The following is a 109,793-nucleotide window of genomic DNA, read 5'->3' as shown; positions in this document are numbered from 1 at the left end:
CACCCTCACCACAGAGCTCTCCCCGCCAGGAACAGGCGCTGCTATTCTGCCGCCTCCTCACCCCTGGCAGGAGCAAGCTGCATTACTCACACACACCGTGGCTCACTCCCACTCCTGCCTCATGGCTCAGCTCACTCTTCTTTTTAATTCCCTCACTGAACCTTTACTAGCAGAAGCACATGTAAAAGCTGCAGGTCCCTTTATGTACTGGAGTCAAACATTTACTTACAACTGCTGTTCAGGCAATAACAATTAAATTGAACATGAAGGGAATAGAGCTGCCTGGAAGATCTACAAGCTGGAGGTGTAAATCACACCACATAACTAATTTATGACATTCTGCGCCTACAGCTGTACACTGACAGTTTGTAAGTGTAAGGGCGGCTGTGATTTGTAAGTGCTTTTAGTGACAGAAGAATAGGAAGCTGATTACACAGACCTCTATCCCTGCACCCAAAGTCATAAATTAAATAAGGTCAGGTTAGGTCAGTAGCTGAATGCAAGGGATATTGGGTACATGGTTCAATTGGAGAGATTCTAAGAAGGGACTTGGATTTTTTTTCCCCCCACAAAAATAAGGTATTTTTTAATTTGTGAAACACAAGGCAACCACAAGATTATTTCTCAACTATTGAAATTGTCTAATTACATTTTTCAGTGAAAATGTACTTGAGTGAACTTTTTAGAAGGATAGCCTTAAAACCACTGTATTACTAGGCTTTGAAAAAAATCTCTGTTTGCTCAGCCAGAACATGTTCAAGTTCAAGTCTGTTTTTTCCAACTGGATCTCCTATGTCCTGCATATATCTAAGTCCTGTGACTCAGATGTTTTCCACTATCCACTGTGATAATATTTGAAGATACTTCTGGAAATATATTGGTGGAATGAACTAGTGAATTTAAATCCAGCTGCAAACAAGAAAAATACACCAGAAAGGTAAGCGAGGAAAAAAGATAAAACAGAGGATAAATGTGGTAAGGGAGACCTTTTCTAGTTACGTTTTTTAGTTCATAACTGCTTGTGCTTGGCAGACAATCAGATGGCCTTTAGTTATTTGACATTTCCTTTTTAAGTGATAGGGGAACAGCGCTGTGCTTCCAGGTCCCAAGGAGCAATGCCAGTCAGCCACAGTCAAACAGTGCTGCCTATGGTGACACAGGCAAAACCATTTCAGATTGGATCTTGATCTTCCAAAAGCTATCAACTGTGATTAAAATTGTCTTTTATCAATTCCCCTGCTTGGTTTTAACAGTCTTGCACTTGACACTCTTGTCATGCGGAACAAAAATGTTCTGAATCAGATCGCACCCTGTTTATAAAGTTTTGTTTTAAGGTGCCTTTGACTTAAAGGTGTACCATATGTAGACTGTAAATGGCAGGAGTGGCTAATGTGGCAGGACTGCATGCTTAATGCTTGGGAAACCACTCCCATTCTTGATCTCTTTCTCTTTTATGGGAATTATGTGTTCACCTTAGGAAGAGGAACCAAACAGTCATTTTACAATGTACATGCTAAGGCATTTTAGAGAAGGGGAGCAAATTCAACAGATTCAGATTCCACAAGGCTGAGTGCCAGGTCCTGCACTTGAGTCACAACAACCTCATGCAACACTACAGGCTTGGGGAAGAGTGGTTGGAAAGCTGCCTGGTGGAAAAGGACCTGGGGGTGTTGGTCGACAGCCGGCTGAATATGAGCCGACAGTGTGCCCAGGTGGCCAAGAAGGCCAATAGCATCCTGGCTTGTATCGGGAATAGTGTGACCAGCAGGACTAGGGGAGTGATCGTCCCCCTGTACTTGGCACTGGTGAGGCTGCAACTTAAATAATGTGTGCAGTATTTGAAGACATTGAGATGCTGAGCTTGTCCAAAGAAGGACAACGAAGCTGGTGAAGGGTCTAGAGCACAAGTCTAATGAGGAGCGGCTGAGGGAACTGGGGTTATTTAACCTGGAGAAAAGGAGGCTGAGGGGAGACTTTATCGCTCTCTACAACTACCTGAAAGGAGGTTGTAGTGAGGTGAGTGTCCGTCTCTTCTCTCAAGTAACAAGTGATGGGACAAGAGGAAACAGCCTCAAGTTGCTCCAGGGGAGGTTTAGGTTGGATATTGGGTAAAATTTCTTCACCCAAAGGGTTATCAAGCATTGGAACAGGCTGTCCAGGGAAGTGGTTGAGTCACCATCCCTGGAGGCATTTAAAAGACATGTGGATGTGGCACTCAGGGACATAGTTTAGTGGTGGACTTGGCAGTGTCAGGTTTACGGTTGGACTCGATGATCTTAAAGATCTTTTCCAACCTAAATGATTCTGTGATTCTATCTTTTTTAACTGGAAAAAGAGCAAGACTCCTCACTTGACTACATCCCAAAATGTTAATACATTCGCAACTGAAAAGATAAGAGAACACACAAAACTGTGGTAACAAAATACTTTACTAAAATATCATACATTGAATAGTTAGCTCAACATTCTCATGTTCTATGCAAATAATGCAAACATTGTCACGCATTTTATATTAACATTATATAGTAACCCGCACAAATCCAAGAAAAGCAGCATTCCTGACAGATCCATTACAGACAGTTAGCCCTTGTGTTCCATTCAGCTTTTACGTAAGGCAAATGTTTCATTACAAAAATCTATCCTGTATTCTCAAAGGTGCCTAGAAGGGTTATACCTCCTCAGTAATACTGAATCAGATGAGATGTGTGTCCAAATCCTTCGCAGACCTAAACTCAGAATGTTAGTTGATGAGTTAAGAGTTGTGAAAAATGTATTCATTTTTCTACAGTGAAGAACTGATCTTGTGTTGGAAGAAATGGAGTATGCTGAAATACACAACTGTAATCAACTCTAATATACTATCAGCTCTGCTGATTTTTAAACTCCTTCCTAATAAATTAAAAACACTGGATTCACTTTTTAGAGTAACTTTTCAAAGCTATTCATAAAAATCTGGTTTAATGATCATTTGACCTAGAAAGCATAAAAATGTTAGGATAATGCACTACTTCTACAGATAAACTGCCCCCAAATTGCCCAAATTCTTTTATTAGCCTATACAAAATTTTAAAAATAAGTATATATACACCGCAGTATTATGATTACAGTTCTAGTTATATTTCCAATCTTTTTGTGATGTCTTTCATAGGAAAATACACATAATTTGGCAACTAATACTGTTTTGATTGTGTTAAAAGTCATGATCCAAGGCCTAAGCTGCAAAAACTAATTTCATTTAGCTGATACATATAAACTGACTAGCACGGTGGCTTTGTTTAAATAAATGAATTTGACTTACATGCAATCATTTACTTTTCTTAAATCACATTTTCCAGCAGGATAACCTTGTATTTTAAGTAATTAATTATTCATTTACTGTATTCTTATTCAAAGCCTACTGAATGGAGAGAATTATGAAATTAATTTCAAATTTATGTGAGCACAAAGAAAATCATATGTTGAGAAAAATAATGTGCAGTAACATAAAGCATACACTTGGGAAGATAATTTGCAAAAAGGAAAGGAACAGGCTATCTGAATCCATAACATTTCAACCTGTACTCATTTGCACCTCATCAGAGATTTAGCAGTGATAACCCAAATGCTTCAGATAGATAGGCAGGCCATTAGATGCTTAACAACATGGGGACAAAATATTTTGAATGCAGTAATAAAGAGAGGCATCTTGCACGGGTCACCTGAAATTACAAATAGACTCCCTGGAAAGGGTATCCAGAATGGGATGATTTCTTAAAACATGCCTGAGAACCTCATTTCTAATGGCATGGTAGCTATGAATTTAGCCCCCAAAAATATAGTGGTAGCATCTGCAAATGTGATTAACAGAGAATAGCACCATCTTCTCAGTTAGTAACTATATTCAAGTAATTAGGAACAGTCCTGAACTAAAATAAAAGCCACAGTCAAGAAGTCTAGCAGAACTTGGCCTTCAAGGGTAGCTTTTTTTATGATGATACAAAGCCACAAACTGCTCAGGTAAGACGTATTTTAATGCCACTCACAAGCAGCAGTCATTCAGGGAAACAACCCAAAATACTGTCTCCTTAATGGGAGACTTTCCCTTTGGCCATGAACTCAGCCTGACAGAAGAAGAGCAGCTGCACCATCCCAGGAGCCAGGTGCCACCAAACTTCTTGGATGTCAACACCTAGTGGAGATGAACAAGTCAACACATCCATATGTAAATTAATAGCTATTCTGCCAAGATACAGGCTCCCTGGGACTGTGCGGTTGGACCGGTCCTGCCAGCTGGGATAAAGTTGGCACCAGGCACAGAGGTGGAAGTGAGACCCACAAAGGACTGCAGAATTATTTATCTAAGAACAAGAAGAGGCCGGGATGAACATTATGCTGTCCAAACTCACAGACCCTCTAGCCCACAAGAGAGGGAGCTAGGCAAGAGGCCAGGAAGCATTCCTTTATGTGCAGCATTTTTCCATAAATTAAAGCAGTAGCCAGCTTGCACCTTGGGTACAATAGCAGTGAATGGCAAAAAGACATTTCTGCAGGTTACATGGAAAGAATAGAGATTAAAATGCTGTTCCTAGGCTTTAGCAGTCTGACCCATTGCACCTAGTGAAGGCAACTGCAAAAGTAAGTGTGCTACAGCAGGGCTTTGAATCCAAGGGCAGATACACCCGTAAAGTTGGGATGGGAGGGGGAGAGATGCTGTTCAATCCGTAGCTGGGCTGCCCACCCCCTGGCATAGGGTACACACTAGGGAAAGGCAAACACCTCCTTGGCCACCCACCCAACCACCTGGATAGCCATATCCCCGAAGACACCATATACATAGCCATTTTCTGAGTGGGAAACTTAAAATAAAGAAGATTGTTCTTCTACCAAACAAATAAACACTATTTCTTTCATCATCGGTTGTCAAAAATAAGTGCATGACCTCAGGTTACTCTACATCAGAAGAAAATAAATAATATATTATTACCATTATTAAACACTTTTCAGGATGAGGGATATTCCTGCCAAAAATATCCTGTCCTTCAGACACATCAAGTAGAAAGAGTCATTTGGACAGTCCTCATAAACTTCAATTAAAAAAAAGAAAAACTAAAAATAAATAACCCCAAAGCAATAAAATATTTTTGCCTGTCTTTCTATCATGTGTTTTACCACATTCAGTATACATCCCCATCCCCAGGGACTTGCCCTGCCATCCCGGGGCAATGGTTCCTTGTGCCCTGGTTCCCCTCACTGGGTCTGATCCTGACCCCCATCTGTCATCACCAGGGCCCAGCCATCGCTGGCTTGACCTCAGACCTACCTCATCACCATGATACTGACTTATGATCGGGATACTTGGTTGGACCTGGCCACCATCGGTGGGTCTGTCCTGCTCCCTCATGTGGGTGTGTGGGGCTGAGCCCCGCCGGCTGTCGGATCCCCTCAGCTCCTGGCTCATCTTCCCATGGGAGCAGCCCCGCTTTTACTGCTCTCTGAAAAAAACATTTCACACATAGTGTAGGTATTCAATACTTCTTTTCTGGTAAAACTGACCTTTTCTTTGCGTGAAAGTAAATCAAATAGGAGTAATGCATAAGGCATGATTTTAAGAACGCCTTTCTCCCCCTCCATAGCCCAAATGTATTTTTCATAGCATCTACTGTAAAGACTCAATTCCTTATCTCTGAAATCTATAAACATCCTAGTGATTTCATGAGTCTTTGCTTGATAATGAAATCAGAAATGAGGCTCACAGCCTGTATGATTACTTGGGCGCATTTTCCCACTAGGTCTTGGTTAAAAGAGAAAAATCCTCCTGACTTCTCCCTTACACACTCAGTTCCTCACAGGGAAAGATGTCTAAATCAGATGCACTGTTTAGCTCACTGTAAGTGACTCTAGTTTAGCTTTGGCAAGCCATTTACAGTAGCTTTCAAGCTATCAAAGTGAGACACAAATGCAAAAGACGTCTCCGGGGTCTATTTAATAGAAAGACCAGGACACCCTCCACTGAGCATGGATCCGGCTCTACCACGTATCATTTTCAGCAGGAGGCGCATATAGGGAAACAGATGCAGTAGCCTTACACATTTACCAGGTGACATGAAGTACCTAAGGTTGTCACAGGAGTGCCGCAGGGGCAAATTCTTCCATCTCTGTAAGAAAATGTGTGTAGACTGAAGGAGGGATCTGTGCCAGTACACAGGTCTGCCCACACAGAGCTGACTGCAAGGGCAGGGCTGCAGTTCCCTCTGCCAGGAGGGGAACGTCCTGACAGCTACAAACGCCTTTTCTTAAATGCCTGCACAGATGGGTGCAAATGCAGTAATCTATCAAGGGGGATCAGGAAGAAGGTGTAAATTTTCTTCTCTGTACAAAAGTATTTTAACTTTTAGTTTGGCACTGCAGAAATGTTCCCAGTCCTGCAGCAGCAAGATTTGGAGGTCAGGTTTGCAGTCCTGCATCTTTCAGAAAAATAATTGTAACTTGTGTAGAGAAGGAATGCAAAGAGGTGGAAGTGAGTGGGAGAGAAAGAGGCTTGCCTGTTCTTGGACAGAAACAGATTAAAATAACCATTAAAAAATTCTTCAGTGTGATGGATCTAGAGTTAATTGGAGTTTTGCTGGAGTCAAGAGCAGCCCTGTAAATGTAAAGCATTTCAGTTTGTTAATTCAAGCAGGGAAGGTGCTAGAGCACTCCTCCGTGATTTTCTGTCACTAAGTGATTCCAGTAGCTCAGCTGCTCAGATGGTTCTACTTCGTGGCACATCACAATTTTCTTAAAGCGAGAAACAGAGAACCTAATCCTTTCTGGAAAAAACGTCTGCTCTGAATGAAGTTCCTCCAGACGAATTTTTAATTTGGCAAGGCACAGTCCTATGAATACATCCTCCAGCTTAATGAACGAAACTCTCTCTGAAATGTTATAGATCTGACTAGCAACATCGGTGGATAAAACATAGCCAGTCCCAGAACAAAACGGTGGGTAGGTCTTTCCCGGATACTCTTCTCTACTCACATACCACTTACTCCCTCTTCTCCGTATGGGGTACTCGTGCAGCTTTAAAAAGCCTGTGAAGAATCTAGTGGTCCTCTTTTTCCTTAGAAGAAGCTCAGTGAGGTAAAAAACATTGACAAACACATCTGTATCAGTTTTCATCACAAAGCTGGACTGGTAACAAAATCTGTGAATCCATTCCATTCCCATCATGGTCTTCAAAGTCAAATTGTAGTAAGTGTCGGTAAAATTCTTTTGAATAATGTCTTTGTACTTTTGGCTTTCAGCAGCGATATCAGCCTGCTGGCTGAGATTCACAGTGCTTCCCAGGAGGAAATATGTCACCAGGCGCTTGCCGGCAACTGTTCTCTCCTTCCCCCAGGTTTGCCGGATGGCCATCCTGGCATCTACATGGTGGTATGAGGATGTCACGAGCAGGATGAGGAAAGGTGGGTTCTTATGGCAGTCTATATCCGGGAGCTGCGAGAAGTTGCCTCCAATTCTCCTAAAAGTCTCTATGGGGAATATATAATCATGGCTGTTTTCACAGAAGATACAGAATTCAGTCAAATTGCTGTAAAAAACCCAGAAACTAGCACAGCTGAGTCCTACAAGGCAAACAAACAGCCTGAATTTTCTGAAATCCATCTGAAAGAAACAAGAAGGAACAGCACATTAAAAAAAAAAAAAAAATCTAGTTCCTTTCAGTGCTGCATACCAAACTCGCTGCATAGGGATTTAAAGCCAGGTCATCTCTAATTGAAAGCTACCTATTTCAGGGCACTCACCCACACACATTTCTCTTAGTATCATTCCCACAAAATGTTCTGCTGGCAATCAAATTCACAGTCGTGCTTACTTGAACTTGCTCCCCAAGTCAGCATATCCTCAGAAATCCACACAGGCATGTCCACTGATACCAAGTTACCCTGACTGATGCCTCCTCCCCATTTTCAGTGTCTTACAAACCATGACTTAGACCCATCAGGGCTTTAACAAGACAGAGAGTGCAGAAGCAGCAGATACGTGCCCATGCCAGATGAGAGAGAATAACAGTAATAGGTATTTTTAAATACCATGTTTCTCCATTTGTTTGAAAAGTGCCTGTGTCCCAGAGCCAGCAAGTGCTGTCCAACTGGCAGACCCAGCCAGGTTCCTCCCATCTTCATCTTCTTTGCATCCTGTGGGCCTCTTGCACTGACCCAGAAATTGCTCCCAATCTTTTTGCTGGAGGAGCCATGAATCATGTATTTGATGTTGGGTCAGCTGCTCAGGAAAATAAAACAACATTGGGTCAGATTATTTGGATGTTTCACCTTTTGCTGAGTTTAAGCGGCTCACTAGGACATGCTGAGGTGAGAAGGGGGTTGTCCATACTCCTATCTTCTTTTTAGGTGAAAAAGATCCAAACAATAACAATGTTAGTTCATTCGTCCTTGTAACAGATTAATGTGCTGCATATCTGGTTAAAAATTAATGTAAATTTTGAGAGAGAGAAGAATTATCAAAGTAGACCCATGCCAAAAAGAAATTATTCATCTCCATAAATTATCCTGGTGAGAAGAGTATAATGCTTCAGATACTTATTCCATTAACCCACAGGCCCAACTACTAGTTTAGAGCACTAGGATGTGGAAATTTTTACTGGGGGGAAGGGCATTCCCTTCCTCTTCCTCCCTTCTTAACAAAGAATTGCATTTGGCTTCCCATCTAAAAATACAGCAAACTAAATTTACAGTCACCAGAGCTGTAGATTTGATCTCTGCCTTCCGACCAGGAATGTTCTGCATAGACTCCTCAAAACCACGTAAGTGCCCTCCTTTTGCCCAAATTCCCCTTTCCAAGCAATGAAAAGGTTTTGCGTTGCAGGCTTAAGTTCATTTAAAAGTCCAGCTGGGTGTTCCCGGGACCGAATTCAGCTCATTTTACCCGTAAGAATAGTCCCATTAATTTCAGATGGTATTCTCACAAGCATGAAACAAGTAGAACTGGAGTCCTGGTTTACTGAAATTCCTCCCACAGTGAAATGCATTTTTGCAATGATTCACTAATGAATTTTGAAAATATTTCAAAAGTTCACATTTCTTCTGGCATTTATATAAAAATTATCTTTATCTTTAAATAGAGTATTCCTCAGATCTGTTTTTTGTTGTATGTATAGCTCGCGGTAGTCTTGTGATTAACATAAAAATTGCTTTAATATAAATGTAAAATTGTGTCAGAATATACATATGCATACATATATATATACACACACACAGAGACACACATGCAAAAGATTATACAAAAATCTGCTCTGCATCTGTTCTCATGTTCTTCAGTGGCCTGGGAGGAAGCACATGAATATCCTGAAAATAGTGTTTTCAGGAAAGGATGACGTTCTGAGGTTGACAACAGAGCTGCAGAAGAAGTTTTCTCCTGTCGCCAGCTCTCACGAGACTGTTCGAGGGTCTGACATCTCTCTGTCACAGGAATTCCAGAACATGTACAAACAGAAGTTCTTCAAATACTGAACTGAGAAAGTAATTGAGAGCAATTTTCTATTGAAACCCGTTAAAACCTTTTCAGAAATACTCAAGAACAAGAAACCATGATGTAATATACTCACTTTACCAGATTTCAGTAGAATTAGACTGTTGTGACTTGACCATATTTACTTCTTACTTATTTCTGGGTTTGGACACTGGTAACAAATCTCAAAAAAACTTTTGTAAGTCCCTGTTCTGGATGTTTGGGAGAGAGCCTCCCAACGTAAGTTCTGGCACGTATTTACCATACTGCCTATCCAGAGACAGACCGTCTTCCTTTTTCTGTCCATGTATAAAGCAGCATACCTTATACAGATATATAAACACACACACACATGCAATGCAAACATTTGTAAATTTATGTAAATTGTAAAACATATTTTATAAATTTTGCAAATCACACATATGTACATGTACCATTTCATAGCAGGTCCCTCCCTGCTGCCAACGCATAGGCAGTGGCCTTGACAAGAAAGGAACACTTCCCGGAGCAAAGTCTCATTTGGTTCTGACTGTGTGAAAACTGGAAAATACTAGCTTTTGTCATTAATCACCAAAAAAGCAAGTTCAAGCTTATCTCAAACTATCATATCTTTTCTCAAACTAAAAATTTGCAATTACCCATAGCGGTATTTGCAGAGGGGGTTATGGAGAGGGCTTGCGAGGGACCAAGATCACACCAGTAGCACCTTGTGTGTTCCCAGTTTGGTGTCTCAGCTCTCTCTGCCTCCCCAGCCGTGTGTAGGAGGGAGCCATCCAGATAACATGCTGCACCCTGCTCTGGGGACTCGCCCCAGCTGCATCTCCTCACTGTGACCCCCAGCCCTGCAGAGCCATGCAAGCCTCCGAACCAGGTGCGGTGGAAGAGTCTCAGCCTCCGTATCTGTACAGGACGGTACCCTGTCTTCTGTTGCAATCCCATTTCTTCCTTGTTTCACTCTTGCAATAGTCTTTCCCCAGGATAGCACCAGTTCCCCAAACTCCCCGCTGCAGGTAAACTTCACAAACACATGGGAGTGCACACAGGTGTCTCACCTGATGGCCCTGCCTTTAATATTCCCCCTTGGAGCCCAAGAAGAAAAGTTGCCCCAGATGCCCCCGAGGCCAGCAGTAGCCTGTGGTAGAAGGGGGAGGGGGCTGTTGGAAAAGTTTCATTTGCGCAAGTACAGCCTTGGTGTCCCAAGGACCCAAGCTTGGCGACACATTACGAGGTTGGCATTTACTGAAAGAACACTAAGGGAAAGAAAGGGTGGCAGAGAGACAACCAGCTTCCTCTTACTGAGGCCATTTCTCTTTTAAAACTGTAATTTTCATTCTTGTTTTCAGGTGAATAGGGAAAATTTTTAAAGTTAAAAACGTTTTATATTAACAGAGGTAGGTCGGTTCCTTGGACCGCTTAAGTTGCTGTATCAGGGAATTAAATCTCCCTGGTATTGGCTCCTTACCCCTGGGATCCTGAGCCCCATCCCATCCCTCACGCCACTTGCAAAGAGCAGGTTTGGATTTGTGGGTGAAGCAGATGCTCTGTCTCCCCCACTGCCTGGGAGAACTGCTGTATACGGCAAACGTATGAAGAACCACTGCTTCTGTTATGTTTCAGCAGGACAACATGGCTGCGACTGCATTTAAAAAAACTGTCACCATCCAAACTAACGTATCTTGCTCTACAGCAGAGATACAGGCATCGGTGAGGTGTGACAAGACCTGTGGTTTCTAAATTATCTGTCACTGCATCTTTCCTCCTTTGCCTGCATCTGACAAAAAATATAGTCTGTGATTCAAGATTTCCAGCCTGCGTCACATATCTCCATGGAACAGTCCTGGAGATGTTAAAAAGAAGGGAACAATAAATCTACAGGAGGGGGTCCAGAAAGCAATGGAGACTTACGAGGAACCATTTTCTGGAGGTCATTTTGAACAGCATCCAGTCTTTTTGCATCAAAACAAATCTTTCCAGTTTTATAGAAAATCCTTTTGCATGACATTATAATTGATTTGTTCTCTCTGATCTGAGTCAGAAAATGCAGTTTGTAATTATCTCAAAGCCTTTTCCAGCTCCTATTGTTCCAACTGCAAAATATTTTATGTAGGGCAATGCCCAAAACTTACCTGCTTCGTGTCTTAGAGAGCTGTTGGTTTAAACTGACCGGTGCAGTGTTCCATGGCTCTGCACAGATCCAAAGGAGGTTTGTACAAAAGCCTGAGACCCAAGAAGCAATGGGCTACAGGAGCCTGCAGTCCAGCACTCCTCTCGCACATGCCTGAAATGAACACATGAAGAAAAGCAGAAGATAGTAGTTAAGGTCTGTGATCCAAATCAGTCAAGCTGCAGCCCTCTACTTTTCAAGTACCTATTTCCACCAGCTACATGAACTTCCTCCTGTGTTCTGCCATGGTTCTAAAGTCTCTTTGTTCATATCACTGACCCTTGTGTAACTCCTTTGTGTTGCACAGTGACAGGGCCATGATAACTCCTGTGATGAAGCCTAGTTATTCCATCAAAATTAAACTGACACCTCCTTTAGGTCTGTTAATGAGTACAATTATCTAAACGGCACCAAGAGATCAAGACTATATGCCATATAGATCAGGAAAAGCAATCTGGCCCAAGGCAGAGAGAGGTAAGTAGGTCTAGAGTCCTCCTGAGAAACAGATTCAAAATATCAATTTAAAGAAATAAAGTTTTCTTAATTTTTCTGGGGCAAAGCTACAGTCATGCCACTGAGTTCAGTGGATGATCGGCATTGGCTTTGCTCCGAGGCCACACACATCAGCCAGGGAATGACCCAAACTGCAAACAAGCAAAGTGCTTTTGACCATTTGCAAGAATCCCCACTTTGTAAACAGAGACACAAGCATCTGTGACAAGGCAGACACAAAAGCAGAGACATGATTTAAGTGTGTAAACAGGAGTTACAACCTCAAATACTGCACAGGTAAAGTCGTCAGCAATATTCCCATTTTCCTTTCCTAATAATCAAAAGTAACATGTGCCCTGGTATAAGTACTAATAATACCTGTTAACTTTTGATTTTCCTCAGAATAAAGCCTCTAAACTGTTTTTTCAGGAGCTCAGCAGGACATGAAGAGGGATTAAACACACATAGATAATAAGTAAATGCCAAGTACAGCAGGAAACATTTATTTTTTCCTAAATGCAAGCATTTCAGAGGAGCAGAGGCCAGCTTGGAGCTCTCAGAGATGATGTCTCTGGCAAGGCAGTGGGTTCAGCCGTGGCCAGGCCACTGTTTTTACAGGGAGACACGTGAGTAGCTGGGTTTCCCCCTTAGCCTGAGCTCAGAAGTCAGGGAAGGATGACCAGGTGCCTCTGGCCCAACAGTTTTCCACTGTCCCCCAACTCCCGGAGCAGGATGCTGCCCAGTGCCTACCAGACCTTGTCAGGAACAGCAGCGCCTGCTCAGGTCCCATGCAGGACTATGATGGTGGTGGTGAACCTCCACTCGAAATAAAGGGTTGCATGGGGAGAGACTATCCTGCCTCATCCCCTGGGAGCACTGGCTGTCTCCTCCTGCCCTGTGTGCTCAGTGGCAGCATCCTGCAGAGCCTCCTGAGCCGGTGGTGCTATTTCCAGCTGAAAGAACTGCACGCAAACAGCCACCGAGGTGATGAGGCTAAATGTCTCCTTCCTGGCACCTTAAAATGTCACTTTTCAGAGGGAGGTTTTTATAGTAACATGTATTAACAATGTCCTCACCCAAACCAAACGTCAAGACTGGCAGGCAGGAAGGATGGAAACCTGAAAAGGGTACAGGACAAGGGAAAAACTTTTTCTGCCACCCTCGCTGCCAGACCACGGAAACCCTTTTTCCCTCTGCTACCTCTCACCTGCCTCTGCTATCAGGATTGTCTCTCCTTTTCAGTCCATCAGTGAGTCAAAGCAAGACATTGTTCCTCTGCTTCACACATGCCAGTTTCTATCATTTAAACGCTGAGTTGCTAGGCACTTTACTTACAGACAAATAATCTCGGTTTTTCTTTCTTTTTTTTCTCTTTATTTTTGTAATTTTTTGTCTCTTTGTTTTTGGTTTGGTTTTAGGTTTGGTTCGGTTTGGTTTGTGGGTTTTTTTTCAATGCTGCTGGGGTTTGGGGGTGAGCTTTCCCAGTTCCTCTCCAGATATCTCCGCCCTACCCCAGCCTGCCATGGTGTGGTGTGCATGGGGAGAGGGGGTCTGAGGGATGGGTGCTTTTGATGCTTAAAATAAGCCTCTGGTTCTTCAGAAAGGCCACAGTGTTTTACGGCCGGGAGCTGACTCTGGGGAGCGGGTGAGCCATTCGCCCACAGTCACTGAACCGGGGCAGGAATCCCCATCTCCAAACCCTAAGCAATCAATTAGACAACAGATAGAAAAGGAGCATTATTGTTACTGATTTGCAAATGCTACTATGTTGCCTGGCTTATGCTCTGTCCATTATGTTACTAATACCCATTTAGCTGATTGACCACGAAACTTTAACAGCAGATTAAATCTTCTTTGAAGAAGGTTGGGCTGGTTTCATTCACCACTTTGGATTTTAATAAGGAAAAAAAAAAAAAAAAAGGAAAGGAAAAAAATAGTTACAAGAAAAAAACAAAGGATGAAGAGTAGAAACAAGTCAAGTTGTGAATTTAATTTTTTTCTAGGGAAACAAACCGTATTAGGATGATATGTTAAATTCCAGATTAATATTAATCCCAATGAAATACCATGCACATATACATAACACAGATGTATACAGATATATGCACACAACTCTATTGTTTTTAGCAGCTTGACTAACACAGCCTAAACACTGGTCTAGTTATAATCAGCAAAGAAACTTTTTTCCCAGCAATCAAAGAAAAACCATGACCAAAAAAAACCATATAAATTGGTTAAAATTCAGTAACTGAGTAAGAGTCCCTGGAAGTTTCACTCCCATGCATCAGATCTCCTCCCATGGAGCTATGACAGTTTCAGAAGAACCAGCTGACACACTGTAACTCCTTAACCTTATCTCTTCAAAGAAAGATTTCCACCATTTCCTCCTCCAAATTATGTTTTCTGTATTATACAGGGTAATGTACTGGTGGTTAGACACAGTACCAGCATATGCATATAAACATACGATGAACACGGCAGCTTTCTCAGAGGCAATGCACAGGCATAGGAGGTTTGCATGCAACATTCACCCATTTTAAAAGTGCATCTTTATTATTACAAGGGAAGGAACCAACATTTCTAGGTCCCATCCACAAACCCAGAACCTTTACGGTTCAGATACAGAAGTGTCACTTCGGGTGTGGAGATTTCAACTACTATAATAGTTGCAATGGCCCAGACCAGAGGTCCATGTGGTCTCCAGATTCTGCCTCTGAGACTACCCAGGTGGCCGATGCCTAAACGAGAATAAAGATCACGGTGAGAAGGCATTTGTGGCACAGTGATCTTCTGAATAAGAGGCTGCATCTTCCTCTTTATTAAAAAATCATCAAGAGACATTAGTTCTTGATGCACCTTGATCTCATCTACCCAGCCACAACCACTTGTTCATGACATTCATGACATGGAAAAGCCAAACAGCACCCTCAGACCACAATGCAGTTTTGCTCTCAAAACCAGCAAAAAGTCTGGCAGGAGGTGGAGCTGCTCCCATAATGTCACAAGAAAGAAGTGCTGCATCTGAAGAGTCAAAGAGAAATATATTTCCAGGGACTTTAGCCAAGTCAAGAAAGCTTACTTCTATTTTAAAATATCATTTTGTTTTTCCAAGCTGCCTGTAAAATTCTCTTGATGAATCCTGGCCCTAAAAAGCCCACCAAAATGTCGGCTTGGATATTTGTTAAGGCCAGATCCCTTTGCCAGGAAGGAGAAAAATGTTGCAGTGGGGGCTGTTAGGCACCCTGTTGCAAAGTTCATGCTACCGACAAAGAGAAACTGTACAGGCCAGCCATTACAGTCCAGCCCCCCGTGCAGGTGCTTTTAGTCCTTTTTAGGAGCGTATTTGGACAGTTTTAACTTAATCCACTTCCACAGGCAATCCAAACACAGCTGGAAGGTAAAAAGCAAAGAGGCATCCTCGCTCACAGGCAGAGAAAACAGCAGTGCCTCTGGGGCGCTCCCTCCTTGTTCTCCCAGAAGGACCTTTTCTCATCTTAGTAGTATTTTTTTCCAAACATTCAGCCTAAAAGTCTTCTCTTTCTGTTTCTGTCTTTCCTTCACCTGCTGTGAACCAAACGTCGCTTTCTGGGTTTCTCTTCAATTCTAATCAACTTGCTTCTTCTAATGCTCCCTCTATTCCTACAATGCTCCCATCTTCCATTTATCACTGATGCTAATGACCATATTTAAACTTTTTTTTTAAGAATTGCCTCATGAATCAGCAATTTTACTACAATTACTATTTTACTTGCTATATTCCAAACTCCAGATCTCACCAAATATTAGCAATTGTCCATGATGGGATGAATCAGAGCAGCCTTCTCACTCTGTATAAAACTCTGTGGTTCACTGTGCTGAATAAAAACAAAATCCAGCTCACATCCACCCTCTTATCTTCGTAAACAAATAAAGTAATGAGGAAAATTCTTCTTTATGCTCTTGCTGTCAATACGAGGACTCCAAAAGTCTCGTTCTCCAACCCATAGAAGCACCATTCTTCAAAAATTTTATGTATGTGTCTGTGTCACCCAAAACAAATTATTTATTGCGCCTTCATTTACAAGTAGTGCTACACATTGCATTTTTCATCTTAATGAAAAAGAAAAATAAACCTGAAAATGGTATTTCAGACAGCAATCTCAAGATACATGAAGTAAGAAGTAAAAGAGCACTGCAGAGAAGAGATAGCTGTGCAGATTGTACAAAAAATGTTCAAAGCAGAAAAATTACCAATAAAGACATTCCAATGTCACTCTCAAATTTTTCATAAAGACAGTACTGCTCAGCCCTGCCAGTATCACTGTAGGATGAGGGCTGGTCAGGATGCTACCTTTCAGATGTTTTTTTCCCCGACTTTAATCTGCGGCAGCACTTGCACAGAGTAGGTGAGCCTGGTGCTCGTGCTGTTTTGTGCCCTTTCATTTCATGCTGCTTCATGGCACAGTTGGTTTTTCGTGTTCGGAGCTTTATTCTTCCCCTATCAATACAACAGTTGAACTAAGTCTTTGCATTCACATGTCTATTAAAGAAGCAACCTGGTACTTTTGGAGGGTAATGTTCCTGGGTATCATACAGGTTCCACCCAGGGCAGAGACAGCCCAGGGACAGCCATTCGGGCTCCCTTCACCACCCCAGCCCTGTGCCAAATGCTAAACTTGAGGGACAATGTCCAGCTCCTCTTTGGATTAGCAGGGCCAAGGCAGAAAGCAGAGGAACAGAGGAAGTCCCACTGTGGTGTGCTTATGCTGGCAAATGCTTTGTAAATAACTACTTGGCTTTAAAAGTGCTGATTATACACAGTAATGTTTGCAGGATCAGGCCCAACGGCTGCTTTCTTAATGACTTAGCTGTACTTCATGGATCTTTTTCTTTTTAAGCATTTTATCCAAGGTCTCAGCAAACACTCAGGACAGTGAAGAAAACATTGGCCTGTATTTGTCCTAACTGATCCTGGTCTTTATTGGGGGACAGGTTCACAGGCTTCCAAAATGTTTCCCCATGTTAAAACACACACTAAACCTCTGACAAACAAGATTACTTGTACATTCTTATAGGTACATTCTTATCATGAAATCAGTCTACTCCTTATGCCATTTAGCACAATGTACCTCATCGCCTGTTTTACCAGAAGGTGGGCATTGCAGTCCAGAGCCCTCAAACTCCACATGCCATGGAGCCACACGCTGCTTGTCTTGGGCGAGTGACTTCCCTGGTGTAATGGTTTAATCTTAGCCAGCAACTAAGCACCAAACAGCCACTCGCTCACTCCTCTCACAGTGGGATGGGAGAGACAATCAGAAGAGTAAAAGTGAGAAAACTCATGTGTTGAGATAAATACAGTTTAATAAGTAAAGCAAAGGCCACACACACAAGCAAAGCTAAACAAGGAATTCATTCACCACTTCCCATGGGCAGGCAGGTGCTCAGCCATCTCCAGGGAAGCAGGGCTCCATCATGCGTAACAGTCACTTGAGAAGACAAACGCCATCACTCTGAACATTCCCCCCCCTTTCCTTCTTCTTCCCCAGCTTAATATGCTTAGCATGATGTCCTATGATATGGAATATCCCTTTGGCCAGTTGGGGTCAGCTGTCCTGGCTGTGTCCTCTCCCAGCTTCTTGTGCACCCTCTGCTCACTGGCAGGGCAGGATGAGCAGCTGAAGAGTCCTTGACTTAATGTAAACACTGCTTAGCAACAACTAAAACATCAGTGTGTTACCAACATTATCCTCATCCTAAATCCGAAATACAGCACTATGCCAGCTCCTAGGAAGAAAATTAACTCTATCCCAGCTGAAACCAGGACACATGGATAGGGACGTCTGGACTTTGATCCTGGTCTTCGAAGCTGGGTCACACCTGCTGCCCCCTCTTGTCTTACCCTCCTAACACAGCCGCGGCAGTCAGCGAGTTTTGGAAAGTCAGTGACGCAGGTCCAGGGGCACATCCGTGGGCAAACGGACTCCCCTGCCCGCGGTCATACCTGCAGTTGGAGTTACGGAAAGAAACGGGCACCTCCTCACCTCAGACGCCTGCAGTGCATCCTCCGGCGGCTCTGGCCATGTTGCGCGGGAGCTGCAGCGAGCGGGAGGGCTGCCCTTCCCACCGGCGGGGCGACGGCTACAGTTTGTGAAGTCTCCCTGATCCCCCTGCAGCCCAGCCATCCCGAGCGAGGCGGTGCATCATCGTCTGTGTCTCCGGAGCGAGAAGCGAGGGAAGGCAGCGATGCGGCAGCGGTAACCTGAGCTCCCTGCCTGTCTCTTCCCTCTCTCCCTCCCTCCCTCCCTCCCTGCCTCCCTCCCTCTCCCTGCCTCCCTCGCTCTCTCCCGTAGCTAACAGACCAACTGTGCCGCGGCAGTTCCATTGGCAGGGAAGGGAAAGTTAGGAACTGTCTACAGATGTTTTTAGTTCGGATATTTTGCATGGAAAGGGGGAGGCAATGACCTCCCCGGCACAGGAGCAGTGCTCACAGAGCTGGAAATCATGTCAGAGCAGAGCCAGCCCTTCACAGTGCTGGGAAAGTTTGGCTCTGCACCCCCAGTTATGATACTGCCTTGATTTGCACAGTGGGAGAGAAATCTCCCTCTGCTAAGAAGGCTGCATTGAGGCACCCTCGGAGTCATGGCATTTTCCCTGATGAGGAGTGTCAACCTGTTGAAAAGGGCAAAGGGGAGCAAACACCACTCTGCGCACGCCCCCGGGTAGCAGCATTGTCAGGGTGGCAGCACCCGTCTCCCAGTCCTCCAACTGCGCTCTCTGCCCGGTCACTTCATCACCCTTCTCCTCAGATCTCTGTGTTTGCTCGACCCCTGACACTTCGCTGTTTGGCCACCAGCTCGGATGCAGGACAGTGCTCAGCCCTGAGCATAGTCAAGCCTTTGCTTTAGGGCTGGTCTGAGTCCATGGGAGACATCCGACCCCCTTCCAGGGCCACTTTCAACACTTCTTGGTGCAAGTGGAGAAGTGCAGCATTTCTACCTTTGTATACAGGCAAACTGTCCCCTGGTGATAGCAATCAATGACAGTTTCACATGACAACAATTATTGAAGCAAATGGCCTTGGGGAAATACATTTCTTTCCTAAGGGGTGCAAGCTCAAGGAGAAAAGGGTACTTCCAAATAAATGTTATGGATAAAGCAGATCATCTAATAGTAAAATACCCACTAACAATTTGGGGAGTTTGAATTTCTAGCAAGAAATATTTGCTTTGATTTGTCATTGTCATTTTTGAAACAAGTTGTTCTAGCACAGCATAAAAAACAAGAGACGAATCAATCACTATGGCTGCTGGCAGCTCCCTTTCTCCTCCCCCTCCACTCCAGGGCTAGAGATGGATAGATGTAGTAAAGAAGGCATACAAAACACTGTTTGCTTGTTGTAGTTTGCAAGAGAAATACAAGTAAGAATAGAGGTTCAGATCCACTTCCAGATTTGCTGCAGAGAGGACTGCTCCAAAAAGCATGGGGGGGTTGCTTTTTTTTTTTTTTTTAAGGCAAAAAAACAAACCCAGGTAGCTTGTTTCCTCTGAAGTGGAGGTGTTAGCTAAGGCACCTAAAATGCCTGTGCCTCCCTCTGCATGCATGACTATCTTTTGTGTTCCGAGTTCCTAAAAAACCTTTGCTTTAGTTTTGGGAAACTGCTAACACTCTCTTTGTCACAGCCTGACCTACGAAGTCCAAGAAATACTGGACACACAAAAGTTTCTGCGAGCAAATTTCCTGCCTTCCACCTGGACATGGGCACTCTTACCCCTGTACTCGGCACTGGTGAGGCCGCACCTCGATTCCTGTGTTCAGTTTTGGGCCCCTCACTACAAAAAGGACATTGAATGACTCGAGCGTGTCCAGAGAAGGGCAACGAAGCTGGTGCAGGGTCTGGAGCACAGGTCCTACGGGGAGCAGCTGAGGGAACTGGGGGTGTTTAGTCTGGAGAAGAGGAGGCTGAGGGGAGACCTCATCGCCCTCTACAGCTACCTGAAAGGAGGGTGCAGAGAGCTGGGGATGAGCCTCTTTAACCAAGTAATAAGCGATAGGACAAGAGGGAATGGCCTCAAGTTGCTCCAGGGAAGGTTTAGACTAGATATTAGGAAGCATTTCTTTCCAGAAGGGGTTGTTAGGTGTTGGAATGGGCTGCCCAGGGAGGTGGTGGAGTCCCCATCCCTGGAGGTGTTTAAGAGTTGAGTCGACAGCGCTGAGGGATCTGGTGTAGTTGGGAACTGTCAGTGTTAGGTTAACGGTTGGACTAGATGATCTTCAAGGTCTTTTCCGACCTAGATGATTCTGTGACATTTTCCCACGGAAAATGGGAAACAAAGGGAGGGCTGGGGCTTACACCTCTGCCCACACAGCTGCTGCACATCACATCGCTCACCAGCTGTCCTCAGGACAGTCCTAGGCAAGGAACACACTGAAATAGAAATGTGCTGCTGTTTCATATGAGACCTGTGTCCGCTCCCTTCAGCCGTGCCAGTGAAAGGTTACTGCTCCCAGCTTGCTATGTGAGTTTTAGAGGTTTGCTTCTCTGCAGCTCTTAGCTTGCCCAGCTGTAATTAAAGCCAGGGAGACTTGAGGGCGTTCGGTCTCTGGCAGGACTGCACACTGAAAAGCACACATTGCACTTGGTGGGAGATTACACAGGCTAATGACTGGGAGGAGCACAAGGGGAATCAAAAAACCTTCTGAAATATCTAGCCCTTGTGCTGGAAAAAACAACCACAAGCAAAATACTTCTCTATACCTCTGATTCGGGACTGTGCTTCCTGTGTAAGTCCCCCCCCACACACCAACAAAGCATTTAAGCAGAGTAATGTAAACATATGCCTATATTTCATTAGCAGTAAATTTAAGTCAACATATGTCTACATGAAGTCAGGCCTCAAAAGTGAGTCAGGGACTCAATCAGTGTTGTAATTGAACTAAAATAATCTAAGCCTTCTCTAAATGCACATAGCTTTAACCTGTCACATCAAATGAAAATTATATACTTAAACTATAATCTTCTTGTTCCCTTAGTCATCAAAAGAGGCTAGATCAAATTAAAAAAAGAGAGTGTGGATGCTGCTCAGCTGGCTGAGGAGGAGGTGGGGCTCACAGAGCAAGACATTCAGCTTGAACGAACGGCTATTTCTGCCTCCCAAACTGAAGTCACCCCCAAAATCAGCTCCTCCAGCACCCTCACCCACATCGCTCCTTTCTCCTTCAAGCAGGAAACTGGCAGCTTGAAACACCAACTGCATTGGTGGTGGCTCTATATTGTCATCTCCCCTGACAAGTAACGTTGGTTGGATGTGGCCTTGCTAAGTGACAGTTAATATTTCCACATATGAGCTTGTTCAAGCATAAGGCAGGCAGAGATAAGGTCAGACTGCAAACACCCATCAAAAGATGCCATTGTTTGGTTTGGGTTTAGGTTTGCTGCATTTTGTTTTGTAGCACTATGAAAAATGTGAATAGGAGCTCTGTCCTTGGGTTTTTCTGAATGTGTGTGCTGATAAGACAGCTGTGGGGGAAGGCAGAGAAGCACTTGCAGGTGAAGAGGGTAAGTGATTTACAAGCTGCATACTTGGTGTAGGTATGGGATGTTTAAACTGCTTCATTACCTGACTGCATTGGAAGTATCAAGGCTATTCACTTTAATGCAAAATTAAATCTGATTTTCATATAGAAGTTTTCAAAATTTTTCTACATTGAATCTGCACAGATTTATTTTGGTCAGGAGGAGGACTTTTGTTGAAATAACAGCATCATCCCTTCAACAGGCAAGGTTTATGTTATAAAAGCATTAATAGCAGTGCAGATTAATCTAATATGAGGAAAATCATGACCAGTAAAACCTACTTGTATAATTGCAAAATGGTCACTACCCTCAGATTTACAGTATTATAATTCTACTGCTGCAAAACCATATATTTGGCAGACAGTGCAAGCTCTGTTGGTAAACTAGGCATACCAGATACCTCACTACCCATGAAGCTTTATCTATATAGCTTTATGTATATATCACACACACACCCCCCCACGAGGGGGAAGGTGAGAATAGTGCTCGCTTAATTATACCAAAATATGTAAAGTTCTACAATAACTTGTACAAACAAGGCTTAAATACCTCTCAGCATCAGCAGCTAACAAAGTAAGTGGGTGACCAGTGCTGTGTACTATTCCCCGCAGCTGACTCCTCTACCGGTCAATGCTCCTGGGGCTGCGTCTTGCCCTACTTTTATCTCTTGGAGCAATGAAATGTTTCCCCTGTTGACCTGCACCCACCCTGCATCCTGTGTTTCCTCCTTACCTTACTCTACCCACTTCTCTGTTGTGCTTAAATGAATCAGCAGGTGGGGATTTAAGCTGTAAGTAAACATTAATGTATTTTTAATTTAGTTATGCTTGTCTAACCACTGCCTAAAGAACAAGAGAAGCTGAATTTTCCTGTCTTCATATGCCATTTCCACTTACTGCCGCATCACGCTGATGGCTTCAGCTGCTCCTGGGTGCAGTTGTGTGTGGTGGCACAGGCAGACAGTTGGGACAGGGATGGGGTCAGGGAGGGACGAGACTGTTTCCTCCCTTTGCAGGGTTGGGTTCAGTACTACAGCAACATCGGCACTACCCTTCTACACCACTGAAAAGAAAAAGTATTAAGTGCATTTTAACGGGAGTTTGTGGACAGCAATGCTCCTGTTCAAAAAAAGCATGCACACTGTTGATATGAGTCCACGTGTTAATACTCATTCAGTTGCTTTGTGTTCTTGTCAGCAGATTGCACCTGGTTGGTGAACCTCATTTGTAGCACACTACAGCCCAACAAGAAGCCACTTATGAAAATGCTGAAGACCAAACAGTCATGCAAAAAACTCTTTGACAAATAGTTTCCTATAAGAATTTCATGTGGAGGGAAAAATCTTAAGCTGCCCATATCCGTTCACACCCTAAATTTGCATACCTGAATAAAGCTAATCAGTAAGAGGATATTAAAAAGGAATTAATAGAACTGCTTAAATAAATGAATGGGGCTTTAAAAGCTTTTTTAATTGATCTCCACAAAGGATATGGTGTTTTTAATATCAGCTTTGTTTATGCATGCTTAGTACCAGCTTCTACCCTTTATTTGTAAGCAAGCATGCTAGTAATACATGAATAAAATTTTATTCAGATGCATGAAGTGTTCTGATTTTCTTTAACATGCATCGCTAACAGCATTTTGCTAGCTAAGCCAAACTCTTACAGTCTAATTATTTCTGTATGGGACTACAAATAGGCCTTGCAAACTGAGAAGAACTTCAGTGAGTCCAGGAGTGCCTCTACCTCCTGCTGAAGCTGTGAATTTATTCCTTAACCAACTTGTAATCAGTTAACTAACTCAGTGCAGGACCTGAGACGTATTGCCTGCAACTCTTCATTTCATCCTGCATAAAACCTCCAATCTATCCTCAGCCTTTTGGCATTCCGGTTGTTGTTGTTTCCAGTGCTAATTACCAGTGGAGCTTGGAGCAATCTATCTGCTGAGAAGAGCTGACTGTACTTTACAGTGTGGTCTCCTAAGGACGAGAGCAGAAACGTGCTCATAACAACAGGCTCTTGGTTTGCACCCTGCAGGCTGGGTGGATGCTGGCTGTGCCCAGTGAAGGGCAGAGCTGGTATGAACCCACGGCCCCAGTCGTGGCTGGTACCTGCAGGAAGCAATGCAGCCGTGCCCTGGTTAGGGGCACCCCTCCACAGCACATGTTTTGTTGGGGGAACGCAGACCTGCAGCCAGCAGGGCCAACAGGCTGCCAGCTCCAGCCGTCATCCATCTCCTGGATGGATCTCACCTGCGCTTTGGTGGGGTTTGGCTGAACGACAGACTATCTTTCAAAAAGGAACCCCAGCTTGACATAAGGCCTGTGAGCCACACAAAAATCTTTTGCTTCTACTGATAAGCTGCCCAACTAGCCAACCATCCAAACTGTAGGGGTGTTTTGCCTTATTTCTTGCTATGTTTATGTTGTCTGGGGTTTGCATACTGCCCAGGGGAACTGCTTTGTCCCTCTGTCAGCAGACACAGACTGCCATCGAGCTGCATTCTGAGCTTCTTCTGAATAAGCTGCCCAAAGATTTCACTGCAGTCATCTTAAACTGTGAGCAGGTGAAGACAAGGATCTCACATCTACTGTATCAACGCAGCGCACGAAGCTTCCTGATGCTGATCATGGTGTGGGAGCTTTAGGCACTGGAAGTTTCCTTGCCACTGTCACAAGGACTCATTAGCCATAACCTCCATTAGCACCGTGCTGCATTTCTCTTCTGTGCTCTTTCCAACAGACCCAGGTTTCTTCCTGAAGATGCTGAAGCTGTCTTGCCACCGCAAGCATGAGGTGAGCCCTCCAAGGTGGCTCTCAGCCCTCCCTGTCCTCCAAGGATGGACCCAGCACTGTCAGCCACGGCACTGTGGGTTTTGGCCACCAGTCATCTGCATCCCCTTCAGCTTCATGGTTGGCCAGGGCTCAAAGGTTTGGCCTACAAAGGTGACCTACATAGAGCAGCCAGCTTACTCCTTAGTCCTTCTCTTGCTAGGCTGAGCGATCTGAGCTGATTACATCCCCTGATTGCCAGGTGATTTTCCAGGGTTTCGGTCCCATTAACTTGTCCCATTACCTTCATGTCCCTCCTTGAGCACAGAACCAGCAACCAACAGAGTACCCTGGGCAAAAGTGTACCACTGGTGCTCTTAAGTGCCACCACACCTTCCCCTATCGCTCCTGCTACAGCATTTGGAGATGGGCTTTGAGACGTATAGGTGTTAAGACACATGGCTTATTTAAATAAATAGTGCAGATTATGAAACACTGAAGTCATTAGAAAAGTACAACACGGCCTCCCCCTCACTGCCTGTGGCATTTCAGGTCTCTCCTGGAAGGAGCCTTCGCCACATCTCCATGAGGAGGAGTCTGGAGGGGCAGAAGCTGGACATGACCAGGAGTCACCATGTCTTTCCTGGGAACCAGTGACCCCCTGAGCACACACACACCCCCCACCCCCCCCCACCCCCCCCACCCCCGAAATGTTCTCTCTCACAGCAGGCACTGAACACTGCCTTACAACAATGATGATAATCAAATCACATGCTCCAGGGCTTTGGAATACGGAAAAACAGGAGGTTTTGGCCCCTGCCCACTGCACAATTAACTAGAAGTTCGTGGAGGTTTTTCATTTGTTTGTAGCTCTTTGCCTTGTCTCCTGTTTTGAAGAAAAAGAAAAAAAAGAAAAAGAAAAAACACTTGTAATTGGGTGCAGGACCATGGGCCACAATGGCTGCAAAGCCATAAAAGATGTGCCCTGCTCATATGCCCTCATTTCCCTTCAGGAAGGGGTTTCTGTCCCCCAACCCAATGACCTGACCTGGGGACAGGGAAAAGATAGGGCAGACACAAAGCATTTGTTTTCAGCCTGCACCAAGAGTTATGGCTCAGCCACCTGCCTTCTGGCTCCATCCTCGGTGGTCCCATCCCGATTCTCTTGTTATTCCCCTCTTGCATAAGAAACCAAATGATGGCTTGCAGGGCACGTCCATTCTGCGAGAAAATGCAGAGCCTCGCAGAAAGTCACGCACACAGGCTGGATGTTTAGCCTCAATCTTTCTTCTTCTCCCTTCCCGGCACCGTGTTTTCTACCAGTCATAAAAAGCCCAGGAGATGGGCAAGAGCAACCACGGATCTGTGCAGGTCAGGGGGATGGAGCCCGGCCACTGGGATGCTGGTTTGTAGGCTTAGCCTGGGGCTGTTGGTTCCCAGGAGCCCTCGAAGGATGGAGATCATCTGCAGCCTCCCCGCAGGGACATGCTACAGACAAGGCGAGTCAGGGCAGAGCTCAGGTCTCCTTGACTCCTGAAGGAATGGTGCTGTCCAAACAAGAATGTGATCCCTGGGAAATAATGATTGAAAACCAGTTTTAATATAACTTCCACTCCTTCCCTTTCAGCCTTATCTGCCTGCAAATGTCTTCTCAGCGCTGATTGATCTGAGTGCCGTTATCTGGTACATAGCTTGAGATGAAGGTTTTGATGGAGCTTGATTGAAGTGCCAGAAAACCATTCGCTCAGTTATGGCTCTGACAAATGGATCCCTCTGAGATGCTGAGCTTAATGTGGTTTTTTTTTTATTTATTATCAGCATGTTCTTGTTCTGGGCTGGTGAGAGAGCAAAAGCCAAGGGGAAGGTATCCAAATAGCGTATTTTTGATCTGGCTCAAAACAAAAACTGTCAACAGGAAAGTTTCAGGTCATATGTACCAAGTACACCAAAGCTTCCAAATTTAAAAAACAAAGTACTGTATTCTCCTCTTTTTGTCTCTTCTCTGCATTTTAAAGACACACCAGTATTTCCCAAAAGAAAAATAGTTCCCAAAACACTTCCAGAATGTTTCTAGACAGCTTGCAGGATGCTTTTCCCCAAAGCATCAGCAAAGGAGAGATCTGGAGCCACCTACCCAAATTTGCCAGGGGTCATCTCCTCATGGCCCGTGAGGACCAGGACAAGTGACGGCAACATGACACCCTTGGCAGGACCTGGGCTGACCAGTGCACGGTTGGGAGCAATGGGAGGTCCATCTTGCAAAAACAGACCTTGGCGGCACCCTGGGAGGTAAGATGAGCCTATCTTGTGGGCAGTTGCCCACTCTGCCCTGCACATGTCCTGTGGAGTCCTATATAGAGCCACAAAAGGCATATAAAGTTGTTAGACAAGTTTAAAGCTCACCAATACATCAGGTGCATTGTTAAACGCTCATCCTGGTGGGTAAAGCATGCCTTAGCAGACACCTTTGTCTTAAGCCTGGAGTTGCTCTTTGCTTTTACAATGGATGGCCTGATTTCACCAGCCTACCTGAGACCACACCTGCCAGCAGAACTGCACCAACACAACAGAAATTAAAACCAAGCCCAAGTTAAGTCTTGAGACTTGTCACCTGCTTTTCAGCTGGTGCTGAAGGCAACAGCATTGCATCATTACAAGCATATCATGGTTGATACAGGCTGTGGCACTAGCCCATACCCATGATTTTTGAAGAAGGATTTGGGGCACTGTGACACCATCAGGATGGCTCCTACACCGTTTTGTCCTGGAGCAGAAGGCTCCAAATCCAGCTGAACACAGCAAGCTAATCTGCTGTCAGGCATGGCATTGGTATAAAATGGGACACAAAGGAAATCTGATGCAATATTACCATCAAGATTGAAAATTCAAAAAAAAGTTCTCCTAGAAGCTCGACAGAAATGAAATCATTTTTGACATCATTCCTCTTTGAAATGTTTCCGCTTCGTTTCAAGATTAATTCCAAGAAGTGAAACATGTCTTTCACAAAAGGGAAAAAGGCCATTCAGTGAACATTTATTTCTTTAAAAACTTGGAACTGACCTATAATGCATTGCCATTTAAGCATCTGAAATAAAAAGATGACTATTATACCTTTTTTTTTTTTCCCAGGGAAACCTCATTTATCAGTACAGTCCTCCATCCGCCCACCTGCAACCCTGCTCTACTACATACTTTGTTACCTAAGAGTATTATTTGCAGTGATTTAGTAAATTAAGCAAAAACATCTGCTCCACAAATATTTATCAATGCCTTTTAAATATTTATACTTTAAAAAGAGTACAGGTTTTTTTTCCTGTTGGGAAAAGTTGGATTTTGGGGTGGGGTTTTTTTAAGCAAATGGCAATGAATATTAGTAGACAGATGTCCATCTTCCCCATGATTTCCGAAGTATCTGATTCACACTTGACATCTCCTATATGGACAGCTTACAACATTTTTCGTTGTTTGAGGGCTTGTCCTCAGAGCTGGTGGTTGAAGCACTCACCTTTAATAATGGGCAGCCTGAGAGTATTTAAGAGTCACTAAATAAAATAAGTAGCCGGTGGGACAGGGAGAAGGCCCTGCTCAAATGCCAAACTGAAAAGCCTGAATTTTTGTCCTCTACCACCTTGGCAGCTGTGGCTCAGCTCTGCCCAATAGCAGCCACAGAGTTCAGGTCTCTCCACAGTCAGGATTGTCACGACTTGCATATGTAGCTTTAGCCCTCTTCCACTCTGCCCCATGAAAGATGAGACTGAAGATGTGGACACTGTGGGAGTGTACAGTGTCCAGCTGAGTATTTATATATTTATTTCTGACTGCTCACTAGGTGACTTTTTATGAATGGCATTTTTTAATGATGAAAAGGATATAAAAAAAAAAAAGGTGGATATTTGCAACTCGATTTGTTTATAAGTGTTTTATTTTATCTCTAGTTTGTATTTCCCCCTCAAACCTTCTTTTTACAAGAGAATGAAAGCATGATCTGCCCTGCATCGGCTGTGTTGTGTGCAACCAGACATGGGGGTGTCAGCACCCACTGCAAGTTCCTCTTCTGTATGAGTCAGGCCAGGAAAACTGGCTGCCCACAAGTTCAAGGCTTATTAATCTTTCATACAGCATAGTAAAACATAGATGAGCAATAAATGTACCTGTCCTTGTTTCCTCTTGCCCGTTAAATCAAGTGCCTGCTTTTGGGGATTCAGGAAATGGAATCGTAATTAAGAAAGGAAAAATTCTTTGTTATCTGGAAGCAGTCCTTGTACTAACCACTGCAAAACATATCCCATAGCATTTTACTGAGAAAAAACCACCCAACCAACCAGTTGGTTCAACCCACAGCTATACAAAACGCTGCTCTGCCCAATGAAGGTGTTTGCCTGCGCACAGTCACAAAGGGCACCCCTTCTGCTGGTAATATTTAAAAGTCTGAGCATAAATAAGTATGTCAAACTCACATTTTCCTCTTCTGGTACCCAAGATCAAAAAATGTGCCAGCCCTAGGTTTGCCACCAGCCTCCTTTCCAGCACCCACTTGAGCATGGAAAAGCTGTGGTTGGGCAGATGAACCCATGCTTCTGCCATGAGGTACCCACAGCAGCCTCGCTCCCTCCATGCCCCAGGGTCTGCGCAGTCATCACAGGGAAATTAAAAACTAATAAAATGCAACAACAACACGCAACGGAATAGCAGTGCATGATGAATGCCTGACAGAAATGTGTGCATCTGAATCATCAATATTGAGCTTCAAATATTAAACCATCAAATCTTTGAGCAATCAGAGACTGCAGTATCTCTAGCTTGGTTAGTGTAAGGTTTCCACTTAAAGCATTGGACTGGGATGTCTGAATTTTCATCCTCCCCCACATTTCTAAGTACGTAGAGTTGAACTTCTTGTGCTCCTGGAGGTAATCATGAAGTCAGGCTGCTCGTTAATATAGAAAAAGACACCTGGGGTAAAAAAGAAAGAAAAAAAAAGTGCTGATGCACTTTCTTAGATGTCTTAGAAGATTTTTAATGACCAAACATTTCAAAAATAGATAGCTCAGCAGCTTTAAATAGGTACATGCTGCACTTTTCTGCTATATTTTGAACATTAACCCATAGCCTCTGCAATGTACTTAGTACACAGCACATTAATATGAAGAGACTTTTTAGGACCATCTATCACTTTCCACCCCACTCTGCAAGTCAGCTGCTTCACCATCCACACCTACCCTATATGAAACAACAACCATCCATCTACTTTCTTTTTTCTCTTGGTGCCCCCAAAATTTCACAGCAAGCTTTTGTAGCATTACGGTCAGCCACAAAATCACGACAGACTGAACAAGGGCTCAGGGCAGCCCCAACGAGTTACAGGATCAAGGTATAGTAACAGGCAACAGACCAACAGTTTCAGAGATAATCTATCTCTACATAATGGTAACATGACACTACAGGTCAGTAGTGCTATCATCCAGGCCGAAACAACAGCAAACACAGTAATTCACCAATGCTGGGCTAAACTTTGCGCCAGAAGAACAAAGACTTACGTGGGGTGACAGGCAGGCAGCTGGCAGGCAGCAAGGCAGGGCAGCTCCTCCGGATGGGTGGCTTGGAGCAGCCAATGGGCTCAGGGAATCCTAGATTCCCCATCAGATGGTCCTCTTCCACTGCTGAGCTGCAGAAGTGCCATGGGGCCACAGTTGGCAGCTCTCACGGCCCAGCTCTGCTCCCTGCACTGTCCCAGCTGCACAGGGACCCCAAAATATCCCACAAGGCAAAACTCACCCCACACCTCTTTTGGGGTTAGACGTTCCCTTTTTGGCACTGTCCTGCCCCAGAGGGTGTCTCTGAGCCCCTGCACACAAAGTAAAGAGAGAAAACAGTTCCTTTTAACAAAATTTCAGGCAAAATTTGAGGAGGCCATTGAGCTTTGTTTCTGTGAAACCTTTATTTTAATGAAACTTCTTTAGAGGAAATGACTCCTACAAAACAATTCATCCAACTCATGGAAAAAAATTGCTGGAGTCATTATTTTTGTCCAAAAGGCAGCTGTATTTTTTCTGCAAGTGAGCTACATCACTGAGAGACAAAAGCCTCCCTCTGCTCCCTTGGGTACACCATTTGCAGACAATTTCTTCTGCCGGGGTCTTGCCCTCTGGTGCCTTGCCATCTTCGATTGCAACCTGAGTGGCACATCAGTGGGGTGGGGGTTTTAATAAGTCAACAAGTACTGAACTTTTATCTTTACTAGTCTCACTGAGGTTAGGGAGAATTTGCCAGGTGACACACAGTTTATGAGTGATTTTCCATTAGCCCAACTGAGGCATTACCCTCAGTGGTGGAGTCTGATGAGGGCTTGGTGAGTATAACCCTCCCCTGCCACCTCTGAGGTCAGGCAGCGTCATGTGGAAACAAGTGGTCACGAGCCCCTGGCCTCACTGTGCAAAAGCTATTTGCTTGGCGAAGGCTTAACCAAACGTAAGGGACAAGTCACTATTCAAGAGTGAAGCCATCTGTCTGATAAATCTATTAACGCCACATTGCACCAGTATTTCCAAGGCTGCTTCCTTCCATGCAGACATCTGCAACAGCGCCTAATCTCAACAGGGAGCGAAGGAGCCGGTTTTCCTTCCCATTACACTCCATGACCCTTCAATGGGTAAAATATGGAAAAATAAGGGTAAAATCCCGGTTTATAGCAGGAACCATTGACTTCTTGCTAATGAGCAGAAGATGGCTTTACACTCACATAGGGACCTGTTGTTTTGGTGCAGGAGGCTGAGAAAGGGACATGGCAGCTATTGTCCTTGGAGCTGCTTCTTCCCTTCCTGGAGCAGGACCTGATGCCCAGGTGCCACCCCACTGGGTGATGGCACCAAGTGAGGAAGAAGTACTCGCTGAGTTTCTGCCTTCAGCTTCACATCTAATTTGGAAACAAAAATTATAGCCCAACAGGCCACCCTTTAGAAGTCTCTGACCTTCGTCTATGGCATGTCAATAAGCCTTGCTGCCAGCTTTTGGAACTCGGACTCACCCTGTGGGAGACTATGGGGTGGGCCTCTCTGTAACCCAAAGAGGCTTCGTCACCTCCCAGGGGATTATCTCAGCGCACATTTCTGAATCCTGCCTGCAGGCGCCAATGGGGATCAAGTGTCTGCCAAGCTCTTGTGATGTTTGAATAGTAGTGGACAAGACTTCAGCATGGACCCTTAAGACACCATGCACCAAAATACCGGTGGTTTTAGCATGAGTCACTTGAGATAAGATGTTAATGCTGACACTAGGAATAGGAACAGTCAGGCAAAGATGACTACAGGTTAAAAATGTACAGCTAAGAAAAGGAATGCAGAATATTTTGATAAGGGTATGTAGAACTGGTTGAATTCACTCCCTTCAGCTACCTCTAATATACTCCAGGCATCCCAAGGTAGAAGATTTCTATCAGTGAAACCCTGGTTGCTAACAGCAGCCAGTTTCTCAGGGAAAGTTCCCAGCTTCCTTGCAAAGTCCTGCAAAGTCTTGGCTGTGTCACCACAGGGAAAAGCCATGCAGCAGTGTGAAGGGGACCTGCCATTCCCAGGCTCACCAGCTGCTTCCTCACTTCAGGTGAGAGACGTCTTCAGATCCTGGTAATATTTCTGCCGTGATCCTATTTCTTAGTGTGCCAGGCAGCCTGTGCTGTACATTGAGTATATGCTGTGGTGCAGTCATACTCTCTCCTTGCTTTATTTTTCATGCAGTTCCTCGTGATATGTAATGTACAATCTGCAGCATGCATCTGCTGAAGAGACATTATTTCCCCTTCCTCTGGAGTAGTATTTGCCCTTCTCCAGCTTTATATTTTCTCTATTCCTGAGTACAAAACAACTTTCAAAATTTACCACTTTTAGAGATTCCAAATTTGGAAATTTTGCTGGACAAGGTAATGTCACCTTCTCTCATATATTGGACAGTGCAAGACCTTGATACCTGGAATAGCTTTTTGCCAGTCTTTCAGTGTGAATTTATCATTTTTAACCAGGGGTTCAAACATGACACAGTACCTGCCCCAAAGGAGGTGCCACTGCAGTGCTTTGCAATGTTACTCAGTATTCCCTTCACTTCTGAAAATAGCTCCTTAGCGCATCTACTCATCACATTTCTCTTTGCCACCACTGCATCGCATTACAGCTCCCTGTGGCTTGGAGACGAACCTGTGCACACAAGCCTTTCTCCTCCTGTGCCAGTTCTATGAGGGCGGGCTTCCAGCTTGAAGCAGAAATTCTTCTTTGCCCCCAACGCACATGATGCTGGTACTCCATACTGCCAAATTTTTTCTCATTTCTGTAGTTCAGGGTCTTTTGCTTCTTTCTGGGTCACCATCCTGTTCTCCTCCACACTGGCAATGCTCCCTAACTACTCACCAGTGCCAAACTTCCTCAGCACATGCATCTTGTGCGGGGGCCACTAGTTAAACACAGTCCCCAGTACCCATCCTTGGAGGTCTTTGCTACCTTGAGCACATCCCTGCCATTGCACGGACAGCTGCCCTGCCCCTCCTTCCCCACTGTCTTCTCCTCTCCCCATACTGGGAATCAGGCAGAGGCATCCTCACCACCTCCAGCAATAGCCTGGCAATACATCACCCACCTTGCCACCGTTGGCATGGCAGGGTGACTCCCCACCAAGATTTTGGCCACTTGGGCCCCCTAGGTCCTGCCAGAGCCACTTCCTCTGGCTCCTGCATTTGTCTGTGATGGACCACACCAGCAGCTACCCTGAAACCAGCCAAACGCTGGCCAGAAGCTAAATGTAATTTTCTTTTACTGCCTCTAGCTTTCATCAAAATCTGATTAGGAGCACATGGACGCCAGTATCAGACCCATTTAAGTTGGATGTAGCCAATCTTAATGCAGCACACCGCATCATTAAAATCCAGCAATGCTATAATCCTTATGGAAAAGTACTGGAGCACACAGAAAGCCAAAACTACTCTAACACACCACGCTCCATCATTGACTGCTGGGAATTGCTCACATGCAATGACCAAAAGATGCTTCCTAGCCCAAAGGGGATTTTTGCCCCCATTTTCTTTCTTCTTGCTTTTCCTTCCCTCCACCTCAGACTGCATAGGAAACATCACTGAGTTGCTGCCAAGCTTTCACACCTGAGATGCTGCTGCTAAGTTAGCTCTAAGGGCTGGAACAGCACCCCTTTTTTGGGAGCCGAAAAGAAGCACCCACCAGCAGCCCAGCGCTTTCCAGCTACACCCCACAGCCCTACACACAGACCTGATACCTGCTAATTTGCTGTGCCCAGCACATCAGCTGGGGCTGCTGCTGCCAGTATTATCATCTCTCCAGCCAGAGGGATGCTGGAAGAGGATGCATCACTTTATTTATTTCTTTGGAGCTTATTGTGGAGGCAATTCACTTCTGTTAAAATAAAATAGTAAGAAAAAAAAAGGAAAGAAATAAAAATCCACATGGTAGGGGGAAGGGAAATACAGTCTGGGCAGCAAAAAAGGCGGCAGTTCATGTGCTTTGTGCTGCCTGGCAAACCCTGAGACTGCTAACTTTATCAGGGTAATGCAATTTTGAAGGCTAAGGCCAGCAATAGCAGGCTCCACTGTTGTTCAGCATGCAGCTCAGGGTCCGCATTCACCTGCAGCCTCTGCTCTGCCCCATCAAGAGCTGGTGGGTGTATTTCGTCACACACTTGTACACAAATGCTCCTCCGGCATAGTAAGCCACTATTAAGAAAAACTACATAAACTGTCTTCTAGCCTTACTGCTTGTACATTGCAAAGCTTGAAGGTAAAAAAAAAAAAAAAAATTGCCCAGAAAGCTGGAAATTGGAACTGACAGAAAAAATGGCATCCATCCAGGATCCTGTCCTTAAAGTCAGCAGAGCAGAAACCACTGTGCTTTGCTACCAGCCCCACAGCCATCACTCCCCATGGGCAGTCAGCTGGCAGTCAGGTGCTCTGGTTTGACAGCTGCCCTCATCCCTACCTTTGTACACTCCCAGCCCTGCTGTGTCCCCCTCTATCTTGAAGCCATCTCCTGGGCTCACTGGGGGCTCCCCTGTCACAACAGCCCCTCCCAGGCTGCTTTTGCAGGCAGGCAGCACGTGATTGCAGCAGGAGAGATGAATTCCTGTCAGCCCAAAGAAGACAAAGCACCTGTGGCAGCATGCAGCTATGGGGCTTCTGCACAGGTGTACGACAGTGTGAGGGGGTTCGACAACGGGCCCACCCTCCCAGGTAATGTTTTTCTTCAGTCTTTCATCTGCCAAGCCCCACTCATGTGCTATGCATTAAGAAAACAAAAGTTCCTCTAGGTTCTTGCATTGTTTTCTGCCTCCAAGCTTCCTTTTCTGCGGCTACATTTTCCTGAAGGATTACACTGCTGAAAAAGTAGAGATGATAACGACTTTTTTCCACGTGTGTCGGGATCACGGGAAGGCACTCTGTATGACATCCTCTCTACATACATAAAGAAGTACCTTCTGCAATTTCAGAAATATGTTCTAAACCTTTCCAATAATGTAGAAAACCCAAGTAAGTTTTGTTCTGCTTCACAATATATTGCTTAGTAAATGTGTAAGCCATATGAATCTGACTTTGATCAAATGACTGTAAACATATACATATTTTGGAGGACAGTTTATGACATAGGTGTGTATAGCTATACGTTTGTTAAATTATGAGAGAATGGAGACACTGACACAGTTGGTATTTCTAAGAGGAATCCCCAAAGAGCCTTTCTGCTAATGCAACCCTGATCTAGGTCAGTGAGCAACAAAGAGGGAAGGGTGACCATTTTTTTCAGCTATTTTTTCTATAGGCTGCTTAATAGTAGAGTTAGGTGAGAAAGCAGTGAAGATAGAACCTGAAGTGGAAGGTAGTTTTGCTAGTTGTCAGATATCAATATGATGGGGGGGGGGGGGGGAAGAGTAGAAATTAGCATTTTTAATGTGGAATGGACAACTCAGAAGCTTATGAAAGGAAGAAGATGCAGTTATACTTTCATCTTTGATTAGTGCATTGATACATTGATTTTGTCTTCATAAATTTTCTAGAAGTATTTTCTCACTTTCCTAGGGAAAGTAAGGTGCGAGGAAGCTAACTAAATAGTCTGTGGTCAAAAATGGTTTTGGATGAGCTGGTATCAAAACTCAACTTCCCTTAAACCTGGTGACAACTTTATTCCTCACAAATCAAACAGCCTGAAATAGAAAGGTACTGTTCCTCAAAGAAGCTTTGGTCACTGTAAAGCAGTTCCAGGCGTTCTCAGAGATTCATCCTTCATCCCTCTGAGATAAGGACTCCACAGCTCCTTCTTACTTTTATCCTTGAAGGTATTTAAGACACATAGACATGACACTTGGGGACATGGTTTAGTGGTGGAGTTGGCAGTGTTAGGTTTACGGTTGGATTCATGATCTTAGGGTCTTTTCCAACCTAGAGATCATAGAATGATTCAGGTTGGGAAAGACCCTTGGGATCATCAAGTCCAACCATCAGCCCTAATCTACAAAGTTCTCCTCTACACCGTATCCCCCAGCATCTCATGTAAAAGATCCTTAAACACATCCAGGGATGATGACTCCACCCTCTCCCTGAGCAGCCTATTCCACTGTCTGACCACTCTTTCTGGGAGCTTCTTTTCCTAATGTCCAGTCTAAACCTCCCCTGTTGCAGTTTAAAGCCATTCCCTCTTGTTCTATTGCTAATTACCTGTGAGAAGAGACCAACACCAACCTGTCCTTTCAGGTAGCTGTAGAGAGTGATGAGGTCTCCCCTCAGCCTTCTCTTCCTCAAACTAAACAGTCCCAGCTCCTTCAGTCACTCTTTATAGGATTTATTCTCCAAGCCCTTCACCAGCTTCATTGCCCTCGCTCCAGCACCTCAATATCTCTCTTGTATTGAGGTGCCCAGAACTGGACATAATACTCAAGGTGTGGCCTCACCAGTTGTTTTGCCAATTATTAGGCCTAGCATAAAGGACACAGCCAGCATAAAGATGAACCAATAACCAAATTGTATTTGATACAAAAGGGTCAGTACGTGGGTTGAGTGCTGGGGGTACAAACAAGTCAGTCAAATTATACATGATTTACATCAATCCCACTGACCCCAACAATGACACTGCACAACCAACAATGGGGGGAATAAATGGTGAAATGCAGTCTCCCATAGAAGGGATGGGAGACAACTGAGTCAACAAGCCAAATACATAAGACCAAGGAAGCCACATACTGAATCTCTACACAGGCCACGTTTACAAAAGTCAGACCTGACTGGAGCCCAGTTCCAGGGAGGCAGGAGGTCCTTCCCCAACAGGGAACTCTGCACAGTGGATCCACCTCACAGACAGACACTCCCCTTCCTGCAAGTGGTCCCAGCTTTTATCCCTCAGTGGGACACCTGACCTTTGCTTACTTAATGGGGGACACCTGGGGCTCATTTACCCAATGGCTCATTTACCTAATACCTGCAAGGCCAGCCGCACCCTGGAGGGAAGCCTAAAGGCAAACTCCCCCCCCCCCCCCCCCCCCCCCCCCTCCTTTGTGAAGGGCTGTGGGAATCACCCATATGTCAACCTTAATTTGGGGTTGAAACCTCACCATTTCACCAGTGCAGATCACAGGGGGACTATCACCTCCCTACTTCTGCTGGTCACACTATTTCTAATACAAGCCAGGATGCCGTTGGCTTTCTTGGCCACCCGGGCACACTGCCGGCTCATGTTCAGCTGCTTATCAATTAGAACCCCCAGATCCTTCTCTTCCAGACAGCTCTCCAGCCACACCTCCCCAAGCCTGTAGCCATGCAGGGGGTTGTTGTGGCCCAAGTGCAGGACCTGGCACTTGGCCTTGTTGAAGCTCATCCCGTTAACGTTGGCCCACTGATCCAATCTATCCAAGTCTCTGCAGTGCCTCCCTGTCCTCATGCAGATCGACATTCCCGCTTAACTTGGTGTCATCTGCAAACTTACTGATGACACACTCTATGTCCTTATTAAGACCATCAATAAAAATGTTGAAATGGTCCCAACACCGAGCCCTGAGGAACACCACTTGTGGTCAGCTGGATTTAGCTCTACTGACCACCAGATGATTCAAAATATTTAGTGACAGAAAGTCCTCACCACATGCAAAACCATGGCTGTTATGTTCTGAAGCAGGGGAATGCACAACAGGTAGTCCACATCTAATTTGGACTCCACTGCCCTTGATTTGTGGTGTTAAGTATGTCATCCCACCTCTGCACCTTACTTCCCCATGAACAAAATGGAGACAGTAACTCATTAAGAGTGAGTCTCAGCTGGGAATTGTTGTTTTCTCTGCTTGCTTTATGTATGGCAACGACCTTGCAACTGGAGGAGGCATTCTTCAAGATTTTTTACATTAAACCGCAAACTTCCAATCTGCCTTCTGAAGAAATTGCTACCTTGAATTTTCAGCTTCCCAGATTGTTTGTCAAGTGTATTTCCAGCCTCTGAAGTTGTCAAAGGATGCAGATAAATAGTCTTATCTCCTTTAACACTGATATCCTCCCAGTAAACAGAAGACTATTAAAAAGTCAATGTTTAGAAAACAGGTGAACAGATGTGGTGGCTGGAAAGGTGACCAGAAACACCTACTGGGGGCTAGTGCTGTGCTGGCAAAACTACCAAACAATGTAACTTCTCTCCAATGAACTTCCTTTAGAGTTTTCTTAGGAGAAAACCTCTTGCACGATTGTTGGCTCAGAAACAGCATAGCCCAGATTTCCTTCTGGACTTGTTATACAAAACCCTTTATTACTAGCAACAGAATGAAGCTCATAATATTTGTTTTCTCAGAAAACAATCCATTGACTAGCCCTATCTACTTAGCTGCTTTGCAATGATACAGTTCAGCAGTCTGTTCAACTTAATAATCAATAGTTTTAGAGTGCAAACAGCCACCACCCTATGACATATATGGATCTGTAGGAAGCGTAGCTTGAAGCCTTTCTGATTTTAGCTTGTTTCAGTATACTAGAAGTTTCTAGCATCAATCACCCAAGGAAAATACTTTACATCCCAAAGCATCACAAAAAGCAGTGTGCTGTTTTGTGCCTAAGTGGGGTGCACTGGAATGATTTTGCACCCACGGTTTCCTGAAGCATGTTAAACACCACATAACGGGCACACCCTGTTAACCAACTGCAGTTGCTTTCTCCTGGTGAAATACAAACAATCTAAAATTGCTGACAGTATGTCTTAAATGCATTTAAGTCAATAGCTCACATATTTGTACTACTGATTTTCATTCAGCTGTAGTTAGAAAAGACTTAATTCTTTGCCTAGTTGCACTAAATTACCGCAGAAAGTATTAAGCTTATGTAAGCAGAATTAATGCTACGGCTAAAATCACTGAGCAGCAGTCAGCTTTCAGTTTACCCTTTGCATACTCACAACCTCCTTTTCATCTGGCAGAAAAGATGATCAGCACATGCTGAAGAGCATTATCCCAAGGAACACACCAAAGACCTATGTTGTGCTTGCGACCATCCGCTATCCCATTTGCTTTTTGACTACACTGAGCATAACCTCAGTCACCAGCTGAAGACCAGGGGAGTGCGTCACTCCTGTACAGGAGGCTTAGCATTCCTCACATTCCTTGACAGGCTTTCCAGATTATGCCCTCTCAAGAAGATGGTTGCCATATTTCTGCCTTAACAAGTAATACCTGAATATGCAAGGTGTGGTGTTTTTGTTTCAAGCCCAAAGCCTGTGGTCCTGCCTGCTGTACCAAGTACACGCAGGATCTTTGTTCTGCATATCAGCAGGGGGAAAAGTGGAGCCCAGGATTCATCAGCCTTGCAAAGCTCAGGCAGCCCAGGGATACGTCAAGGCTACCACGAGCACGCCAGCTGTTGCACAACACACTCACTGCACTGGATTTACTACATTTGTCTACCATACCCCCAAAAGTCCAGCCTTTTGTTCAAAACTATTGCAGCAATGACTGGCACCCCAATTTGGTTGGCAGGGAGGTGGGGTACACTTTCCCCAGGAGGAGTAATCACCTGCAGGACTTAATAAGAAACAGTCGGATCAGTGGCTCGCCTAACCTGGTACTCAGTCTTTGAACGTGGAAACGGGCAATGCTATTTAGGGACAGCAAGTCCACCGTATTCAATTTCTTCTGCCCCCAGTCCCCAGCATCCACAATGCATTGGATTAGGGATATTGATGGACACATTCCAAGCTGTAGTACCCACTTCAGAGCCTCCTGTTCCTGATATTGCCCAATACAGTCTTGGGCCTGTTGACATTGTCAGTCTCCATAACATCCTGTGACAATGAATTCCAGAAGTTCCTGACCCACTGTATAAAAAAAGTGCTCTCTTTTATCTCTTTTAAGCTGATCTACTAATTTTATTGTCTATACTAACTGTGTATACTATTTTTCATCATACTATTGCAGGATTTTTTGACTAACAGTTCTGCATTCATCTTATTCACTGCCTTTATGAGTTTTGTAAATGCCTTGGCTTCCTCTCCAAAACGAAGAGTCTTTTCAGTCTCCTCATGGAGCAGCTGTTTCATCCTCTCTAATTGCTGTTTTCTCCTCACCTCTTCTTATGCCACTACATCTTCCCTGAGATGCAGAAAGTGCTCAACATGTCAGCTCAGCAAGGCTTTATATGGCAGCAAAAGCAGGCCGTCCTGACGGTGCCCAAAGTTTTCCTGGGTCTTGGCCACTGCTGCATGTTGAGCTGATGATTTTGGTGAGCTGTGAGGACCCAAAGGTCTTTCCCTCAGCTAGACCTGCCAGCTCTGAGCTCAGCATCACCTATGAGTGTGAGAACAGAGCAGACAGCACTGCTTCCCCATCCATCCCCTCCCAACAGTTACAACTTAAGATGTATCCTGAATGAAAAAATGTACCCACTCAGGACATTCAGGAAACCTCCACACATTTTTTTGTCCACTTTATTTGTTCAGTCATTGTTCAAGCATTCACAGTATACATCTCAGCTTGAAAAGCCAGCCTCTTCTTGATCACAGTTAACCATAAACTTGTGGTTCCTTTAGAGACTGTTTTGTCTATGAAGCTATGGGCTACTTTGGCAATAAGCATTTCTCATCCCCTCCCTTCCTCTATAAGCAGTAATACTCAAAAAGTAATTGGACAAGGAACTAAAATCCAAGCTCCTTCCTACTCAGCGAACTTCTAACCAACAATTACAGCATGAACGCAGATTAATTTTCTCTGTCTCCCTGGCCCAGTGAATACAGATGTATCCATGAAGACAGACAAGGCTTCTGTGGAAGGGACTGGGACATCTTTTTCCTTCAATGAAGACTGTGTATCCTGCGGTTGGGGTCTTATTTGCAACACCAGAAGCATCAACAGGAACGTAAGGCAAGGTGAAGGACTTTGCATAGCCTACAACCATAATGATGGAGAAAGCTTAACTTTACAGATCTTAGCATGGTTTGCTAGGGTTAAATTAATGGTTTTGCAGACAAAGAACAGATATGACTTAATTTATTTAAACGGCTGTACAATGGAAATCTCAATCATTTTCAAAAGCCAGCTGAGAGAGAAGTGACTCACATAGCTTGTAGACAGGAAGCCTCTTTGCAGTTTTCAGTGCTGAATTTCTTTTTCTCTGAATACATCACCTGTGTGAGTGCAGTTATCTGCTGAGTGGCAGCAACGTGTTTGGCAGTATATAAACATGGAGAAAGACATGGTTCCTGCCCTGAGGAGCTTACAATCTAAAACATGACATGGACAAAACTATTCCAGCATATAACAATCATCAAATGAAATATCATCAGTTAGCTATAAGAAGACCCATTTTAACAAGAAACTGGAATACCAAATATATATATAAAGGCCACACGTAGGACAGAATGGTGTCTTTGCCCTGTTACGTATTTATATGTTCATAAGTCTACAGGCATGAAAGGTAGTGATGGTTTGCTTGAGAGAGTGATTTTATTTTCTTTGGCAGGGCTGCTCCAGTTTGTGCTTCCTGAAGAAAAATAAGGAAAATGAGATTAGAATTTAGAATTAGAACTCCTTCTGCGATTTTACATGTCTGAGCACTAGACAACACTGGGATGAATTAATTCCCATACAACAGAAGAACCCAGATGTGTGAGAGAAGTGATGGATTTTCTGTCCTGTTGAGGAACTGGGTCTCCACATCAGCGCACAGTTGGTGAAACCTATGGCAGTACCACAGAGGCAGAGGTAGCCGGGAATCCCACTAGTTCTAGAAAGAGGGTATCATCACACTCTGTCTGCAATCAGGAGAGAGTCCCACCGCCCAAGGGAAAATCCGATGGAAATTCCAACTTTCTTGTAGGCTAACAGTTTTTCCCCTAGTAAGTGACTGTCTGATCTTTATTTCTGTGCAGAGGAGAAGAGACAGTAAGAGGAAAAAGAAAACGTGAAAATTAAATTTGAAACCACATCCTGACAAAACCTGAGCAATGCTGGATGCTCTTACATCTATACAGGCACAAGTTCTGCCTCTCAGATGCTTCCTGTTTTGAGGTTTTAAAGTCACATTTGGTCTAGTTTCTAAGGCAATCAGAGTAATTTTATAGTGTGTCATATTTCTGGTCAGTTGCCTCTCCCTTCACTAGTAATTTTTTTCTTTAACATTGCGACTAAATTTGAGATAGGACTTCATTTGAGACATGAAGCTCCTAAAATTTTCAGTGAAATCAGTAGATGAGTAAGAGAGGAGAGGGATGAATTCTTATCCCAGAAGAAAGAGAAGCTACAATGAGTCTAACATTGGTGCCATGGAAATGGGGAAAACTAACAGACTCATTAAGGACAATAGTTCTGACTAACCATTATGTGTCAATCCATTCTTGCCATTGCATAGAACAACAACATGTGCAAAATTTTCAAGTTTTTGATACTTTAAGAACTTTTAGAAACTGTGCTGGATCTTAATAGTTACCTGAAAACCTGTTCAAGAAAGAATGCATCATATGGAAGTGTACTAAGACTCTTCTTGCTCCTCCACCTCTTCCTGCTTTTCTTCTCCCTCTTCCTGCTTTTCTTCTTCCTTTTTTATAGAAAATAATTGCAGTTATCATGTAGGAATGGAAAGAAAAATAAACAGTCTTGAAACGGAGAGATCTGCTTTTGCAGCTGTCTAGTAAATGCAGTATTATTTAAGTTTAAAAATAGAGAAGTAATGTATAGAGCTTTTAATCTTAACATGCCAGGGCTCTAGCTTTGTGGAGTTAATAGGCGTGTGCTGGAATATAACACAGTACTTGGTTAAGTTGTAAATAGATGTTCAGGATCAAAATGTGAAAATGAAATACGTGTAAATGTGACAAAAAGTTCATCATTTTTAATTATAAGCTTTCTTGGAACAATAAATAAGTCAAGATTCATGGCACAAGAACTAGTCTCCTAAACAATCTAAAAGTCATTTGGAGTCAGATAATATACCCTTGTTTCTGTTTCAAAAGTTCTTATTTCTCTCTTATAAGGGAGAAATGGCACAATTTAAAGGCCCTTTTCTTCAGTCAACCAAATGAATAGTTATCTGAAAGCTAGCATTTGTGTTACACAGACAACAATCTGTGTTTATTGTCTTTTAAGAGCTAGTAAATGCATCTTTAAAGTGTAGTCCTACTCTGAAAAACAGCTGAAAATTGCACTGTAGGCTTCTCTGCTCCTCTTCCAGCAAACTCTTGTTCAAAGGCACTCCTGTGTGTATTACCAAGCTTTGTCCCAAAATGTATCTTCATATACTACCTAGACTATAAAAATTATGGGCGTTTCTTCCTGACATACTAATAAATCAGAGAATACATAATTAGTTTTTCAGTCAGAACTGCAGGTAGTATATAAGTAGCACGGGCCTTAAGTTTTCCTCTCAGACACATACTGTCATACAAGAGTCACATCTGAGTTGCCAAAATAAAATCCTGTTTAAACGTGTGCTTGGGAATGGACCTGTTGTAATTAGATTCCTGGTTTGAATCACTGTTTTTCAGGGAAAAACATTGCACTAAGGGATCATCCCTGCAAAAGCAGAAACGTAGCATGGACATCTGCAAAGGTCAGCTGCATTAGGAGTTCTCGTGTTAAGAAATATTGCCTCTTTTGGCATCTTCCCCCAGGAAAGCTGCCTTTCATTAGCACTCTTGGAAACAGGGCCAGGTAAGCCTACAGGCAAGCAACATCTTTCAGATATTAACAACTTCAGTTCAAAATTCAAGCCAATTACCTTTTACAGAAAAAAAAATGGGTATTTTTCTTGCTTGACGCATTAGTTAGTGGTGCCAAGGTGCACTAACCAGCCTTAATGACCCTTTCCAGCCTCACCAGCAGCCCCCACGCTTTGTCTACGGGCCCAGGAGCTCCATTTCAGCTGCCAGGTGCACAACGCATAACTCTTGACAGCAGGAATGTGTATGTATACACATGTATACATGCATGTATTGCAGTTTGGAAGTGGGAAGATGTGAATGTGTCTTCTTAATTGCAGGTTTGCAGTGGAAAACAGCCTAAAGTAATCATCAGTGTTACTGGGAACACTGAAGAAATATTGAAAGCATAAACTTGCAATGTTGGGCAAAGCAGAAAACTTTACAGTTTTGCACCTGGGTCTTACAAATTCTGGCAAGGAAAATATTTCCTTTATAGGCAGAACTGCTCAGTTGTCAGAATGACTCTTTCACACTAACAACACTGAAAATTTAATCAGCATGGTGTCAGTTAGCAATTGCCAAAGATACAGTTTTCTTGGGAGTCCTTGGCAAATTTTATTAAAGAATCCGTGAAAGACAATTTCTCTTTCATTTACAGTTTTTAATGATTAAAAACCTATCTTTATTCCCAAACAATAAGACTATGATATGACCAATAACTGCCTCTGGCAGAATATAATACTAGTATATTTAGTTTCATGAATAAGAATTTACTAACTTTTGAGTGAAGGACAAGATGGAAAAGGAATTAAAAGCACACAAACAAAAGATGAAAGCAAAATGTTCAAATATACTATACCTCTGTTGCTGCATGTTCTTCCTTGCTTTCCTAGGTGAGAGATACAAAAGAAAATGTTTAAAACGTAGATCAAAAAAGAATATCAGAGGTCATACAGGCAAAACACAGCAGACATTAAACAATGAATTAGGAAAATTATGTGGAATTCAGTGGATTTATTTTGAGATAATGTCCTCCAGATTAACTCACAAAGCACATCTAAAGATAAGCTTTTAGTTTGAAAAAGGGCTATAAAATCATTAAATACAGCTCCCTTTTTCTCAGTTACTTCCAATCAAATCTGCTTTATTGACAAGCAAAGCATTAGAGCTGGGATTTTGTTTGCTTTTTCAGTTGGTTGTTGGGTTTTTTTGGTAATCAGCTGGTCTGCAAAGTGGAAGTTAAATCAGATTTATTCAGAGCCTTATCTATGTTATATATCATCACTCAGAATCTGGCTTGCAGTTCTGTTAACTGTTGCAGGCTGGAACAGATGCCTTGGCTCAAGAGTACTGGGGAATAAGAAATAATACATGCTGGTTTTAGACTGTATATTGAGCAAAAGTGATGAAGAGAAAAGAGATAAAAGAAAAAAAAAAAAAAAAAGTAAAGTGAATAGAATTTAATGTTAGATTCCAAGCTGGTTATTGGAGAGAAGAGCTAATCTTACACAAAATCCCAAAGAGAGAGGGCAAAAGGAATAGTACCATGCAGAAGGCATAGGCGATTGATACGGGTTTGCATAGAATGAGTTGAGATAAGGAAGTGAGCTGCAGCGCTAGGGTTTATATATGGCCTGGGGAAATGCTGAGACAGGATACAGACTTGCATTATAATATGTTTTTTGAACATATTTCTAAAATAATTCTGCCCTGAAGTGAGCCTAATCTGTACTGCAAACTGATTTAACTGTGACACTGCTTGAAAATTACTGTAACCCTCAAGCTAAAATCTAAAGTTAAAATCATATAGTAAAAATAAGGTAAAATTATTACCATCACATCTAGTGACCAGCTGTGCCATGTGCATAGGAGGTCACAGTCTTTTCCTCAAAAATGCAAAAACAAAGGAACAGACAAAGGAAGAAAAAGGGACACTATATCCAAATAAAATGGTTCCTCAACCTTCTCCATCAGAGGATGGGGATTAGGAATGAAAAAAGATTAGGAAGAAGTCAAGGATAAGATTGATGAAGTGATTAGGGAAGGAAAGTATGCAACAGGTTTAAGGTGAAAAAAATCTAAACAAATGATCTAAACAAATCTTAGTGCAGCTGTCCCTTGGTGACCCAGGCTGAAAGCTGTTCCTGTTACTTATTACTGGATTTGTGTAAGGGACTTTCTATTTCAACATCTGCTCCGGGCTTTTCTGGATGCTTGTGTGAATGGGGAGCTAGAGCTGCTGAAGCCCAGGCAACCTAATGCGAGCTGTGTGAACAACCTGCCGCACTGTCACAGGCCTGCCACTTATAGGAGGCAGCTGCTGACTTAAGACTTCTGTTTTTCATAGGGCTGGGGTCTCTCACTGGTTTTCTCGTGGACATAACAGCCTGAGACAAAAATCTGAAGCTTCTGGACCCCTGCATCTCTCAGCAAGGGCAGCAGAAGTGGTAGGGGAGGGCTGCAGGTTCCACATGTACCCACATTGACTGTCAGCTGCCATTCCTGCTACTGAGGCATTGGAGGAGCCTTCTGAAATCTGGGACCCTCCATGCAGCTCCACAATTGAGACAGTCACAGTTTATTTTGTTATCTATCTTATGCTCATTGCCAAAGACTGAGATTTACCTCACCAAGACTCTTCAAGAATTTTTCCATAGCACTGGCATTTCTCCTGCAAACCCACTGGAGAAAAGCTGGCTGGGTTACACTCACTCAAGAGACTCGGTTTTAAACTGGTTTGAAACTGAGTGCTAAATAAAGCCAAAATGCCAGTACTAGATTCCCACTTGTATATTAATTCAGAAGTAGAACATAAAACTGCGATGTTTAAATCAGGGCATTTTGTTTCGAGGGTTTGTTAAAAGAGTAAGTTGACACTCCAAAAGGGACCTGACTACTGTTCAAAAGATGCAACTGTTTGGCTGCAAAGCAGAGTAGTCTGCTGATAAAAAGGTCGCCCTTTCAGAACTCGGTGTACAAAGATCAGCTCTTAACAAGCTAGAAGGAAAAACGACACGGTTCGGGAGAGCACTCAGAAAACATCTGTCAGTGTGGTCAAGCAGTCAAACAAGATGTGCTGGGCTGCACAATGAGAGGAAGAGAGGGATATCCTGAAAATACTGTATTGATACTATATGTAACCTTTATGACCTAACATCCAGTGGAGATACTCCAATGGCAATCTGACAATCTTTAAATGTATTTAACTTCATAAAACCCTGGCCAGGTAACAAAATGTTATTCTAGCTTTCTTTTATAAGGGTAAAATGAGATACAGAGGCAAAAGGTGGAATTCATCTCACTGCAGCTGCTCAAAGTTGTTCTCATGAAAACTCGTTCTTTGTGTGCTGCCTGTAGGGAACGAGAATACCAGAATTTCTACAGAACGATTCATGCCATCCCAACAGAAGCGATAATTGGGATGAACTGTGGCAAGGCAGACAGATGCCACGCCACTGAAGTGATTTGTCCTAGGTGACATGGGAAGTGGGTGGTGGAACAGGATTAAAAATGGGATTTTAACACAGGGGCGGGAGCCCCTGGTACCTTGCTGACCACAGTGATGATTACCCTCTCTGAAAATGAATGAGAAACAAACAGAAACAGTGGGGTTTTTTCTTCCCTGAGGAGCTAATATACACCTGTCATGATGAAGGTGGGTATCAGAGTTGGATGATTTCAGGAAGACTTTTCCTCCTTATCTAAGACCATGTAAGGACATTTCAACACTGCCAAGGCTGTGCAGGTGAAAGGGGAAGATTTGTAAGACTAACAATATTTTATGCCCTCATAAACCTGGTGCTCTCTCCTCTGCCACTCCCCTCCCTGTAAAAGGAAAGGAGAATATATTTTCCACTTACAGCTCCAATCCATTCTGTGAGAAATGGAGCAAGGTGCTGCTTGTATAGGAGTGCTATTGCATTATGTCATTACAAAACCTCTCATACACAGCTGCTTGACACATTCACAGACATGTTCCAGCATTCTGTTCTCATTTGAAAAACATTAGAGTAGAATGCCAGCCAGAATGGCAAGTAACCTAATCCAGCCAGGGGATGCACTGCACTTTTATGATGAGCTTCTCTTAAGAGTCAAGGAAAAAGGTATTTGATGGCACTCACATGACAGCTGAAATTCATAGAGACACGAGAAGTGCTTGGATATAATTTAAGGAGAAATTCCAGTTCCCACTGAGGACTGTTTCTCCTCATCGCCATTCTGAAATTTTAAATGGGACTTCCCAGTGCCTGAGAACTGCATGAGACTGTGTAAAAGGGTGCTTTCCAGCTTAACAATGACTAGTTCTGTCATTGTTAAAAACAGTAACGGGGAAAGGCTTACAGAGAGGTATTTCCTCTGGAAAAACATTGCAGCTAAATTGAAAAACAAAACAAAACAAACAAAACAAACCACAATTGGTTTGTTCTTTAGCGAAAGAGATGATGCATTAGTGACAGATATTCTACTGGGACCATCTGATCTCCAAACCACAGAAGACCTGACAAATGTAAGTGCTTGATCCAGCAGTAGGCCTGCCTCTTTGGGAAGAGAGTCACCTGACACTGCAACATCAAAATAAATCCATCCTTAAATGTCAAACTGTCAGAGCAGCAGGAGAAATAAAGCAGCTGGATCCCTATCTAGACACAGGATCCATTTGTGCCTAGTCCCTCCTGGGTGTAGAACCTGGCCAGTAATATAAACATTCCACTGAGGAAGACACTGGCACACAAGAGGATTGTCCCTTTTTGCAGGATCCATCTACATTTCAACCACAAGTACTTCACTGATGTTAGCTAATTACAGGATATTATACTAGGGAACTGAAGGAACTCAGATGGCTTCTTCCAAGAACCTTTAGCACTGCAGTTTGAGATCTGCCCTTGTGACTAATATCAGACCATGATGTAGGCAGAAAGGATAGCAGTGGTCTCCATTTCTGTACTGCCCAGGGTTTTCTGCATGGCCTGGAGAAGACACTGGCAGATCTGGCTTGCTGCAACAGCAGTCAATGCTGGTACATGACAACAAACATTAACAACTAAATTTACGAGTGCTGCAGATGCTGGTCATTGATAGCAGCAAATTTTTCCACACAGAAGGACTCAGATGTCTAGTCCTAAATTATTCTCCTTAACTAGGGTCTGGTTCCAAATGAGTGTTTTAAAAAAAAAAAAGCTTATGGTAACAAGTTGCAAAAGGAAACTGTTAAAGACAAACACTGTTATTCAAAATTGAGAGCAAAGTTCCCTGGAGTTTTATCTAGGTGTCACATCACCATGATATCAAAGAAAATGCATCCAGAAGACAAGCAGGACCACTCTGCAATCAGTCTTCCCACCCTGAAGCACACTAGGAGGGCCTGGGTTTGTTTCATGCACTTAGCAGAGGTAAAACCCTCATATCACAAATGGAAAATGGAAAAATTACCTGTTGATCTTCTGATGGTGACTGAGCAGGCTGAGCCTCTTCATAAGCCCCTTCATCTGCCTTGTCTTCCCCGTGCACCTCAGTTTCATCTGTGGCATCAGACTTTTCTGTCTCCTGGCAACAAAGGAGAAGTCATTGTTACCTTCAGGGCACAAAACCAACAATCCATTTCTATAAAACTCTTGATTTTACAGTTTTAGGAGGCATTTTTCTAATTTTGCTTCAGTATTCAAATGAAAAGATAAGCTTTTGGACACTTGTTGGCATGTTGATTTGTTGGTAAAGACACAGGGTTTGTGTAGGGAAAAAATGAATTCAAGCACTTCTTCCTCTTCAGAGCATAGTAGATTCTCTAACTTTTCTGTGGAAAGTTTGATAGAAACCAATGCTCACCCTGATGGCACATTACAGCTTCCAGAAAAGAGGCTTTTTACACCAGCATGCATTCCAATTAAACTTATCAAGAAGCTACAGAAAAACAGAAGTATTGAAGGATTTCATGTATAGTCTCTTAACTTTCTTGTTTAAAATCATCAGGAAACTGTTCCTCAATTCACACACCAATCTATCAAATCTACTATTTATTCCAGCATTGAGAACTAGCACCTCCCAGAAGACTGTATTTTAAGTCCTCTTTTACTTTCAGCTAGGTAGCTGTGAAAGGTCACCCTGGATCACACACTGTGTCAGATAAAAGGAGACCTGTATGGCCTCAAGTGGAACAACAGAAATAGGATAAAATACAATAGCATGAAGTGCAAAGTCACATTATTTGGGACAGATAATTCTGGGACAGAGATTAGAAACAGAACAGATGTTTCTACTGCACTTTGGGAGATTGTTAGCTGATGATCATCAAAGAAGAAAAGGATGGATGTATTTAAATTATCACAGGATAGCTAAGCCATGAATGTGATGCGATAGTGAAAGAGGTAATAAATGTGATCCACAGATGTATGAGATGAGGTATAGCTGGTCGAGCTGACAGCAGATATTAATGTCATTGTATAAGGCCGAAGAGAAACCTCCTCTGGATTGCTCCGTACCGTTCCAGTCACTCAGGCTCAAGAAAGAGAAGTTCAGACTGGAACAGGTGCAGAGGGGGGCTACAGGAATATGTGAGGGAGTGGAGAGCCTGTCTTATGAAAGGGTGACAAAAAAAAAAAAAAGCGCTTCATTAATTTAATCTATTGAAAGTAATGCTGTGAGGGGATATGATGGCTCTCTAAAAATTGATAAGAGTAAACAACAGGGAGGAATAGGATAAGGAAGAGCACTGAGGTAGATGCAAAATGGGTACCAAACGGCTATAAATAAAAATTCTAACCATCAGCACTGTGAAATTTTGGAAGAGCTTTCTAGTAGAGAAGCAGAGGCAAAGGACCTAATAAATTAAAAGGGAATTTGACCACTTCTGAAAGGTGTTATCTAGTGTGGTTGCCTCCAGCAACAGAGAATTGGGCTCAGGGGAGATCCTGTCCTGTGTCATCCTAAATCCTGCACACTTCGAGCAGAGAAGCTTGTCCCCGATAGAAGATAAGCTCCCTTCTCATCCCTGTGATCAAGCCCTTGCAACTTATCCACCTGGTCAGTTCGAGGTTTTCTGCTTTTCTATAATTTTATTGGTCTCTACAGTTAAACAAAAGTCCCCAGTCATGATCCCCTGTCCTTTAAGCTTCACAAGTTCTCCTCCAGTGTCCTCATCATATATGATTTGTTCAGCTAGTGTACTTAGCCTGCAGAAGCATGACACTAGCATAGCTATCTGGCTTTTATCCCCAGAGCAGACTTGGGTGAGTGCTGACTTATCCCATGATGTGGTGTGCATGGCCTCCTGCTGACGTGCTTTGCTGGATGGGGACAAAAATGGTAGAAAGTAGGTTAGGAATGTTTGGAAGCAGATATCATGACAGAGTGAGAACGGACAAAATATTTCTGCAGTTTTATCTTTTTTTCCTGAAACTTCACTGTCTATAAAATTTGGTGCCCTTTTGGCAATTTTCTCCTGAATCATGGAAAATATGTTTTATATGTAAGGAGCTTGCAATGAAAAGAGAGTAGGCAGATAGGCTCTTAAGTTCCCTTTCCTCTCTGCAGAGAAAAACAGAAAAAAAACCTATCAGCAGCAAGCATGGCCCTGCTTGCAGTCCCTCCCAGCACTGCACTGCTCCTGCCCTCCTGGCAGCAAAAGCATTTCCAGGGCTGCATGGTGAAGTGAAGGAAGAGGCTGATCAAGATTAAAGCTCTAGAAAGAAAAACATTTCTATCATCTCACACAATTTGCACACTCCGTTACACAGCTGCATGAACGTTTTTGCCAGCATGTGGGGGATGCTTGGGGGGAGGAATGAGCAGCTGGGAGTAAGCAGAAGGAGCCAGAGGAAGGAGGAGGGAGAAAAGACTACTTTTTCTGCCAAGATCAGCTCGTTTCAAGTACACATAAAACTGTGGGCTCACTGCACTTTGATGCTGGTGGCATTGTTTTTAATAACAGACATACAGAAACATTTGTTTGGCTTAATTTATCTTTTACTTTTCCCCCACAAGCTAACAAAATATTTGAAGTTTCAAATATGTACTAACACAGACATATATTGGAATTCTCTTGTGCAATGTTGTGTTCATACATTGTTTTTGTAAGCAAACAATAACTTCCTTACAGATACTTTCTTTGCAACAGTTCCTAAAATGAAAAGGATAGTGTTAATGAAACTAAACTGGTTAGATATTTATTTTCAACATGTATATTAACATTTCCTTTTAAAATCTATATATTCAATATTTTTTGGCCGATAAATAAAATACATAACGACTGAAGATGGCATTCTAATTAAAATGAACCTATGGTGTAAAACTATCCATCTCAGATGAATCACATACTTACTCAGAGCATAAAGCAAAAAAAAGTTGTAGCTGAAAGAACTAAACTTTAGAAACAGCAATGTTATCAGCCATAACACATGCACACACACATACAGAGTTCTTGTTAATTACATGGAGAACTGTGATGCTTGGAATATGATCATTATACTAGCTCTCCATAGAAACACAGAATTTAATTTTTAATGAATTTAAAATGAAGTGCCATTTATAAAGATTGGCTGACAGATCATTTTCTCTTTAACTGAAATGTACATACTGAAAATTTAGAATTCAAAACAGTCTTAGTAGAAGTCTTCTTCAGCTAAAAGACTAAAGCTCAAGTATATAAGGATTTTGGAATATCAAGATTATGGATATTAAGACCAAGAATACAAAGATTAAGGATTTAAGTATATACAAGATTTGAAAACAGACCCTCAGCTCAAGTAAATCAGCCTCACTGAGTACACACACAATTGCAAACCTAAATGGTCTTGCTACAAGCTACTGGCTCTCTGAGCTTCTGGGAAACAGAAGCAGTATTCCAGGGCAGTTAAAAAATTTCTCAAAAAACCTGATTGTCCCTGAAAACAAAAATCAATTAATTACCTTCATTCAAGCCTCACTAAGATGTTCAGAGGTGTAGAAATACAGCATACTGTTTGTCATCTTAGTTGAAGTATTTGGCATCTCATTGACAAAACAATTCACCTGTGCTGTTTAGAAAACAAGCGGTACAGCTGAAGCTTTTAAGGGGTTTGCACACATTACCAATATTTCAGAACATTTTCAAGAACACTGAGAACAGTCTCAATCTTAGCATAAAAGTGATGGGGGCTTTAAAAAGAAATGTACCCAACTTTGGGCGCAGCTGAGACTCACACACCTGACCCTAGACATACAAATTACATCGATTATAGCTCGAATGTACAAACATATACTATTGACACATCACTGTTTGGGCTACTAATCCAAGATTAAATGGAATCATTCAGAAATCTGTCACTAACTTGGGTGATCTTTGGGTCAGGCATAAAGCACAGCTGTCCTCTAAATCCCAGCCTGCCATGAAACATGTTTAGAAGTTATTGTAGAAGTATTCTAGACCAGGTATTCCTTCAAGTGAGAAGATATTTCCTATTAATAGACTAAAGAACGTAAAAACACAAACACTATGTCTGCTTCTTCTTTTAGGGACAAAATACTGTGCTACTCATCCCTGTTAAATGACGGTTTTGAAAATGCGGTAACCAGCATGGGGAGGCAGCAGGAGAGAGAGGATGATGTGGCTAGTTGGCCCTTTCTGAAACACCAAAAATATGGACTGATTTACTGTCACTGAGTGTTATGGCCACTAGCACCCTTTAGGGACAAAAACATACTTGGTATATAGGCAAAAAAGTGTGAAGATCTTTGTCTGACTCCCACAGTGATCTAAGCAAATAACATTAAGAGCTTTGGCCTTTCCACTGAGATCTGCAGAAGTTTTCATGTGCCATTCAGGCATCTACATACTTAATTGTATTGGATCCAGAAACACAGTGATGGACACAGCAACTGGCCATTTGTACAGTGATACCTGACCAGAACCCTTAGCAGAGGTCCAAACACAGCTGGCTGCAGGGAGGGGTAGCTGCCTACTTAGGGAGCTGCCCTCAAGCCTGTTTTTCAGCCAGTCTGGTTAACTTTGATGTCGATTTGCTATTTCCTACTGAAATAATTACATCTTTTTTGTAAGTAAGAGGATACTTAGATAAGTGTGTAAAGACTGCTTTGCATGTGTGCTGCAGATCTGAGCAGGATCTCCTTTATATCTGTGTGTATTCAGAGCTTCTTTACATGTGTCTTGGAGTCACTCTGCACCTTGGTGACAACCTTGATGTGCCTTGGACATATCAGAATCACCCTCTAAGTATAGATCAGCTTGCACATTAGACTCTGGCACCATCACAGCCCCAACTCCTAGCAGTGACAGTTCAATATAAACACTGGACAAGTAGGTGTGGTGACAAGCTGTAGCCACCTAAATCAGAGAGAAGTCAAGGCTACAAAAATGAGAATCTGCAGAACTGAAACATGTATTTTGCACTCAGCAGGTGGATGTGGCAATGAATTTAACTACAATATTTTGCTGGGAAGCTATAATTTGTTGAGGGAGTAGCAGAAGTTTCCCCTGCTTGCCTAGAAAATAGGCTCAAAAGCTGTCCTGGGTCAGGATCCCAGTGGACTGTTTTGTGACACAGCATCATGGTCATTAAAGAGCTTCTCTACTGCCTGTGCAACATAAGACAAAGGATGAGTGGAAAAGAGACTGTTTTGAGGCAAGAGGATAAAACATGTATCAGCTTCATATTAATCTTTGTAATGTCTCAGTGAGGTAAAAACCCCTAGAAGGCAAATGCTTACTGACTGTTTTGTGGTGTTTCGTGCTTTATAGTTTGCCTCTTTTATAAATTATCACCATATTCCAGAAAAACAAACAAACAAACAACACAACCAAAGAAAACCAAATCAAAACCCACAAAAACCAACCAACCAACAAAACCCCAAACCCACACAATTATTTAAGAAGGGATTAGTAGAAAACCCTGTCATATGTGTCATCAGCACCATCTCTTCCACACCTGACTTATTATTCCAGATTCATGCTGCTGGAAATCAATGCCACGAGCCATCTACTGTACTTCATGCTAAGGTTGAATTGACAGCTTAATGAAAGGAAGGCAGAAGCAGTGCAGCAAGGTTATTTGTATGACAAAGCACAGCCAGACTGTCATGCAGTGAAGATGCTGAGAAACCTCTGCAATAAATACTAAAAAACTTGTATATATCTCTTCCAGTTTCAGGAACAGATTCTAAAAGGGACAGAATGTAAATATACTTGCACTCTTTACATGGATTTTTTAAAAAGACCCTCTCACTTATTTCCACTTTCTGGACCGAAACAGTCACCACCACCACCAAAGCAGCAGTTACTCAGCATAAACCTTACCTGCATGCTACCAACTACTAACACTACTCTGCCCAGCAGAATGTACAGAACATATTATTTGCAACATTTACAAAGTTGTCACGGAATAGAAACTGTAACAGACTCTGCTGACAGCTGGGAATGAATGAATTCTAAAAAATTGTTACTTTGCTTCATAGACATGCTATCTAACAGAACCTTGCATGAAGGAGCAGATAATATATGAAGTGGGAAGATGGAAAAATGCAATTTTCTTTATCTCATTGATTCTCCATGTATCTTTTATAATGATTATAATATGTAATACCTGCAGTCCTTTAAGCCTTTCATGGCTTTGTGGATGTTAATTAAATGAATTCTCACAAGACCCTTGTGAGGTAGGCAAGTAATTTTTATTTCCCTTGGTGGGAGATAGTACAGCTAAAGGAGAAAGTTTAAATCATTTGCTCCTTCTCACACAGGGACTCGGTGTCAAAGACATAGCAACTGTGGCTCTCCTTTGGGTATCTCTTCATCTGTAGCTCTCAAAGCACTTAGCGAAGACTCCATTTTCTCTCTGCTTTTACAGAAGAGGAAAGCCAGAGACATTTACAACGGTGTTTCACTCAAAGTTGCTACACAGATGGCAGCAGAGTTGGACCGGAAAGCAGATCTCATGCTCCAGGGCAGTTCTTCAGCCAGGTCACCACAATGTACCAGAGTTCTCTTATCCCTCTGGCTCATCACTCTCTTGACTAATTCCTTTTGTTAAATCACCCATGCTAAAGATGTCAACATTTATCATCTAACGTGATCTCAGGATAAGAGAGCTGTAATGCTCTCAGTTATAAAAATTCTAATTAGAAGACTCTGTTAAAGATAAAACACATTGTTTTCTGTAAAAAGAAGAAAAAGAAAAAAAAATCCAACAAAGAAAACACATTTTTCTTTTGCTAGAAATACATTAGAACATTTCAAAGTACGGTGGATGGAGAACAATGGGTAGTCTTGCCAAAGGAACTTCGTGAAGTCCTGAGTGAGATTTTAAGTTACCTCCTCAAGGCTGAAGGAGCGAACCCCCCCAGTGCCAGCCTGAGTGTATACACAAGAGGATGGAACAGGTCTGCAGCCCAGACCCTCTGTTGGTGGCCAGTATAAACCATGTTTGCTCAAGGTTTGATGCATTTTGGGGGGAAATGAAGTTTGCTTATCATTAAGCCAACTTACAAATTGTATTAGGAAATTCTGCATCATTTAAAAGCTGAACATGATAAAATATTGCTTTGTCTCAACAACAACAAATCATCAGCTGGAGGCATGGCAACAAGCCTGAAGTGAATGAAGGGAAGTGAGAAGTATTTTCTAGTGTTTACTGAACCGGCCACTTTTTTTCTCCTTAAGAACACTTTGCTGCACCAGCACCTAATATAATGCTTGTCACTGCCCCTATTTGACATGCTGAGTCACTGCCTATCTTCATCTTTTATTAAATCAAATAAATGGCCCCCATGGAAGGACAGCAGCGCATACCTTTGTGCCTGGAGGCGGAGCAAGACCCAGGAATGAATAAATAATATTTTCTTCTTTAGCAGAGAAAAAGGATTCAAAATCCTAAAAAAAAAAAAAAAAAAAAAAAAAAAAAGGAGCAAACAAACAACAGAGAATTGGTAACAAAAAGCACAGGAGGAAGAGACTAACACAGGCAAATCTTTCTTATATTGATGAGAATGACTATGCATTTGTACAAGCGCCTGCATTATCTAAGCCCCAGGAAGAGAACTCAGATAAAGGGAATTTTACAGTGGCTTGCAAAATTAACAAATGGGCAAATCTCTCCAGAGACTTACACTTTAATTATATCACATCTGTGTCAGAATCAGTTAAAATTAAGCGTCTCATTTTAATATGCCTCAGCTGTACACACCAAGGCAAAGCTATTCCCATTTAAATGTTAAAATAAAACTTGCTGTAAGAAAATAGGCCCTCAACCCCCTGGACAGCTTTATGGCAAATAAAAGGCAACAGCCAACGTAATTAATAGCACAAGTGAAATGATAACGAGGAAACAGCTTATTTTAAAGAAAGGTACTTTGGTGAGAAAATACAGTTACCTTTCAGACAGACTTAGCAAAGGACTGTTGTTCCTTCTGACATATATGTACCAGTCAAAATGTCTTGTCCACGTGTGAACTGAAGTTACAAATCATAAAGTTAAAAGCCCATTTCTCTTCAGTGCTCATATAAGTGAAAAGACATGAGAGATGGCTCCTATCCTACCATCTAGAATTTGTGTGGCCTTTACTGTATTCACCTGTACAATTTTCCTATAAATTAAGGAAGATCTGCTATCTCTAGTTTGTTACTGGGAAGTTCATGACTCACATCTTACAGAGGTAAAAATCAACATATATTTAAGAACTCAGCAGAAACTCTGGTGATAAGTGACTGTCCTACAATCACACAGCAGCTCTGTGTAGGACAGAAGACTGAACACATGTCTGCTGAGTCCTAGACTACTGCCTTGATCATGTTATCATCCTCCCTCTCATCCCAAATAACTCCAAAAATAGAAGCCTGTAAATAATAAGGTGCTGACTCATCCTTGAGACTTGTTTGTAAAGCTGTGTTAGGACCTGAGTTGTTTTACTGGACTGTTTTAGTATTTCCAGAGAATAAATTACTAGCCAGGGGTAATCCCAGGGAAAGGCTGGAGTGGATGGCTATCAGACACCTTAATATCAACAAGACTAGAATCAATGACATTTCAATCCAGTTTAAAAGAGGTAACATAGCTTAACAGACAGAATAAATGACAGCCCATTTCACTGATTTGTCTAAGGGACAGATTGGCTTTCACACAAACCTAGCTACAGGCAGTGGGAACTGCCCAGCCTGGGAGAAGCCGCACAGCACATTTTGCCCTACCAGGCAGAATAGCTGCTGCTGCTCCAGACCACCCATTTCTCATACCATCTCTTCTCTGTTTTCATGTTGCTGTGGGGTTCTCCTTCTTATCTAACCCGGGTCTGCCTTAAGTATTTAAGAAAGCCAGTGTCTGAAGTCTAACCCATAAACTTAGGAGCAATACAGCAAACAAGAACATGAGGATTTTCTGCAATTAGAAGGGCTGGAATTTGACATGGGCCTTGACAGGACATACAAACACAGGAAACATGTGTCCTCCTGCATACCACACACTCAAAACAGCCTAAGCAAACTATGGCAGAACATGTCAATAGCTGGGAAACAAAGAGAAGACTATAACAAGGGAGGGCCATGAAGTGGACTTGATATTTTAAATGTCTTGTTAGTTCCTCCCCAGAGGAAAAGCAGCAGATGGCACATGTACTAATAATCTTCAGAGACACATAACCTTGTAGATAACCAGACTTGAGGACACAAGCAAGATGTGTAAATGACCAGATGAACTCCTTATCAGAAGAGGACACAACCTTCTACCATATCAAGTACTCTTTGGCAACTGGTAGTTTACAGTGACATCCCACAGTAAATGTGGTATCTCGAAGTAAATGGAAGGTCACTTACCTTGCCTACCGTGAGGACCAAGTTATTATGTATTTAGCATGGCATAAAAGCATAAAAGCATGGCTACAGTGATCATGAAGAAGTTTTCGTATTGCATATTTGCACTCTTACTCTCCTAATGGTGACTTTTCACATCTCCATTCACTGAATGACCAAAGATAAGAGTTCCTGAGGCAGGCAGTAAGAAAAATGAGCAGTAATAATTTACTTCAGGTAAGCAATGACATTATATCTACATGAGAAGACATAAATGGTCAAGGAGGAAGGTAGTGATGTCATTTGTGTTTGGAACAAGTCTTTGAAAAATACAGTGAAACATATTTATTTAAAAAAAAAAAAGTACTCCATGAGTTTTTCTTTACGATATGAGTGCATATGCACATATACACTCTATGCCATCATCCTTTGTATGACCACCATGGAAATGCCAGACAGCAAAACAGCAAACTCCAGTTGGACATCAGCAGAAAGTTCTTCCCCACGTGACTGGTATGGCACACCAGGTCAGAGCGCACAGAGAGGGCGTGAAAATGCCGTCCTTGGAGACTTTTGAAACTCAGGTGGCCAAAGCCCCAGGTAACATAAGCTAACTTTAAAGCTATTCGTTTTGAGCTGCAGGCTGGACTCCAGACCTCCAGAGGTCCCTATGATTTCCGTATCTTCGATTTTAGCAGTAATATGAAGCATCAGATAAAAGCCTTATCTAATAATTCAGTGATTCTTTAAAAAAATATGGACATGGGTATTTTATTCTATGGATTTCAGTTTACAAACAAAAGCATAGATTTCATCTTATAGAGAAAACCAGAAGTTTACATTCCATTTCTTTCCTAGTCTCCTAGGGGTTTTTGTTAAGCAAAAGCAAAGACAAGAGCAACAGAGTGCTCAATATATTTAGAAAGTGACACAGATGCAGACGTCTGTCTAGACATGAGCAAAGAAGCAGCTTAAGAAAAAGATCAAATAAGAACATAACTGCCAGCACTGATGGATTAGAATGGATACTTGAAATTGGTACTATAGCCAGGCATACAAAATTAATCTATTTCTAATCTGCTTCTTCAAGTGGCAATACCAAAGATCTGAAAGAAAAATAAGACTCAATATATTTATAAAACAGTCTTATGCTTCTCTGACCTCATGGAAGCTGGTGCATTTTCATAAATGCATCTGTAAGAAACCGCCATTTTATAGTACAAGATAGGAAGTGAAGCAGCTCTTCAGGGTCAGCCAGAAGATGCAAATACTTGCATGTATCAGCAGAAAAGCAGATAATCAACAGGAGTGCATTTACTTGCTCGTTATGTCAGTTTATTCCAGCATGAAAAGGAAGCCTCTTCACCTATCCCCATCATTCCCTCTTTCCTTACTCCCGCCCCTAAAATTTCACTGAACTGCAGAAGATGAGACTGGAGAAGATCTTAAAGGACTATTTCTCCAAGGCAGGAACCACTACATTATTCGTGATAGATGTTTCTCCAATTCATTCATAATGACCTTTAATGAGATGAGACAATCTCCTGAATTTTTTTTTTTCTGATGTCTGACTTAAACTTTCTTTGCTGCATGTTTTGCTCATTACATCTTGTCCCACTTTCAGTGAGTGTGGAGCAGAACATATTTTACAAAATCCTAGATCCACAGGACAATTCAGGTGGGAAGAGATGTCAGGAGACTATCTAGTGCAACCTCTTGCTCAAAGCAGAGTCAATACTTAATTCAGATGAAGAATGAATTGCTTTTTGCTACAGCCCTTAAAATATTTGAAGGTTGTCATGTCTGTCCGCAAATCCCTCTTTCTCAAGGTGAGGAAGGAAATGTTTTATCTTGAATTTTCATCTCCCAAGGCCAGTGTTCCCAGGCCAGAATGCGGCTAATGTGTATACACATGCACATGTGTGAATAGGAACCAAACATACAGGACAATCAATAGGAACAGAAATGAGGGAAAAGACTGATCTCAGAAAGGAGAATGAGCAGAAATTAAATGTAACAAGTTTGGCCTGAAAACAAAGGACTATCTGGGAATGAATAAAGAAACAAATTAGTAGGCAGGAGAAAGAGAAAGAGAAAATAACAAAAAAAAAAAAAACAAAAAAAAGAGCATAAAGACCTTAAAGAGCTTGACTTGTTTAGCATAGCAAAATGAAGATTAATGAAGATTAATAGAGGATAGGATTCCCATTTACAAATACATTGGACTAGAGCTGTTTAACCTAAAGGGCGATTTTGGCATACCAGGAAATGGCTATAAACTGGCTGCATATACCCAGGCTACAAATTCAAAGGTTTCTAGATGCCACGAGACTGAGGTCCTGGAAGACTGTACTAACAAGAGCAATATATTTTAAAGGGACTTTAATGATTCAAGATACTGGACTGGAGCCCATGACTCAGGCAGACCTTTGCAATTTTCAGCCCTATTTTTAATAAAGTAGCTGAGGACAAAGTAAGTGGGACACGGGGTAAGATAAGAGTTAAGAATTAAGATCATGTAAACCTTAAACAGCATAAAACGATTCTGGATTTCAGAACGATGGGTCTGCTGGACCTGCACAGGTTATGCAGGGAAGTGGAATGCAAATCCCTAGCTTTATATTGTAGACATGTTGCAGAAGACATCACGTCACTTGGAGGAATTTTGCACCAGTCTGCCAGCCCCTGGCCATGTTCTCAACCAGCCCACATAATCCCACTTCACATTCACTGTGCAGCTCCCTTGAGGCACCTCCCCCTGAGCAGAAGGGTAAGTCTCATGAACTGATATGGATGTCCTTACCTTATTTATTTGAAAATAATGATACTACAAATTAATCTTTGCTATGCACCCACTGGGATCATTAGCTATGAACTTTGAGAGCTGGGTACATTAGAATTCTGGAGACTTTTAGGGTAATTTTAAATTTTATTTAGTTTTTAAATCAGTAGCTGCAACTGCTTTCTGGACCCCTTTCCACATGAAGGTGTCTTCGCAAAGGACTCTTTCTTAACCTAAATTTATTTCAAGATGTAGATTATTTGGCTTCCTGAAATATCTTCAAACATGCAAATAGCTCCAAAACTGTATATTTACCATTCACTGGCAAAGCTGACCAGCTGCAACACTTTGTAAGGCAATTACTCTTTAATTGACTATATAACCTCTCCAGAGAATATCAGAAATATTTATTGCAACATTGGCTGCCAAGATATCCAGAGCAAAATATATCAAATTATACTTTTTATTGGTGCAGACTGGGTGTCGAAATTCACATGAACTCTAACCTACCAAGTTGTCTTTTAAGATTCCTACGAGAAAATGAGGAAACAATTGCACTCCATTATTCATACTAGCCACTTTTGCTCTGAGAGCACTGAAATTAATTCTCAGAACTTAGCGGCATGTAAATCCCTTCTCTCTCAAAACAACCTTTGCAGTAGTTCACACTGGATTTGCGGAGTAACTTAAAACTGAGCTCACTATGTGATCTGCGTTTCAGAGTACTTTGCAGGTTCATTTCAGCAATCATATCAGAGTACTTTCCAGACTATGTGTTTCCATCCAGACTATGAGAAAAAAAACTGTCTCAGAAATCTCTTTTGATTCATGATCCTAATATTCATGTCGGTACAGTATTATCTATCATCGATCTGAACAAATTATCTCAAGAGAAATAACTTGTTACAGACATATATGAAAATACAAAAGTATCTGATGAGTATTACAATTTCTGTTATGAAGAGTTGGATATTTATTGAATAAGCAATATAATTTCAATAATTCAATCCATATATTAGAACTGCTTTAGTCAACTATAATTCCTAATTATTTGCGTAATATGATGGAAAAGAAAGATTCCTGTTCACAGCCCCTAGTGCCTCAGACATCTACTTTACTTCCTAGCGGCCCAGATGAGTCTGTGTCAAACAAATACCAACATTCACCACACAAAACTAACTGAAAGTTCAAGAAGCAAAGAGCAATACAGCTAGAGACAACAGATCAGCCTTGGTATGAACCCCATTAGTCTCAAGTATTGTCAGACCACATAACTGAACATTTACTACTCCAAGTGCAGCTGAGCTGTTGACATAGCTGTCCTCATAGATTATCCTGAGATGTTGTGTAAAGAAGCCGTAGTATCACCTAGACAGTACTGCCTTTGGTCTTCAGGAGCTGAAGTGAGAGTGTAGGCAGAGACCCAACATCAGGACAACAACTTGTGAGTGAGCTACACAGCGGGAGGTAGGGCAATGTGAGAGGAAAACACACAGCTCCTCACAGGCAGCAAACTCCACACCTTGCAATGAGCTCTGGGTCCTACATAGGCTCTGGGTCTGCATGGGATAATCTATACATTCTGTATAAGCAGAGTTTCTCTTGTCAGTTTTCCCTCCATGTGTATTTCTTTCTTAAAAAGGATTAATCTTTCATTTCATCGCTTTTCTGTGCCTAAAAACTGTTTTTTAAGAATTGTTCTTTCAAAGTGAATCTCAAATTGTCTTAAGGAGCTTGTTTGACACTTCCTACTAATGGAAGAGTCACTTTCTGTGGAAGAAGACTATCTGAAGGTATTTAAATTTCCAAACAGCTTCTTACCCCACAGTACCGCTCCTCATTGAAGATCTGTGGAGGGAGAGGAATTCCATTTTGAGGCTTTTTTTCACCCGGGACATTCTCTCTCATCCATTTCCTGTTGTCTTCATCACCTGCTATGTCCATTTGCTGAAAGTCAATCTTGTTGGCTTCTAAAAAGCCCACTACTTCTTGCTGTTTCTTTTTGATCTGGTTATGAAAGAGGAAAACCAAAATTCTTTCTTGAAAAAGAGAACTGATTTCTAAAAGCAATTGCTATTACAAGCAGAACTAATACAAGTATGTCAGGTTGAATCCACTACTCCAGTAGTCTCCAAACTTTATGAAGCTGAGATCCAGAACTGCTTCTCGGCATCCAAAACACTGCCATTACTTCCCCACCCAACTACCCGCAGCTTCTTTCTTTCCACCTTGGAAGCAGTGATACCTCCATCTAAGAAATGAAGCTCAGCAGGAAGCCTCCTACTCTGTTCCCAGATCTGTGAGTGTGGTGTACAGATACCTAAGCTAATCCTGCCTAAAGTCAGCACAGGTCTGAGAATGTACATATTCTCCTCAACGTGTGGCTGTCCCCTTTCCCCTACTCATTACATATGACATTTAGCTTTCTGTGAGCCACATGTTTCTCTCTGTCCCTGTTCTTTAATACCAAGTGTAATTAAATATGAGTGAAAGCTCAATGAAAATTCAGTATAGCTTAAGTCCTGTGCTTGAATATTTCACACATTACATAATGATGTTCCAGTTGGACCATGAAGAACATATTACATACAAATAAAGCATATTATACACAGTTTCTGTGCCACCTAAAATTCAATCACATCCCTTACTCCCTTTGATGTTAATTCTTTATGGACCTAGGATTATAACCTGCCCCTTTACTTGGGAGATGTAATACTCACTACACTTCTCTACTAAAGGAATGCTACTCCTAAGCAACATTTAAAGAACTTCTCCATTCTGTATATGCCTAACTTGTCTAAGAGCTCAAGGCCAAATTTTAGCCCTACAAGTATTGCAGCTTTTGAAACAAGCACTGTTTGGACTGATCTGTATCAATTCTCTCAAGCTTCCCTTTGGTCACAGACAACTAAATTACTATCTAGCACAATCACGTTCCAGACACGACTCTCTTCTCCTCCCAGTTACGGTACTCCATGCAGCAAGTTCGTGTCCTATATAGACAGTAGCTAGACTGATGTTTTACATACAAGGCATCATACGATTTGAAGCCATGTTTTCCATCAGTCAGACATCTGAACAACTGAATTTAAAGTGACACCAAGCTAGTGTAAATCAGTCTGAGACATACAATGAGACAAGAAATAATTCATGGATTATGTATTTTTGTAATCTAATAAACCTGAAAAGCTGAAGTGATAGCCTATTATGTTGGAAGAATGTATTTTCATGATTAAGGATAACATTTCTTTTTCTTGTTTAAATAAGTAAGCATCTATCTATATAGCTATGCTTGATTATAAAAAAATAACCAACATAAAATGCTGTACATTGTTATGACAACAACAGAGGTTTATGGTGTGCTAAAAAAAGTACCTCCCTTTGAATGGAAACACTAATCCAAAGTGTTCAAAAGCCACGCAGTTGACAGATTTTGAAGGTGCTCATTTATATTCTTATTTTCACTTTTCAAACAGAGGTAATTTTCTTAGTAGCTATTTAGCTGCACAGTTATTTGCAGAACACATTCAGGTGGCAGAAAGGATTGCTTGAGGGACACATCACTGGAGGAAGTGACAGGATAACGTTTGTATAAATGGTTAATGAAATCTGCATGAGCCAGTACTAAGAATTTCATCACATGCTCTGAAAGCCCATGTACCGAAGTGCTGTCAGCTGCAATTCCAGCATCAGCTTGTCTCTTTGGACACAGGCACTGAAGTAGATATGGAATATCCTGGAATAGCTAGTGTCCCAGAGGGATAGTGCCTCCGAGTAGATAATGGAAACTGAGATACAGATTCTGTGCTCCCTTGCTTATGGTTGTAGCTGTAACTTTTAGAGTTAAACCTGGATAAACTTTTTTTTTTTTTTCAGCTTGAGTTTCCTAATACACAGAAGGCTCAGACAGCACCAGAACTGAAAGCAAAAATTAGGAGAGGGTTGTGTGAAAAATGAATGCTTCAGAAAAATAAAAAGTTACATGCAATTAAGCCTGCATAAGGAAAAGGCAAGATGTTTCTCATTATGATAGCAACTATAAACTATGCAGAAGATGTACTATGTCTTAAGGCTTACAATTAACTAGGGTTTAGGCAGAGCCAAAGACTTGGGCACACACTATGAAACCATAAAGCAAGTCTCTCCTGTGGCTGGCACTAGGTAGCTGGGCAACCAGAAGAATCTCTCCAGCAAACAGTACTCAGAGAGGGAAATCTTCCAGGACTTAACAACACGGAGGGCATGCAAAGGTTTTCCCAGAATGAATGAGATTGCAGGACCTTGTTTGTGCCCTCACTTGTGTCTGATGGTATGGGAAGAATTCCAAGTACTTGGGCACAGATTACCTGAAAAGTGATGGTGAGCAGGATATTATTTCATCAATGTCATTTTCCCTTTCAACAAATCTTAAGTTCCACTATCCCTAGTTGCTAGACCCTTAAAATAAGAAAAAAACCACCCTGTTTTAAATAAATATTATCTAGGTAGAGTGTAAGAGCTATAGGTAATATTACTTTCCCCTGATGCATAATTAATTATTATCATCTATATTCTCACAATCCAGAGTATTGACCAGTTGCCTATGGCAGAAGCAAATGGTACATAGTCAACAACTCACAAAAAGAGGAACATCAATGTTGATAAGCAGAGCTGCTGTAGCTTCTGGTTCTAACACTACATTGACAACCTATTCCTGATAATCGTTCTTATTTATCACATGCTATCCTCTGATTTTACTTGAAATTGATTTGAAATTTGAGCTCAGATTTAAATATGGATAGATTCACAGTCACAGATGACAAACCCCTACCCTGTATTTTAGAGGACATAATTCAAATAGTCTACATTTTCCTCAGTCTTTTTGAGACCTACAGGTTTGAAGGTGGACAAGTGCATTAGATGTCACCAAAGCCACTGGGAATAAAAGGATTTTAGAGGTGCTCTAATGTTGAGCAGCAGTAAGCAAGACTTCCTCTGTGTAAGACGTGGATCCCCTTTGTCCTGTGATTCATGGTACCTTAGAACTTTGCAAGATATTGCCCATGTCTAAATAATTCTGTGGCTAGTAACAAAAATATTTTATTTTTTTACTGCTTGCTTCAAGCCAAGCGTTTAGTATTTTTAGTGCTATAAATAAGTGTTTCCACTTCTGCTTACCTTAATGAATAGTTCAATATTAGCTAAGTTTGGAGCAGAAAGATAATAAAGCTGAAGTTATTTAAAATAAATTTCTGAATCATTGAAAGGAAAAATACAAACTGCAGATTTTCTCTAGAGTCTCAGTGAACTACATCATTCAAGCATCTGATGTAGAGCACCAGAATGTTACTGGATTCACTGTATTCATTTTTAAAAAATATTTATTAACATGATAATGAGTTGCAATTAGTAGTATGACTGTGTAGTACATAGAATAGAAATGTTTTTCATTCTTTACTAATGATCTTTTGCTGATTTACACCAGAGGATGCTGGGCCCATCTTATTTTGAAATTCAGAACGAGCAACACACATTTGATGGAGATCAGACACACTGAAGAGAGCACTGGTGCTACTAGGACAATTTAGATTTCCAGTTTAAGCTCTTTAGGGATTAAATTCATTCTTCTCAGCAAAAGCTGTACAAGGCTGATACAAAATTTGTTTTTAATAGGATTTTAGTGATATATTGGGGTCTGTGCTGGCTCCCTGCATGAGTGAGTTTTATTTTATATACAGCAAAACTCATTAAAGGTTCACTGAAATGATACCTTCCATGCATTTTAATCAGTGAATGTGGGAAACCACACCCAGATGAACATTGTGTTTACTTGGCATTGCAATTTCATATCAGTAATTTGAACACATGCTGCTGCCTTCTGAGATTTCTACAGCTATACATAGACCCAACACACCAGCAAGAAGGGAATAGAGGAATATCGTGGTGTAAAGACGCCATACCCTTCCTTCCAGTGTATGTATGGGATCTCACTAACAGCTTTTGTGGGCTGCTAACATGCAGTGGAGACTGACATTAATAAGCTTAAAACCTATTACAGTTCACTAGCAATAGCTATCTTTCTCAGCAGTAATAAACCACAGTAGCAATGCTTAACAGCTCAAAACGGCTAGATAAAGCTTGCACGTTGCTCAGTGTTCAGTGTAGCATACGCATCCCTTCACTGCGGTCCAAGAGGAAAGGGGTTAGTTATAGCTGCCAGCTGGGAGGAGATACAAGGAATGTGTTGGTTCAGCTAGTGCTAAATATATGATATGCTTAGTTTTAATTGCACAAGTGATCTCTGAATGTCAGTGTTTAATGAAAGCACTCATATAACTGACTTGCTGAACTACAGCCCCAGTCCTATAGCTGGAGTGGCAGCAGTTCATGCTTGAGGCACACCAGACGATGATGGTCCGAACACACACATACTGAATGTCTGCACTGGGATTTCAGTCATGGTCACAGCTTTCCCCAGACAATGGATGAGTGGCAAAGGAGGTAGGGATGACTTTTTTTAGTCGACGAAAGGACACCAAAACAGGAGACCAAACTGGAGGAAAAAAGACTGTCAATGCACAACATATGGCAGTTTATAAAGCTACTTGAGCAGTAATTGCTAGATTACAAATTACCAAACCTGCAGTTTCCAACCCCCTCTTCTTTTTCTCCCTTGCATCTGAGGTTTCTTATTAAAAAAGGAATGCTAAAATGTCAATAGTAAATTTAGAGTGTTGGGCTTAGCAATAGGCTGGCGAAACAAGCTGATGAGAACTACAAACTTCCTCAGCTGTATTCCAATTTAAATTTTAGTGAATGACCCCCGCCTCATTTTCTAGAGATGATGGCCCCGTGAACATGGGGTGTTTTTTTGAGCTTTTCCACTCTCAAAGCTTCTTAAGGACATGAAGCTGGTATCAGAGAGATAGCAGCCAGTTTGTTTAGCCATGTCACCGGGAGTGAGTGACTGCCAAAGGAAAACTGCAATCTGAGCTCATCTGGGAACTGGATATAAAAGGAAACAGTCCTTTCCCGATTTCCACCACCACTGATTTCCAACCTCCCTACTACTCACATGCCCTTCCCTTCAGCTAATACACTATGCTGACAGCTACAGCAGTAGATCTCAATACTAAAAATCATCAGTACAGCATTTCAAGAGATACACACACCAAAAAAGTAATAATAAAAAAAAAGAAAAACAGAAAAACAAAACAAAACAGAACACCTTGGGAAAGGGAGGGAAGTGGGGAAGAATTTTATTCGGCATAACTTTATACAGCTTACTTTGGCTCCAGGCTCTTTCTTAGGCAGAGCTCTCCTTTTGCAGGAGCAGGGTGCTGAAGTCTCTTTTGAAAACAAATACATTAATTTCTACTGTAATCAATCTACCTTAGCTTTTATGCAAATACAATATCCACTTTTTCCTTCTTCAGTGAAGATATATCGCATATACTTTTTCGACAAAAGTAAACCTATTAAATCACAGATAATTTATATGTAAATGTAATAACTGTAGTACAACCTCACATGCAAGCAAGCCTGCATTAACAGGAACTCTCTACATCTTGAGTAGCTTTCAAGAATAAGTTGTTCGGTGCAGACTAGAAGAAATTCAGCATTTTTTTCTCCCTGCAAACTCAGGCTTTCCTTGGATCTCCTAGGCTAATTTACAAATCTGATCCCAGCAGAAAGAGGAGTATATTAAATGAGATACCTACCGCTGTAGACCCTGACGATGTGGCTACAAAGACTTTGATCACCATGTTGACAGTGATGGAAATGAATCAGCAAAGCACGCCTGCTATCTCCAAGTAACCACAGTCCCAAGAGGAATCCAAGTGTTCGGCAGCTCCTTGGGCTAACCCAGGTCCTAAATGGATGTCCCCCCCCAGCAATCCAGCAGTTTTGGCCTCTCCCTCTCCCCGGGGTCCCGGGTTTCCCCACTCCATTGGCTCTTAGGTATTTTGGGATGAGGGGCCAGTAGAGGATTGGTTAGTAAAAGGAGCCATAGCAAGGGGTTTGCACCTGCCCCTGGCCTTATTGCATTAGATTGACAGGGTGGCAGTCCAAAAAAGGCAAAGGAGAGTACTGCACCAATGAGACAGGGCTGGAGAAATATTTGGGAGAGGGGGAAGGGACAAGTGAGAAGGCAGAAGGGACAGGGAGCAGGCAACTTAGTGCTGGGGGCGATCACAAAGCTATCAGGTAGTGTTGCATGGGGACTGTCACAGCTACCTCCTGCATAAAAGGGCTTGAGTCCTCTCCCTGACCACAACAGGGAAGCTTCAGAGTTGCAGCTGCAAATTTTACATTATAAAAGGGGAAAGAGAAAGGGAAGGGCAAGGGGAGCATAGATGCAGAAATAATTATAGCAGAGATCATATTGAAATAAGCTTCGGTTACAAACGCTCTCAGCTTTAAAGAATTCAGATCATCATCCACACTGCGGGGCTCAGGGACTTCTCTGAAATAAATATGTGTCAGTATATTTCCTAAATACTGAGAAGGGTGATTTGGCTGATTCTATGTATCCAGAAACTATTGTATTTTCTCCTTCTTTTTGCATCACCAGTGAAAATTGCCAGGGCACAAGGTGTAAGAGGAGGTCCAGAATACTTGGTAAAAAAATATCCCATTCTACTGTGTTATCTAGGATGCTCTTTTTCCATCTGGTTGTCACTTTCCACCCCAGTGGTGGTCACAGTTCAGTGTCTGCCTGCATGTATTTGCTTAAGGAGGTCTCTAAGCATGAGAGGTATTTTAAGAATGTTAAATGGTAACAGATTACTTTCAAATTTTAAGGGCCAAGTTTGTTTCTGCTGTAAGTGAGCAACATGCCCCTAAGCTCAGTGAAGCTGACCCTATGTCAGAGGTGAAACTAGCCCACGTTTTAGAAAGTGCTCACACACATTTCAAATGTTAACAACGAATATAGTAGTGTCCAACCCTTCATATATTTAAAATGGAATACTTTATTTCTAGGATTGATCAGGTAGGACTGAATACATTATAGTAAAGATGCTCTTGAAAGTAAGTTTTTTGTCTGTGTAAATCATTACATGAAGCTAAAAATGCAGTATTCCATGTATGGAGCAGGATCCTGAAAAACCTCATTGAGAACTAAAAATAACAGTGTGGATAGTTTGCACTGTTTACTGTCTCACCATCTGTCATTTCTTTCTTCTTTTGAGAAGCAATAGGAGGTGCAGCAAAAAGAAAAGCCTGTTAAATTTGGTATTTTCAGAGTATTTTCCTGTAAAACAAAAAAACCTACCACCTTAGTGCAAAATCATAAATTATTGCCAGATGTTATTACACATGCTTGTTTCTCAGGAGATTTTGTATGCAAGTATAGCTTAATAAATTCAATGGAAACGACTGGCCCATTGGAACATATAATTTCCAAATTAATTTATTTGGTTAGTAGTGCTCTGAAGAAGTACAAAGGATGCAGTGGTCACTGGCTTCAAAGCATACTGGTAAGTCTTGCAAGTATAGCGATACTAATAATTAATACTCAAAGTGGTAAATATTTGCACCATCAAGCGTCCACAGTCAGGACTGGAACAAAATTGCCAGTCGACACTCTCTCCTGTTCTACTTCACATCTGAAATGCTACACCGGGAAAAACCAGGATGCAACCCAAAGGCTCTGCCCACCTGGGCTTTGGGCAGGTGAGGACTTCAGGGCACCATCCCCATTGTGCCCAGCCTTGAAGTAACATACAGCTCCAGCTGCTTTCATTCCTATGGGACTTTTTCCCTTTTTTATCAGCATAAAAATGTTTTGTGTAAACCCGAACCGTGAGTCTGGAGCCTGTTGGGTTTGGCCTGCGCGCTCTCACGGCGGGCACCACACGACACCACGGCCACCACCGTGAGGCTCCGTGGCCTACGGCCCATGGCGCCGGGGGCCCGGCCGCCTGCACATCACATTGTCAGATTCCCACAGGGCCTCTGGGAGGGGGGGTCCCAGAAGAGGATGGAAATACGTCGGCAGACACCTCTGGAGAGTTCGGGGGGCGGGAAGGGCCCGCGGCACCGCCTGCGCCCGCAGCTCCCAGGGTGCCCCGCGGCCGCCGCCTGTCCCCATGGCAACGGCGACGCGCCTGTCGGCCGAGGAGGCCGGTAATGGCGGCGGGGGCGACGGTCAGGAGGGGAGGGGACACGCCGGAGGTGGGGAGGGATGGAGGCGATTTCTTGAGAGGGCTGAGAGAAGGTGGAATCTCCTGCTTGGGGGTGCCCAGTGGCGAGGGGCTGCTCTTCCGCTCTGGGCTTGGAGAGCGGGGCAGGGCGGTGGCAGGCTGGCTGGCAGAGTGTGGGGCCGAGTGCCAGGGCCTCGGGGTGGCTGGCAGGGCCTGGGGCTGGGCGTGGAGGTCCTGAGTTGGCTGTCAGGGTGGGGTGCTGACTGTCGGGGGGACGCTGCAGGGCTTCCAGGTCTCTGAGGGGGCTGGGGAGAGCAGGGCAGTTGGCGGCAGTTGGACCCCACCAGCACCTTTGGGAATCTTGCACTCGTGGGGGTGCTGGGGGAGCTCTGGCTTGTGCGGCCCACAACAGGGAGCTGTTTGGGGCCCTTGGGGGAGCCCAGAGGCAGGTCTGAGGGACCCAGCTACACCCTTGCCCATCCTGCATGGGCAGATGGGCCCTGGCACCCGTCTTGGTTCCCCTGAGGCTCAGGGCTCAGCTGTGAGGGACTGCTGCACCATACTGGTCTGGGAAATCAGACACTGTTCTCCCACCAGGTCTCCCTCTTCATTTACTTACTCTGTTTTTGCACGCAGGCTACAATTAATTCTTCCCCATGACAGTTTTTCAGTTTCTGGATGCTTGAAATGGCATTTTCATCTTTGACAGATAGATTTGGACCTACTTTTAGTCCTGCATCTCTTCCTTCAACATACATTCTCCTAGTGTTTGTCCATTTCAGTCTCCCTTGATCTACTGCTTTTTTTCTTCATTTCTATAGTAATATCTTTCATTTAATTTCTCTGTTTCTTGTCCTTCACCTTTTGTTTTTCTGTCTCTTTGTCTCCTTTTCCATTTTATTTACTTCTCAACATCTGCTCTTGAAGCTGGATGCTGAAGTTCAGCCCACACTTCTCGTCAAAACAAATCAAAGTAGTAGTTTTAAGTTTAATTTAAGCTAATTTGATTTAAAGACAATTTGGCCAGAAGATGTTCACAGTGACAAATCAAATTTAAACAGAAATACAAATCTGTGTACCAAGCTGACCTTTGCCTAATCCTCATCTTAAAATATGAGTTCTCTTAAAGGTTATTGCACTGGCTCAAATTTAGTAGGACCCTGGGTGTTCCTCAGCCTTCCATAAGGAAGAGTTATTCATGTAAAGGAACGAAGAGTAATGAAACTGTTTTGATTCAGCCTAGAACATTTTGTGCAATCCTAAATTACACTTTTTAATTTTCTTTGGGAGTTATGTGATTCCCCTTTCCCCTTTAAGAAATTCAATTTGGTTTAAAATAAAATGCCATCACAAAGCAAAAATGCCAACAAAGGAGTTAGAATGTTCTAAAAATATCTTCTCATTTTTTTAGTGAAGGCTACTTGTTAAAATCCATCTGAGCTAAAATATCATTGTAAACCCCCTCAAATTTCTTTTATATAATTGTTATGCCCCCTTTAGACACACACACACACACACACACACACACACACTCAAATATACAACATTCTACTTCTGCATAGAATTCTGCGTCTATAAAACTATGGTCTGAGTAGCCTTCATGTGATACTAAGAAAATGACACAGATTGAACTATCCCCCAAGAAATATTTTTTACCAGAACCACAGTGTTTAAATAATGCTGCCAGGAGTATAAAGTAATCTGTTCTTCTACTCTCTTGAAGCCTCAGTAGGGAAAAAAATTGAAGTGTAACAGATATTCACAAAGACATAGAAAATCGGTCAGCATTCTATATTTTATGCTAAACATATATATATATATATATATATATATATTTAAAAGCCAAACAATTAGGAGAGTTTGTTTTGTTTGAAAATTGGACTATTGAGAAAAGACAATTCCAGAGGAAGCAGCAATGATCAAATAAAATGAAATCATCATCTCATCAGAGAACCATATCCTTGCAATAACAATGCATTACAGGTGGTATTTTCCGAGCTATATGGGTGTGCAGAACTGGAGATAAGTGTCTTGCAGCATTTTCAAAAGCAAACAAATGTGTTAAATACAGTTAGGCTGTGAAGAAAATGTTTTCATTAAAAAAACCCTGAAATTTTCCCTAATGTTTCTTCTGAGGTTGTGCAGAAACACTTCTGTTACAATCTGAAGTTATTTAGCAATTGTTTTTACAAACAATTCTGATTTTAAAATAAAATAAACAACATCCCAAAATTTCAAGAAAACCTTTATTTCCGTCTCTAAATCAGATACTCTGTAGTGCAGATTTAGGTCCTGCTGTATCCTCTAATGTTAGTATGAGAGCTAAGATATTTTGTTTTCTGTTTTAATGCTTAAGTTAATTTTGTAATCTGATTTGTGATCTAATTATTGAAAAATATGACTAAATGATATTTTTATGACATTAATGGAAATAAATATACTATAAAAAAACAGTTAGAAATATCCAGTTTCTAGAGACATGAACAACTATTTTTTTAATATTGTAAAGCACTTTGCAGGTATCGAGCATAAATACAGTTACACTTCTTTTAAATTACATTAATCATGGAGAAAATGTATACATTACAGGAAACAAACTATGGTATTTGTTCACATTTAAATGGTAGTATTTTGTAAATCTTTAGAAAATATATGTCAGTATCATAGTAAATACTGAGATACAAAGTAGTATATTTCCTATTGCAATTCATTCTGAAAATAAACCCACTTACTTCAGACCATGCAATTATTTTAATGGGTTAAAAAGTAATGACTGTTTTTTCTAAAAGGTAACTTAGTATTTCTTGGAATTGCTTAATATAGTTGAACATTTTTTTGTATTGTTCATGTTAGCTGTAAACAACTCAATAACATGCTGATTCCTGATAGGGTATGGAGGTCAACTTTTAAGTCTTCTACCATAACACAGTGGTGAACTCAGATAATTGTTTCCTCCATATTTCAGTAACAGATGATAAGAATTCAGAACATGGCACAAAAAGCAGGGATACTAAAAATTCCCTGAAGTATCAGAAGCAGCAGCTGTAGCAGCAGAGGTAATGACACAGTACAGAATACAGAAGTGAAAATTCTCACACTGACTATTCTGAGGGCTTTGTCAGTGACTTGCTCTGAAACTGCTAGAAGCAGCAAATGTTTAGAAATATCAGGAACTGAATAGAAGAAAACACAGGAAAAGGAAAAAAAGATAAAAAGGAAAAGAAGAAAAAAGGACTGTGTATCTTCCCCCTAAATGATAAAAAAGGTACTTTGTTTTCTGGTAGTAGTAGAAAGAGACTCTTGAGAAATATAGCTGTTCCATTTCTTTGGCGTTTTTTCAGTAATTAGGAAGACAGAGGAAACAGTTTTTCAGTGAAGAGTTAGGTAAGAGAGAGATTCCCTACTGTGTTATTGCACAATGTGTGGTGATTCAAGAGGCAGGATAATCACCTGAGATGTGGGAGCGCCTTTGCAATCCTTATTCCTCAGTTTTAATCCCAGTACTTGAAAATGGCTCTCCCGAATGTACTGCAAATTCTGATTTTGACCACACATCACATGATGAGTCTGAAAAAGCCTTTCCTGAGGAAAGTTACTCAAAAACTGTATCTGCACAGAAGTGTCAGTTTTGGCTACCTTACTCATCGTGTATTATGTAAGATTAAATTTATGCTTCAATGGAATGTCCATATAGAACAAATATATTCCCTTTATGTAAATGTTAACAGTGAGGAATCTTTTCATGTCCGCATGTTTTCATATCTAGACCCATAATTTATTAAATCCCACCATGCCATGTAAAAAAATGACTGCAACACCAATGACCCTTTTCCTCCTGAGCTTCAGAATTTCATCTAGATCTACCAAATCTACAAGATGCAAATCAACCAAAAAAAAGGAGAGAAACCACTGATTATCTCTTCTATGTTACATGCTGCTGTCAAGAAGTCATACTGGCATGAAACTAGAAGACCAGAAAGAATAACTAAATTTTAAAAATCTATTTAGCAGAAGAATCATCATTGCCTACTAGCTGTGTTGGATACTTTAAGTGATTATTTTTGCTTGTTCGTGGCTACTTGAAATTATCATTTTCCCAGAAACACAATTATAACCTACATTTTCACCCTGTATGGACGTGTATAGTTTTTACAGTATTTTTTTGGTCAGCTTTTGCAGGAGGGTATTTTCTCATTTCTTTTACACCCTCTCATTCAATTCTGGCAAAATAAAATAGTAATGTAAGGGTTGTTCTCGTTTTGCAAATATTTGTGTGACAACATTTGTGGTCATATTGTAGTCTTCCTGCCGTGGAATAGTATTACAGAGAACATGCAGGTGTGATGCTTGCACACCTTACATTTGCTTTGGTTTTTACCTCTGGTGAGGTGTTTTTTTTTCACAGAACCTGTTAATGTTGCTCACTGCGGAAGGTCTGGAACACATCTGACCTCAACTGACTGCTATAATTTCTTCTCTGTTTACTTGAACCTCCACGATTGTCCTCCTTAATCCACTTAAAACCTATTTTAAAAAAATAACTGCCCTACCCAAATCACAGGCTCTCCTCCTTTTGATTCCTAATCTCAGATTCTTTCTATCCTTTCCTTCTGCTATCACACTGAAGTTGATAGCCTCTTCTCCCCGTGTGGTTCTGCACCAGCGAGGTCCCACCAGCTTTATCTTCTCTGTCAGCAGGGCTGTCAGAACAAAGACCACTCGGTTTGTATCCTGAAGCTGCGGAGTGGATCAAGTATTTCAGGAATGAGAGCAAAGGATAGACAGAAACGTATAACTGATCCCCTTCATATTTTCCTCTTAAGCTGCTGCCTCGCACACCGGCACGTGGGTGTCAGGCCCCAGCCGACTCCAGGCCCTGCCGTGAGAAGCGGAGGAGCAGAGCAGGGCTGAAGCTGTGGAGATAGGAAGGCTGGTGTGGCTGCTGCTAGCAGGGAAGGAGAAAGAGAGCAATAGGTGCTGCTACTGCAGGGAAGAGACCTTTCCCCACTGAAGCCACTGCCTCACGCATCTCTGTCTTCCTAGATAACACTCTTCCCGTAGCTTTCCACTGTTCTAGCTTAGGTCATGGAATGAGTGAGGCCATGGCATGGTGGTGCCCTAGGCAATGTCTTGCTTTACTCTTCCTACTGCTGTTTTGATGTTGCTTCCCATCTGCAATGGGGTGTTTTGTCTGGGCCCTGCTTCTACAGTGGGCTTGTGTGCAGAAGACCCATTGGATTCAGCAGAATTGATTGAAAAGATCTGTCCTTTTCCTGGGGTGTTCTTTAGGTTAGGAACTTGCCTATTTTATCAATAAATGTTATGTGATCTATAAATTATTACAATAAACTTCTAGCAAAATACTGCCTGAAATGTCTTGAGAGCGATAGTGAAATTGAATATATGCCTGAAAAAGGGGAACACGCTCAGATTTACAGTCCTGACTATTTTCAAATTCTAATTATGTTTCAGGAAAGGAAAATGAGAGTAATTCACTCAGAATGCTGGCCATAAAGGAAGGCAAATGGCAGTAATACACTTAGAATGCTGGCCCATAAAGATTTTTTTCAGCTGCTGTATAGAAACAGCGTACGCAACTGCACAACTGTTTTACACTAACAAACATGCAAGGTTTAAAAATGTAGTTCAATTCAAAACTGACCTGACAATTCTAAAAAGCTGGTTAGAAATCCTAGCTGCAGAGAAATTTAGCCATGCACTGTTGTGATCACCTTGGAGTTCTTTCAGACCTGCATGTTCTAAATAACCTATGTTGGTTTTTTTATTATCGCACCCCTGTTGGTTCATCAGTCCCAGATCACGCCTACATTACTGAACTGTGTGATTTACAGTGAGAAAATTTATTTCCATTGATACTGGAGTAATGTGTTAACATACACACGCTTTACAAGTTATTCCCAGAGTATTATTCCTGTTTACCTCAGAAGACAACCTGTGGGATTACCTTTATTAAAGGAAAGTGAGCACAATGGCTGTTTTGAATGTAAATGGCTTCAGAGAATGAAAAAGGGGAACCTTGACCTCCTAGTTAGCTATGGCCCAGTGCATAAATGCACACAGATAGATATAAATCTTTAATGGATTTATCTGTGAAATAATTGAACACTGGAGTCATAGTATAGATCTTGGGCATTTTGTTAAATATACCACAGTTACATAGCTTGGATGAGCAGTGTGTGAGCTCATGTAAGCAGTAAAGACATACAGTGATTTTGCTCTCTCAAATGATTGCTATATATCAATGCCAGTTTGCTTTGGTCTGAATGCAGGAGGAAAAAAATTACCAGCTGAGAAGATACCACATCAGAATTCTTCATTTTGAAGCCTGCAGAGTAGTATGATTTCCCAGAAAAAAAATGCAGTGGCTCAGCGAATATCATCATCAAGACTTGACAAAATTAAAGAACTGAAGAATGAAATATTTGATTTACAACACCAATTAGAAGCATCAAGGTTAGAAAACCACTTTTTGAAACAGCTTCAGCATCGACACTCAAAAGTAATAGGTAGATACCAAAATTCAGAACATAACTTGCCAGATCTTTTAACAAGTCATTATAATGAAGTGAGAGCTTTAAGGAAACTCCTGAGGATGTCTCAGGAGGATGAGAGAAATACATCCAGGAAGCTCATAAAAGTTGAAGCAGAGCTGCTAAAAGCTAAAGACGCTTTGCAGACCTTGCATATGCTTTCAGAAGACAAAGCTCTTGCAGAGAGAGAGAAACTTGATCACAGATTATCAGTCTTGACAGAAAAAATTGAAGTGAATGACCAGAAAATACAGGTAACGTGTGTATATCATTGTATTTGTGAAACAAATAGGAGAGGTTTCTGTGCAAGAATACTGGAAAGCTTTTAGTTGCTTCTTGTCACATTAATGATTCCAATACAATCCTGTAACACTGAACATTCATTTTAGTCCAGTGCTGTCCTGAGTGTAAGGAACTAAAAATGGTAGTAGTACCCCCTTCCGATATTTTAAAATCTGTCAGAAATGTATGAGTAGATTAAGTTTGGCAGTCTTTTAGGAATTAAGTTGTATGCCTTAACCCTGTTAGGTCAGAAGTGTAGCATATAGCAGGAGAGCAATCTTCAGCCGAGTGTCTACTCTGCTCCCTGCCAGCAGCATGGGGTGCCCAGGCTTGCCTGGGCCTTCGAGCCACAATAGCACAGACCCTAATTTCCCTTGGCAAAGCACAGGATTAGTCCTAGTCATACATGGAGACCACCAGGCTGCTGATGATCTACTTCCTTGAACAACTAAAGCTGGTTTATCTGGAGCTAGCACTGTTATTTTTACGTGGCGCTGGTGGGCAGTACGGACATCTCCTATTCACTAATGACTGTCACTCACTGTAGTCAGCTGTAGGGCAGCTGCTGAATTAAGCAATAGTCAGGTGTCCTAGATTTTAGGGTTGGTTCCACCGTTGGCTTATTATACAACTGTAGCAAAAGCCTGGTGGGAGTCTAAGAGGAGATAATTCAGTTCTTTTAATATTAATATCTCATGCTTCTTTACTCTTACTGAACCTTTCACAAAAAGACAGGAATACAGTTTTTAATACAAAACTCGAAGAGTGAAATTTCCATTGTCCTCCAGGAATTAATTACAATTTTCTATGGGGCATATTTTACATGGAATTAAATAGCCAGGTAATCTTAGAGGCGTTTCACCATGAACAGCTAGGTACATTTATTCCATGAAAGAAAATGAAAATTTAAACAGCTGAATTCAGACTCCCTTTTGAAAACTTTCTATTTACAGAAGTCCTAGTGAGAAGCTATAAAAAGCATGCAGGGTTGGGTGCCCACCTTACAGTTTTAGTAACTATAATTTCAGTGCATTGCACTGGGTTCTGATGATGAAGTACTCTACTCAACAAATTACCTAGTTTTCATTTACACTAACCCTCTTTATGCTGCTGCAGTTATTAGATCTCAGTGTGAACAGAAATGTTGTCTTAACATTTCTCAAAGATGACTGTATTCATTAATCCATCAGAAAGGTAACGTACAGCCTTATTTTTAATGTTTGCATGCCAAATTTACTTTTTAAAATAGAATTATGTTTTAAACCAGGTTTTGCTCATTTTTAAAGTAATTTTTCAGATACTTCATCATAATTTCATGCATTGTTTACAAGAGAATTCAATTATCAGAAGCTTACTTTTCATTATATTAGCATGCTTATTTTTTAAACGTGGTAAGAACTGAAATTTTTCAGCAGTCATACTGAGTACATCCATATGGTAAAATATGTAATCTTTTTAAGAGCCTAGAAAAGCAGCTGAAGTTGAACAATAGCACCTTTAGTCGTCAGCTGGCAAATGAGAACAGAAAAGCTGTGGAAGCTGGGATAATTACAAAGAACTTGCAAATGGAAATTAACTTGCTTCACCAAAAAATTAAGGTATTCAAGACTTTAAACAGGTTTCTGTTCCTACAAAAAAAAAAAAAAGTCAAGTATTAAATGTTACCTATTCCTTTTGCCTCTGTTATATTATTTAGTAATGGAATTTTTGTTTCCTAGTTGAGTCTACAGTCTCCTTAAAAAAAAGTCAAAATATCAAATGATGACATTATTGTAGGTCTATTTGTCAAAAGTTCAAAGTAGTTCAATAACTAATTGAAACGCGGATTAATGCATCACAATTTGAATAAATAATCCACACCTTGTTACCATTCTGATAGATCTAGGTCAGTATATTAATCTATTAACTTTAAGTGAGCTCCCTTGCAGAAACACTTTTGAATCAAAATGAGCCAAATATTACAATCTGCAAAACTAGAGTTTAACAAAAAACCTTACATAAATGTTGCAATAGTTTGTTTAAATTCTAGCTTGGTTTTTAGACAAATATTTTGGGGACAAATATGTCCAGTTCAGCACTTACTGTAATGCTTGTAAACCAAACACACAGGAAAATCTAAAGGTGATACTAAATAGAAGTAGAAACAAAACTGCCCTTAATGGTATATCATATAAGTTGTAAACAACAAAACCAGTACATATTCCAGAAAACGTGAAAACCCTTGTGGCTTTTTAATAATGTAAACTGTGTTTGTAACACAGTTAGAACATCTTTTTTTTATGTCTGTGCGAAGTGGCCGATCATCTGTTGATCCCACTTGGGAGCTTTCTCTTTCTCAATGGAATCAAATGTCTGTGAAAGGTGTTGTTATGGGGAGTTTTCCCAGACATTGTGAAGGGCAGAATAGGCAACTCCTGAGGATTCATGGAGATTTGCATTTCTGTACAGGGGCATTGTTTGTCTCTCTCACCTATGTATCAGGTGCAGAAGCTTTCCTCCTGACATTTGGCAGCAGCCAGGCTGCCCAGCTGCAAAAGTCCTGTGAGCTGTTGGGAAAGGAAAAAAAGTACAGTGCTTTTCCTGGGCCCCGTATCAAAGTCCCCCGAACAGCACTTGCAGTGCTATTTCCCTGCCAGAGCCTGATCTCCTCCTATATGTGCAGATCTGGAAGATGGGAATAATTACAGTCGCAGCAACACTAATGTAAAACTGTTCCAAAAAGCAAATTATTTTAAAGTACAGTTCTCACCTTAACGCTTCTCTAAAATACTTCTATATTTCGTGTGTTTTTCACACAGTTTTCTATGTGTGTCCAGTTCTCATAATGTTGTATTTAGATTTCCAAAACCTTCTATCGTTTTACCACAAAGACGACCAGATGTGCTTATTGACCTTATTTCTGTGGCAGAACAGAGTTTATTCTTACACATTCATAGTTCTGGGCACCTTGCTTATTCAGACCATTTGAGGTATTCAGATGCACTTTCAGGACGTGTATCTCCAAAGTAAATGCAGCTCCTATTTTTCACACTAAAAACTGATACAGTGAAAGTGTTGCTGAAGTCTCTCTTCTGTGTTTAAGGTAGATTTCAATAAGAAAAGAGGACTCTTGCTAAATAAATTTTAATAGTGTGCCTCTAAAGTTTATGTCATCTCCCAAGCAATAGGTCGTAAAATAGAAATGAGCACATGGTAACCAAGAGCACTGAGCAAAAAAATTTTAAAAAGAAGGAAGTAAAGCCAAAAATTGCTTAGGGTGAAAAAAATAACTTAGAACAACAAATGAAAAAATCATTAGAGAAGACTTCATCTTCTGAACATCGTGTTATGAAAAAGATCATGTAGGTGTACAGATGTGTTCTTAGCCTTAAAAAGGGAGAATTTTGATTTGATTCATGAAAGAAAATGACAGATTTCTATTTATGTAAATGACAAACTCACCACATGACCTGGCTGAAAGCAAAATCACTGACAGTTTTCTCTGAACATGGGAGAACTAAGTTGGTAAAAAGTAATTCTTAAAGCATATTAGAAGTTTAATAGCATTTATTTCTTCTTAGGAAAAGGATCGGCAACTTTATGCAAAAAATATCTATGCAAATCGGATGCCTAAAATCCCCAAAGACAGAAGTGATTCAGTACCTCATGAAAAAAGTATGGATATTCATTTTCCTTTCTTGTTTAGTTATGTGAAGCTTACATTGTTTTATAACTGGGACATATATTCCAAAATAAAAACCAATATAGTACCTTTATGTGGGCTAAAAATATTCGGTCACATGTAATTTAAAAGGAAGTGCTCGTGGTTTTTGCTCATTTATTTTATGAATACAAATACATGACCCATTTTTAATATTTAACCCAATTTTCATCATGAATAGCATTTAGCATACATAGTTTTAGTATACTAACAGTGACACTGAAGCAGTGCTGCTATTTTGTCTATTTGCATCAAGAGCTGTTTGCCTATTTGTTTTTTAGCAAGGTGAAGCTATCAGTCCACGAAGTTTTTCAGACTAATTTTTGTTCACGCCATTCCCTTTGACATGGCCTGAAGAAGTGGCTACCCTAGACCTAGAATTCCCACATTGCATCCTGGGCTGCATCAAAAGAAGCGTGACCAGCAGGTCGAGGGAGGAGATTCTCCCCCTCTGCTCCGCTCTCATGAGACCCCACCTGCAGCGCTGTGTCCAGCTCTACGGCCCCCAGCATAAGAAGGACGTGGACCTGCTGGAGCGGGTCCAGAGGAGGCCACAAAGATGATCAGGGGGCTGGAGCACCTCCCCTGTGAGGGCAGGCTGAGAGAGTTGGGAGTGTTCAGCCTGGAGAAGGTCTGGGGAGACCTGATAGCGGCCTTCCAGCACTTAAAGGAGGCTACAGGGAAGATGGGGAGGGACTCTTTATCAAGGGTGTAGTGATAGGATGAGGGGTGGAGGTTTTAAACTGACAGAGGGTAGATTTTGATTAGATATAAGGAAGAATTCACTATGAGGGTGGTGAGACACAGGAACAGATTGCCCAGAGCTTGGCTGCCCCCTCCCTGGCAGTGTTCAAGGCCAGGTTGGACGGGGCTTTGAGCAACCTGGTCTGGTGGAAGGTGTCCCTGCCCATGGCAGGGGAGTTGGAGCTGGGTGATCTTTAGGGTCCCTTCAAACCCAAACTGTTCTATTATCCTATGATTGTATGACTCTATGGCTAACTCAAGGCACCTCACAAACAACCCTCCTGTAGCAAGTTCCTAGTTTTAGTACAGACTTTCAAAGTGCTTTTATATGAGCAAAAATAATTAATTTAATTGGGTCTTTAAAAACTGTTTTCTCATCTTTAAAATGCTTAGAACCTATAACTTACAAATAGCAGAGATGCTTTAATGTCCATTACTGAAGCTCCTGCAACTTGCATTTTATTGGGGTAAAAGGAGGAGTTTTCAGATACAACGAGGTTTAGGAAGTTTAAAGGCCAGTCTGATGATCATACTGTCAGCTTATCTGAGAGAAGAGAATGTTTATCCTTAGTAATCCTTTGGTTTTTAGCTTAAGCAAATTTAAATGGGCAACCAGAGATTGTAATAACCCAGTTACTGTATATGCTCTCTCAATTAATTCTATCCACAGAATTGACGTTATTTAGAATAATATAGTAGAATGATAGAAAAGAACAATAGAAAGTTCATTTTGTCAAAAAATAAAGAGGTTTTTAGTAAAGAGTATTTCCTTAACATGGATTCTCAAACAGATATTGCAGAGAAGTATCTATTATATGCAATCTTGTTTATCAGACATTCCAAGAGCAGCTACCTTGTGTGGGATTCAACTGCCTAATTATAGGCATCCAGTGCCATCTGAGATGTCCTAGCACATTCTGCCTGGCCCTGTAGTTGTCCCAGAAGGATACGGGTGGCACATCGGTCCCATGTAATATCAACCAGCCTCATGTGGATACCTTGAATGTTCAAGGGCATCTCAAATAGCATGAGGCGCCTGTGTTGAGACAAGTGGATCCCACCCCTTGAACAGAGGGAGCAACAGCTAAAAACAATTACAGATCATACAAGCCAAGAACTGTTATGTTGCCCATGTGCTCACGATATTCATCAGGGATAAAAATGTTGAAGAAGGTAGTTTTCTTATAAAACATAAATTTCTAATTGTCATATGCTTTACATGTAGTATCTAGAATTTAGTAATAAATGTGTTTTATACAGAAACTAATAAACAGATTTCAAGTACTTTCCCCACACTGAAAGTAGTATTTTGCCTCCTACTCAGGATCATAAACATTCTGTCAGGACTGTACAGGAGAGCTTTCTGCACAACAAACTTACACCCTTAATTTTGGATAACGATCTGAACTTTCCTGGGTAAAGCACCTCTTTAAAACACTGATCAGATATGCCTGCTCCTGAACAGAAGGAGGAATTGGAGCTTTCTTTGTATGAGTACAGAAGAGCACTTAAATTGTACATGGTAGCAAACATATCTGCTGGAAATATTGCACATGCCCACAGAATTCTTCAAAATATGGTATCAGTACAAAGTCTTAATCCCAGTCAGTTGCTTATTTCTTTCCCCTTCAATGCCTTTGCAAAGCCATTACTCTGCCTTAACTACAAGTGAACTATAGGGAAAAGGTTAGTAATTCAAGCTGTAAAATTAAACCCCACAAATTCCTACTTCTCATTCCAAGCCAGACACGATTTTTTTATGAAGTTCCGAATTCATTTTAGTTATGTCACAGAACAGCTGTGGTTCTTTAAATTTTACTCACATATGGGCTTGTACAACATTGTTATTTAAATTACAGTACTTACTGTTTACTAGTTAAGTTCTTCTTTTCTTTAAGCAAGATAAGCGAGCTTAGTTGGAGAAGAGAACCTGATATTTTGTAATGAAAAGGTTCCAAGCAAAGATGTCTGATCTTTTGGTATTTTTGGCCAATAAAGATTTCATTATCTGCCAGTTTATGGAAACAGATGATTTAGAAAACTAGAACTGGAATTACTGACAATTGTTTTTCCTTCTCACTACTGACTTGAATTTTGCTATAACAGAAAGAGACACTTCTTCAAGTAGTTATTTTCTATTCTGTTTGCAAAAATTTGTACCCAGCAGGAAAAAGAAATGTGGGACTACATTTTTTGACAGTCCTGATAAATAGCTGAAGGTAGGCTTGCTTAGGTTATCAGAAAGCTCTCTGTACAGAAATGAAATTGTTTTATTGAATGAAGCCATTAATTTCGTGAGCTCTTCATGGGAGTAAAGTTTGCTCAGTTGTGGGAAGGTCACACCAGCTCATCTGGAGGTACAGCTCCCCCTAGTTCTGAATCTGAGGAACGCTCTGCTGATTTCTGTGGAAAAACCTGCTGAAGTAGCTACTTGCTGGTTGCCTTTTGAAAGAGAAAACTAGATCCTCCCCTCCATCATCCTCAATAACGAGTAATCCTCAGATTGGTTATCAGTATCCTTTTTACCACCAAACTGTAAACATCAGAAAAATCACCATTTTTACGGAGAGTCTTCCTCTGATTTCAGAGATCAAAATTGGGAATAAAGTCAAGTTTTGACGTAGGTAAGATCACATTTTTGCTGCTGTGCTAGCAGCTTTCTCAGTTACTGTACTCACGTCGAAATTATTCTAAAAATAAACCAACAATATACTCATCTCCCCCATCCCATCCCATCTGCATTCAGCTTTTTCTTTAAATGTCTCATTCAATCACTCCTTTGGAATCTCTTTTCAAAGACTGTAGATATTTCAAACACTGTTAAGCATTTCCTATGAAGATTTTTGGTTCCATAAAGGCTTACATAAGTGCTTAACTTTGAGAAAGGTGAGTAACCAAGTCAGAAGGCATTAAAGCAAGCATGTTTATTATACTCTGTAAGATCCAAATTTAGGAACCTGAAAGCTGAGGCCTCATACCAGACCTCTTAAATTTACATCAGGATGTTACCACACAAACTAAGCCCATATGGGCTCTAGGGTATAGACACATTTGTCTGACTTTGTATGTTCTACCTGAATAGGACTTCGTAGTTCTAAAACTTAAGTATATTTATGAGGTACTGATGTACGGATGAAAACACTCGAAAGTCCAGGTAGCTATGTTTGTGTTCAGTTTCAGCATTTACAGATCAGGCAGAACAAATAATTTATTAAAGGGCATTAAGACATGCAGCAACAAAATGTTTAAATCCTAGGCCACATACCAGTATTATCAGTCATCAAAGATATCTTTTGTTTATACCAACAATATAATTCCAGAAACTACTGTTATTACTAACAATTGTCCCTTTTCAATAGGTCTTAGTATAAACAGATCAGTACAAGTAGATAAACAGAGTTTTAGATCACTGCTGCTGTCACAGTACCAAACTGAGGAAACAGAAAAAAGTCCAATTCAGCAAACAAAGGTATGAAAAATCTGGATCCAATATCCTGTTTAAACTGTCAGCTAAGCTATATGTTATTCTGTAAATTTCAGTAATATGCCTGAATAGCCTGATCCGTCAGCTTAATTTTCTAGGGTGTGGATGTTGTGTGAATGTAAATATATTACAGAAAATATATTTAAAATATATAGGACAAACTTGGTGATACAAAACAAGAATACAGTAGTAACAGAAATTACTAATCTTTTTATAAGTATTGCACTGACTGTGTACTTTTAAAAATCACTAAACAAGTATTCCTTCATTATTTTTATCTTTAATTGCCAATTATAGGAGAAGACTTCAGAAGACAGGAATCAAAAAGCTAAAGCAAATGAAGTATACACAGATGCCCAATGTAAAACTGAAAAGCAATCAAGCGAGAAAATACTAAAGCCAGAGAATTTTAACAGAACACGTAGAGGCATATTTTAACATTTTTCTAAGAAACTCATTTGATCATTTTGAAAGTTGAATGAACTGATGGTATTGGTAATTTACATGGGTCTGACACCCATTAGAGCTGGCACCTGACTGACAGGAACTAGTTCAACAAAATAATGTATGAAGAGTCACTGAAATCCAGCTGCTGGCAGTGCTGTGCTGACAGCAGAGCAGTTCTACAGCATAAGGCATCTTCATACCGCGGTTCTTCCAAAAGCAGTTCCTGGTTACGTTGGTAAAAAGTCAGTGCTTTGTCTTAAAAGTATACTTTAATTAATAGCTTGTTAATTCCACACTAATCAAATACCAATCTCAAATTGTTGGTTGTGAACTTTCATCTCAGCTGATGTCAACATAGATTTCTGGCTCAGGATCTGTTGCTGAGAAAGGAAGAGGACTTCTTCAAGGGCTGGGAGCACCTCCTCATTACAGTGATCACTATAAATAGATTTTATGTAAATCTTAGCCGTCAACTGTATCCTCATATAAAAGTTATATGCAAAGGACTCATCCTTAAACACCATTATTTTGAAGAAATTCGATAGAACAGAAGATGGAAGGAAGCAGTGCATCTCTTCATTTATCTGAGTTTTTCTTTCTAAAATATTCAAGTTATTTTCATTAAGCCTGTAGAAAGAACAAAGCTCTGAATGCCACAATGCTAAATACTTCACAAATGGTAGTAGATGTTACATGACCCAAAGGTCACGAACTTAAAGAGATGAAACAGGTTGTTGAGGTCAGAGCTAGTAATCTGGAATGCATTAACTCCTGTGTTTTGTGCCTTTTCAGCTTGTAGCCTTTCCAGACCCCACCAGATAATCAAAGTCACCGTTTGTCTCTGAAATCCCCTTTTAAAATTGACAGAAAACACTGGTTTGGGGAAAAAAAAAAAAAAAAAAGTGCTTCTGATTCAGCCTGTGAATCTCTCTCCTTAATGTTTGCCAGACTTTCTTCTGTCTTTCTCACACCGCTGATATTAGACTTACTGAAGTCTTATTTAGCTATTTTAATTATTGCAACTTCATACTTCTCCTTTAAGCTTAGACTCCGTCTCATTTTGGAGGTATTCTTTGAGCCTCTCCAAAGCACTGAACCTACTACAATTTCTCCCCTGCAGCAGACAAATGTATGTACTGTAGGCATTCAGTATACACATACCTTTTCCTGCTGGAAAGTGGACCAACTCCTTTATAGGTTAGAGAGTTGCAGTATATTCTGCTCAGCTGTGTTGTCAATTAAGGGAAAGGAAATCATATGTATATTTAAGTTCCATTTAAAAGCAAGAAAATTGCAATTAGAGTTAAGATCTCATGTGGTTTCTCTGTTGCATTGTACATGACTTTTGTGGCCCTGTACATAGCCATCACTGATTATATTTGCATGCTAATTAACTTAATAAAATTGAGAATAGTGAAAAAGGTAAAAATAAAAAAATTACCTGGATTCAATGGCACAATGATCTTTTTTAAATCTTGCCCCATCCTGTTATATTTATGAGTAAATAGTGTTGTTATAACCCTCAAGACTGAAATACTATTGATAACAACTTCAGCAATGAAACAAGGGAGTGAAACTTGCTCTTATTAATGCTTCATAACTTTTTCTGTTCTTAGGCAATTTAAGAACATTCCTAAACCCCACAATATTTCATTTTAGAGTACTTAAGGGAAGGCAGACTACTGATGGAAGAATACACTTGTTTGGAATTTAGGAGAAAAGAGACAGATTTGCCTAAATGGGAGCTGAAAAAACTGATGAAAACAGAACAAACTCTAAATGACAGTGTGAAAGAGAATGATCAAGAAGAAGATGCAGCGTACGAATATGAAAAGGAAGAAAAAAAGCCAGATGAACAGCTAAATAACAGTGAGAAGGCAGGGAGTAAATGTGTAACTCCAGGTCCAAGGGAAAAAAAACCCCATATTCTCAAAAGCCACTGAGAAATTGCATCATGGGCTTCTTACATCAGGTACAAAATCAAAAAAAGTCAGTTTTTGCAACCATGGATGTGCTGGTCAGGACTGCAGTGAAACAGCTGAATCAAAAGTGAAAAATTTCTTTGGGCTATATGAACCATCTTTTCATAAAGCTACCAAAACAAGGCAGAAGGACAGTTCCACTGAAGTGGAAGGCTGCGCTCATATGACATTTGCTGAAAGAAAAATGTCTTATGAAAGAACTTTGGACCAGGCTGTGTTTGAAGAGACAACCATTCAAGTTCTAACATGAGAGGAATGAAGAAAGAGAAGTGCAAGGATGCAGGGTTATACAAGTCAAATTTTAAACCACCACTGCTTGTTCATAATGTAAGGCATCTAACGCTAATGAAATCATTAATAACCTCATGAGAATACACTATTTTATTTGATATTTAGTTAAGTATGTCAACTTGTCTTTAAAAATAAGGATAAAACTTTTTAAAGAAGTTTTTACCTTCATTAAACACATATTAAATCTCACAAGTACTGAGAATTTCTTTCAAGGATTTTTCCAAAATGATAGTCAAATCAGTTGTCACAAAAGAACATTCTTCTCTTCTTGGTCCGTGTGCATGTGCGTACATGCATCTGCAACTTCCTAAGAGTGCCTTAACAGTTATAACATTTTTACCTGCTTTCAGGTGTCCAAGCGAGTCCCTCGTTCTGTAATTTTTTTCATTCTCTCTGCAGTTGGAATTTTGAAGCTGATTATTTGTTAGCTAGCTGAAGTGTGCAATCTGCTTTCATAAGGTTCATTATTGGGTTAGTACCAACAATGCAATAAAAGAAAATAATTTTTTATTTTCTTCACTCCTGAAATAGCTTCCAGAATTCACACATAATAATTTGCTATTACATTGTTTTCACTAGCATTATAAAGCTCTAAAGCTTCATTCTTTTCCACTGTTAGAATTTATCAAAGCAGTTTGCCTGGTAACTTCCACAGCTGACATCCAAAGATGAATGTGCAAGAGTAAACTATTGTTTTGGAGAAGTCAGGCATATCCAGTTCTCAAAAAGCCTTTAAAAATCCTGTGTTTAAGGTTATGTAAGCGGGGGTAGGAGGATTATGTTTTGTTCCTCATAGTAATTCATGAAACACTTGCTAAAATGATGCAAAGTTAGGGAAAATTATGTTGTGTCCTATTAATTTTAAAAGGCAGTAGCACTTAAAAAAAAAAAAAACCTTCAAAAAATTATACTGCAAAAGTTTTTAAAGGTGATTGATTTTAAATCTGAACCTACTTGCAACATACTTATATTCAAAATTTCAAAGGTTTTTCTTGAAGTCGTGCTTAAACTGTACAGTAGACAGGTTTCAAAGCAGGACTTTGTGCACTCAGAAAAGTAGGTGTTTCTCCTCAGTGAACTATTAGCACTTCTACGGTGCCTTTACTGCTGTCCCAAAGCTAAAAGCAAACAAGCATGCACAGTCCAGCACCTCCTGTTTGTACTGATTCGGTGACCAAAAGCCTTTTTGCCCTTACAGACCCAAATGCTTGACTAGAGCAGCCAACAAACCGTGTATCTGATGACCCCATGCTAAGTGTGGGTAAACAGCAAACACCAGTGTGAAGATTTTAAATGATGCTGCTTTTCCTGATTTCACTGTGTTGAGTAACTCTGTGACAAGCTAAGTAGAAATATCATTAGCCACAGTTTTAGATTCAGAAATATGTCAATGTCATAGTTAAATAATCTGTCCTTAATACATTAGAAAAATAATAAAAAAATAAATTAGCCCTGTTGATTCCAACAGTATCTCCTTATGCAAGAACATGGGGCCAGGGGGGTTGTTGGATTGGGTTTTGGTTTTATTGTTTGGGGGTTTTTTAGGAAAACTGTAACATTGAAAAATGGATTAGAAAACCTGAGATGGGTTGAAAAGCTTTATTTTGTTAATAAAACCACAATTATACATAACATTCAATCACATTCAATCAGTTTTTCTTGAAGATATTTAATGCATCTATTTTCATGGTGACTAAATGTAATCCCTAACATAAACCAAATTTGTTTTTAACTTAACATTTAAAAAACCCACCCCACATTTTCATGCATATATACACACAATGTGTCATGAACTTTTGAACTGATTTCTAAATGCAGTGCTAATTACAGAGGGGCCCTAGACCCTTCCATCCTGCAGGAAGGCAAAGGACCTGAAATAACAGATGCATTCCACTGTACAGAGTGGGAAGCTGAACCAGAATCACCAAAGCCCAGCACGAGAGGGGAAGGTATCCCCTAGAGCTATGTCAAAAAAAAAAAAAAAAAAAAAAAGAAGATGTGGAACAAGAACTTTATAAACCCACCCATCTGTCTTGTGGTGCAGCAATAACGGGGTTGCAAATTACTGCAGTGTGGAAGATAATGCAACTTTGTCAGTGTTCTACAGGCACAGTACTAGGAAGAATTCTGTCCTCCTTTAATTTGAAAATACGGTGGCTGTTTCCTGGACCTAAACACAGCAAGAAGCATTTACTCCAAAATGGAAAATTGTCTTCCCTCCTCCTCCTGCTTGCTATGTTACTACTTTAGACATTTAAATCACTAATTTGACTTTTTACAGTATCACAGCTGTTTCAGGTTCTCCCAGACTGTCATTAATGTATGCTAAATGCCCTTAAAATGCAGTCCTCTGAAGGAACAGCACTGTCTTCCACTTTCTCTTTATTAACAACCTTTCCTCCCAAAACATGAAAGGAAATAGTTTCAGTGATCCTTACTCTGTTTGGGAAGCAGAAAAAAATGTCAAGGAAGGAAAGGGCAGTTATCAATAAAAGTAGAAAAAAAATCAAGTGTTCAATCAATTTTAAAAGTCAGGGAGAAAGAAGCATCCAGACATCCTGTATTTGGCAATGGAGAAAGTCTGTTAAGGAGATAAAAAGTTGATTTTGCATATATATAAATAACACATTTTCTAAGACAGCCCAAGAATACACCAATGCTAGTGTAGAAAATAATACAGAGGAAACAGATTCTGTTTTACCCTAAGCCAACCAAACCACCTACCTATATCCTCTAGTACCAGTTGTCATCAAATATAATCCCACCTTTGGGTGAAACTACCATTACTATACAGCAAAGAAACAGCAAAGCTCCCAAATTAGTTCCTAATGGCAGGGCATTTCCAATTTAAAACCACAAATCCAACACTTTTAGATTTTGATGAATACATGCCATGACAAGTCCTACAGTTTTGCCATGAATCATTCTTGTTGAAATAGACCCAAAATGAGGTTCTACAAACAGCGACACTATTCTTTGAAAACTGACCACCAGACTGAAAAACAGACTAAGGAAAGATAAAATAAATCAAAAGGAACACTGGCTATACCCAAATGAAATAGCAAAGATTATCTCAGACCTAGTGTCATGAAAGACAACTGTTCCTTCTTTTTTTGTATTCATTTAAAACAGTGATCATGAAAATGTAGTTGAGGACTCCAGGGATTACTGGGATTCCTTCAGCTGAAAGGGTGTAGCATGATAGCTACAACTTTATTGCAAACCACAAGCCAACATGTAATTCCAACACCACCTGAAAGAGATGTAAGCCACGATTTAAGTCATTGCATCAATAACCCTGAAGCACACATGCATCTGAAAACAACTTCAGAAGTGTAAAAAACAAAACTCAGAGAGTTATGAGGTGAACATGAACAAAACATCTTTCTTTCATGTACAAATGTCTCTCTTCAAGGGATGGCAGCTCACCTCATGCTGGTTCTGAGAAAACCTGAAGATTGTCTGGGGAAAAGGGGATCAAATACGCCCCAAAATGTGGTATATACAACCCAACAGCTAAAAACATCTGCTGTGTACCTAACAGAAAATGTCTAAGGTGCTGAAGTTAAAGGCTTGTCAAGTAACAGAATACTTTGCTAGAACCTAAATTCAAGATTTGAGGAACATAAAAAGTAAATTTCCTTCTAAATTTAAACCAGTTTTTTTAAAAGGTATTAAATCCATACCTCTCTCCCCCTTTCCCCTTGCTCCCCATCCAGCTCTATAGCAACTGCTACTGAGACCCTCGCTGTTGACCCAGATGCCCTGCAGGGCTGTTTTAAATGGTCCTGGCATTCCAACCAGCAGCCCAGAAGTCTGTGGTGGTATGATGGGTGTGACCTGACTGTAATACACAGCACATCCGTATTTCAGACTGCATAGTGTCATGGAATACAAAGCTATTAGTAGCACACATGTGAAGAAACAACCTTCTGGGTGATTTTTAGACATTTTTGTGTTTATCGCCTAGAATTCAAAAGCAATCTCTTTACTGTGATTATCAGCCAAGACAAAAAAAGGAGACTTGAAGGCAGACATGAATGTGAACCTCTAAGTCCCTTCAAATGCTATTTAAAGAAATGTCTTCCAAGGACTGTTCTCCCACCCTGCACAGAAACACTCTTCTCTTGTCCAGTAAGTATGCTGGATACAAATAATTTTCTAGGCAGCTATTAAAGATACAACAGCACACAATTCCAACAAGGTATTTTGGAATCCCTTCTAAGGTAGTTAGGAATTACAAACCTAAATGCAGATTCAGCAGCAGCATTTTAGCTTGAAGGCAAATTTCCACACTCAGTTGTCTTGTCATTCTGCCTGTCTACTTATCCCATTATCATAGAGCCAGCACACTTTTCACTCAGAAACAGGGGCCTACAACCTGTGATACCGTTCTGATCATTAATTCCTTAAACTGCCCAAAAGAAAAGGATTTACGTAGGTAAAAATGCAACAGGTGTGATGGGAAAAAGAGATGGGACCAGACAAGACAAAACGCCGAGAGCATACCTAAATCACTCTGGAGTTACGCTGCTATGAATCCCCAGCTGTTTATAAGAAGCACATCTAAGTGATACAGACCTGTGAAGTATCTGCCCATTTTTAAACCCAATTTTACTATTTCAGTGGACTGCTTAATATAAAAATATTTCTGATTTTAAATCTTCTCCAGGGTCTATTCCATACAGATAAAGATAAAGCTGCTCTGTTTGAGAAGAAATAAAAATGACAAATAGCCCATTTCATTGTCAGTTAAATAAAGAATTGAAACAGCTAATCAAATGTTTGAAACTCCTCCCTGTAATAAGGAGTCAGAAGAAACGTACAGAAGCAGCGCTTTTAATCTACGTATGCTCTTCATCACCACATTGTTAACATCTGCATGGGCAATGTTCTTTTTTGAGCGTGCAGTCCTTACCTGCCACCCCCGTAGGAAAGGCTACCAGGCGCTCCAACGGAGCAAGCCATTTGCTTGGAAGCACTGTAACTGGCTCAGAATAGTACTTCCAAATCAGAGAGATCATCAAGGCAGCCTAGAATTGAAATTTTTATTAGCTTGGATAATAATACACATCAAAGTACACTTCCACTGCTATTCTGAAACAGTAAATAACAAATCCTAATTAAACGGAATAGTTTCTTTGTTATTTTACATTTTCTTAAGCAAGTTCAAAATATTTTTAAACTCAGAGTGACTTTAAATTTATATACAATATTAAAAGGCAGTGGTAAATCCTGCTATCTTTTGAGATCCTGGTTCCAATCTAGCATAGACAAACATAGTAATAGTAATTGTTAAATTCTGTTGACTATTTTTAGTCATTATCCTTGCCTGCTAAGAATCCAACTGGCTCTAACATCACCCTAGGGACATCTTCAGGTTGACCACTGTGATCCTTATTAGCAGACAATTCTTTGGCATCAAGTCCGAACTACAGAGACAATCTGATGAGGCACCAGGGGGAAACGTGTAGCAACTGTAATTGGAGATTTGCATCCTCAGCAAAAGCATATTTTGTTTTCAAAAACATAAGTAAAATAGATTTGCATGCATCGGAGCTTTTCTGGGTTCAGTGCCACACATAAATGAAGAAACCCCCACTAATTGAAAAGCTAAGACAAACCCCTATCTTGTCACCTCAAAACCAGAAACACGAGGCTAAAATAAAATTCAAAACTTCTTCCATCCACAACTTTTCCAGGAACATCTCTCCCTTCTATTTCAAGAAACTCTTTTGGTTTGGCATGTGCTCTGTTGTTGGAATGTCAAACAGCCATGTAACAAATCATCAGCCAATAAATGCAGGAAAGAATTGTAACACTACTGAGGATTTGGTTTAGTAATTTGTATTCATAATAAAATATTTACTTACTTGTAAGATGTAGAATACAATATTTATGACCCACTTTATTTTGGCTAATTGGGCAGTTCGTGCTTTCACTGTTAAAAGAAAAAATATTACTCTGCATTATTTTTAATAGTGAATTACACTTACATAAAATTAGCAATTTATTAATATTTCACTCTTCAAATCAGGACATTACACTGTCTAAAATCTCTTTTGAAATGACTTCGCTATATTGAAAGCACCCTTCTGCAAGGAAGCGCTAGGTCCATATCACACCGCAGTTTCTCGTTAATGCTACTATGAAAAGTTGCAAAACACTGACATCCTAGACAGAGAAATGGCACGCGTAATCAAAACCCACTATTCCCAAATGAAAACAGGCACTGCGGTTACTAATTTGAGAGCCTGTTTTAGATGAAGCTTAAAGTAAATTTTTTCCCTTTCCTAAAAGGGGAGAAGGATGGCTTTAGCAGATGCACCTTTTTCTTTTTATTTCATTCAGGAACACAGTTAAGACTATTCCTTCACTGAATGAATCTTGGTCAGGTTCAGTATTAAAACTTCTCACGCCTATTTTTCCTGTTACAGTACCTCAGACTACTACAAAAAAGCTCTGTGAAGACAGCACGTCTTCAAACACAACAGTGGTCTAAAGTTTTCTAAAGCAACATTGCTGGTTGCTAAGTAAACTATTCAAATCTAGCTTAACTGAAATTATTGGGTTAAGAATTATACTACTGAAAGCAATCCAAACCTTCCAGTTGTAAATATTGTCCTTTCTCTAAGCAAGGAGCCTACAAACATCCATGCATTCTGCACAGAGGGGGCAGGCAAAGCAAGCATTCTCCTGTCCTGTTAGGATTAGTTACTGAGTTTGGGCAAAGGCAAAAGCCAAAGCTCTGGTGCCAAAGGTTTATGTGTACTTTCTACCACGAGACGATGGACTATACTACTGTAAATTCCTAATTGCAAAGCGCTATGGCTTTATCACAAAAGTTGCTGCATGAAATCAAACAGGATTGCAAAATGACAGGAAAGATCTCATCTGGTTACCTTATAGATCAATGCTTCCTCACTAACATTTTGTAGCGCACCAACCAAATAGCCCCAACCAAGCAATGCGTCCTATTGCAGTGAAGATACGGAGCAGAGGATTTCCTTGACTTAATCAAAACATGATTCAGTGATGAGTATCACTGAGAAAGAGTAAATAATTACACAGTGAAGACCAGGATATTCTTTAGAAGAAAAAATTTATATCAAAATCACTCCCTTATCAGTGTATGCAGAACTATGCACAACTGAAAGAGAAAAGCAAGCTCTCCAAAAAGTTTAAAGGGGAAAAAAAAAAAAAAGATAGACTAAAAGAAGGGAATGCTGGAAACGGATAAGGTGGTGGTGGTGGGGAGGTTGAAGAACTTAAAATTGAAAACACTCTTGACAAAATGTTTTTCAGACACTAGAAAAGGGAGTAAACATTGCACTCTACCATGAGTTTTAAGCTTGTCAGTCATTTTGTTAATCTTTCTTTCCAGACGGGCGTATCTAGCAAACTCATCCATCATACTAATAGTTGAGAGTTCTTGCTTCATGTTCTGAATTTCAGCTCTCATTTGGGATTCCTGCTCTGCATCCTTTTGTAACAATTTGGATATCTATGAAGTAAAGAAATAGTATCAGTTATTTATCCAGAACTCCATTGATTTTCTTTACTATGTATAAAGTATGATCTTCTGTTTACATACTCAAAAGCCTCCCATAAATTAAGGCCCTTTCATCAAGACTCAGGAAAACCTTAGCTTAACATGTGCAATGTGTTCTAAAAGCCAAAGAATTCTGACTCTCCTGACTGAAGTAAACCAAAAAAGGTTTTACCGTCCCTGCAGGGCAGTGAATTTCAACTTTTCTAACTACAGTTAACTGCCTTTTCCTTCTCTATTTCTGTTTTCATCTCTTCATCTCCCCCCTCTCGATGCCGCTACTTTCCGAGACCTTACAAACCTCGCAGGCCCCACCCGTCTCTGCAACCTGAGCTGAAGTGCTGTCCTCCCTCCTTGCAAGTCTCATCATGCGGCACTTGGACGACAAGCACCTGGTATGCGCAGGAGAGAAAGGATGAGCAAAGCACTCCTTTTCATCACTACCCTTCCAGCTCCACAAATGCCCCTTATTCAGTCATCATTCCCATCTCTAGTTCCAGCGGCCTCAGCAAGGGTCTAAACTAATTAATGTGGAAACTTTATTCACTGAAGCCCAATTTCAGACCTCATCAATAATGCACAGCTCACCAATCAGGAATCATTCCCATAGGTTACAGATTGCCTAGGCCGGGCTGTTAGAAACACACAAAGCACCGTACGGACTAAGAGTCGTGATCCATCTAGTGCGGGACCCGACCACTGCCTCACAAACAGAAAGACAAATTTGCCTTACTTATTTTTCTTACATCTTAGCCATGACTCTAGATGCAGTTTTCTTATAACATTTCATTGGTTTCTTGGCTAGAATTATCTCCTACTGACAGAAATGTAAAAAGGCAATCACACGTTGTGTTAGCAAACATTTTCTCCCCTTCTTTTACTTTTCTACTTTCTTTCCATGAGGCACCACCTGCTTGTTGGTTCATGAACTTTTACCACAGAAATGAAGATACAAAGAACATCTTTTTCTGGCTGTTTCTTAGCAAATATTTCTAGCTTTCTCAAGACACATGTAATTTTTTCCCCACAAATGATGCTCTCGGTACTGCAGTCAACAATAACATTACACTTACTTTGTCACAAACCACAGCAGAAAGTTGAGCTGAGATTTTCATTAGTTGTTCGTAGTAACACTGAGTTCAGCTTCCCAAATTGCTATGAGTAATTTAAGTTTTAAAGGATTTTTATCCATTATCGAACAGTGTGCACCAATTTGTGTGACAGTGAAGTTACTGGCGTGAAAGAGCAGAACAAGAGGTATTTTAGCTTGCTTGATCACATGTAAGGTTATTTGGCAGCCAGAGAGTTTATTGGCCTGTAATTCCATTATCCACACTTCCACAGAAATGCTTAGGATCGGACCAGGGGGCATCCTGATTAGTGACTGCTACTTCTGGTTTTCTCCTGTGATGCCTGACTCCTTAATCTCTGCACCCACTGATCTCCCTTCTCAACAACAGAGATGTCCATCTGTTGCTGGAAGACCGAGCAAAGCTGTCCTTTATATTCCCTACAGTGTCCCACGGGCTGGAGACTCAGGAGCATCATTTAAGACGCTGGTAACTCATCACCCAGGGCTGCTTAATGGCGGCTGCCGCAGCCTCCCGCCCTCGCGGGGCCAGGCCCCACGGTCTCCAGTCCTCCCCGGTATCGGCCTCTCCAGCTTCTCCTCTTCTGAGGCGAGGAGCAGGTCTAGGCCCCGCTCGTCACAGCTGGGGATGCGTCGCCGGTACCGCCGGGTACCGCTTCCCCTGCCCCCTCCGCCTGCAGGCAGCGCTGCCGCCACCTCCCCCGAAACACCGGGCGCTCTGCCCCGCGCCCTCACCCCACCCCACCCCCCCGCCAGCCACGCGAAGGGCCGGCGCAGAGCCCGGGCGGGCTGAGAGGAAGGCCCCGCAGGCCGACAACCCGCGGGGAGGGGCAGCAGAGCGGCGGGGGCTCGGCCGCCGCCCCGATCTGGTAACGGCGCCGCCGCCCCCCTCCCCCGGCCGGCACGGGGGCGGGGCGGGCGCGGTGACGTCACTTACGATGGAGGAGCAGGAGGGCAGGAGGATCTTGAGAGCGTTGCAGAGGAAGACGGAGCCCAGCACCAGCAGCCAGGCGCCGCTCTCCGCCATGCCGCCCGCCTCCAGGCAGGGCACGCCCGTCCCTCCGCCCGTCCCCCGGCACTAACGGGCCTCCCGCGCCGGCGGCATCGCGCCGGGCCGGCCCCCCCGCACACGTGGGGCCGCAGGCGTGAGGGGAAACGGGGACAGGTGCGGCCACGTGACGAGGACTGGCCAATCAGGAGCCCGCTCCCCCGGCAGGGGGGCGGAGGCACCTCCCGGGCGGGCAGAGGGGGCGGGGCCGGCGGGCAGCGTCCCCCCGCCCCCCCTCCCCTCCCAATCCGGCTGGATCCTGTTGCGGTGCCGCTGGCGCTGCTGGGATGGGGGGGGGGCGGTTTCCCTGCGCAGCGCGGCTGGCTCGCAGGCAGCCGCAGCGCCTCGCCGTGAGGCACCCAGCGCGCGCAGCAGCCGGGCGGGAGCCGCCGCAGCTCCGGGGGTCGCGGCCGAGCGCCGCCGCCGCGCAGGCTCGCCATGCCGAAGAGAAAGGTGAAGCGGCCGGGAGCGAGCGGACCCGCCGCCGGGGAACCGCGCTGCCTCGGGGGCGGGCGGCCCGCCCCGCGCTACCGCCGCGGGGACGGGTGGGGCGGGCGGTCTGACCGAGTGGGGACGGGGCGCGGCGGGAAGCGGCCGCTGCGGCGGCCGCCAGCGCTCGCTGGCTGTGGCCGGCTCCGTCCCCCCCTCCCTCCCTCCCCCCCCCGCAGCGGGGGCTCCGCTGGGGGCGGCGGAGGGTGTCTGGAAGGTTCGGCGGGGGCTCGCCGCGCGCCTCGTCTCTCCGGGACGGGAAATCCGAAAGCGGCGGCGGGAAGGGGCGGGCGGGGGGGCGGGCGAGCGGCGGCGTCACGTGCCCGCCCGCCATCCCGCGCCCGCCGCCGGCTCGAGGCGCCTGCGCCGCCTGACGCGCCGTGTTTGTGTTGGCAGGTGACGGTAGCGGACGGGGAGGCCCCCGAGGAGGTAAGTGCCGCGGGCAGGGCAGGGCCGGGCCGGGCCGGGCGGGGCCCGCCCCGGGCCGTCCCTCACACCTTTTTTCTCTTTTCACTCTGCCTGTAGCCGAAGAGGCGATCGGCGCGGCTGTCCGCGGTGAGTACGGGAGCCAGAGGGGGGTGTCTGTGCATGCCTCTGTGTGTCTGCCCGTACCGAAACGGGGGTTGCTGAGGGCTGAATCTCTTCCTTACGTGTTCTCTCTTCTCAGAAACCTGCTCCTGCCAAAGCAGAGCCGAAGCCAAAAAAGTTAGCGGCAAAGGTGAGAGCCACTGGGGAGAGGGGAGGGAGAGGAGGTAGTCGACTTCGTTGTGCAGGTGCTTGGTGGCGTCCCGTTTCGTGTCGTCGATGCACGGTGTCTGAATGTTTTTATTCGTCTTTGCGTGTTCCTTGTGGGAACGCTCATGTAGCAGATTTTTCAGCATCGCTTCTAGAGGCTTCTGCCAGTATCTACAGGTACATACATTCCACCACAGTTTGAGTAGATCTTGTTAAGCACTCAAAGTATTGCCTAGAAATGTGGGCACTGATATGTGGGCTTTAGATGGTAGTTTGCTCCTGAGCAGAACGTGAATGTTGAAGCAACTGTACATAGGATTGTATTTCATCACTGTAACAAAAGGGAATAAAATACACTCACAGTTTAAAGCATTGTGTTAGGGCAGGAAAGTAATACTCGAACTACTTAGGCAGCCGCTGAAAAAGATCTGAGTTTTCATTCGTGTAGTCTAGCTTTCAGAACTTCGTGTGTATGTGTCAGTAAGCGTGATTTAGTATGATTTTTTTCAGTTTTTCAGCATAGCCTTCACAATGCCAGGAACTGAGCTGTATGTAATTCTTTGTTTCTTGGGAGGAATAAAAGAGGTTGTCTTATCTGTTGCCTTGTTGGTATATGTGGTTTTAAGTGTTCCTTTGTGATTACAAGCTTCTCAATGTGTGGATGAAGAGCATTTCAAATACACTCTGCTTTGCAGACTTGATGTTTTCGTTTTATTAATCCTACTGAGCAGTTTCTTGTCAGTAACGCGTATTCCTTCCAATGGTTTGAATATCAGTGCCCTCCCATGTTTGAAGTCGTAAGCCTAAAGAATTTAGGGAAGCTTTCCAATTTTATTTCAGGTCTGATTCTCTTTTTTTCAGTGTCTTTGTGTCATGCATCTAATTCTTAATGCTGCTAGTTGATGCTGGCTGATATGCGTGGTACTGACTTGTTGCCTGTAACTACTTCTAGAAAGAAATGTTTCCACAGTTCATAGCTGGGAACATACTTATGTAAACCAAGTGCATCACAATTGTCATCTCAGAATGATAAGTAGAACGCCTTGCACAACGCCCCCATGGAATGCAGCTGTAATGTGAATATGTGAACAATCTTTTTTTTTTTAATTACTATTACCATTGACAATTCAAATAAATGTATAACCTGTTTCACATTTGATCATCTTTGTTCTAAAATTGATGCCGTCCCTAAAATCTTTTGTCATTTGGAAACTTTGTTAATATAAAAGTCTCTTGTTCTGATTGTGTTTTACTTCTCCAGCTTCACTACTTTCTCTCATATTAACTATCTCTGACTCCCTTTAAATGGGTTCCAGAAGTATGTCACTGTTACATACCAGTCAAATGATAGATTTAAAATTTTTTTTAAATCGTGTTTTTCTTTATTTGATGCATCAAAATATGCTTCTATGCATCAACTTTGTAACTTTTTAAAACTTACCTGACAGTATTTTTTCTGTTTGAGAGAAGTTTGCCCATAATGGAGTTACTTAAATACTAATGAAGGAAAAGTTACTCTGACAATCAAAACACAAAAGTCTATTTGTTGTGAAATTGTTACCTGAATTTGTAATACTGAGTTTAGCCCTCATACCTTTTTAAAAGGAATTTTTTTCCCTTAGCGTGTTTCAGCTGTTCTCTCGAGGATTAAAAAAATTATATTTTCTGAAAATAGGAGCAAAGAATTTCTAAAGTTTTGTGGACATGGACAGTTTACTTACCTGACATAAGATGCTTCAGTATTGATTTTTTTTTTTTTTTTTTTTTACCTTACATCTCTTCTATATGTAATGTAACTTACTGCGTGTTTGTATCCAGTGGTGTAAAACAGAACTTTTATTCAGTAGTTGCAGTTGGTTGACAAAACATATTTTCCTGAAGTTCTTGCATTCATGTAAAATAGGTGTCCTGGTTTCAGCCATGCATGTACAAAACCAGCACGCTAAGAAATGTAAAAAATAAAAAACTCAGATAGCTATTAAAAAGTTGTATGTGTGAAGTAAGGAAGAATGCTTAGAGTGAGGATAGTGTGGAATGCTTCTGACCAAATGGTTTCTAATAGTAATCCGAAATACGCATTTCTATAGTACTTAAAATAGACAAAAATGAGAACTTTTATTTCCTGGAGTGAAAGAGACAACACATTAGGACATAATTTGAAGAACATAGCTATGAAATGCACACAGTATTTTAATGAGATTAGACATGTTTTAAGGTAGATCTGTGTAGTGGTCTTCTGCTCAGAGCTACAAGTCATTATGTTCTCTTGCCACTTATATTGTACCTGCCCACAAAAAGTGTTACGGTTTGTCATTTATTGAAAATTTTTGTTAGTGTCATGAAGTAATGTATCACAGATGGTGTCAAACCTGTGCATTTAAGCAATTCTGAATCGATAGAAATATTTTGTAAGTAGGGGGACCAGCTGGAGTACAGGTGAACTTTGTAGCATTTGGTTGCTGTTAGGAATGTCTGGGAGGATGTATTATATATTTATATGAAAGTAGCTATTGAACAAGTCCCTACCCATTTAACAGCAGTCTTGCCAGGTACAGAGGATGTGACTGAGATACTAAGTACTTACTTAAGTTACTGAAATTCCCACCTGTCAATATAAGAGGAAAAAGAGTGTTCAAAGTGCCTTGTATTTACAAAGTGGAAGGGCAGCATTGCTATTTTTTTCTGCTCGGTCTAGTCACTAGAATCTGGTTATCTTTTCATCCCAATTTCATTCTCTCATTTTCTATCTGAAACGGTGGGGTTTTGTCTATATATAGTTTGGAAAACTTCTGGCAGTTGAACTGTGTATTAGCTTATTGGTTGTTGGTAATACCTCTTGCTGTTTAGCGAGTCTTTACTTTGTGTGGTTTTTATTACTTTCAAAGTTAACCTAGTAGGTCATTGGAATTTACTTACTGGAAATTTATTTCATTGTAGGATAAATCTGAGGACAAGAAAGCTCAATCAAAGGGGAAAAAGGGGCCTAAAGGAAAACAGACAGAAGAGACAAACCAAGAACAGACAAAGGACAACTTGCCTGCAGAAAATGGGGAAGCTAAAAGCGAGGAGGTAAAGCTGTCTGTAGTTGGTGCAAAGCAGCCAGATAACTTACTAGATGGTTTATCGAGACATTATCAAAAACAGACACTGTTCTTATAATAGAATCTATTTCTGCCAAAAGAAAGATGCAGGCTATTGAACCATTAGTAGATATACCTGGAAAAATCTAGTTGACCCAAAAAGAGTTGCAGTGATGTGATAACAGTGCCTGAAATTAAGGAAAAGGGTCAGAATTTTACCAAAGTTCCAATACAGGATAATGTCCTTCAGAGAGGGGCTGTTTTACCCACGGATAGGTCTTAGCAAAAAAAATATATACAGGGTATAGAGAGGTCATATTGTTTGGTGCATGGGGGTGGGGTGTATGTCCTCAGAGGGTTTGGTTTGGGTTTTAATCTGCCTTTGTTACTGGAAGAGAGGTTCCAAGGCCACAAAAGTTTTTTGACAAATGCAATATTAATTTTCTTGGGACTGGAAACAGTTTTCACTGAAAACCCAAAGTGGAAATGATTTACCCAGAGTTGAGATAACATTTACAGGAGCCATACAGACACTACTGATAGAAGGGACAGGTTGGTGCGGGGTTGGAAGAGAAAGTGCAAGAACTACTACTAATGGTTGTTGGGCATGTTCATTTCTTCAGCAATCAGTCTTGGCTTTAATACTGTTCTAAAATGGCCATGTTGCTGAAGTTTCTGGAGTCCCTGATCATCTAACTTAAAACATCTTCCACACTCCATTCTTTTTGTGGAATGTGGAGGTAATTTAGTTTTAAAATTTAGGACAAGATCTGAGGGGAGAAGCAGTGCTTCTTACTAGGGCAGCTGTTAACAACTGGATGAAACACAAGTTTTCATGTGGTAACAGGCCTAGAATTAGTCTCAGGATTCTGCAGTATTGAATGCCTTATTTCTTTTAATTAGTTCAGTGAAGTTTGCTGATCAGATAGTCAGATGATTTTTTAATTTAAATGTGTGATTCACGCTTCCTGTATGGCTGTTGCATTGAAAAGTAATCTTTTTCAGATGGAAAAAAAGTCTGTTCTATCCCACTGATCTATCAGTGTGCAGATAGATCAAGTAGAGGGAAGGAATTTGGGTTTTAGGTGGGTGAGGAAGGTACAGGATGGCGTTTGAGTGTACTAGACAACTTCCTTTGCAAATGAAAAACTGTTACCCCAAGCTTACAGTGTGATCTTTGTGAAAAAGTTGTGCTACAAGTAGGAATTCTTTAGTTGGCTTAACTTACTGTGTAGTTCTGGCTCTGTACTTCTGTCACATAATTTGTTTTTTTTAATCTGTGCATTTAGTATTTCAGCAATACCAGCAAAAGTTAAATCTGGCAGTATTTCTCAGCTGGGGACTGTTTAGTACACTCGTGCAGAGATGATGTAAATTTACAAGGAATGGATGATGACTTTGGGGCACATCTTCATACTGGTCTCACGTTGGTCACGCCAGCCAAAATCGCAGGTGTCATATAATACCTAAGTCTAGAAGAGGCAGAGGTACAGTCTGTCCTCTTGGATGTTACTGTTTGCCATCAGGGCAACAATGTCAGCGATGCCATGGTTCATCCATGACCTGGTGAAAGGCCAGCAACAACTTCTGATGGCACTGGCAGAGACTAAGGCCTGCGGAGGGAAATGCCTCCCGTACTTCATCCTTCCAAAGCTTCCCCCAGGTGGCAGTGAAGACTGCACGGGTGTTAGGGTTCCTGTTCCAGTACTGCTGTGATTTAACAATCTGTTCTGCTGCTGGGGCTGCAAAGCTTTGGAATAATTAAGTCTAATTTTTATGTTAATACATACATTACGTTCCTTTTTTAAATCTACGTTGCAAATGCAGCGTGTTTTCTGACCTAAATGGAGTTGTAATTTTAATCAGTTAAGTTTGTATGAACTTGTTCTGAAGTTGAGGTACAGCACAGAGAGTTGACTTGAAAACAGCATAGCTCTGCTGCTGCAGTTCAGTTTCACTGAATGTATTTTTACGAAGTTGTGTTTAATTTGATGCAGTCCTGTTTCGAAGTCTTAGCTACTTTAAAACATGGTAAGATTTGAGAATATGTTAACACCGCTGCACTGAAATGTAAGTGCATGAAGCATATCTGTAGTGTCTTTTCTAAACACCCCATATGCAGGTTTAAAAGCCCTGTTTCCTGTCATAATGGCAGTGGTTATTGAAATGGGCTTTGTTATTTGAAAAAATAAAAATCCTTTGCAGTGTGTATTGAGTAGCAACAATAGCAACATCCTGAAATTCATACTGATGCATCTGAGGAGATGGAAGCCTTTTCAAGACAGCTTGGTTTTAGTAGGTCGTTGTCCAGGAGAAATAAGCAGACCATGACACCAATTTATTAAGACTGTAAAGCATGGTATGTAGAAGCAAGTCGGGGTTGTTCTGTCTGTCAAGTCAGCTGGCTTGTACATCAGAAATACTACAAACTAAAAGGCTGAGTCACTTAGAAACTGTCTGCATTGAAATGTTCTGTTTTTTTGTCTTTTCAGACCCCAGCATCTGATCCAGTAGTAGAGAAAGAAGCTAAGTCTGAGTAACATCTGGTACCAAGTCTTTAATTGGTGGTCCTTACACCTTTCTTCTTGTACAATTCAGAGGAATATTTTTATCAACTATTTTGTAAATGCAAGTTTTTTAGTAGTTCTAGAAAACACATTTTTAAAAAGGAGAGAATCCCAACTCAACCCATTTTTTTACATATTTAGATAAGTGTAAATGCTTTTTTTAGGTGGTAAAATCATGTACTGGTTGTCTGTTTTCTATGAAACCAGAAATTAATGGCATGTTACATTGAGGAGAGAGCTTTGAAGCCTTCATCAGGCTTCACGTTCCATAGACTGTGCGGGACAGTTTTTCTATCCTATTAAACGAAGCATAACACGGATCAGACTTTGGAATTCATAATGATATGTTGAGAATGTCTTAACATTTTAGTTATTTATCTATGGTTGTAACCATCAGTAGAATCGCTTATCTAATAAAACTGCTCCCTAGTGTTGGATTTCTTGCTGAGCGATGTATATCTGTGACAAAGTTATTTTTGGTAGTTGCAGCTTTATTTTTTCCAACAACTTTGTAGCTGTGATGCAAAAGATTGGAAGCTTTTATTATATCTTTAAATACCAACTTAGTGAAAATTTCTCCTTGGCAGACGTAACTTGTGATGTCAGTATTTGAGTTACTGGAACTTGATATCCAGTTCTAAAGGACAGCTTGTTTGCAAAGATCAAAGGAAAAATGTTTGAAATAGTCTTAGGAAAAAAAAAAGGTTTTAGATTTAAAAAACTATGTGAATAAAAACAATTGTAAAATTGTTCATAGTGTCTGTGATCACCAACCAAAAGCCAAATAAATCTTGATTATGAAAGGATGTTTCTGTAGCTCCTGCATTGACTATGACAACTCACAATCTAAGTGGTGTAGTTTTTGATTCTTAACCATGTTCTTAATATTGTTAAAAATGTACTTTTCAAGAGATACAGGTGGTAATGCAGGGAGTGAGTAGCAAGTAGAAAACTCTAGTTGCGATCTTAATCTGGACTTCCGGTTTGAAAGCTGATAGCCTAGTGCTTACAAAAAAGTCAATAATAAGCATCAGATGTTTTAATCTGTTTGGCATCTGAGAGTTTGCATATGCATTCTTTTGTAAATAACTGCTACAGGGAAGATGCACAAAGAAATCCTCTTGACTGTTAACCCGCCAGATGGTGTTGCTGTTGTGTTGGAACCATATTGGAATTTCCCCAAATCCTACCTTAATAAAGTTTCAGATGTTTGGAGAAAAATGAACCTAGGCTATGCACTTCCCCAGGTAGCTGAGTTTGTGTAATGGAACCCACGCCACGGAACAGCCCAGGCAGGAGCAGGGAGGGAACCACAAGGGGATTTCCCTTTTGGTGCCGGTGAGCTGTGGATGAGCTTATTACTGTGCTGTGAGCAAGCGTACCTGCTATATAAGGCTGCAGGCTGACAAGGGTGTCTGAGAGAGCGTTCATGTAGTACAAAACTGTCCTGATTCTTCCTTGCTGTATTTGAGAAAATGGAATCAACCTCCTTGAAGATTTAACAGCCTTTCATCAGACGGGGCATATTAAATATGTATTACTTAACCTTCGAGTAAAAAAAAGATGTAGTACAGCATTACTCAGTTTTCCCACAGAGTGCGGAGCCGTTTTGTTTTGGGTTTTTTTCCCCCATTTCACAGTATTTTGCTGAATTGCAGCAGGTGGTAGTATGGTTTTATCTTAACAGTCTTATTTGATGCCACTGTCAACCTTGTCTTGGGAGGAGTTAAGATCAAAAAGTTTTGTTTTTTTTTTCTTTCCCCCTTAACTGAGAACTTATTTATGCTCTCGAGTAACACCTGCAAGCACAGTATCTGCTTCCTGTACATTTTTGGAGCCTTTTTTCAAACTATTATGCAGCTATTTCTATAAAAACCATTTCAGTTTTACCTCTACCTTACTTTCTTAAACAATGTTTTCATTTGAGAAAGCATTTTACCATTTTTACCTCTTCAATATTTAAGCAATGTTTAACTTTTCTTTAGCTTATTTGTAGGATGCCCTCCAGCACTGGACCAGGATATGCTTCTGGTCTGTTTCCACCGCAGCAGTGTTCCTAGCAGAGCACACCAGGCTTTAGCAGTGGCTTTGGCTTCAATTTCTCGGGTAGTCCAAAACTGTAAATCCATGCCAATTTTTCTAACCTCCCCTCCGCCCTCTCCCCCCCCTCCTCCAGTCACCTTATTTGTTGGTTTAAATTGGTAGTAGCATGACATAGCTACGTGACATTCTTTCAGTTTTTAGCAAGTCAAAAACATCAGTTAAATGCTTGCAGGTAAATACCCTGAAATAACCTCTCTTACCTTCTTTTACTAAATGTGTACTTTTCATGTGTTTTGAATCTCTGATGTTGAGATCCTCTTGACTTTCAACACCTCTAACATCTATTATCTACTGTTTAATTTAGGGTAACTGTTCCCTAATATTTACTCAGCAGCAGCTTCCCTATCACAGGATAGGGAAATTTTCCTCCTGGAAGAAGGAGAGGACAGAGGGAGTTGCATCAGAAGCCCTAGATCTGTTTGATGCAGCAAAGAACGAAATAGGCTTTCCTAACTACATAAAGTATGCCTAGTAAATACAGAGGTGGATCAGCTATGAATTTGGATTGATTCTGCAGGAGAGAGATGCTCTTGCCCTTCTCTACATAGCATGACATGCCAACACATACCATACAAACGCACCAATTTGGCTACAGGGGAAACGAGGAATTGTCTATGTTGGCACTAGATGTTATTTCTGCCTGTGGAGAGTTGGAATGGAAAGTATTTAAATTTGACAATTTCCATGGACATGCTTCAGGAAGAGCATTCTTTCCTCTGTGATACCAGGTACATTTGCTCTGTGCAGCTAAGGAATGGAATGACAGCTAATGCAGATTGGCACTACATACGTAATGGAGAACCATCTGCTTCAAAATACAATGTGAAGAGAACGAAACATGTTTCTTCAAAGTTACTCTGTCATATTCATGTGCTACTACTAGTTGCTCTGGTTGAGTGCCGTTTCATACGTAATCATGGTGCACCATTCTGGAATTCATTTTCTAGTGTCAACTAGATCACAGCTCTTTAAAATACGAGCACGGCCAGGATGCTGAAGTGCATCCAAGTTCAGCTGATGAATGCCGATTTATTCGGCAGTGAGATCTAGAGGAATGCAGGTGGCCTTTAAGAATGATGTGGCAGAAGCTTGCAACTATACAGAAAGCAGAAAACCGTGGATATCTTTTTTTTTTTTAAAAAAAGAGATTTTTAATGGACAGAATAGAATACATATCTTTTCTCTTGTACTTGAACTGCGCTGCAGGAGCACTAACCAGGCAGGAGATGATGAAGAGCAGGAAGCAGATGTCTGCCTTCCAGGACACGTCTGGGAAAGGGCCTGCTGCTGGGCCTGCACCCCGTGTCTACAAAACTGCTTTGTCAAAAGCTGAAAGCACAAAGTAGCGAGATTAACAAAATAAACGCATATTTCTACAATATGTAAAAATATTTTACTTCAGAGGTTCTAAAAATGCATACCAAACCACCACAGGTGAGAATGGAAAAAGGAAGGAACAGCTCAGATTTAGAAGAGCACGAGTATCGCCATTGCTCTATTTGCATTGGAATTCATGCAGGGCAGGGGTGAGAAACGACTGTAAGGAAAGGGAAAAGAAAATCCTCCATAAAGAGTCTCCCAGTGCCCGGGGCGGGGCGGAGGTGGCGCTGGCACCCGTTGGCAGAGAGGCAGGGCCGGGCACCGGGGCTGAGCTACTGTTTTTGGGAAGGCGATGTTGGTGAAGCGATGCCTGCCTGGGGAGGGGAGAGCTTTAGGACAGCCGAGGCGCCCCAAGTATCACGCTCGCGGGCCTCGATGGCCCAGGAGGCGACCTCTCGGCCCGAGGTGTGAGGACATCTGCCTCAAGTGGCAAACTGGGGCCAAAAGACGACCGACCGATCGTGTGTGAAAACACTCTGGTGACGCGGACGTTGCAAACGCACTTGAGCTGCCGCTGCCCGAGCCGCACGCGGCGTCCGCGACCTCCCGCCCGGCCCCGCAGCCGCCCCTTGGCGCCTGGCTGCAGCGCGTCCCCGCCGGGCCCGGGCCGGCCGGCGCTGAGGGCCGCGGGAGGCCTGGCCGGGGCGGCGGCCCCCGGGGCGACCGGCGGCAGCTGCAGGACTCGCGTCTCCGGCGCGGCGGGCCCGCGCGCGCCCGGCCCTCAACGGCCGAGCCGCGAGCCGCGGAACGCGCCCCGAGCGCCGCCCACCGCCCTCACGGAGCGGCCCCGCCTCCCGCGCCGTCACCGCACGCCTTCCGCGCGCGATCCTTCCGCGCCGGGGGCTCTCGTTCCCCCACCTCGCGCCTCCTCCCCTCCCCCCCTCCTCCCGGCTTCCCCCCCGCCCCCACTCCGCACGTTTCCCGCGGCCGCACGCGCCCCCTCTCCCGCCGGTCCCCGGACGTCCGGGACGGGGACTACTTTTTT

The 109,793-nt window shown here is 41.8% G+C and overlaps 5 protein-coding genes across 10 annotated transcripts; 2 read left to right on the top strand and 3 right to left on the bottom strand.

Moving 5' to 3' along the window:
• Positions 1-3,194: 3,194 nt before the first annotated feature.
• B3GALT5 (beta-1,3-galactosyltransferase 5) lies at positions 3,195-18,726 on the bottom strand. 4 transcript variants are annotated; one of them, XR_012633489.1, is made up of 5 exons: positions 18,166-18,726; positions 11,613-11,764; positions 8,052-8,241; positions 6,091-7,623; positions 3,195-5,471 (listed from the first exon to the last, which is right to left on the bottom strand). XR_012633489.1 is itself a non-coding variant. In XM_074903965.1 (4 exons), the coding sequence occupies exons 3-4, from the start codon at positions 8,220-8,222 to the stop codon at positions 6,667-6,669; spliced, it is 1,128 nt and encodes a 375-aa protein (XP_074760066.1). In that variant the 5' UTR covers positions 8,223-8,241; positions 11,613-11,764; positions 18,166-18,726; the 3' UTR covers positions 3,195-6,666. The 4 variants fall into 4 exon arrangements, 3 of the variants coding, with proteins under 3 accessions (XP_074760066.1, XP_074760088.1, XP_074760080.1); XM_074903965.1 differs by having other exon boundaries at positions 3,195-7,623; XM_074903987.1 differs by lacking the exon at positions 8,052-8,241 and adding an exon at positions 8,292-9,489 and having other exon boundaries at positions 3,195-7,623; positions 18,166-18,724.
• Positions 18,727-40,948: 22,222 nt separating this feature from the next.
• SH3BGR (SH3 domain binding glutamate rich protein) lies at positions 40,949-69,163 on the bottom strand. 2 transcript variants are annotated; one of them, XM_074903914.1, is made up of 7 exons: positions 68,860-69,163; positions 62,981-63,166; positions 56,386-56,466; positions 49,044-49,157; positions 44,473-44,502; positions 42,404-42,511; positions 40,949-41,458 (listed from the first exon to the last, which is right to left on the bottom strand). In XM_074903914.1, exons 1-6 carry the CDS (start codon positions 68,902-68,904, stop codon positions 42,446-42,448), a joined length of 522 nt encoding a protein of 173 aa, XP_074760015.1. In that variant the 5' UTR covers positions 68,905-69,163; the 3' UTR covers positions 40,949-41,458; positions 42,404-42,445. The 2 variants fall into 2 exon arrangements, with proteins under 2 accessions (XP_074760015.1, XP_074760024.1); XM_074903923.1 differs by lacking the exon at positions 56,386-56,466 and having other exon boundaries at positions 68,860-69,161.
• Positions 69,164-77,620: 8,457 nt separating this feature from the next.
• On the top strand, positions 77,621-87,114 carry LCA5L (lebercilin LCA5 like). The gene is made up of 5 exons (XM_074929195.1): positions 77,621-78,091; positions 79,580-79,717; positions 81,680-81,773; positions 85,923-86,032; positions 86,345-87,114. Exons 1-5 carry the CDS (start codon positions 77,645-77,647, stop codon positions 86,483-86,485), a joined length of 930 nt encoding a protein of 309 aa, XP_074785296.1. The 5' UTR covers positions 77,621-77,644; the 3' UTR covers positions 86,486-87,114.
• A 3,245-nt stretch (positions 87,115-90,359) lies between these two features.
• GET1 (guided entry of tail-anchored proteins factor 1) lies at positions 90,360-98,613 on the bottom strand. 2 transcript variants are annotated; one of them, XM_074903944.1, is made up of 6 exons: positions 98,344-98,453; positions 97,390-97,548; positions 96,106-96,271; positions 94,641-94,708; positions 93,686-93,800; positions 90,360-92,020 (listed from the first exon to the last, which is right to left on the bottom strand). In XM_074903944.1, exons 2-6 carry the CDS (start codon positions 97,429-97,431, stop codon positions 91,947-91,949), a joined length of 465 nt encoding a protein of 154 aa, XP_074760045.1. In that variant the 5' UTR covers positions 97,432-97,548; positions 98,344-98,453; the 3' UTR covers positions 90,360-91,946. The 2 variants fall into 2 exon arrangements, with proteins under 2 accessions (XP_074760045.1, XP_074760036.1); XM_074903935.1 differs by lacking the exon at positions 97,390-97,548 and having other exon boundaries at positions 98,344-98,613.
• Positions 98,614-98,750: 137 nt separating this feature from the next.
• Positions 98,751-106,131, top strand: HMGN1 (high mobility group nucleosome binding domain 1). Its single transcript, XM_074903955.1, has 6 exons — positions 98,751-98,907; positions 99,340-99,372; positions 99,469-99,498; positions 99,611-99,661; positions 102,616-102,747; positions 105,251-106,131. Exons 1-6 carry the CDS (start codon positions 98,893-98,895, stop codon positions 105,296-105,298), a joined length of 309 nt encoding a protein of 102 aa, XP_074760056.1. The 5' UTR covers positions 98,751-98,892; the 3' UTR covers positions 105,299-106,131.
• The last annotated feature ends 3,662 nt before the right edge of the window (positions 106,132-109,793 follow it).

This window comes from Athene noctua, chromosome 1 (assembly GCF_965140245.1).
Source record: "Athene noctua chromosome 1, bAthNoc1.hap1.1, whole genome shotgun sequence".
In the NCBI taxonomy this organism is placed as follows: domain Eukaryota; kingdom Metazoa; phylum Chordata; class Aves; order Strigiformes; family Strigidae; genus Athene; species Athene noctua.
This window is presented reverse-complemented; position numbering and strand designations above follow the sequence as displayed.

Excerpts from the sequence above, each read along its gene's own strand:
- GET1 (XM_074903935.1), bottom strand. The coding sequence starts at position 98,433 with ATGGCGGAGAGCGGCGCCTGGCTGCTGGTGCTGGGCTCCGTCTTCCTC. Across the intron at positions 96,272-98,343 it reads TGCCCTCCTGCTCCTCCATC|ATATCCAAATTGTTACAAAA; the intron begins GTAAGTGACGTC and ends TTTACTTCATAG. Across the intron at positions 94,709-96,105 it reads TGACAAGCTTAAAACTCATG|TGAAAGCACGAACTGCCCAA; the intron begins GTAGAGTGCAAT and ends TTCTTTTAACAG.
- B3GALT5 (XM_074903965.1), bottom strand. The coding sequence starts at position 8,222 with ATGATTCATGGCTCCTCCAGCAAAAAGATTGGGAGCAATTTCTGGGTC. Across the intron at positions 7,624-8,051 it reads CAAACAAATGGAGAAACATG|ATGGATTTCAGAAAATTCAG; the intron begins GTATTTAAAAAT and ends TGTTTCTTTCAG.
- HMGN1 (XM_074903955.1), top strand. Across the intron at positions 99,499-99,610 it reads GATCGGCGCGGCTGTCCGCG|AAACCTGCTCCTGCCAAAGC; the intron begins GTGAGTACGGGA and ends CTCTCTTCTCAG. Across the intron at positions 102,748-105,250 it reads GGGAAGCTAAAAGCGAGGAG|ACCCCAGCATCTGATCCAGT; the intron begins GTAAAGCTGTCT and ends TTGTCTTTTCAG.
- SH3BGR (XM_074903914.1), bottom strand. The coding sequence starts at position 68,904 with ATGGTGATCAAAGTCTTTGTAGCCACATCGTCAGGGTCTACAGCG. Across the intron at positions 44,503-49,043 it reads CACCATCAGAAGATCAACAG|GAAAGCAAGGAAGAACATGC; the intron begins GTAATTTTTCCA and ends TCTCTCACCTAG. Across the intron at positions 42,512-44,472 it reads AAGAACATGCAGCAACAGAG|GAAGAAGAAAAGCAGGAAGA; the intron begins GTATAGTATATT and ends TCTATAAAAAAG.
- LCA5L (XM_074929195.1), top strand. The coding sequence starts at position 77,645 with ATGATTTCCCAGAAAAAAAATGCAGTGGCTCAGCGAATATCATCATCA. Across the intron at positions 81,774-85,922 it reads TTCAGTACCTCATGAAAAAA|GTCTTAGTATAAACAGATCA; the intron begins GTATGGATATTC and ends CCTTTTCAATAG. Across the intron at positions 86,033-86,344 it reads GTCCAATTCAGCAAACAAAG|GAGAAGACTTCAGAAGACAG; the intron begins GTATGAAAAATC and ends TGCCAATTATAG.